Source organism: Somniosus microcephalus, chromosome 6 (assembly GCF_052327205.1).
Source record: "Somniosus microcephalus isolate GS21.2 chromosome 6, FLI_Smic_1.0, whole genome shotgun sequence".
NCBI lineage: Eukaryota > Metazoa > Chordata > Chondrichthyes > Squaliformes > Somniosidae > Somniosus > Somniosus microcephalus.
Genome location: NC_140992.1, coordinates 111,153,891 through 111,298,069, shown reverse-complemented (window position 1 = coordinate 111,298,069; position 144,179 = coordinate 111,153,891). Strand labels below are relative to the sequence as shown.

General features: G+C 48.1%; 1 protein-coding gene across 5 annotated transcripts; it reads right to left on the bottom strand.

The window, feature by feature from the left end:
• Nucleotides 1-39,670: 39,670 nt before the first annotated feature.
• Nucleotides 39,671-122,091, bottom strand: LOC147115991 (uncharacterized). Of its 5 annotated transcripts, none has more exons than XM_085990684.1 (17): nt 121,992-122,091; nt 104,302-104,449; nt 98,271-98,439; nt 94,448-95,164; nt 91,961-92,131; nt 87,740-87,879; nt 87,143-87,205; nt 72,833-72,916; nt 65,216-65,285; nt 64,032-64,136; nt 56,672-56,814; nt 53,521-53,592; nt 50,549-50,664; nt 48,660-48,780; nt 47,094-47,168; nt 46,491-46,634; nt 39,671-40,838 (listed from the first exon to the last, which is right to left on the bottom strand). In XM_085990684.1, exons 2-17 carry the CDS (start codon nt 104,446-104,448, stop codon nt 40,725-40,727), a joined length of 2,451 nt encoding a protein of 816 aa, XP_085846810.1. In that variant the 5' UTR covers nt 104,449; nt 121,992-122,091; the 3' UTR covers nt 39,671-40,724. The 5 variants fall into 5 exon arrangements, with proteins under 5 accessions (XP_085846810.1, XP_085846809.1, XP_085846812.1 ...); XM_085990683.1 differs by lacking the exon at nt 121,992-122,091 and adding an exon at nt 120,022-120,174; XM_085990686.1 differs by lacking the exons at nt 64,032-64,136; nt 121,992-122,091 and adding an exon at nt 120,022-120,177.
• Nucleotides 122,092-144,179: the final 22,088 nt, after the last annotated feature.

Genomic DNA, 144,179 nt, shown 5'->3' with positions numbered 1-144,179 from the left:
CTCTCTCTCTCACACTCCCAATCTCTCTCTCTCTCACACTCCCAATCTCTCTCTCACACTCCCAATCTCTCTCTCTCACACTCCCAATCTCTCTCTCTCACACTCCCAATCTCTCTCATACTCCCAATCTCTCTCTCTCACTCCCAATCTCTCTCTCTCACACTCCCAATCTCTCTCACACTCCCAATCTCTCTCTCTCACACTCCCAGTCTCTCTCTCTCACACTCCCAATCTCTCTCTCTCACACTCCCAATCTCTCTCTCTCACACTCCCAGTCTCTCTGTCTCTCACTCCCAATCTCTCTCTCTCTCGCTCCCAATCTCTCTCTCTCACACTCCCAGTCTCTCTCTCACTCCCAGTCTCTCTCTCTCTCTCACTCCCAATCTCTCTCTCTCACTCCCAGTCTCTCTCTCACACTCCCAATCTCTCTCTCTCACACTCCCAGTCTCTCTCTCACTCCCAGTCTCTCTCTCTCTCACACTCCCAATCTCTCTCTCTCTCACACTCCCAATCTCTCTCTCACACTCCCAATCTCTCTCTCTCACACTCCCAATCTCTCTCTCTCACACTCACAATCTCTCTCACACTCCCAATCTCTCTCTCTCACTCCCAATCTCTCTCTCACACTCCCAATCTCTCTCACACTCCCAATCTCTCTCTCTCACACTCCCAATCTCTCTCTCTCACACTCCCAGTCTCTCTCTCTCACACTCCCAATCTCTCTCTCTCACACTCCCAATCTCTCTCTCTCACACTCCCAGTCTCTCTCTCTCTCACTCCCAATCTCTCTGTCTCACACTCCCAGTCTCTCTCTCTCTCACTCCCAATCTCTCTCTCTCACTCCCAGTCTCTCTCTCACACTCCCAATCTCTCTCTCTCTCACTCCCAATCTCTCTCTCTCTCACTCCCAATCTCTCTCTCACACTCCCAATCTCTCTCTCACACACTCCCAATCTCTCTCTCACACACTCCCAATCTCTCTCTCTCACACACTCCCAATCTCTCTCTCTCACACTCCCAATCTCTCTCTCTCACTCCAAATCTCTCTCACACTCCCAATCTCTCTCTCTCGCTCCCACTCTCTCTTTCACACACTCCCACTCTCTCTCTCTCTCACACTCCCAGTCACTCTCTCTCTCTCTCACTCCGTGTCTCTCTCTCTCTCTCTCACACTCCCACTCTCTCTCTCACACTCCACTCTCTTTCACACACTCCCACACTCTCTCTCTCTCACACTCCCAGTCACTTTCTCTCTCTCTCACTCCGTGTCTCTCTCTCTCTCTCTCTCACACTCCCACTCTCTCTTTCACACACTCCCACTCTCTCTCTCTCTCACACTCCCAGTCACTGTCTCTCTCTCTCACTCCGTGTCTCTCTCTCTCTCTCTCACTCCCCGTCCCTCTCTCTCTCACTCCCAGTCTCTCTCTCTCTCACTCCCAATCTCTCTCTCTCACACTCCCAGTCTCTCTCTCTCACACTCCCAATCTCTCTCTCTCACACTCCCAATCTCTCTCTCACAGTCCCAGTCTCTCTCTCTCTCTCTCTCACTCCCAATCTCTCTCTCTCTCACACTCCCAGTCTCTCTCTCTCTCTCTCACTCCCAATCTCTCGCTCACACTCCCAATCTCTCTCTCTCACACTCCCAATCTCTCTCTCTCACACTCCCAATCTCTCTCTCTCTCACTCCCAATCTCTCTCTCTCACTCCCAATCTCTCTCTCTCACACTCCCAATCTCTCTCTCTCTCACAGTCCCAGTCTCTCTCTCTCTCTCTCTCTCACTCCCAATCTCTCTCTCTCTCACACTCCCAGTCTCTCTCTCTCTCTCTTACTCCCAATCTCTCGCTCACACTCCCAATCTCTCTCTCTCACACTCCCAATCTCTCTCTCTCTCACTCCCAATCTCTCTCTCTCACTCCCAATCTCTCTCTCTCTCACTCCCAATCTCTCTCTCTCACTCCCAATCTCTCTCTCTCTCTCACTCCTAATCTCTCTCTCTCACACTCCCAATCTCTCTCTCTCTCACTCCCAATCTCTCTCAGTTCAGTTCAGTTCAGTTCAGTTCAAATGCTTTATTGGCATGAAAGTTTACAGAGAACCATATTGCCAAAGCTTACATAGCAAAAAGGTACAGTTTTCCAACATTCTGTAGGTGTCAATCGATTTGACATTTGTTGGGTATATACAATATTACTTTTAAACAATATTAATTTTAAACAGTCTTTCTACTTCATTTGGTACGTTCAATATTAATTTTAAACAGTCTTACTTTTAAACAGTCCTCAGGTTGTGACATGTTGTTACATATTTAGCCCCAAGGTATGGTCTGTCTCCTTCTCCTAGGACTAATCTCAATTTTGACAGATCATCCAATTCCTTGAAATCTGGGGTTGTTTGGCTTAGCTTGTTGAATAATATGTTTCTTGATGTGTTGAATTTTTCGCATTTTAGGAGGAAATGCATTTCTGTTTCAACCTCACCAGCCAGACATTGATCGCATATTCTATTCTCTCTAGGCTGCCAGGATTTCTTGTATCTGCCTTTTTCAATTTCCAGTTGGTGGTCGCTTAGTCTGTACCTGGTGAGGGTCTGTCTCTGTTTTGTGTCTCTGATGGTCGTGAGGTAGTCTGCCAGTTTATATTCTCTTTTTAGGGCCCGGTAACATTCTAATCTGCTTTGGCTTTCGGTTATTTTGTTCCAATGTTCCAGGTAGGTTTCTTTGCATTTTTTAATGATTTGGTTCACTCGGATTGGTGTTTGGACGGCTGTGTTGGTCTGGGGCTGGTCAGGGTCCGGCTGAGTACTTAGTTTCAGTAGCAGCTGACTCAGGGGACTCTCTCTCTCACACTCCCAATCTCTCTCTCTCTCACACTCCCAATCTCTCTCTCTCTCACACTCCCAATCTCTCTCTCTCTCACTCCCAATCTCTCTCTCTCTCACACTCCCAATCTCTCTCTCTCTCACACTCCCAATCTCTCTCTCACACTCCCAATCTCTCTCTCTCACACTCCCAATCTCTCTCTCTCACACTCCCAATCTCTCTCACACTCCCAATCTCTCTCTCTCACTCCCAATCTCTCTCTCTCACACTCCCAATCTGTCTCTCTCACTCCCAATCTCTCTCTCATACTCCCAATCTCTCTCACACTCCCAATCTCTCTCTCTCACACTCCCAGTCTCTCTCTCTCACACTCCCAATCTCTCTCTCTCACACTCCCAATCTCTCTCTCTCACACTCCCAGTCTCTCTGTCTCTCACTCCCAATCTCTCTCTCTCTCGCTCCCAATCTCTCTCTCTCACACTCCCAGTCTCTCTCTCACTCCCAGTCTCTCAATTCAATTTCAATTTTTCAATTCAAATGCTTTATTGGCATGAAAGTTTACAGAGAACCATATTGCCAAAGCTTACATAGCAAAAAGGTACAGTTTTCCAACATTCTGTAGGTGTCAATCGATTTGACATTTGTTGGTTACATACAATATTACTTTTAAACAATATTAATTTTAAACAGTCTTTGTACTTCATTTGGTACGTTCAATATTAATTTTAAACAGTCTTAATTTTTAAACAGTCCTCAGGTTGTGACATGTTGTTACATATTTGGCCCCAAGGTATGGTCTGTCTCCTTCTCCTAGGACTAATCTCAATTTTGACAGGTCATCCAATTCCTTGAAATCTGGGGTTGTTTGGCTTAGCTTGTTGAATAATATGTTTCTTGATGTGTTGAATTTTTCGCATTTTAGGAGGAAATGCATCTCTGTTTCAACCTCGCCGGCCAGACATTGATCGCATATTCTATTCTCTCTAGGCTGCCAGGATTTCTTGTATCTGCCTTTTTCAATTTCCAGTTGGTGGTCGCTTAGTCTGTACCTGGTGAGGGTCTGTCTCTGTTTTGTGTCTCTGATGGTCGTGAGGTAGTCTGCTTGTTTATATTCTCTTTTTAGGGCCCGGTAACATTCTAATCTGCTTTGGCTTTCAGTTATTTTGTTCCAATGTTCCAGGTAGGTTTCTTTGCATTTTTTAATGATTTGGTTCACTCGGATTGGTGTTTGGACGGCTGTGTTGGTCTGGGGCTGGTCCGGCTGAGTACTTAGTTTCAGTAGCAGCTGACTCAGGGGACTCTTTTCTGGGTTTAGCTCTTGGGTCTGAAAGGCTTTGAAATGAAGGGTGTCTGGGGAGCTAGATTTGAGGTGATTTAGGAAGTTTAGTGCTTGTTTTTGGATGTTTATTATCAGTGGGTATCTGCCTAGTTCGGCTCTGCATGCATTTGTTGGCGTTTTTCTTTGGGTGCGAAGGATGCTTCGGCAGAATTCTGCATGTAGGGCTTCTATTGTGTGTTTTTCCCATTTAGTGTAGCTTTGGTGATTTAGCGGGCCCCATACTTCACTACCGTACAGTGCAATGGGCAGGATTATGCTGTCAAATATTTTGAGCCAGATTTTGATTGGGATTTGGATGTTGTAGAATTTTCTTTTTATTGCATATAGGGCTCTTCGTGCTTTTTCTTTTAGTGCATTCACTGCTATGCTGAAGCTCCCTGATGCTGTAATAGTTAGACCAAGGTAGGTGTAGCTCATAGTGTGTCCTATAGTGGTATCACTGAGGGTAAACTGGTATTTGTTTTCCTGACATCTGGGCCTTTTTTGAAAAATCATGATGTTGGTTTTCTTTAGATTTACTGTTAGAGCCCAATTTTGGCAGTATTTGTCGAGTAGGTCTAGTTGTTGCTGTAATCCCTGTTCTGTGGGAGACAGCAGAACCAGGTCGTCCGCATAGAACAGGGATTTCACTTCTCCATCCAGGAGACGGAGACCTGGTGACTCGCTTTGCTCCAGCATGTCTGCTAATTCATTTATGTATATGTTGAACAGGGTCGGGCTCAAATTGCAGCCCTGCCGGACGCCTCTTCTCTGGGTGAAGAAATCGGTGCGTTTGTCTCCAATTTTGACCCCGCATTTGTTTTTCAGATACATTGATTTAATAAGGTCATAGACTTTGCCCCCTATTCCACACTGAAGAAGTTTATAATAGAGCCCTTCGTGCCATATAGAGTCAAAGGCTTTCTTGAAGTCGATGAAACAGGCGAATATTTTCCCATTTTTTGTTTGGTGTATATGTTTTTCTCTCTCACACTCCCAATCTCTCTCTCTCACACTCCCAGTCTCTCTCTCACTCCCAGTCTCTCTCTCTCTCACACTCCCAATCTCTCTCTCTCTCACACTCCCAATCTCTCTCTCACACTCCCAATCTCTCTCTCTCACACTCCCAATCTCTCTCTCTCACACTCCCAATCTCTCTCACACTCCGAATCTCTCTCTCTCACTCCCAATCTCTCTCTCACACTCCCAATCTCTCTCACACTCCCAATCTCTCTCTCTCACACTCCCAGTCTCTCTCTCTCACACTCCCAATCTCTCTCTCTCACACTCCCAATCTCTCTCTCTCACACTCCCAGTCTCTCTCTCTCTCACTCCCAATCTCTCTCTCTCACACTCCCAATCTCTTTCTCTCTCACACTCCCAGTCTCTCTCTCTCTCTCTCACTCCCAATCTCTCTCTCTCACACTCCCAATCTCTCTCTCTCATACTCCCAATCTCTCTCTCTCTCACTCCCAATCTCTCTCTCTCACTCCCAATCTCTCTCTCTCTCTCTCAATCCCAATCTCTCTCTCTCACGCTCCCAATCTCTCTCTGTCTCACACTCCCAGTCTCTCTCTGTCTCACACTCCCAATCTCTCTCTCTCACACTCCCAATCTCTCTCTCTCTCACTCCCAATCTCTCTCTCTCTCACACTCCCAGTCTCTCTCTCTCTCTCACTCCCAATCTCTCACACTCCCAATCTCTCTCTCTCTCTCACACTCCCAATCTCTCTCTCTCACACTCCCAATCTCTCTCTCTCACACTCCCAATCTCTCTCTCTCTCTCTCTCTCCTTCCCTCTCTCTCTCTCCTTCCCTCTCTCTCTCTCCTTCCCTCTCTCTCTCTGTCTCTCTCTCCTTCCCTCTCTTTCTCTCTCCTTCCCTCTCTCTCCTTCCCTCTCTCTCTCTCCTTCCATCTCTCTGTCTCTTTCCTTCCATCTCACTCTCTCTCTCCTTATCCCTCTCTCTCTCTCTCCTTCCCCCCTCTTTCTCTCCTTCCCTCTCTCTCCCTCTCTTTCCCTCTCTCTCATTCCCTCTCTCTCTCTCTCCTTCCCTCTCTCTCTTCCCCCCAGTCGCTCCCTCTCTCTCTTCCAACAACAACATGCCCTCAAAAAGCCTCGGCACCGCCGGGCTCCCCCAGCTAGTTTAAATATATAAAAGACCTCTTCTGTCTGTCTGTCTTTCTGTCTGTCTGTCTGTCTGTCTGTCCGTTCTCTATACGTTCGAAAGTTATAGAGCGTACCTACACGCGCGTCACATCAAAATTAAGCTTACGATTACGGACCGGTCATGGGCGTATTTACTTTTCCGTCAGACAAAAATCGTGCCCACGGTATCCCAAAAACATTCAAAATTCTGCTCATTAAATGGGAAAAGTTCCGCTCATTTGCTCATTAGCATTGAGTGACGTGAAGGTTGACCAATCGTGCGGTCGAGCGACCTGACAGTTGACCGACGGTTGACCAATCGCTGCGTCATGGGGCCGGGTTCATTGCGCGTGCGGGCGGGCATCCGACAGTTGAGTGTTGAGTGACTTGACGATTGACCAATCCTACAGTTCAGTGACTTGACGGTTGACCAATCGGTGCGTGTGTGGGCGGGCCTTATCATTTCGAACCGAGGTGAGTGGCTGTCATCTTGATTCTTCATGATTTTTTCCCCTCACTTTCTGTGTGTTAGGGAACTAAGGAAAATAACAATTTAGTTGAGTTTTAAATTGTATTTAGCAACAGTAGGAAATGAAGTGATCCCCTGCCCTTCGCCCGGAGGCTCGCCTACTTTGATGGCCATTTCGAGCGGATGTGCCGGCACCGGGCGCGGCCTAGCAGCCTGGGAAGCCTGGGCCTTGAGTTGCGGGCCGTGTCGGGAGCCGCCGCGCACAAAACTTCCCCGCGGCGTCAACAGCCCCGCCCGAGAGCCCGACCCAAAGCCACCAGGTCACCGGCCGCCACGCACAAAACTTCCCCGCAGCGTCAACAGCCCCGCCCCGGAAACCGACCCAAAGCCAGCAGGTCACCGGCCGCCGCGCACAAAACATCCCCACGGCGTCAACAGCCCCGCCCCAGAGCCCGACCCAAAGCCATCAGCTGAGCGGCCGCGGCGGCCCAGTCTCTCTCTCTCACACTCCCAATCTCTCTCTCTCACACTCCCAATCTCTCTCTCTCACTCCCAATCACTCGCTCTCTCACACTCCCAATCTCTCTCTCTCACACTCCCGATCTCAGTATCTCACACTCCCAATCTCTCCCTCTCTCACACTCCCAATCTCTCTCTCTCTCACACTCCCAATCTCTCTCTCTCTCACTCCCAATCTCTCTCTCTCTCACACTCCCAATCTCTCTCTCTCTCACACTCCCAATCTCTCTCTCTCACACTCCCAATCTCTCTCTCTCACACTCCCAATCTCTCTCATACTCCCAATCTCTCTCTCTCACTCCCAATCTCTCTCTCTCACACTCCCAATCTCTCTCACACTCCCAATCTCTCTCTCTCACACTCCCAGTCTCTCTCTCTCACACTCCCAATCTCTCTCTCTCACACTCCCAATCTCTCTCTCTCACACTCCCAGTCTCTCTGTCTCTCACTCCCAATCTCTCTCTCTCTCGCTCCCAATCTCTCTCTCTCACACTCCCAGTCAGTTCAGTTCAGTTCAGTTCAAATGCTTTATTGGCATGAAAGTTTACAGAGAACCATATTGCCAAAGCTTACATAGCAAAAAGGTACAGTTTTCCAACATTCTGTAGGTGTCAATCGATTTGACATTTGTTGGGTATATACAATATTACTTTTAAACAATATTAATTTTAAACAGTCTTTCTACTTCATTTGGTACGTTCAATATTAATTTTAAACAGTCTTACTTTTAAACAGTCCTCAGGTTGTGACATGTTGTTACATATTTAGCCCCAAGGTATGGTCTGTCTCCTTCTCCTAGGACTAATCTCAATTTTGACAGATCATCCAATTCCTTGAAATCTGGGGTTGTTTGGCTTAGCTTGTTGAATAATATGTTTCTTGATGTGTTGAATTTTTCGCATTTTAGGAGGAAATGCATTTCTGTTTCAACCTCGCCAGCCAGACATTGATCGCATATTCTATTCTCTCTAGGCTGCCAGGATTTCTTGTATCTGCCTTTTTCAATTTCCAGTTGGTGGTCGCTTAGTCTGTACCTGGTGAGGGTCTGTCTCTGTTTTGTGTCTCTGATGGTCGTGAGGTAGTCTGCCAGTTTATATTCTCTTTTTAGGGCCCGGTAACATTCTAATCTGCTTTGGCTTTCGGTTATTTTGTTCCAATGTTCCAGGTAGGTTTCTTTGCATTTTTTAATGATTTGGTTCACTCGGATTGGTGTTTGGACGGCTGTGTTGGTCTGGGGCTGGTCAGGGTCCGGCTGAGTACTTAGTTTCAGTAGCAGCTGACTCAGGGGACTCTTTTCTGGGTTTAGCTCTTGGGTCTGAAAGGCTTTGAAATGAAGGGTGTCTGGGGAGCTAGATTTGAGGTGATTTAGGAAGTTTAGTGCTCGTTTTTGGATGTTTATTATCAGTGGGTATCTGCCTAGTTCGGCTCTGCATGCATTTGTTGGCGTTTTTCTTTGGGTGCGAAGGATGCTTCGGCAGAATTCTGCATGTAGGGCTTCTATTGTGTGTTTTTCCCATTTAGTGTAGCTTTGGTGATTTAGCGGGCCCCATACTTCACTAACGTACAGTGCAATGGGCAGGATTATGCTGTCAAAAATTTTGAGCCAGATTTTGATTGGGATTTGGATGTTGTAGAATTTTCTTTTTATTGCATATAGGGCTCTTCGGGCTTTTTCTTTTAGTGCATTCACTGCTATGCTGAAGCTCCCTGATGCTGTAATAGTTAGACCAAGGTAGGTGTAGCTCATAGTGTGTCCTATAGTGGTATCACTGAGGGTAAACTGGTATTTGTTTTCCTGACATCTGGGTCTTTTCTGAAAAATCATGATGTTGGTTTTCTTTAGATTTACTGTTAGAGCCCAATTTTGGCAGTATTTGTCGAGTAGGTCTAGTTGTTGCTGTAATCCCTGTTCTGCGGGAGACAGCAGAACCAGGTCGTCCGCATAGAACAGGGACTTCACTTCTCCATCCAGGAGACGGAGACCTGGTGACTCGCTTTGCTCCAGCATGTCTGCTAATTCATTTATGTATATGTTGAACAGGGTCGGGCTCAAATTGCAGCTCTCTCTCTCTCACTCCCAGTCTCTCTCTCTCTCTCACTCCCAATCTCTCTCTCTCACTCCCAGTCTCTCTCTCACACTCCCAATCTCTCTCTCTCACACTCCCAGTCTCTCTCTCACTCCCAGTCTCTCTCTCTCTCACACTCCCAATCTCTCTCTCTCTCACACTCCCAATCTCTCTCTCACACTCCCAATCTCTCTCTCTCACACTCCCAATCTCTCTCTCTCACACTCCCAATCTCTCTCACACTCCCAATCTCTCTCTCTCACTCCCAATCTCTCTCTCACACTCCCAATCTCTCTCACACTCCCAATCTCTCTCTCTCACACTCCCAGTCTCTCTCACACTCCCAATCTCTCTCTCTCACACTCCCAATCTCTCTCTCTCACACTCCCAGTCTCTCTCTCTCTCACTCCCAATCTCTCTCTCTCACACTCCCAGTCTCTCTCTCTCTCACTCCCAATCTCTCTCTCTCACTCCCAGTCTCTCTCTCACACTCCCAATCTCTCTCTCTCTCACTCCCAATCTCTCTCTCTCTCACTCCCAATCTCTCTCTCACACTCCCAATCTCTCTCTCTCACACACTCCCAATCTCTCTCTCTCACACACTCCCAATCTCTCTCTCTCACACTCCCAATCTCTCTCTCTCACTCCAAATCTCTCTCACACTCCCAATCTCTCTCTCTCGCTCCCTCTCTCTCTTTCACACACTCCCACTCTCTCTCTCTCTCACACTCCCAGTCACTCTCTCTCTCTCTCACTCCGTGTCTCTCTCTCTCTCTCTCACACTCCCACTCTCTCTCTCACACTCCACTCTCTCTTTCACACACTCCCACACTCTCTCTCTCTCACACTCCCAGTCACTTTCTCTCTCTCTCACTCCGTGTCTCTCTCTCTCTCTCTCACTCCCCGTCCCTCTCTCTCTCACTCCCAGTCTCTCTCTCTCTCACTCCCAATCTCTCTCTCTCACTCCCAGTCTCTCTCTCTCACACTCCCAATCTCTCTCTCTCACACTCCCAATCTCTCTCTCTCTCACAGTCCCAGTCTCTCTCTCTCTCTCTCACTCCCAATCTCTCTCTCTCTCACACTCCCAATCTCTCTCTCTCTCACACTCCCAATCTCTCTCTCACACTCCCAATCTCTCTCTCTCACACTCCCAATCTCTCTCATACTCCCAATCTCTCTCTCTCACTCCCAATCTCTCTCTCTCACACTCCCAATCTCTCTCACACTCCCAATCTCTCTCTCTCACACTCCCAGTCTCTCTCTCTCACACTCCCAGTCTCTCTCTCTCACACTCCCAATCTCTCTCTCTCACACTCCCAATCTCTCTCTCTCACACTCCCAGTCTCTCTGTCTCTCACTCCCAATCTCTCTCTCTCTCGCTCCCAATCTCTCTCTCTCACACTCCCAGTCTCTCTCTCTCACACTCCCAGTCTCTCTCTCACTCCCAGTCTCTCTCTCTCTCTCACTCCCAATCTCTCTCTCTCACTCCCAGTCTCTCTCTCACACTCCCAATCTCTCTCTCTCACACTCCCAGTCTCTCTCTCACTCCCAGTCTCTCTCTCTCTCACACTCCCAATCTCTCTCTCTCTCACACTCCCAATCTCTCTCTCACACTCCCAATCTCTCTCTCTCACACTCCCAATCTCTCTCTCTCACACTCCCAATCTCTCTCACACTCCCAATCTCTCTCTCTCACTCCCAATCTCTCTCTCACACTCCCAATCTCTCTCACACTCCCAATCTCTCTCTCTCACACTCCCAGTCTCTCTCTCTCACACTCCCAATCTCTCTCTCTCACACTCCCAATCTCTCTCTCTCACACTCCCAGTCTCTCTCTCTCTCACTCCCAATCTCTCTCTCACACTCCCAGTCTCTCTCTCTCTCACTCCCAATCTCTCTCACTCCCAGTCTCTCTCTCACACTCCCAATCTCTCTCTCTCTCACTCCCAATCTCTCTCTCTCTCACTCCCAATCTCTCTCTCACACTCCCAATCTCTCTCTCACACACTCCCAATCTCTCTCTCTCACACACTCCCAATCTCTCTCTCTCACACTCCCAATCTCTCTCTCTCACTCCAAATCTCTCTCACACTCCCAATCTCTCTCTCTCGCTCCCACTCTCTCTTTCACACACTCCCACTCTCTCTCTCTCTCACACTCCCAGTCACTCTCTCTCTCTCTCACTCCGTGTCTCTCTCTCTCTCACACTCCCACTCTCTCTCTCACACTCCACTCTCTCTTTCACACACTCCCACACTCTCTCTCTCTCACACTCCCAGTCACTTTCTCTCTCTCTCTCACTCCGTGTCTCTCTCTCTCTCTCACACTCCCACTCTCTCTTTCACACACTCCCACTCTCTCTCTCTCTCACACTCCCAGTCACTGTCTCTCTCTCTCACTCCGTGTCTCTCTCTCTCTCTCTCACTCCCCGTCCCTCTCTCTCTCACTCCCAGTCTCTCTCTCTCTCACTCCCAATCTCTCTCTCTCACTCCCAGTCTCTCTCTCTCACACTCCCAATCTCTCTCTCTCACACTCCCAATCTCTCTCTCTCTCACAGTCCCAGTCTCTCTCTCTCTCTCTCACTCCCAATCTCTCTCTCTCTCACACTCCCAGTCTCTCTCTCTCTCTCTCACTCCCAATCTCTCGATCACACTCCCAATCTCTCTCTCTCACACTCCCAATCTCTCTCTCACTCCCAATCTCTCTCTCTCACTCCCAATCTCTCTCTCTCTCACTCCCAATCTCTGTCTCTCACTCCCAATCTCTCTCTCTCTCTCACTCCCAATCTCTCTCTCTCACACTCCCAATCTCTCTCTGTCTCACACTCCCAGTCTCTCTCTGTCTCACACTCCCAATCTCTCTCTCTCACACTCCCAATCTCTCTCTCTCTCTCACACTCCCAGTCTCTCTCTCTCTCTCACTCCCAATCTCTCTCTCACACTCCCAATCTCTCTCTCTCTCTCACACTCCCAATCTCTTGCTCTCACACTCCCAATCTCTCTCTCTCTCTCTCTCCTTCCCTCTCTCTCTCTCCTTCCCTCTCTCTCTCTCCTTCCCTTTCTCTCTCTGTCTCTCTCTCACACTCCCAATCTCTCTCTCTCACACTCCCAATCTCTCTCTCTCTCACACTCCCAGTCTCTCTCTCTCTCACTCCCAATCTCTCTCTCTCTCACACTCCCAGTCTCTCTCTCTCTCTCTCACTCCCAATCTCTCTCTCTCACCCTCCCAATCTCTCTCTCTCACACTCCCAATCTCTCTCTCTCTCACTCCCAATCTCTCTCTCTCACTCCCAATCTCTCTCTCTCTCACTCCCAATCTCTCTCTCTCACTCCCAATCTCTCTCTCTCTCTCTCACTCCCAATCTCTCTCTCTCACACTCCCAATCTCTCTCTGTCTCACACTCCCAGTCTCTCTCTCTGTCTCACACTCCCAATCTCTCTCTCTCACACTCCCAATCTCTCTCTCTCACACTCCCAATCTCTCTCTCTCTCACTCCCAATCTCTCTCTCTCTCACTCCCAATCTCTCTCTCTCTCACTCCCAATCTCTCTCTCTCTCTCACACTCCCAATCTCTCTCTCTCACACTCCCAATCTCTCTCTCTCTCCTTCCCTCTCTCTCTCTGTCTCTCCTTCCCTCTCTTTCTCTCTCCTTCCCTCTCTCTCCTTCCCTCTCTCTCCTTCCCTCTCTCTCTCTCCTTCCATCTCTCTGTCTCTTTCCTTCCATCTCTCTCTCTCTCTCCTTCCCCCTCTCTCTCTCTCTCCTTCCCTCTCTCTCTCTCTCTCCTTCCCTCTCTCTGTCTCCTTCCCTCTCTCTCTCTCTCTTTCCCTCTCTCTCATTCCCTCTCTCTCTCTCTCCTTCCCTCTCTCTCTTCCCCCCAGTGTATCCCTCTCTCTCTTCCAACAACAACATGCCCTCAAAAAGCCTCGGCACCGCCGGGCTCCCCCAGCTAGTTTAAATGTATAAAAGACCTCTTCTGTCTTTCTGTCTGTCTATCCGTTCTCTATACGTTTGAAAGTTATAGAGCGTACCTACACGCGCGTCACATCAAAATTAAGCTTACGATTACGGACCGGTCATGGGTGTATTTACTTTTCCGTCAGACAAATATCGTGCCCACGGTATCCCAAAAAGGTTCAAAATTCTGCTCATTAAATGGGAAAAGTTCCGCTCATTTACTCATTAGCATTGAGTGACGTGAAGCTTGACCAATCGTGCGGTCGAGCGACCTGACAGTTGACCGACGGTTGACCAATCGCTGCGTCATGGGGCCGGGTTCATTGCGTGTGCGGGCGGGCATTCTACAGTTGAGTGTTGAGTGACTTGACGATTGACCAATCCTACAGTTCAGTGACCTGACGGTTGACCAATCGGTGCGTGTGTGGGCGGGCCTTATCATTCTGAACCGAGGTGAGTGGCTGTCATCTTGATTCTTCATGATTTTTTTCCCACACTTTCTGTGTGTTAGGGAACTAAGAAAAATAACAATTTATTTGAGTTTTAAATTGTATTTAGCAACAGTAGGAAATGAAGTGATCCCCTGCCCTTCGCCCGGAGGCTCGCCTACTTTGACGGCCATTACGAGCGGCTGTGCCAGCGCCGGGCGCGGCCTAGCAGCCCGGGAAGCCTGGGCCTTGAGTTGCGGGCCGTGTCGGGAGCCGCCGCGCACAAAACTTCCCCGCGGCGTCAACAGCCCCGCCCGAGAGCCCGACCCAAAGCCACCAGGTCACCGGCCGCCACGCACAAAACTTCCCCGCGGCGTCAACAGCCCCGCCCCGGAAACCGACCCAAAGCCAGCAGGTCACCGGCCGCCGCGCACAACCATCCCCACGGCGTCAACAGCCCCGCCCCAGAGCCCGACCCAAAGCCATCAGCTGAGCGGCCGCGGCGGCCTAGTCTCTCTCTCTCACACTCCCAATCTCTCTCTCTCTCACACTCCCAATCTCTCTCTCTCTCACCCTCCCAATCTCTCTCTCACACTCCCAATCTCTCTATCTCTCACACTCCCAATCTCTCTCTCTCTCACTCCCAATCTCTCTCTCTCTCACACACCCAATCTCTCTCTCTCTCACACTCCCAATCTCTCTCTCACACTCCCAATCTCTCTCTCTCACACTCCCAATCTCTCTCACACTCCCAATCTCTCTCTCTCACTCCCAATCTCTCTCTCTCACACTCCCAATCTGTCTCTCTCACTCCCAATCTCTCTCTCTCACACTCCCAGTCTCTCTCTCTCACTCTCCCAGTCTCTCTCTCTCACACTCCCAATCTCTCTCTCTCACACTCCCAATCTCTCTCTCTCACACTCCCAGTCTCTCTCTCTCTCACTCCCAATCTCTCTCTCTCTCGCTCCCAATCTCTCTCTCTCACACTCCCAGTCTCTCTCTCACTCCCAGTCTCTCTCTCTCTCTCACTCCCAATCTCTCTCTCTCACTCCCAGTCTCTCTCTCACACTCCCAATCTCTCTCTCTCACACTCCCAGTCTCTCTCTCTCACTCCCAGTCTCTCTCTCTCTCACACTCCCAATCTCTCTCTCTCTCACACTCCCAATCTCTCTCTCACACTCCCAATCTCTCTCTCTCACACTCCCAATCTCTCTCTCTCGCACTCGCAATCTCTCTCACACTCCCAATCTCTCTCTCTCACTCCCAATCTCTCTCTCACACTCCCAATCTCTCAACACTCCCAATCTCTCTCTCTCACACTCCCAATCTCTCTCTCTCACACTCCCAATCTCTCTCTCTCACACTCCCAATCTCTCTCTCTCACACTCCCAATCTCTCTCACACTCCCAATCTCTCTCTCTCACTCCCAATCTCTCTCTCACACTCACAATCTCTCTCACACTCACAATCTGTCTCTCTCACTCCCAATCTCTCTCTCACACTCCCAATCTCTCTCTCTCACACTCCCAATCTCTCTCTCTCACACTCCCAGTCTCTCTCTCTCTCACTCCCAATTTCTCTCTCTCACACTCCCAGTCTCTCTCTCTCTCTCACTCCCAATCTCTCTCTCTCACTCCCAGTCTCTCTCTCACTCCCAGTCTCTCTCTCACACTCCCAATCTCTCTCTCTCTCTCACTCCCAATCTCTCTCTCACACACTCCCAATCGCTCTCTCTCACACACTCCCAATCTCTTTCTCTCACACTCCCAATCTCTCTCTCTCACTCCCAATCTCTCTCTCACTCCCAATCTCTCTCTCTCACTCCCACACTCTCTTTCACACACTCCCACTCTCTCTCTCACACTCCCAGTCACTCTCTGTCTCTCTCACTCCGTGTCTCTCTCTCTCTCTCTCACACTCCCACTCTCTCTCTCACACTCCCACTCTCTCTTTCACACACTCCCACTCTCTCGCTCTCTCACACTCCCAGTCACTCTCTCTCTCTCTCTCACTCCGTGTCTCTCTCTCTCTCTCCCACTCCCACTCTCTCTTTCACACACTCCCACTCTCTCTCTCTCTCACACTCCCAGTCACTCTCTCTCTCTCTCACTCCGTGTCTCTCTCTCTCTCTCTCTCACTCCCAGTCCCTCTCTCACTCCCAGTCTCTCTCTCTCTCACACTCCCAATCTGTCTCTCTCACTCCCAATCTCTCTCTCACACTCCCAATCTCTCTCACACTCCCAATCTCTCTCTCTCACACTCCCAGTCTCTCTCTCTCACACTCCCAATCTCTCTCTCTCACACTCCCAGTCTCTCTCTCACTCCCAGTCTCTCTCTCTCACACTCCCAGTCTCTCTCTCTCACTCCGTCTCTCTCTCACACTCCCAATCTCTGTCTCTCACACACTCCCACTCTCTCTCTCTCTCACACTCCCACTCTCACACTCCCAGTCTCTCTCTCACACTCCCAGTCTCTCTCTCTCACACTCCCAATCTCTCTCTCTCACACTCCCAGTCTCTCTCTCACTCCCAGTCTCTCTCTCTCACACTCCCAGTCTCTCTCTCTCACTCCGTCTCTCTCTCACACTCCCAATCTCTGTCTCTCTCACACTCCCAGTCTCTCTCTCTCACACTCCCACTCTCTCTCTCTCACACTCCCACTCTCTCTTTCACACACTCCCACTCTCTCTCTCTCTCACACTCCCAGTCACTCTCTCTCTCTCTCACTCCCAGTCTCTCTCACACTCCCAGTCTCTCTCTCTCTCACACACTCCCAGTCTCTCTCTCTCACTCCCAGTCTCTCTCTCTCTCTCCGTCTCTCTCTCTCACACACTCCCACTCTCTCTCTCACTCCCACTCCCTCACACACTCCCACTCTCACTCTCTCACACACACCCACTCTCTCTCTCACACTCCCAGTTTCTCACTCACCCAGTCTCTCTCTCTCTCTCTCTCCCAGTCTCTCTCTCTCTCACACTCTCTCTCTTTCACTCCCAGTCTCTCTCTCTCCCTCCCAGTCTCTCTCTCTCCCACACCCACTCTCTCTCTCACCCCCACTCTCTCTCTCTCACACACTCCCAGTCTCTCTCTCTCACTCCCAGTCTCTCTCTCTCACACTCCCAGTCTCTCTCTCTCACACTCCCAGTCTCTCTCTCTCTCACACACTCCCAGTCTCTCTGTCACACACTCCCAGTTTCTCTCTCTCACACACTCCCACTCTCTCTCTCACACACACTCCCACTCTCTCACACACTCCCACTCTCTCTCACACTCCCACTCTCTCTCTCTCCCACTCCCAGTCTCTCTCTCTCACACTCCCAGTCTTTCTCTCACACTCCCAGTCTCTCTCTCTCTCACACACTCCCAGTCTCTCTCACACACTCCCACTCTCTCTCTCTCTCTCTCTCACACTCTCTCTCTCACACACTCCCACTCTCCTCTCACACTCCCACTCTCTCTCACACTCCCTCTCTCACACTCCGTCTCTCTCACACTCCCACTCGCTCTCGCACTCCCAATCTCTCTCTCACTCCCAATCTCTCCCGCTCTCACACCCCCACTCTCTCTCTCACACACTCCCAGTCTCCCTCTCTCTCTCTCTCACTCCCAGTCTCTCTCTCTCACACTCCCAGTCTCTCTCTCACACACTCCCAGTCTCTCTCTCTCACACTCCCAATCTCTCTCACACTCCCAATCTCTCTCTCTCACTCCCAATCTCTCTCTCACACTCACAATCTCTCTCACACTCCCAATCTGTCTCTCTCACTCCCAATCTCTCTCTCACACTCCCAATCTCTCTCACACTCCCAATCTCTCTCTCTCACACTCCCAATCTCTCTCTCTCACACTCCCAGCCTCTCTCTCTCTCTCACTCCCAGTCTCTCTCTCTCACACTCCCAGTCTTTCTCTCACACTCCCAGTCTCTCTCTCTCTCACACACTCCCAGTCTCTCTCACACACTCCCACTCTCTCTCTCTCTCTCTCTCACACTCTCTCTCTCACACACTCCCACTCTCCTCTCACACTCCCACTCTCTCTCACACTCCCTCTCTCACACTCCGTCTCTCTCACACTCCCACTCGCTCTCGCACTCCCAATCTCTCTCTCACTCCCAATCTCTCCCGCTCTCACACCCCCACTCTCTCTCTCACACACTCCCAGTCTCCCTCTCTCTCTCTCTCACTCCCAGTCTCTCTCTCTCACACTCCCAGTCTCTCTCTCACACACTCCCAGTCTCTCTCTCTCACACTCCCAATCTCTCTCACACTCCCAATCTCTCTCTCTCACTCCCAATCTCTCTCTCACACTCACAATCTCTCTCACACTCCCAATCTGTCTCTCTCACTCCCAATCTCTCTCTCACACTCCCAATCTCTCTCACACTCCCAATCTCTCTCTCTCTCACTCCCAATCTCTCTCTCTCACTCCCAGTCTCTCTCTCACTCCCAGTCTCTCTCTCACACTCCCAATCTCTCCCTCTCTTACACCCAATCTCTCTCTCTCTCACTCCCAATCTCTCTCACACACTCCCAATCTCTCTCTCTCACACACTCCCAATCTCTCTCTCTCACACTCCCAATCTCTCTCTCTCACTCCCAATCTCTCTCACACTCCCAATCTCTCTCTCTCACACTCCCAGTCTCTCTCTCTCACACTCCCAATCTCTCTCTCTCACACTCCCAGTCTCTCTCTCTCACACTCCCAATCTCTCTCTCTCACACTCCCAATCTCTCTCACACTCCCAATCTCTCTCTCTCACACTCCCAATCTCTCTCTCTCACACTCCCAGCCTCTCTCTCTCTCTCACTCCCAATTTCTCTCTCTCACACTCCCAGTCTCTCTCTCTCTCACTCCCAATCTCTCTCTCTCACTCCCAGTCTCTCTCTGACACTCCCAATCTCTCCCTCTCTTACACCCAATCTCTCTCTCTCTCACTCCCAATCTCTCTCACACACTCCCAATCTCTCTCTCTCACACACTCCCAATCTCTCTCTCTCACACTCCCAATCTCTCTCTCTCACTCCCAATCTCTCTCACACTCCCAATTTCTCTCTCTCACTCCCACTCTCTCTTTCACACACTCCCACTCTCTCTCTCACACACTCCCAGTCACTCTCTGTCTCTCTCACTCCGTGTCTCTCTCTCTCTCTCACACTCCCACTCTCTCTCTCACACTCCCACTCTCTCTTTCACACACTCCCACTCTCTCTCTCTCTCACACTCCCAGTCACTCTCTCTCTCTCTCACTCCGTGTCTCTCTCTCTCTCTCACACTCCCACTCTCTCTTTCACACACTCCCACTCTCTCTCTCTCTCACACTCCCAGTCACTCTCTCTCTCTCTCACTCCGTGTCTCTCTCTCTCTCTCTCTCTCACTCCCAGTCCCTCTCTCTCTCACTCCCAGTCTCTCTCTCTCTCACTCCCAATCTCTCTCTCTCACACTCCCAATCTGTCTCTCTCACTCCCAATCTCTCTCTCACACTCCCAATCTCTCTCACACTCCCAGTCTCTCTCTCTCACACTCCCAGTCTCTCTCTCTCACACTCCCAATCTCTCTCTCTCACACTCCCAGTCTCTCTCTCTCACTCCGTCTCTCTCTCACACTCCCAATCTCTGTCTCTCACACACTCCCACTCTCTCTCTCTCACACACTCCCAGTCTCTCTCTCACACTCCCAGTCTCTCACTCACACACACTCCCACTCTCTCTCACACACTCCCACTCTCTCTCTCTCACACTCCCACTCTCTCTTTCACACACTCCCACTCTCTCTCTCTCTCACACTCCCAGTCACTCTCTCTCTCTCTCACTCCCAGTCTCTCTCACACTCCCAGTCTCTCTCTCTCTCACACACTCCCAGTCTCTCTCTCTCACTCCCAGTCTCTCTCTCTCTCCGTCTCTCTCTCTCACACACTCCCACTCTCTCTCTCACTCCCACTCTCTCACACACTCCCACTCTCACTCTCTCACACACACCCACTCTCTCTCTCACACTCCCAGTTTCTCACTCACCCAGTCTCTCTCTCTGTCTCTCTCTCTCTCCCAGTCTCTCTCTCTCTCACACTCTCTCTCACTCCCAGTCTCTCTCTCTCACTCCCAGTCTCTCTCTCTCCCTCTCCCACTCTCTCTCTCACCCCCACTCTCTCTCTCTCACACACTCCCAGTCTCTCTCTCTCACTCCCAGTTTCTCTCTCTCACACTCCCAGTCTCTCTCTCTCACACTCCCAGTCTCTCTCTCTCTCACACACTCCCAGTCTCTCTGTCACACACTCCCAGTTTCTCTCTCTCACACACTCCCACTCTCTCACACACACTCCCACTCTCTCACACACTCCCACTCTCTCTCACACTCCCACTCTCTCTCTCTCTCTCCCACTCCCAGTCTCTCTCTCTCACACTCCCAGTCTTTCTCTCACACTCCCACTCTCTCTCTCTCTCACACTCTCCCAGTCTCTCTCTCACACACTCCCAGTCTCTCTCTCACACACTCCCAGTCTCTCTCTCTCTCTCACACTCTCTCTCTCTCTCTCACACTCACACTCTCTCTCTCTCTCACACACTCCCACTCTCTCTCACACACTCCCACTCTCTCTCTCTCTCTCACACTCTCTCTCTCACAAACTCCCACTCTCTCTCTCACACTCCCACTCTCTCTCACACTCCCTCTCTCACACTCCGTCTCTCTCACACTCCCACTCTCACTCGCACTCCCAATCTCTCTCTCACTCCCAATCTCTCCCGCTCTCACCCCCCCACTCTCTCTCTCACACACTCCCAGTCTCTCTCTCTCTCTCTCTCACTCCCAGTCTCTCTCTCTCACACTCCCAGTCTCTCTCTCTCACACTCCCAGTCTCTCTCTCACACACTCCCAGTCTCTCTCTCTCTCACACTCCCAATCTCTCTCTCTCACTCCCAATCTCTCTCTCACACTCCCAATCTGTCTCTCTCACTCCCAATCTCTCTCTCACACTCCCAATCTCTCTCACACTCCCAATCTCTCTCTCTCACACTCCCAATCTCTCTCTCTCACACTTCCAGCCTCTCTCTCTCTCTCACTCCCAATTCCTCTCTCTCACACTCCCAGTCTCTCTCTCTCTCACTCCCAATCTCTCTCTCTCACTCCCAGTCTCTCTCTCACTCCCAGTCTCTCTCTCACACTCCCAATCTCTCTCTCTCTCACTCCCAATCTCTCTCTCTCTCACTCCCCATCTCTCTCTCACACACTCCCAATCTCTCTCTCTCACACACTCCCAATCTCTCTCTCTCACACTCCCAATCTCTCTCTCTCACTCCCAATCTCTCTCACACTCCCAATCTCTCTCTCTCACTCCCACTCTCTCTTTCACACACTCCCACTCTCTCTCTCTCACACACTCCCAGTCACTCTCTGTCTCTCTCACTCCGTGTCTCTCTCTCTCTCTCACACTCCCACTCTCTCTCTCACACTCCCACTCTCTCTTTCACACACTCCCACTCTCTCTCTCTCTCACACTCCCAGTCACTCTCTCTCTCTCTCACTCCGTGTCTCTCTCTCTCTCTCTCACACTCCCACTCTCTCTTTCACACACTCCCACTCTCTCTCTCTCTCACACTCCCAGTCACTCTCTCTCTCTCTCACTCCGTGTCTCTCTCTCTCTCTCTCTCACTCCCAGTCCCTCTCTCTCTCACTCCCAGTCTCTCTCTCTCTCACTCCCAATCTCTCTCTCTCACACTCCCAATCTGTCTCTCTCACTCCCAATCTCTCTCTCACACTCCCAATCTCTCTCACACTCCCAATCTCTCTCTCTCACACTCCCAGTCTCTCTCTCACTCCCAGTCTCTCTCTCTCACTCCGTCTCTCTCTCACACTCCCAATCTCTGTCTCTCACACACTCCCACTCTCACACTCCCAGTCTCTCTCTCACACTCCCAGTCTCTCCCTCACACACACTCCCACTCTTTCTCACACACTCCCACTCTCTCTCTCTCACACTCCCAGTCACTCCAATTCCAATTCCAATTCAAATGCTTTATTGGCATGAAAGTTTACAGAGAACCATATTGCCAAAGCTTACATAGCAAAAAGGTACAGTTTTCCAACATTCTGTAGGTGTGAATCGATTTGACATTTGTTGGGTACATACAATATTACTTTTAAACAATATTAATTTTAAACAGTCTTTCTACTTCATTTGGTACGTTCAATATTAATTTTAAACAGTCTTAATTTTAAACAGTCCTCAGGTTGTGACATGTTGTTACATATTTGGCCCCAAGGTATGGCCTGTCTCCTTCTCCCAGGACTAATCTCAATTTTGACAGGTCATCCAATTCCTTGAAATCTGGGGTTGTTTGGCTTAGCTTGTTGAATAATATGTTTCTTGATGTGTTGAATTTTTCGCATTTTAGGAGGAAATGCATTTCTGTTTCAACCTCGCCGGCCAGACATTGATCGCATATTCTATTCTCTCTAGGCTGCCAGGATTTCTTGTATCTGCCTTTTTCAATTTCCAGTTGGTGGTCGCTTAGTCTGTACCTGGTGAGGGTCTGTCTCTGTTTTGTGTCTCTGATGGTCGTGAGGTAGTCTGCCAGTTTATATTCTCTTTTTAGGGCCCGGTAACATTCTAATCTGCTTTGGCTTTCGGTTATTTTGTTCCAATGTTCCAGGTAGGCTTCTTTGCATTGTTTAATGATTTGGTTCACTCGGATTGGTGTTTGGATGGCTGTGTTGGTCTGGGGCTGGTCAGGGTTCGGCTGAGTACTTAGTTTCAGTAGCAGCTGACTCAGGGGACTCTTTTCTGGGTTTAGCTCTTGGGTCTGAAAGGCTTTGAAATGAAGGGTGTCTGGGGAGCTAGATTTGAGGTGATTTAGGAAGTTTAGTGCTCGTTTTTGGATGTTTATTATCAGTGGGTATCTGCCTAGTTCGGCTCTGCATGCATTTGTTGGCGTTTTTCTTTGGGTGCGAAGGATGCTTCGGCAGAATTCTGCATGTAGGGCTTCTATTGTGTGTTTTTCCCATTTAGTGTAGCTTTGGTGATTTAGCGGGCCCCATACTTCACTACCGTACAGTGCAATGGGCAGGATTATGCTGTCAAATATTTTGAGCCAGATTTTGATTGGGATTTGGATGTTGTAGAATTTTCTTTTTATTGCATATAGGGCTCTTCGGGCTTTTTCTTTTAGTGCATTCACTGCTATGCTGAAGCACCCTGATGCTGTAATAGTTAGACCAAGGTAGGTGTAGCTCATAGTGTTTCCTATAGTGGTATCACTGAGGGTAAACTGGTATTTGTTTTCCTGACATCTGGGCCTTTTTTGAAAAATCATGATGTTGGTTTTCTTTAGATTTACTGTTAGAGCCCAATTTTGGCAGTATTTGTCGAGTAGGTCTAGTTGTTGCTGTAATCCCTGTTCTGTGGGAGACAGCAGAACCAGGTCGTCCGCATAGAACAGGGATTTCACTTCTCCATCCAGGAGACGGAGACCTGGTGACTCGCTTTGCTCCAGCATGTCTGCTAATTCATTTATGTATATGTTGAACAGGGTCGGGCTCAAATTGCAGCCCTGCCGGACGCCTCTTCTCTGGGTGAAGAAATCGGTGCGTTTGTCTCCAATTTTGACCCCGCATTTGTTTTTCAGATACATTGATTTAATAAGGTCATAGACTTTGCCCCCTATTCCACACTGAAGAAGTTTATAATAGAGCCCTTCGTGCCATATAGAGTCAAAGGCTTTCTTGAAGTCGATGAAACAGGCGAATATTTTCCCATTTTTTGTTTGGTGTATATGTTTTTCAATGAGGGTGTGAAGGGTATAGATATGGTCGGCGGTGCGGTGTTTTGGAAGAAAGCCTATTTGGTTTTTTCTGAGGATATTATGTTTGTTAAGAAAATCAAGTAATCTACTATTTAGAATACTGCAGAATAACTTCCCTAGACAACGGTTGACACAGATGCCGCGGTAGTTATTTGGGTCTGATTTGTTTCCGCTTTTATATATGGGGGAGATTAGCCCTTGGCACCAGATATCGGGAAAACAGCCTGAACGTAATATGATGTTGAATAATTTGAGTACCGCACCCTGCATCTCCATATTGCTGAACTTGAGCATTTCATTTTTGATGTTGTCTGGGCCACAGGCTTTCTTTAGGTGGAGAGATTTTGTTTTTGTGGCCAGTTGTTTCCATGTGATTGGGGAGTCGAGGGGGTTTTGGTTGTCTTTAATTGTTGCTTCTAATGTGTGGAGTTTTTCTGTGACCTGATGTTGACTTGGGTTTGTTTCGTTTATTGGGATGTCTTTGTAGAGGTTTTCAAAATGTGTTCTCCAGATGTCGCCATCTTGGATTGGTAATGCTTGCAATTGTGTTGTACTCAGGTTATTCCACATTTCCCAGAATTGTTTTGGATTGGTGGAGTTTTCAATTTCTTCGAGTATTTTGTGGGTATAGTTTTGTGTTTTGTTCCTAATGGTGTGTTTATATCTTTTGAGGGTTTCATTGTATCTAGTACGTAGGTCCGGATTGTTTGGTTGCCGATGCTTTTGGTTTGATATTTTTCTCAGGTCTTTTCTGGCATTTTTGCATTCGTGGTCAAACCATTTCTTATTTTTATTTTGTCTTTTGTGACGCTTCCTCTTCTGTTTCACGAGGTCGGCTTTTACAGCTGCCTCATGGAAGATCATATTTACATCCTCTATGGCCATGTTTACACCATCTCTGGTGATCTCATATAGATTTTCTTTAAATTTTGAAATTTTACTTGTGAGATCAGGTGAATTTAGTGCTGTGATGAATTTATCTCCACTGTCTGGGGCCCATCTGTATGTCTGGTTTATTTTATGTAGCTTACTGGGTTCCTTTTTTGTGTCTGTAGTTTGGGCAGAAAGTTTAAGGTACACATTTATTTGGTTATGGTCTGAGAGGGGGGATTGCTGCCTGACAGTGAATGCGTTGATATCGCAGGGGTCCAGGTCAGTGATTGTATAATCCACCACACTAGACCCAAGAGTTGAGGAATATGTGAGTCTCCCTAAGGAGTCCCCTCTGAACCTACCGTTAACTATGTACAGGCCTAAGGCTCGGCAGAGTTGCACTACCTCCCTACCGCTTTTATTTATTTCACAATCGAGGTTGTTCCGGTTTGCGATGGCTGGTGTGACATATAGAGGGGTCGGGCCAAACACATGGTTGTTGCCCTGTGGGTCTATGAAGTCAGGTTCACATCCGGTCCTTGCATTTAGGTCCCCACATAGTAGCACCTTTCCTTGGGCCTGGAAATGGCTGATTTCCATGTGGAGAGTGTCAAATATCTCCTCTTCAAAATATGGCGATTCTATTGGAGGTATGTAGATCGCACATAAGTAAACATCGTTTTTTGCTATTCCTATATTTTTATCTAATTTTAGCCATACGTGTGATTTTCCCTGTTTTATCGGTGAGATGTGTTTGTTCAGTTCTCCTTTATACCACACCAGGATTCCCCCGGAGGTTCTGCCCTTGCGTGTCTTAGTGTTCTTTACTGAGGGCACAATGATTTCATGATACATTGGAGGACAGTGGGTCGGCATGTCCTTTTGGCACCATGTTTCTGTTAACACAATTATATCAATGTCTTTTATAGCTTTTAGGAATTCAGGGTCTGTACTCTTCATCCCAAAAGTTGAGGAGCAGAGACCCTGGATATTCCAGCAGCTTATGTGGAAAGAACGCATTTATATAGTTAAAAAAAAACGAAATAAAATGGACCTATTTTGTGGGATGAGTGTGGAAACACTATTTTCTACAATGCTAAATGATGATTTAGTATAAATTTCATGAGGCATGCACATATAGCTATCTAATAATAGTAATAATAATGATAAGATAACAATAATGATAATGATAAATAACAATATTAATAATTTAGTGCATTCCTCTCCGGCTTTCTATCAGGCTGTTCATCATCGTCATGATCTTTCTCAGTTCTTGGTCTACAGTCTGTGGTCTAGAGGGGGGTCTTGGGTCAGGTATAAAAGCACGGTTCTGTTGTTGGTTTTGTATAGGGGGGTGGGGGACATTGGTGGTCCTGTTTGGGTTACGGCTCCCAATGGTAGAGGGGGTGGGAGGGCTGCGTCTTTTGGCAGTGTTTATGAGGTTTCTTGCGAAGACCCACATCCGCTGTTTGAGTAGATGTATTTCGTCATAGAGGTCCCTTGTGTTGATGTTTGGATGATGGGCCAGGTAGACATTGGGGAAGACAGAACATCTCGTGTCGATCTCCCTGTTGGTGTTGTGGATTATATAGGCTGGGGTGTCCTTTCTGGGCAGTAGTGTGGAGATCACGATCCGCGCCTCGGGGAATTCCTTGCTGGCCTTTTCCGCCATCCTGCTCACCGCCCTAGCAGTGCCTTCCTGTCGGGTGCGTAGGTCGTTTGTGCCTGTGTGGATCACAAGCCATTTGGGGCTTCCAAGGGATTCTTTGTTCAGGATCTTCATTGCATGGTCTGTGTTGCTGCACCATTTTTTCAGGACTTGATGACCTGGGAACAGCCTCTGGGGGTCCAGAAACTTTCCGTTGGAGTCGGTCAGCAGGACCGCCTGAGGGGCTGGTTTTTCAGACTGGGTAGCAGTAGTCTGGGCAGGACTCGACTGATGGCTGGTTGTTGGCTGGGTTTCTGGGATATGTTGTGTGGCAGGAGCAGGGTTTGAGGCTTTCGGTGTGTCCTCGTGTGGGGGGGCATCTGACGGGTTCTGTGTCCCTGTGTGTGAGGACTGGGTAGCGGTAGTCTGGGCAGGACTCGACTGAGGGCTGGTTGTTGGCTGGGTTTCTGGGATAAGCTGTGTGGCAGGAGCGGGGTTTGTGGCTTTCGGTGTGTCCTCCTGTGGGGTGGCATCCGACGGGTTCTGTGTCCTTGTGTGTGTTGTTTTTTGGACCTTAAGAGGTTTGTGTTGCCTGCTGAGCCTTTCTACGGCCTCCATCGTTTTGTTTAGCTGGGTATGGAGTTCTTTGATCTTATTTCTTTGTTCCTCTACGGTCTTTCTCAGCTTGTGGATGATGGACTCGTTTTCCGTTTTCAGCTGTTTGAGTTCCTCCGTCCAGTTCTTGGCCTGTGTTTCTCTGTATTCGTTGAATTCGAGTTCTAGTTTGGACAGACTCTCTTTCAGCAGTTTGTTTGCGTTGAGAGGTGTGGGAGGGGTGGAGATGGTCAGGGAGGTGTGTGTCTCTGCTGGACTCTCTTCTTCTTCCTCCGCTTGGCTCTCATCATCCTCTGTTCGACTCTCTTTTGCCTCCTGTCCATTGGTCCTATTTGTGTCTGCCTTAGTTTTCAACTGGGGGAATTCCTTTTCGAAGGAGTCCAGATTTTCTACATTCCCCTGTATCATGATCTTTCCTTTTTTGTTGTAGTAGCTTATGGTTAGCAGGGGGTCATCTTTATCTAGATTTCCATCTTTACATATTTTCAGTCTGCCTCCACTGCCAATCCCTTCGCTGGAGACGTATGCGTAGTATTTTTGTAAAGTCTCCTTCCATGAGGGAACGGAGTCGGTGTAGAATATGAGGTTGTTCTTCGTCTTAATCCCTTTGTGTGTGGTATAGTCAATGTAGAGGACCTCTGGGTTACTTTTTAGTGTTATGTCCTTGTGTTTTTCCTTTGCTTTATTTTTTGTGCATTGCTCAGGATATTTCATTTCCCTGCTCATTGTAGTCGTTTGTTTTGTCTCAGGTAGATAACTTTTTTTCTCTTTTTTGTGTCGTGTTCCACCTTATCCCACTTTTAGGTCCAAAATTGAGAGTTTTTCAGGGGTTCATCTTTGATATAGCTGCTCTTAAAAGTTTCTCTCTCTCTCTCTCACAGGTTCCTGGTTCGGGTTGTTTATCGTTTCTCTCGGGTTTCTATTCCTTTTTTCTCGTGGGTTTGTTGTTCTTTTTTTTTAGGTTAATTAAATTTAGGTAGATCTAGGTAAAGCTTTTTTCCTCCGGACCCGGAGTTTTCCTCTCTTTCCTCGCGTCAGTCTCAGGCTGTTTCTGCTCTGGTCCCAGCCCCTCGGCTCGGCTGTGCAGTCCCGGCCCGGTGTTTGTCCGAGTTTCTCCGACCCCGGAGTTTCTCGGGTTTCAGGCCCCGGGCTTGCTCGCTCTCCGGGCTTCTGCCCTGGTCCCAGCCTCTCGGATCGGCTGTGCTGTCCCGGCCCGGTGTTTGTCCGAGTTTCTCCGACCCCGGAGTTTCTCGGGTTTCAGGCCCCGGGCGTGCTCGCTCTCCGGGCTTCTGCCCTGGTCCCAGCCCCTCGGCTCGGCTGTGCAGTCCCGGCCCGGTGTTTGTCCGAGTTTCTCCGACCCCGGAGTTTCTCGGGTTTCAGGCCCCGGGCTTGCTCTCTCTCCGGGCTTCTGCCCTGGTCCCAGCCCCTCGGCTCGGCTGTGCAGTCCCGGCCCGGCCCGGTGTTTGTCCGAGTTTCTCCGACCCCGGAGTTTCTCGGGTTTCAGGCCCCGGGCTTGCTCGCTCTCCAGGCCCGACAGTCCCGACCCGATCCGGCACCCCTACCTCTCCACTCGCCTCTTTGACTGGCTCGGGCCGCTCCTCCCGGTCTGGGTCTACTCCTGTTGCTGCTCGCTCTCCTTCTCTCCGGTGCCTCGCTCTCTCTCTCTCTCTCACACTCCCAGTCTCTCTCTCTCTCACACACTCCCAGTCTCTCTCTCTCACTCCCAGTCTCTCTCTCTCTCTCCGTCTCTCTCTCTCACACACTCCCACTCTCTCTCTCACTCCCACTCTCTCACACACTCCCACTCTCACTCTCTCACACACACCCACTCTCTCTCTCACACTCCCAGTTTCTCACTCACCCAGTCTCTCTCTCTCTCTCTCTCTCTCTCTCCCAGTCTCTCTCTCTCTCACACTCAGTTCAGTTCAGTTCAGTTCAAATGCTTTATTGGCATGAAAGTTTACAGAGAACCATATTGCCAAAGCTTACATAGCAAAAAGGTACAGTTTTCCAACATTCTGTAGGTGTCAATCGATTTGACATTTGTTGGGTATATACAATATTACTTTTAAACAATATTAATTTTAAACAGTCTTTCTACTTCATTTGGTACGTTCAATATTAATTTTAAACAGTCTTACTTTTAAACAGTCCTCAGGTTGTGACATGTTGTTACATATTTAGCCCCAAGGTATGGTCTGTCTCCTTCTCCTAGGACTAATCTCAATTTTGACAGATCATCCAATTCCTTGAAATCTGGGGTTGTTTGGCTTAGCTTGTTGAATAATATGTTTCTTGATGTGTTGAATTTTTCGCATTTTAGGAGGAAATGCATTTCTGTTTCAACCTCGCCAGCCAGACATTGATCGCATATTCTATTCTCTCTAGGCTGCCAGGATTTCTTGTATCTGCCTTTTTCAATTTCCAGTTGGTGGTCGCTTAGTCTGTACCTGGTGAGGGTCTGTCTCTGTTTTGTGTCTCTGATGGTCGTGAGGTAGTCTGCCAGTTTATATTCTCTTTTTAGGGCCCGGTAACATTCTAATCTGCTTTGGCTTTCGGTTATTTTGTTCCAATGTTCCAGGTAGGTTTCTTTGCATTTTTTAATGATTTGGTTCACTCGGATTGGTGTTTGGACGGCTGTGTTGGTCTGGGGCTGGTCAGGGTCCAGCTGAGTACTTAGTTTCAGTAGCAGCTGACTCAGGGGACTCTTTTCTGGGTTTAGCTCTTGGGTCTGAAAGGCTTTGAAATGAAGGGTGTCTGGGGAGCTAGATTTGAGGTGATTTAGGAAGTTTAGTGCTCATTTTTGGATGTTTATTATCAGTGGGTATCTGCCTAGTTCAGCTCTGCATGCATTTGTTGGCGTTTTTCTTTGGGTGCGAAGGATGCTTCGGCAGAATTCTGCATGTAGGGCTTCTATTGTGTGTTTTTCCCATTTAGTGTAGCTTTGGTGATTTAGCGGGCCCCATACTTCACTACCGTACAGTGCAATGGGCAGGATTATGCTGTCAAAAATTTTGAGCCAGATTTTGATTGGGATTTGGATGTTGTAGAATTTTCTTTTTATTGCATATAGGGCTCTTCGGGCTTTTTCTTTTAGTGCATTCACTGCTATGCTGAAGCTCCCTGATGCTGTAATAGTTAGACCAAGGTAGGTGTAGCTCATAGTGTGTCCTATAGTGGTATCACTGAGGGTAAACTGGTATTTGTTTTCCTGACATCTGGGTCTTTTCTGAAAAATCATGATGTTGGTTTTCTTTAGATTTACTGTTAGAGCCCAATTTTGGCAGTATTTGTCGAGTAGGTCTAGTTGTTGCTGTAATCCCTGTTCTGTGGGAGACAGCAGAACCAGGTCGTCCGCATAGAACAGGGACTTCACTTCTCCATCCAGGAGACGGAGACCTGGTGACTCGCTTTGCTCCAGCATGTCTGCTAATTCATTTATGTATATGTTGAACAGGGTCGGGCTCAAATTGCAGCCCTGCCGGACGCCTCTTCTCTGGGTGAAGAAATCGGTGCGTTTGTCTCCAATTTTGACCCCGCATTTGTTTTTCAGATACATTGATTTAATAAGGTCATAGACTTTGCCCCCTATTCCACACTGAAGAAGTTTATAATAGAGCCCTTCGTGCCATATAGAGTCAAAGGCTTTCTTGAAGTCGATGAAACAGGCGAATATTTTCCCATTTTTTGTTTGGTGTTTATGTTTTTCAATGAGGGTGTGAAGGGTATAGATATGGTCGGCGGTGTGGTGTTTTGGAAGAAAGCCTATTTGGTTTTTTCTGAGGATATTATGTTTGTTAAGAAAATCAAGTAATCTACCATTTAGAATACTGCAGAATAACTTCCCTAGACAACTGTTGACACAGATGCCGCGGTAGTTATTTGGGTCTGATTTGTTTCCACTTTTATATATGGGGGAGATTAGTCCTTGGCACCAGATATCGGGAAAACAGCCTGAGCGTAATATGATGTTGAATAGTTTGAGTATCGCACCCTGCATCTCCATATTGCTGAACTTTAGCATTTCATTTTTGATGTTGTCTGGGCCACAGGCTTTCTTTAGGTGGAGAGATTTTGTTTTTGTGGCCAGTTCTTTCCATGTGATTGGGGAGTCTAGAGGGTTTTGGTTGTCTTTAATTGTTGCTTCTAATGTGTGGAGTTTTTCTGTGACCTGATGTTGACTTGGGTTTGTTTTGTTTTTTGGGATGTCTTTGTAGAGGTTTTCAAAATGTGTTCTCCAGATGTCGCCATCTTGGATTGGTAATGCTTGCAATTGTGTTGTACTCAGGTTATTCCACATTTCCCAGAATTGTTTTGGATTGGTGGAGTTTTCAATTTCTTCGAGTATTTTGTGGGTATAGTTTTGTGTTTTGTTCCTAATGGTGTGTTTATATCTTTTGAGGGTTTCATTGTATCTAGTACGTAGGTCCGGATTGTTTGGTTGCCGATGCTTTTGGTTTGATATTTTTCTCAGGTCTTTTCTGGCATTTTTGCATTCATGGTCAAACCATTTCATATTTTTATTTTGTCTTTTGTGATGCTTCCTCTTCTGTTTCACGAGGTCGGCTTTTACAGCTGCCTCATGGAAGATCATATTTATATCCTCTATGGCCGTGTTTACACCATCTCTGGTGATCTCATATAGATTTTCTTTAAATTTTGAAATTTTACTTGTGAGATCAGGTGAATTTAGTGCTGTGATGAATTTATCTCCACTGTCTGGGGCCCATCTGTATGTCTGGTTTATTTTATGTAGCTTACTGGGTTCCTTTTTTGTGTCTGTAGTTTGGGCAGAAAGTTTAAGGTACACATTTATTTGGTTATGGTCTGAGAGGGGGGATTGCTGCCTGACAGTGAATGCGTTGATATCGCAGGGGTCCAGGTCAGTGATTGTATAGTCCACCACACTAGACCCAAGAGTTGAGGAGTATGTGAGTCTCCCTAGGGAGTCCCCTCTGAACCTACCATTAACTATGTACAGGCCTAAGGCTCGGCAGAGTTGCACTACCTCCCTACCGCTTTTATTTATTTCACGATCAAGGTTGTTCCGATTTGCGATGGCTGGTGTGACATCTAAAGGGGTCTGGCCAAACACATGGTTGTTTCCCTGTGGGTCTATGAAGTCAGGTTCACAACCGGTCCTTGCATTTAGGTCCCCACATATTATCACCTTTCCTTGGGCCTGGAAATGGCTGATTTCCATGTGGAGAGTATCAAATAACTCCTCTTCGAAATATGGCGAATCTATTGGAGGTATGTAGATCGCACATAAGTAAACATCTTTTTTTGCTATTCCTATATTTTTATCTAGTTTTAGCCATACGTGTGATTTCCCCTGTTTTACCGGTGAGATGTGTTTGTCCAGTTCTCCCTTATACCACACCAATATTCCCCCGGAGGTTCTGCCCTTGCGTGTTTTAGTGTTCTTTACTGAGGGCACAATGATTTCATGGTACATTGGAGGACAGTGGGTCGGCATGTCCTTTTGGCACCATGTTTCTGTTAACACAATTATATCAATGTCTTTTATAGCTTTTAGGAATTCAGGGTCTGTACTCTTCATCCCAAAAGTTGAGGAGCGGAGGCCCTGGATATTCCAGCAGCTTATGTGGAAAGAACGCATTTATATAGTTCAATAAAACGAAATAAAATGGACCTATTTTGTGGGATGAGTGTGGAAACACTATTTTCTATAATGCTAAGTGATGATTTAGTATAAATTTCATGAGGCATGCACATATATCTATCTAATAATAGTAATAATACTGATAAGATAACAATAATGATAATGATAAATAACAATATTAATAATTTCTCCGGCTTTCTATCAGGCTGTTCAGCATCGTCATGATCTTTCTCAGTTCTTGGTCTACAGTCTGTGGTCTAGAGGGGGGTCTTGGGTCAGGTATAAAAGCACGGTTCTGTTGTCGGTTTTGTAAAGGGGGGTGGGGGACATTGGTGGTCCTGTTTGGGCTCCCAATGGTAGGGGGGGTGGGAGGGCTGCGTCTTTTGGCAGTGTTTATGAGGTTTCTTGCGAAGACCCACATCCGCTGTTTGAGTAGATGTATTTCGTCATAGAGGTCCCTTGTGTTGATGTTTGGATGATGGGCCAGGGAGACGTTGGGGAGGACAGAACATCTCGTGTCGATCTCCCTGTTGGTGTTGTGGATTATATAGGCTGGGGTGTCCTTTCTGGGCAGTAGTGTGGAGATCACGATCCGCGCCTCGGGGAATTCCCTGCTGGCCTTTTCTGCCATCCTGCTCACCGCCCAAGCCGTGCCTTCCTGTAGGGTGCGTAGGTCGTTCGTGCCTGTGTGGATCACAATCCATTTGGGGCTTCCAAGGGATTCTTTGTTCAGGATCTTCATTGCTTGGCCTGTGTTGCTGCACCATTTTTTCAGGACTTGATGGTCTGGGAACAGCCTCTGGGGGTCCAGAAACTTTCCGTTGGAGTCGGTCAGCAGGACCGCCTGAGGGGCTGGTTTATCAGACTGGGTAACAGTAGTCTGGGTAGGACTCGCCTGGTGGCTGGTTGTTGGCTGGGTTTCTGGGATATGTTGTGTGGCAGGAGCGGGGTTTGGGGCTTTCGGTGTGTCCTCGTTTGGGGGGGTATCTGTCGGTTTTTGTGTTCCTGTGTGTGAGGACTGGGTAGCAGTAGTCTGGGCATGACTCGACTGAGGGCTGGTTGGAGCGGGGTTTGTGGCTTTCGGTGTGTCTTCGTGTGGGGTGGCATCCGGCGGGTTCTGTGTCCTTGTGTGTGTTGTTTTTGTGTCCTCAGGTTTTTGGACCTTAAGAGGTTTGTGTTGCCTGCTGAGCCTTTCTACGGTCTCCTTCATTTTGTTTAGTTGAGTACGGAGTTCTTTGATCTCATTTCTTTGCTCCTCTATGGTCTTTCTCAGCTTGTGGATGGTGGACTCGTGTTCCGTTTTTAGCTGTTTGAATTCCTCCTTCAAATTCTTGGCCAGTGTTTCTCTGTATTCGTTGAAATCAAGTTCTAGTTTGGCCAGATTCTCTTTCATCATTTTGTTTTCGTTGAGAGGTGTGGGGGGGGTGGAGATGTACAGGGAGATGTTTTCCTCTGCTGGTCTCTCTTCTTCTTCCTCCACTTGGCTCTCCTCATCCTCTGTTCGACTCTCTTTTGCTTCCTGTCCATTGGTCCTCTTTGTGTCTGCCTTAGTTTTCAACTGGGGGAATTCCTTTTCGAAGGTGTCCAGATTTTCCACATTCCCCTGTATCATGATCTTTCTATTTTTGTTGTAGTAGCTTATGGTTAGCAGGGGGTCATCTTTATCTAGGTTTCCATCTTTACATATTTTCAGTCTGCCTCCACTGCCAATACCTTCACTGGAGACATATGTGTAGTGTTTTTGTAAAGTCTCCTTCCAGGAGGTGACGTATTCGGTGTAGAATATGAGGTTGTTCTTCAGCTTAGTCCCTTTGTGTGTGGTATAGTCCACGTAGAGGATTTCTGGGTTATTTTTTAGTGTTGTGTACTTGTATTTTTCCTTTGCTTTATTTTTTGTGCATTGCTCAGGATATATCATTTCCCTGCTCATTGTAGTCGTTTGTTTTTTGTCTCAGATAGATAACTTTTTTTTTTTCTCTTTTTTGTGTCGTGTTCCACCTTAGCCCACTTTTAGGTCCAAAATTGGGAGTTTTTCAGGGGTTCATCTTTGATATAGCTGCTCTTAAAGGTTTATCTTTCTCTTTTTCTCACAGGCTCTTGGTTCGGGTAGTTTATCGTTTCTCTCGGGTTTCTATTCCTTTTCCTCGCGGGTTTGTTGTTCTTTTTTCAGGTTTTTTTTTTTTTTTTTTCGAGCTAAATTTAAATAAAATTAAACTTTTTCCGAACCAACTTTAACTAAAATGAAACTTAGGTAGAGTTAGGTAAAACTTATTTCTCCGGCTTTTTCTCTCCAGCTGGTGTTTCCTCTCCTCTCTCTCTCTCTCTCACGCTCTCTCGCTCCGTCTCTCTCTCTCTAGGTGCAGTTACCTCTCTTTGCTCCTTTTCTCCTTTCAGCCGTTTCCCTTCGTTCAAATTTCGCGCTCTCAGCTCTCAGCTCCCAACGCTCTCTCCGGGCTTCTGCCCTGGCCCCAGCCCCTCGGCTCGGCTGTGCTGTCCCGGCCCGGTGTTTGTCCGAGTTTCTCCGACCCCGGAGTTTCTCGGGTTTCAGGCCCCGGGCTTGCTCGCTCTCCAGGCCCGACCCGATCCGGCACCCCTACCTCTCCACTCGCCTCTTTGACTGGCTCGGGCCGCTCCTCCCGGTCTGGGTCTACTCCTGTTGCTGCTCGCTCTCCTTCTCTCCGGTGCCTCGCTCGGCCCGGTTCCTCGGGCCTTTCTCCGGCTTCAGGCTCCGTGCTCCGGTTGCTGCTCGGGCTCTGCTCTCTCTCTCTCCCTGGTTGGAGTTCTCTCTCTCTGTTCCCGGTTTCTCTCTCTCTGTTCCCGGGTTTTCCTGCGCTGTTCTGGCTCTCTCTCGCTCCCAGTCTCTCTCTCTCACTCCCAGTCTCTCTCTCTCCCACTCCCACTCTCTCTCTCACCCCCACTCTCTCTCTCTCACACACTCCCAGTCTCTCTCTCTCACTCCCAGTCTCTCTCTCTCACACTCCCAGTCTCTCTCTCTCACACTCCCAGTCTCTCTCTCTCTCACACACTCCCAGTCTCTCTGTCACACACTCCCAGTTTCTCTCTCTCACACACTCCCACTCTCTCTCTCACACACACTCCCACTCTCTCACACACTCCCACTCTCTCACACTCCCACTCTCTCTCTCTATCCCACTCCCAGTCTCTCTCTCTCACACTCCCAGTCTCTCTCTCACACACTCCCAGTCTCTCTCTCTCTCTCACACTCACACTCTCTCTCTCTCTATCCCACTCCCAGTCTCTCTCTCTCACACACTCCCAGTCTCTCTCTCACACACTCCCAGTCTCTCTCTCTCTCTCACACTCACACTCTCTCTCTCTCACACACTCCCACTCTCTCTCACACACTCCCACTCTCTCTCACACTCTCTCTCTCACACACTCCCACTCTCTCTCTCACACTCCCACTCTCTCTCACACTCCCTCTCACACTCCGTCTCTCTCACACTCCCACTCTCTCTCACACTCCCAATCTCTCTCTCACTCCCAATCTCTCCCGCTCTCACACCCCCACTCTCTCTCTCACACACTCCCAGTCTCTCTCTCTCTCTCACTCCCAGTCTCTCTCTCTCACACTCCCAGTCTCTCTCTCTCACACTCCCAGTCTCTCTCTCACACACTCCCAGTCTCTCTCTCTCACACACTCCCAGTCTCTCTCTCTCTCACACACTCCCACTCTCTCTCTCTCTCACACACTCCCACTCTCTCTCTCTCTCACACACTCCCACTCTCTCTCTCACACATTCCCACTCTCACACTCCCAGTCTCTCTCTCTCTCTCTCACACTCCCAGTCTCTCTCTCACACTCCCAGTCTCTCTCTCTCACTCCGTCTCTCTCTCTCTCATACTCCCAGTCTCTCACACACTCCCAGTCTCTCTCTCTCACACACTCCCAGTCTCTCTCTCTAACTCCGTCTCTCTCTCTCACAGTCCCAGTCTCTCTCACACTCCCAGTCTCTCTCTCTCTCACACAATACAATACAATACAATACAAATCGCTTTATTGGCATGATAAGGTACATCTTATGTTGCCAAAGCATCAAAATACATTTATGGTTGAACACATAAACGCGGTTCCATTCATACAGTGTATAAACAGGTATATCCCTGAGTTTATAAATATATTTTCGCCTTGTTTATATATACCCTTGTCTTAGTTTACTGGTTGTCCCTCTGTTCATGGCAAGCTGTAACATAGTGTGCCGCCAGTGTTACACAGCTTCTCTCCTCCCCCAGTAGGAATGGGAGTTTTTGGTTGTCAGTCAGATTTCTGAATTCAGGGCATATTTGTGAGAATTTTTGATAGAAATTCTCTCTGATGCCCTGATATTTTCCACAGGCTGTGAGGAAGTGCATCTCTGTCTCAACTACTCCCTGACTGCAGTGAGAGCATATCCTGTCTTCTCTTGGCAGCCTGGTCTGCCTGTGTCTGCCTTTTTCGATCGCTAGGCTATGTTCGCTAAGTCTGTACCTTCACACTCCCAGTCTTTCTGTCACACACTCCCAGTCTCTCTCTCTCACACACTCCCACTCTCTCTCTCTCACACACACTCCCACTCTCTCACACACTCCCACTCTCTCTCACACTCCCACTCTCTCTCTCTCTCTCCCACTCCCTGGCCTAGAAATTCAGTTTGGGCCCGCCAGCTCGCTTGCGCCCAGAAGTTACCGCTGCGCGCGGAGCCACTTGCGCCTGCCGGGAATTCAGTTTCAGCGCCCCACGTCGAAGCCGGCCGCTATTCAAGGGTTTCGGCGCCCCCGCTTGGGGTACTGAAACTGAATATCGGCGCGCTAGGTGCCGCAGCGCCACCCGCTGCGGAGTGGCAAGCTGCGGTACTGCAGGCCTTCCTCCCTCTCTTAAGGGGGAGGTGCCTGCAACAGCGAGATCGCCGCTCGCTAGTGCCGGCAAATGAGCCCGGCACCACGGAGAAGTGTCGGGCTCCCGGAAAACAGCCGGCAATGCCGCGGGGGGAGGGTGGAGGAGGCCGGGGAAGGAGGTGCGGGTAGGCGGCCGCCGAAAAAGCGGCCGGCCGCACATCCGCCTTAACTCGCCCCACTAACGCTACAGTACGGCCCCGTTATCTGATCGCTGTTTGCGGCCGCTGCGGAAGAGGCGGCCGCAACTCAATATGGTGGTCGGGCCGGTAGCGGGGCGGTAGCGGGGCACTGCGCACACCGATGACGTCATCGGTGGCGGCGCAGCGCTATTGGCTAACGCCGCCATTACCGCAGCGCTGAATATCGGCGAAAGCTCAGCAAGTGGCGCAAAAGCCCTCTTTGGGCGAAAACTGGGCGCAAAGCCTACTGAATTTCTAGCCCCCAGTCTCTCTCTCTCACACTCCCAGTCTCTCTCTCACACTCCCAGTCTCTCTCTCTCTCACACACTCCCAGTCTCTCTCTCACACACTCACACTCTCTCTCTCTCACACACTCCCACTCTCTCTCTCTCTCTCTCACTCCCAGTCTCTCTCTCACACTCCCAGTCTCGCTCTTTCTCACACACTCCCAGTCTCTCTCTCACACTCACTCTCTCTCTCACACACTCCCACTCTCTCACACACTCCCACTCTCTCTCTCTCTCTCACACTCCCAGTCTCTCTCACACTCCCAGTCTCTCTCTCTCTCACACGCTCCCAGTCTCTCTCTCACACACTCCCAGTCTCTCTCTCTCACTCACACTCTCTCTGTCTCTCACACACTCCCACTCTCTCTCACACTCCCACTCTCTCTCACACACTCCCACTCTCTCACACTCCCACTCTCTCTCACTCCCGCTCTCTCACACACTCCCACTCTCTCTCTCACACTCCCAGTCTCTCTATCTCTCACTCCCAGTCTCTCTCTCTCTCTCACTCCCACTCCCAGTCTCTCTCTCTCACTCCGTCTCTCTCTCTCTCATTCCCAGTCTCTCTCTCACTCCCAATCTCTCTCTCTCTCTCACTCCCAATCTCTCTCTCTCTCTCACTCCCAGTCTCTCTCTCTCACACTCCCAGTCTCTCTCTCTCACACACTCCCAGTCTCTCTCTCTCTCACACACTCCCAGTCTCTCTCTCTCTCTCACTCCGTCTCTCTCTCTCACTCCCAGTCTCTCTCTCACACTCCGTCTCTCTCTCTCTCAAACACTCCCACTCTCTCTCTCTCACTCCCACTCTCTCTCACACTCCCTCTCTCACACTCCGTCTCTCTCACACTCCCACTCTCTCACACTCCCAATCTCTCACGCTCTCACCCCCCCACTCTCTCTCTCTCACACACTCCCAGTCTCTCTCTCCCTCTCTCACTCCCAGTCTCTCTCTCTCTCACTCCCAGTCTCTCTCTCACACACTCCCAGTCTCTCTCTCTCTCACACACTCCCACTCTCTCTCTCACTCCCACTCTCTCTCACACTCCCTCTCACACTCCGTCTCTCTCACACTCCCACTCTCTCTCACACTCCCAATCTCTCTCTCACTCCCAATCTCTCCCTCTCTCACACCCCCACTCTCTCTCTCACACACTCCCAGTCTCTCTCTCTCTCTCTCACTCCGTCTCTCTCTCACACTCCCAGTCTCTCTCACACACACTCCCAGTCTCTCTCTCACACACTCCCAGTCTGTCTCTCTCTCACACACTCCCACTCTCTCTCTCTCTCACACACTCCCACTCTCTCTCACACACTCCCACTCTCACACTCCCAGTCTCTCTCTCTCTCACACTCCCAGTCTCTCTCTCACACTCCCAGGCTCTCTCTCTCACTCCGTCTCTCTCTCACACTCCCAGTCTCTCTCACACTCCCAGTCTCTCACACACTCCCAGTCTCTCTCTCACACACACTCCCACTCTCTCTCACACACTCCCACTCTCTCTCACACACTCCCACTCTCTCTCTCTCACACTCTCTCTCTCTCTCACACTCCCACTCTCTCACACACACTCCCACTCTCTCACACTCGCACTCTCACACACTCCCACTCTCTCTCACTCCCTCTCTCACTCCCACTCTCTCTCACTCCGTCTCTCTCTCTCTCTCACTCCCTCTCTCTCTCTCACTCCGTCTCTCTCTCTCATTCCCAGTCTCTCTCTCTCACACTCCCAGTCTCTCTCACTCCGTCTCGCTCTCTCTCTCACTCCCAGTCTCTCTCTCACACACTCCCAGTCTCTCTCTCTCTCACTCCCAGTCTCTCTCTCTCACACACTCCCAGTCCCTCTCTCACACACTCCCAGTCTCTCTCTCTCACACACTCCCAGTCCCTCTCTCACACACTCCCACTCCCTCTCTCACTCCCACTCTCTCACACTCCGTCTCTCTCACTCCCACTCTCTCTCACACTCCCAGACTCTCTCTCACACTCCCAGTCTCTCTCTCTCTCTCACTCACTCCGTCTCTCTCTCTCACTCCCAGTCTCTCTCTCTCTCACTTCCAGTCTCTCTCTCTCACACTCCCAGTCTCTCTCTCTTCCCCCCAATCTCTTTCTTTTCTCCCCCCAATCTCTCTCTCTCTCTTCTCCCCCAGTCTCTCTCTCTCTCTTTCCCCCAGTCTCTCTCTCTCACCCCATCTCCCTCCTTTCCTCTCTCTCCTTCCCTCTCTCTCTCTCCTTCCCTCTCTCTCTCTCCTTCCCTCTCTCTCTCTCTCTCCTTCCCTCTCTCTCTCTCCTTCCCTCTCTCTCTCTCCTTCCCTCTCTCTCTCTCCTTCCCTCTCTCTCTCTCTCCTTCCCTCTCTCTCTCTCCTTCCCTCTCTCTCTCTCTCCTTCCCTCTCTCTCTCTCTCCTTCCCTCTCTCTCTCTCCTTCCCTCTCTCTCTCCTTCCCTCTCTCTCTCTCCTTCCCTCTCTCTCTCCTTCCCCTCTCTCTCTCTCTCCTTCCCTCTCTCTCTCATTCCCTCTCTCTCTCTCTCTCTCCCCTTCCCTCTCTCTCTCTCTCACCTTCCATCTCTCTCTCTCTCTCCTTCCCTCTCTCTCTCTCTCTCTCCTTCCCTCTCTCTCTTCCCCCCAGTCGGTCCCTCTCTCTCTTCCAACAACAACATGCCCTCAAAAAAGCCTCGGCACCGCCGGGCACCCCTAGCTGGTATATAGATGTACATGCAGATGCAGTCTCACACATTTGCATGCAGGCATATCTATACACAGAAATGTGCACACACATATTTCCACAGAATCATGCATGTGCTCACCACCCCTGCATACTCACATGTATGTGCATAAACATCTACTCATGCACGTACACACACAATGCACAAATACACAAAGAACCCTTCACCCCCCACATGTGCACACACATACATCATAAATAAAGTGTAAGCAAGTGGCATTATTGCATTCAGTCAGCAGCTTGCCATTTTATTATTAAAAGGTACAGAAAAATATATGTATATGTACTTGTATATAATTTTAAAAGTGCAGTTAAGACTATCTGGCACATCAATCCATTGCTGTTCTGGAGTTAATAACCCAGTGTTCATTCATCCATGTGTGGGGTATAAAGGTCATTGTCACCGATATCAAACACCTGCTTCATAGCCTCTTCAAATTCATCACTGAGTTTTCTTCCAATGGTTTCAAATTCAGTATCCTAGTTGGAAGAATAGAAGCCATTGGTGTGTTGTCCAGGAACTATAATCTACTTCAGTTATAGAAACAGTCGTATATGTACCAGAGAAAGATGCATATTAACCCATCAGAGTGAGAACATTTCACATTAACCAATTAAAATGAGAAGGTCCCATATTAAACATTAGAATGAGAAGGTCCCATATTAACCCATCAGTGTGACAGAGGCTGATATTAACCCATCACAGGAAGAACGTCCTCTATTAAGTTATCATATTGAGAAGAGCCTGTGTGAACCATTGGCTGGTTGAGAGATAGGATTTCAGCAGCAACCAGCACCACTGCAGCAGGGGAGGGGATTTTTCTAAGTACATGGTGGGGGAGAGCCCCATCTCGGGGCATGGGGAGAGGGGGAAGAGAGGCCCATCTCAGGGAGAGGGGGAAGAGAGTCCCATCTCGGGGAGAGGGGGGAAGAGAGCCCCATCTCGGGGAGAGGGGGGAAGAGAGCCCCATCTCGGGGAGAGGGGGAAGAGAGGCCCATCTCGGGGAGAGGGGGAAGAGAGCCCCATCTCGCGGAGAGGGGGAAGAGGGGAGAAAGCCTATCTTAAGGTGTTTGGGAAGCTGTTCTATCTCAGGGTGTGGCGGGGGCAGGGTGTAGGGAGGGTGTGGCGGGGGCAGGGTGGAGGGAGCGTGTGTGTGTCTGCGTATGGCGGTACAGAGAATCAGCCCCATCTTGTTAATCACAAATAACAAGAACAACAGCAACAACTTGCATTTATACAACACCTTTAGCATAGTTAAACATTCCAAGGCGCTTCACAGGAGTGATTGTCAGACAAAAATTTGACATCGAGCCACATAAGGAGATATTAGGGCAGGTGACCAAAAGTTTGGACAAAGAGGAAGGTTTTAAGGAACGTCTTAAAGGAGGATAGAGAAGTAGAGAGGCGGAGAGGTTTAGGGAGGGAATTCCAGAGCTTAGGCCCCAGGCAGCTGAAGGCACGTCCACCAATGGTGGAGTGATTATAATCAGGAATGCACAAGAAGACAGAATTGGAGGAGTGCAGATATCTCGAAGGCTTGTAGGGCTGGAGGAGGCTACAGAGATAAAGATTGGTGAGGCCATGGAGGGATTTCAAAACAAGGATGAGAATTTTAAAATTGAGGCATTGCCGGATGTAGGCCAGCAAGCACGGGGTGGGGTGGGGGATGGGTGAACGTGACTTGGTGCGAGTTAGGACACGGGCAGCAGAGTTTTGGATGAGCTCAAGTTTATGTAGGATGGAAGATGGGAGGCCGGCCAGGAGGGCATTGGAATAGTCAAGTCTGGAGGCAACGAAGGCATGGATGAGGGTTTCAGCAGCAGGTGAGCTGAGGCAGGAGTGGAGTTGAGGGGTAAATACAGAGAAAACCAAGTTATAGCTGCAGATGTTGACCCTCCATCGGGTAGGAATTAGGGAGGTAAATAAGGAGGCACTGGGTTGTCAATAAAGGAGTAAATATTTCACTGTACCCACTCCTTTGTGCACAATGGGAGTGCACATTGCAAAACTGTTCACTCCCAGCCAGTTATGTTCTGTCCGTTAAAGCAAATGGATGAAGCATCAGAGGCTGAGATGATGCAAATTTGCACTGTGCACTCCTGGTGTGAGGCAGAAGTGGGCAAGTGGAGGTTTTCATCTAAGAATGTATGGCAATATTTATTCCCAGATTGTACGCTTTAACCCCACACATTCGGGGGGTTCATATCCAAAATCCCCCAAACACTATCCAACTTCAATTAGCCCAAACTAGTACCATTAATGGTGACCACGAAACTATTGGATTGTCGTAAAAACCCATCTGGTTCACGAATGTCCTTTAGGGAAGGTAATCTGCCGTCCTTACCCGGTCTGGCCTACAGGAGACTCCAGATCCACAGCAATGTGGTTGACTCTTAATTGCTCTCTGAAATGGCCAAGCAAACCACTCAGTTATCTCAAGGGCAATTAGGGATGGGCAATAAATGCTGGCCCTGCTAGCGATGCCCACATCCCATAAACAAATTTTATAAAAAAACATTGTTTAGGGGCAGAGCTGAACCTGCTGTGGCAGAGTCCTAATCAGGGTTACTTACTTCCTCAAACCCGGCCCTGCTCACATTCCCTGCTCCAGCCCCGTTACCTCTCATTCCACTGGATTCCTCATGCACTCACTTGGCACATCTCCCCATCTCTTCTCATACTCCCTCCCCACCACGGGCCATATCCCACACTTTCCAGCCCCACTCTCTCCTCCACATCCCCTCACTCGCTCCTCCCTAGGCCCCCTCACTCTCTCCTCCCCAGCCCAGATCCCAATCTCCTCCCTAGGCCCCCTCATTCTCTCCTCCTCAGCCCCTCACTCTCTCCTCCTCAGCCCCTCACTCTCTCCTCCCCAGCCCCCCTCACTCTCTCCTCCCCACCCCTCCTGACTCTTTCCTCCCTAGGCCCCCCTCACACTCTCCTCCCCACCCCCTCACACTCACCTCCCCACCCCCTCACACTCTCCTCCCCACCCCCTCACACTCTCCTACCCTCTCCCACCCCCTTCACCCCCTCCTCCCACCCCCTCCTCCCCACCCACCTCCCTCCCCTCACTCTCCTCCCCACCCCCTCCTCCCCACCCCCTCACTCTCCTCCCCACCCCCCTCACCCCCTCTCACTCTCCTCCCCACCCCCTCACACTCTCCTCCCCACCCTCACTCTGCTCCCCACCCCCTCACTCTGCTCCCCACCCCCTCACACTCTCCTCCTCAGCCCCCCATACTCTCCCCCTCCCCAGCCCCTCTCTCACAAACACATCCCCCTCCCCAGCCCCTCTCACACTCTCTCCCCCTCCCCAGCCCCTCTCTCACTCTCCCCCTCCCCAGCCCCTCCCTCACACTCTCCTCCTCCCCAGACCCTCCCTCACACTATCCTCCCCAGCCCCTCCCTCACACTCTCCTCCCCAGCCCCTCCCTCACACTCTCCTCCCTAGCCCCTCCCTCACACTCTCCTCCTCCCCAGCCCCTCCCTCACTCTCCCCCTCCCCAGCCCCTCCCTCACTCTCCCCCTCCCCAGCCCCTCCCTCACACTCTCCCCCTCCCCAGACCCTCACACTCTCCTCCTCAGCCCCTCCCTCACTCTCCTCCCCAGCCCCTCCCTCACACTCTCCTCCCTAGCCCCTCCCTCACACTCTCCTCCTCCCCAGCCCCTCCCTCACACTCTCCTCCCCAGCCCCTCCCTCACAGTCTCCTCCCCAGCCCCTCCCTCACACTCTCCTCCCCAGCCCCTCCCTCACACTCTCCTCCTCCCCAGCCCCTCCCTCACACTCTACTCCCCAGCTCCTCCCTCACACTCTCCTCCCCAGCCCCTCCCTCACACTCTCCTCCCCAGCCCCTCCCTCAGTCTCCTCCCCAGCACCTCCCTCACAGTCTCCTCCCCAGCCCCTCCCTCACACTCTACTCCCCAGCTCCTCCCTCACACTCTCCCCCTCCCCAGACCCTCCCTCACTCTCCTCCCCAGCCCCTCCCTCACACTCTCCTCCCCAACCCCTCCCTCACAGTCTCCTCCCCAGCACCTCCCTTACACTCTCCTCCCCAGCCCCTCCCTCACACTCTCCCCCTCCCCAGCCCCCTCTCACACTCTCCCCCTCCCCAGCCCCTCTCTCACACTCTACCCCTCCCCAGCCCCTCCCTCACACTCTCCCCCTCCCCAGCCCCTCTCTCACACTCTCCCCCATCCCCAGCCCCTCTCTCACACTCTCCCCCTCCCCAGCCCCTCTCACACTCTCCTCCTCAGCCCCTCCCTCACACTCTCCTCCTCAGCCCCCCTCACACTCTCCCCCTCCCCACTCACACTCTCCCCCTCCCCAACCCCTCCCTCACTCTCTCCTCCACACCCCCTCCCTCACTCTCCTCCCCACCCCTTCACACTCTCCTCCCCACCCTCCCTCACACTCTCCTCCTCAGCCCCCCAACACTCTCCCCCTCCCCAGCCCCTCTCTCACACACTCTCCCCCTCCCCAGCCCCCCCACACTCTCCCCCTCCCCAGCCCCCCTCACACTCTCCCCCTCCCCAGCCCCTCCCTCACACTCTCCTCCTCCCCAGACCCTCCCTCACTCTCTCCTCCACACCCCCTCCCTCACTCTCCTCCCCACCCCTTCACACTCTCCTCCCCACCCCCTCACACTCTCCTCCTCAGCCCCCCAACACTCTCCCCCTCCCCAGCCCCTCTCTCACACACTCTCCCCCTCCCCAGCCCCCCCACACTCTCCCCCTCCCCAGCCCCCCTCACACTCTCCCCCTCCCCAGCCCCTCCCTCACACTCTCCTCCTCCCCAGACCCTCCCTCACGCTCTCCTCCCCAGCCCCTCCCTCACACTCTCCTCCTGAGCCCCTCCCTCACACTCTCCTCCTCAGCCCCTCCCTCACACTCTCCTCCTCAGCCCCTCCCTCACACTCTCCTCCTCAGCCCCTCCCTCACTCTCCCCCTCCCCAGCCCCTCCCTCACACTCTCCCCCTCCCCAGTCCCCCTCACACTCTCCGCCTCCCCAGCCCCTCCCTCACACTCTCCTCCTCAGCCCCTCCCTCACACTCTCCTCCTCAGCCCCCCTCACACTCTCTCCCTCCCCAGCCCCTCTCACACTCTCCTCCTCAGCCCCCCACACTCTCTCCCTCCCTAGCCCCTCTCTCACACTCTCCCCCTCCCCAGCCCCTCTCACACTCCCCCTCCCCAGCCCTCCTCACTCTCCTCCCCAGCCCCCCCTCACTCTCTCCTCCACACCCCCTCCCTCACTCTCTCCTCCCCAGCCCCCTCACTCTCATCTCCTCAGCCCCCCTCACTCTCTCCTCCTCAGCCCCCCTCACTCTCATCTCCTCAGCCCCCCTCACTCTTTCCCCCTCAGCCCCCCTCACTCTTTCCTCCTCAGCCCCTCTCTCACACTCCCCCCACCTCCCCAGCCCCCTCACATTCTCGCCAGGCCCCTCTGGCATTCCCCCTGTTCCTCTTATACTCCCTGTCCCTCGCCTCTCTCACACTCTCCCAATCCCAGGCAAGAGCATTGGCGAGGGTCTAGAATCTTTCTGCTGGTTACCTGTCCAGTTTCTCGGCCAGCATTGGTGGCTGTCTTGGAGAAAACCCAGGAGCAGAAGAAATGTAATAAACGGGAAAAGAAACTGGATCCTCTGAATGAGAAACCTTTAGAAAAGGCCCACCTGCCGGCAGTGACAGCGGAATCTCAGCAACAGGGCTGCCCCATCCCTATTCCGACCATCATCACCATCCACACCCACTCACAATTCCACCCCGCCCTCACCTCATTCCCACCCCCACTTCCAGTGACTTGCATTACCGAGACTGACTGCCAAGCTACTTGATGACCACCAATCAATATATTATCGGCAGAGACCACCATGACAGCACAATGTTCCAGAAGTGACTGTGCAACACGCGGCGAAGTAGCAGCAACAAGGTAGGAACCGCAAACAGTTAGTTTTTAAAATGAGGAGGTGGGGAAGAAGGGAAGCGAAGCAGATCCCTGTCCCAAATTTTCCACGAGGGATTTTTCTAACTCGGGTCTGGAGCTGTAGTTAATGTGCAACCGTCCTTAGCGACCACCATTATTGCGACCACGAGGGTCCCTGCTGGCAGAGCCGTGCTGCTTTTTACTTTACCTGGTTGAATCTGGCACAGTTATGGAAGATTAGCCTCACGTCGTCGACGAATCCGCCCACGAACTGGTACTTCTCAGTGACCAACTTCTCCTTCACCCTGCAGAGCCACATGGGGTTTTCAATTTTCTGACTGTATTTTGGAATCTGTAAAAGTGCAGAATGAACAAGACTGTATATGGAACTTGTAAAAATGCAGACTGAGAATGAACAGGACTGTATATGGAACCTCTAAGACTGCCAATATAAAAGAGTGCAGACGGTCAGGGATTAGTACTGTATAAGGAGATGCAAGAGTGGAGATCAGGAATGAATAGAACTGTACATGGAACCTGTAAGAGTGGAGAAAGCGAGCAGGATTCTATATGGAACTGCCAAGCTTAGTGCACACGCTGGTTCTAATGCCCCGTTAGTGACCATACTAGCTCTAACATTCATTTAGCGAAACTTTGCTCGAACAAAAATTTAGCATGTGTGCTGGTTCTATCACATACTGAGCACTTCCTGGTGTCTAGAGCATGGCATTTCCACCCTCACTATGACATTATTTAACTAACCACAAGTCGACTACAAACGAGGAAGTGGTGACTAAAGTCAGATACTTACAGTGTCACAGGGGTTTTTGTCAAACACCACACACTCTGTCTTACAGTACAGTTGGAGTAAAATATATTCACATTTCTGTAATTAAAAACACTCTGTTAGGCACAATGAATGAATGAGAACACGCACTTTTGTGTTTGCATATTTTTCTTTAATATGCAATTCAGTTATTGCACCAGAAGAGCTAAACACCATCCCTGGACTGTGAACTATTTGGCCATAGAGAGAATCACAGCCGAGCTCAATCCTGTCCTTACCCAACACATGTACATGCACAATATCCAGCAGAGATTCCCGTAGGGTGATCAGGAAGAGGAACCTCGGCTGATTTTTCTCCTCTCTAACATCAGGGCACTGAGGCCAATTGCAGCACTCTCGCGGGTATCTAGGCTGAGATCAGCTAGCTCAACCAACTGTGGAGCCTTCATGGTCTATGTGTCTCAGTACATTGGTTGGGGCGTTTACAAGTCAGAGATTAAGCTATTCCTCTTACCGAGGTTTTAAAAAACAAATTCGATACAAGCTTTTATACATTTACCCAACAGCAAAAACAGATGGTTCAGTGCACACATTTTAAATGGGCACGTTGAAACTTCCAACCAATTGGATAGCAGAACTAGGGGAAGAGTAGATCAAAGCATAACATGAATAATCATGGGGAACTAACGGTGATCTAACAAGTACCTTATGGGGACCAGAGCGTGTTGAGTGAAGAATTAACCTTCACACCATTCACCTGTGGGTCCACAGCTCACTGAATGAAGAATTAACCTTCACACCATTCTCCTGTGGGTCCACAGCTCACGGAGTGAAGAATTAACCTTCACACCATTCCCCTGTGGGTCCACAGCTCACTGAGTGAAGAATTAACCGTCACACTATTCCCCTGTGGGGTCCACAGCTCACCGAGTGAAGAATGGACCTTCACACTGTTCTCCTGTGGGGTCCACAGCTCACTGAATGAAGAATGGACCTTCATACTGTTCTCCTGTGGGGTTCACAGCTCACTGAGTGAAGAATGAACCTTCACACTGTTCTCCTGTGGGGTCCACAGCTCACTGAGTGAAGAATGAACCTTCACACTGTTCTCCTGTGGGGTTCACAGCTCACTGAGTGAAGAATGAACCTTCACACTGTTCTCCTGTGGGGTCCACAGCTCACTGAATGAAGAATGAACCTTCACACTGTTCTCCTGTGGGGTCCACAGCTCACTGAGTGAAGAATGAACCTTCACACTGTTCTCCTGTGGGGTCCACAGCTCACCGAGTGAAGAATGGACCTTCACACTGTTCTCCTGTGGGGTTCACAGCTCACCGAGTGAAGAATGGACCTTCACACTCTTCTCCTGTGGGGTCCACAGCTCACTGAGTGAAGAATGGACCTCCACACTGTTCTCCTGTGGGGTCCACAGCTCACTGAGTGCAGAATGGACCTCCACACTGTTCTCCTGTGGGGTCCACAGCTCACTGAGTGCAGAATGGACTTTCACACTGTTCTCCTGTGGGGTTTACAGCTAACTGAGTGTAAATTGTACAAACGGGATTAGATGCTCTTATCATGCAGACTTACCAGAATATACTCTGGAGTCATAGCCTTTTGATATACATCGAATTCACTGCTCGAGATACCTGCTCTTGTTTTATTTTTTGACAGTTTGTCCATTTTGCAGAAGGTGCAGGCCCACTTCCCACTGGAATGAATTAACAAAACGGAAATTTTAAACTGAAATCTTTCACTTAGATACAGGTCAGTAGGAAATGCCAAGGGTAAGAAGAGGCTGAACGCCCATTCCTTCATTACACTAACTAATCCTCCCATACGCCAACTCACCCATCAAAATCCATCTCTTTAGTACATTAACTCACCCATCAAAATCCATCTCTTTAGTACGTTAATTCACCCATCAAAATCCATCTCTTTAGTATGTTAATTCACCCATCAAAATCCATCTCTTTAGTACATTAACTCACTCATCAAAGCCCATCACTCAACTACTCTAACTTTCCCATTGAAGTTGTTACAAATTTCAGGTCTTCAGTAGGTATTCTCAGAATATCTTGTGTCTCCTACAATCTGCAGAATATCTTTACTGCCCAATATTGAGTTAAATGATATTGTTACAGCCCCTGGGTCACACTAAGACTCCTCGCTGTGTGATGAATACGGTGATCTTGCTAGGTGCATCTCTCCTATCTTTCAGAGGGCAGATTAAAAACACTCTACTGAGACAAGGCCAATTATAAACCAACAAACTGGTTTAGTTTACATGAATAAACAGTGTACTGTTTTCACAATGAGACCTACCTATTTCCTATTGCTCCTCAGAACATCAAAAATAATAAGTTTTGCTATGGGTCTACCTCACTTTACAAGTCAGCATGGTGGAACAGCCTGGAACGAACTTAGAAAACAAGACCCTCTCCACCTCTCTTAGACTGTTCCAGATTCAAACAGGATTGTCTTCTTCCAACGAGAGAGAAAGCCAAAAGAGTGATCTCTGACCCTCTCTCAAATCTGCCTCAAGAATTGGTTTGCCAAGCTGTCAATCAAAGCTAACACCTTGAATCAGAAATCTCCTTCCTCGTTTGGTGTGGGAGCAATGGAAAGTGCAATGCCTGTTTAGCTAAGACCTCTGCTGGCACCTCTGAATAGGAACTACTCCAATATTACAGATGAGAATCCCACTGGAATATACAAGTAAGCCCCTTCCCCATTGTCTCAGACTGACAGGGTATTATGAGTATACACATATATTTCATCTGCTACCCCAGCTAAAGTTCCTGATCAATATCCTGAATAACTTGTATGTTCCCAAGAGTTAGCTCTTTGTGAACTAAATTTAACTTCATAGCAACATCATAATATAAATTAATCGCATATTCCCTTTCAGGCCAAGTAGGTAAAAATCTTGAAATCCTCCAGTACCCTAACCCTCCCATTACACATCTAGATGTATTTTGAATACCTCCAGTGTTTTAGCTTCTATCGCTTGCTTGCCAGATTATCCCAAAGATTTTTCATTCTCTGAGTGAGGAGGTGGCTTCCCTACTCAGGCCTGAGTTAAACTGCCGTCGTGATCTGATTAACATCATCTGCACATGTCAATTATGACCCCGCCAGCTTCAGGTGAGTGCCTTTGTCATCTGCTCAGAAGAGCAGGCTAACATTAGACACTGTGGGATTCAAGCAGTTTTCCGACAGGTAAGTAACACAGGGCATTATAACTGCGCATCTGCCTGGTTGGGCTGGCCTCGGGACTCTGCTCGGGCATGCTGTGCTCGCGCAGTGTCGGGTCTGGGCTAAAAAGGGCCTAGACTAAATTTTTCCCCTATGATTGTATGAATGGCCTGTTTCTATGTTGGAACATTCCATGATTCTATGAATGGCCTGTTTCTAACATTCTAGTACCCTAACTCTCCTATCATGACACAATGATAAATTTAAGACAAAATACAAACCTGTAGGTTGGGTTCAGCGAGGGAACATGGCAGAGGTAATGAAAAGATTTGGGACATTCGTCGCAGCAGATCAGTTCCCCTCCATCCTCACACACTGTACACTCATCATCATTCTCCTGTTTATGTAAAACAGCAAGTTATACACAGAGTACCAAGAACTGAGTGACACACTGAAATGTCCAATACACACACAACACAGGCAAAAACATGTACATCTCTGCTCCATGTCTCCCACTATCTGTCTTTCTCTCACTATCTCTGCCTGTCTCTCCAGCTGTCTGCATCTCTCTGTCTCTTAATCTTTCTTTCTCCGTCTTTCTGTCTGTTTTTCTTTCTGAATCTTTTGATCTGCTGATTTATCTCTCTCTTTCTCACATGGTCTCTCTCTAGCTCTGTATGTCTATAACTATCCGCCTGTGTCCCTAGCTCTGTGCCACTCTCCCTGTCTCTGTTTACCCATAACAGTACCGAGTGCACTGTGCTCTACAACTGTACCGGGTTCAGTCTGCTCCATAACAGTACTGGGCTCAGTCTGCTCTACAACTGCACTGGGCTCAGTCTGCTCTACAACTGTACTGGGCTCAGTCTGCTCTACAACTGTACTGGGCTCAGTCTGCTCTACAACTGTACTGGGCTCAGTCTGTTCTACAACTGTACTGGGCTCCGTCTGCTCTACAACTGTACTGGGCTCCGTCTGCTCCGTAACTGTACTGGGCTCCGTCTGCTCCGTAACTGTACTGGGCTCCGTCTGCTCCGTAACAGTACTGGGCTCCGTCTGCTCCGTAACAGTGCTGGGCTCCGTCTGCTCCGTAACTGTGCTGGGCTCAGTCTGCTCCGTAACTGTGCTGGGCTCAGTCTGCTCCGTAACTGTGCTGGGCTCAGTCTGCTCCGTAACTGTGCTGGGCTCGGTCTGCTCCGTAACTGTGCTGGGCTCGGTCTGCTCCGTAACTGTGCTGGGCTCGGTCTGCTCCGTAACTGTGCTGGGCTCGGTCTGCTCCGTAACTGTGCTGGGCTCGGTCTGCTCCGTAACTGTGCTGGGCTCGGTCTGCTCCGTAACTGTGCTGGGCTCGGTCTGCTCCGTAACTGTGCTGGGCTCGGTCTGCTCCGTAACTGTGCTGGGCTCGGTCTGCTCCGTAACTGTGCTGGGCTCGGTCTGCTCCGTAACTGTGCTGGGCTCGGTCTGCTCCGTAACTGTGCTGGGCTCGGTCTGCTCCGTAACTGTGCTGGGCTCGGTCTGCTCCGTAACTGTGCTGGGCTCGGCCTGCTCCGTAACTGTGCTGGGCTCGGCCTGCTCCGTAACTGTGCTGGGCTCGGCCTGCTCCGTAACTGTGCTGGGCTCGGCCTGCTCCGTAACTGTGCTGGGCTCGGCCTGCTCCGTAACTGTGCTGGGCTCGGTCTGCTCCGTAACTGTGCTGGGCTCGGTCTGCTCCGTAACTGTGCTGGGCTCGGTCTGCTCCGTAACTGTGCTGGGCTCGGTCTGCTCCGTAACTGTGCTGGGCTCGGTCTGCTCCGTAACTGTGCTGGGCTCGGTCTGCTCCGTAACTGTGCTGGGCTCGGTCTGCTCCGTAACTCTGCTGGGCTCGGTCTGCTCCGTAACTGTGCTGGGCTCGGTCTGCTCCGTAACTGTGCTGGGCTCGGTCTGCTCCGTAACTGTGCTGGGCTCGGTCTGCTCCGTAACTGTGCTGGGCTCGGTCTGCTCCGTAACTGTGCTGGGCTCGGTCTGCTCCGTAACTGTGCTGGGCTCTGTCTGCTCCGTAACTGTGCTGGGCTCGGTCTGCTCCGTAACTGTGCTGGGCTCGGTCTGCTCCGTAACTGTGCTGGGCTCGGTCTGCTCCGTAACTGTGCTGGGCTCGGTCTGCTCCGTAACGGTGCTGGGCTCGGTCTGCTCCGTAACTGTGCTGGGCTCGGTCTGCTCCGTAACTGTGCTGGGCTCGGTCTGCTCCGTAACTGTGCTGGGCTCGGTCTGCTCCGTAACTGTACTGGGCTCGGTCTGCTCCGTAACTGTACTGGGCTCGGTCTGCTCCGTTAATGTACTGGGCTCGGTCTGCTCCGTAACTGTACTGAGCTCGGTCTGCTCCGTAACTGTACTGGGCTCGGTCTGCTCCGTAACTGTACTGGGCTCGGTCTGCTCCGTTACTGTACTGGGCTCGGTCTGCTCCGTAACTGTACTGGGCTCGGTCTGCTCCGTAAATGTACTGGGCTCGGTCTGCTCCGTAAATGTACTGGGCTCGGTCTGTTCCGTAACTGTACTGGGCTCGGTCTGCTCCGTAACTGTACTGGGCTCGGTCTGCTCCGTAACTGTACTGAGCTCGGTCTGCTCCGTAACTGTACTGGGCTCGGTCTGCTCCGTAACTGTACTGAGCTCGGTCTGCTCCGTAACTGTACTGGGCTCGGTCTGCTCCGTAACTGTACTGGGCTCGGTCTGCTCCCTAACTGTACTGGGCTCGGTCTGCTCCGTAACTGTACTGGGCTCGGTCTGCTCCGTAACTGTACTGGGCTCGGTCTGCTCCGTAACTGTACTGGGCTCGGTCTGCTCCGTAACTGTACTGGGCTCGGTCTGCTCCGTAACTGTACTGGGCTCGGTCTGCTCCGTAACTGTACTGGGCTCGGTCTGCTCCGTAACTGTACTGGGCTCGGTCTGCTCCGTAACTGTACTGGGCTCGGTCTGCTCCGTAACTGTACTGGGCTCGGTCTGCTCCGTAACTGTACTGGGCTCGGTCTGCTCCGTAACTGTACTGGGCTCGGTCTGCTCCGTAACTGTACTGGGCTCGGTCTGCTCCGTTAATGTACTGGGCTCGGTCTGCTCCGTAACTGTACTGAGCTCAGTCTGCTCCGTAACTGTACTGGGCTCAGTCTGCTCCGTAACTGTATTGGGGTCAGTCTGCTCCGTAACTGTACTGGGCTCAGTTTGTTTTATAACAATACCGGTGTGAATCTGCTCTGTAATTAGTGACCTTTTTAGCTCTATTTACCTGAGCATCAAAATCTTGAGGTGTGCACCTTTTACACAAACAGTCAAGCTTGTGAAGTTTCAAGTAGCCTTTCTGGAAAAATAAAATGTAAAAAAATCAATGGAAAGAGACTTGGAAAAAAATTATATACACCAGGATAACAAACTTGTGGACATATTTTTGTGTGTGACAGCACAACACAGCGTGCATGTGCCAGCGCGACAGAGGGAGTGTGACAGCGCGACAGAGGGAGTATGACAGCGCGACAGAGGGAGTATGACAAAGTGACACAGCGTGTGTGCGACTGTGCAACACAGCGTGCATGACAGAGTGACACAGCAAGTGGACAGTGGGACATAGCGAGTCAGTCGGGTGTGACTGCACAACAGAGGGAGTGTGCCAGTGCGACAGAGGGAGTGTGCCAGCGTGACAGAGGGAGTGTGCCAGCGCGACAGAGGGAGTGTGCCAGCGCGACAGAGCGTGCATGACAGAGTGACACAGCAAGTGGACAGTGGGACAGAGCGGGTCAGTCGGGTGTGACTGTGCAACCGAACGTACGTGACAGCGGGACAGGGCGAGTGAGACAGTGGGACAGGGCGAGTGAAACAGGGCGAGTGAGACAGGGGGACAGGGCGAGTGAGACAGGGGGACAGGGCGAGTGAGACAGTGGGACAGGGCGAGTGACAGGACAGAATGCGTGTGACAGTGGAACAAAGTGAATGTGATGGTGCGACAGAGTGAGTGTAATGGGGAACATGTGCGTGGCATAGAGGGAAAGCGGGACGAAGTAAGTGGGACCGACTGAATGTGACAGTGGGACAGAGTGAGTGTGACAGGAAGTTGATGTATGCAGCGGTAACAGGGCTGGGCAGGTGGAAAATGGGGTGGGAGGCAGTGGGTGGAGACCATATTCAGTAACACAGGATGCTGGCTGGGGGAGGGGTTAGTTTGTCTGACAGCACAAGAGTCATAGAGTCATACGGCAAAGAAGGAGGCCATTCGGCCCATCGAGTCCATGCCGGCTCTCTGTAGAGCAATCCAGTCAGTCCCATTCCCTCGCTCTATTCCTGTAGCCCTGCAAGTTTATTTCCCTCAAGTGCCTATCCAGTCTCCCCTCGAAAACATTGAGTGTCTCCACTTCCATCGGCAGCGAGTTCCAGGTCCTCACCACTCGTTGCGTAAAAAAGTTTTTCCTCACATCCCCCCTGTATCTCTTGCCCAAAACCTTAAACTTAAAGAGAGTTAGATTAACATGTGATTTCAAACATATGTTTATTTAAATGCCCTCTGCTGCTGGCTCAGAAACTTTCCTGACTCTCAGACATTTAGAGCTAGAAATTCAATATGTTAGTGCCTCACGTTAGTGCCTGGCGGGGGCGCTAACGGGTTAGCGCTCAGGTGCGGTGAATGCGGTGACGTCTGCGAACTTCAGTGCCGGTTTAGCAGCTGGTGCTAACTCTTAGCGCCTGGGCCTCTAGCGCCTCGCAGATCGTGACGTCATAAAGTGCGCAGCATCCCGTTATCGACCCAGATGGAAAATTGACTCTCGCCCCTTGCTTTATCGCCTCGCACTGACAACGCCAGCAAGAGGAGGCATTGTGAACTTGGCTGACCCCTTCGGGAGCGGTAATTAAGTGAGAATGCTTTTCAGTTCGCGCAACCTTTATTGTTTGCTCCAGTCCGGTGTCTGTGCAAAGTTTTTAATGTTTCATTGGTACAATATGTCCAAGCCCTTCACTTTGTGAGAGTGTTTGGGGCTGTAATGGCAGTCGCCCAGGTCGCCTTGCAACGCAGAACTGATGACACCTAGCTTGTGCAGCATCATTGACCCTTCCCTTTAAGCGGGGGAAGCAGCCTCTGTGATGAAAGAGCGCCGTTCACAATGCGCTCGAAATTGTTTAGCGCTCTGCCGCTACCGCCCCGCTCTCGGACTTTAGCGCCCTAAGAGAAGTGTTCAGCGCTTGATTTAGCATTCCACTTCCCTCTTGGAGGGCGAAAACTGAATTTCACGGGAGGCGAGAATGATTAGTGCCTAGTGCTAATTTTTCACCTTTCAAAGTTTTAGCGCTCCAAATGGGGCTATACCGAATTTCTCCCCCTTTAATGTTTTTAAGTTAAATTCTGGCTGTTTTTAACAACTATCTTTGTTCATCTCCATCTAATGTACAAGACACTGGGGTAGGACGTGGTCTGGGCCCGATCTCGACTACTGTGGAGTCGGAGGAGCGCGCCACATCTTTCACTGACAGTTGTAGCTGCCGCTGAAGAATCCTGAGCGGACAGGCCCAGCACCTGCTCTGCTCATCGGAAACACATTTCCCAGAGGGCTCCTTAAACAGGCGTTTGGCCCCGAACAGGCAAGGGGCCATAGGCTTATTTTAGCTGGCCACCCGGAACGCCTGAAAAATAGGCCCAACAAATTTGGCAGTGGCCCAAACTCACGCGCAGATTGGGCGCGGGCCAACCCAGTGCTAAATCTATCAGTGTTGCGTCCGTTATACGCCCGGAAAAAGGGCACAGCGCGGACCAATTTCTACCACACTGAGCACTGTCGGAGACTGCTCCCTGGTAACACCTCTCCGAGCTCTGTGAATGGATTTCAGTATTGCTGGTAACCTGATATTTTAATGTCAGTTAAAATGTGAGTGTTCAAAATGTGCCTGATGCTAAAGATGTAGGTTTAAAGCTCCCCATTAACCGTACATCACCTAGCCTCGACATATCTTAGGTATGTTCCACCAAATCCCATAAGACATAAGAAATAGGAGCAGGAGTAGGCCACACGGCCCCTCGAGCTTGCTCTGCAATTCAATAAGATCATGGCTGATCTTCGACCTCAACTCCACTTTCCTGCCCGATCCCCATATCCCTCGATTCCCTATGAATCCAAAAATCTATCGATCTCAGCCTTGAATATACTCAAAGACTCAGCATCCACAGCCTTTTGGGGTAGAGAATTCCAAAGATTCATAACCCTCTGAGTGAAGAAATTTTTCCTCATCTCAGTCTTAAATGGCCAACCCCTTATCCTGAGACTATGCCCCCTAGTTCTCGACTCTCCAGCCAGGGGAAACAACCTCTCAGCATCTCCCCTGTCAACCCCCCTCAGAATCTATGTTTCAATGAGATCACCTCTCATTCTTCTAAACTCCAGAGAGTAGAGGCCCAATACCTGGATCAGTTTGCCCAGAGTCTCTGATTCACAGTGGATGTTTCTCTTCCAGTATCGAATATCTTTTTTGATACCACTCATATTTTCAAACTCTGACGGAGTCAGCCATTTATTCTTTGTTCGAATGCACTTGCCATTAATTCCTGAAAGACAAGAAATGGAAAGAATGGGATACATATAGCCATTGAAACTGCAGAGTAATCTCCACCAACTGGGGCAAAGGGCACACATCTTGTGCCAAGGAGGAGGGCACATTTGCAAGACTTGACTGTTAGAAAAGGAAAAAAGCAACAGTGCACAGTAGAGAGATCACATGGGAAAGTCAGCTTAGGTGTGTAGGGAATGAGGAGATAGACGGATTGAAAGAGTTTAAGCAGAACAAGGTAGTAACAAATAAATCAGGTGGAGGAAGGGCAATCTCCATTATTAGCTCGAAGGTCCTGATCACTCATGCCTGAGGCCTTCAAGCTGCCTTTTGCTTTGCTAACCCTACCACTGGTGCTAACCGTGCCGGGGCAGGCCTGAACTTGTTGGGGGTGGGGGGGGAGAGGTGGGGGAGGGTAGGAGGCAGCGGTGTCCATGGGTCATTTAAGTGTCCCGAGAAAGGAAATCCCATTTTTCCCAGGGCTGTACAGGAGCAGCACACTTCTGGTTAGGTGTTTCTGTCTAGCTCCAAGACAGAGAACACCCAGGAAGATCAGCCCTACAATCTCTTTGGATTGAATTGGGGAATATGAAAGTATTGGTCACATTATAGATCACCAAACAGCGGAAGTAGAGGATGAAATTCACAAATTAGAGAGCTGTGCGTCACAATAGTTGTAACTGTAAGAGATTTTAATTATTCTGGGTGAGGGAAATATTTGCAATGAAAAAGGGGAGAATTTTCCCTGCAGTTTGCTCAGGACTGTTTTGTCAGCCAATATGTTGCTACTCCAACAAGGAAGGAAGCAGAGTAAGTTGGCAACCTAAAATAGGGAAACAGTTGGGAAACAGTGGCCACAATCTCATCGTAAAAGAAAGAGAAGCTTGAAGAACAAGGGTAATTGATTGGGCAAAAAAAAATCTAATTACAGCGAAATAAAAAGCGAGCTTGCCCAGATTACATGGGAGGAAAAGTTGACAATTAGAGCTGTAGATTAGTAATGGAACACATTTAAACAAGAAATAAAGAGGTTACAGACTCAATACAGTCCAGTAAGAAAAAAGGGAGTGTGTTGAAGGCTGGGGTTCCGGGGATGAATCGTAAAATTAGATCAAATTTGAAACTAAAAAAAGAGAAGGCATTTAGTGATTACAGAGCAGATAATCAAATGAAAGCCAGGACAATTATAGAGAATCTGGGAAATCTACAGAAAGGAAGATTAGAAAGATTGAGAAACAATTAGCAAGAAAGATTAAGGTCAATAAAAAAAGGCTCTCTACAGGCACCCTATTTGTAAGAGGGTAGTCAATGGAGGGGTAGAGCCACTCAGAAACGGAGGAGGCAAGGAGATTGGGGAATGGCAGAGATATGAAATAAGTACTTTGTCTCAGTCTTCATAGAGGAGGTGGGCATTGGAATTACACCAACAGTGGTGGGTGCAGAACATTTAATGGAGGTTATTATTCAAAGAGAAATGTGATTGAAGAAGTCACTCAAACTTAAGGGAGAAAAATCACTGGGTTCCAAGTGCCAGGAGGTGGTGGGCGGTGAGGGACGGGGGGCGCGGAGGGGGGTAATTACATACAACAGGACAGAAATGGCCTCAGATCTTCTAAAACTGGTTCCTTTTCAACCTTTAAATTGACTTGCCTGCGCATCTCTGCCCCCAGCAACACTGAACACCCAATTACAATGGGGATTAATTTAATCCGTCATACAACGGGCAATTGTAGCTCAGAAGGACGCAGGAGGGGTCAGAACGGTGGTCATGTGTCAGTCCCCGGAGTTACGTCATACAACCCCGGCACAACCACTTGGGTATGTCAGAACAGGACCGTCTTCACCCGTCCACACCTCAGCAGTGAGGTGTTCACTGAGCTGTGCCCTCTGCTGGAACCTGACCTGCGGATAGCACCTGGCCTGTCGCGGTGTTTGAAGTCACCACTGCACCGAGCTTTTATTTGATCGGCTCATTTCAAGCAATTCCCAGTGACAGTTGCCATAGTAATCAGTTGTCAAAATGCTAATGCAGCAAAACAGGTCACCGCAGCCAGGGACAATGGAATGGAGGGAACAACTTGAAGTCAATGGAAATCAAAATCAGGAGAGATGTAAAATAGGCTGCCAACTCGCTAGCGCCCATTTTACACTATCACACAAAGTCAAAATATACCCTCAATCTGTTTATTTGTCTGACTGTGTGTCCCTCCATCAATCTTTGCTTTCTCAGTGTTTTCCCTTGGTGATGTATTGTCGACTTTTAAACCTCGTCCTCCTTATAAGTGCCACCTCAGTGGGGGGAGCGTGTGGTATCACACTGTTGTTTTTCAGTGTGGACCGTGTTAATGGTCTATGGGGATTGCCATGTTTTAGCTGGGGCATGAGGTGGCACTGCCAATACTGCCAGCATCTCGGCATCTGGGCTGATTGGTTGCTGCAGCCCCCCTACCTGCAGTTGCCTGAGGAGGTGGTCCTCACCCTGAGAGGTGAAGTCCTCTTCTCTTTCTCTGCTTGCCAGACTCCAGTTGATGTCTGCCCCTTAAGGATGACCAGGGATTTATGTGGGCACGTACTCCTGGCCAGCACTAAAAAGAGTGAAGTTTGCCACTGAGGGGATCGCTCAAGATTATCCCCTAGCCTCTGTAGAGCAGAGGGTCTTCTGTATATTGAAGCCAAGACTTCAAAAGAATTGCTAGGACACAAATAATGGGAAATGTCATATGATGTATTTTGCTCATTTGCATGCCAACCCCAGACCAGATTAGTTTCCCAGTGCAATGATGGAGGATATTCAGGGCCGATGTACAGTATAACCAAATGGAAATCAGATTCCACTGCGCAGCGCAGCACTAACCAACAACACACTCACTGTGCAATATATGCAGTCATACACTCACAAACCAACATTTGCACAATTTAAAAAAAATTTGTTTATGGGATGTGGGCCAGCATTTATTGCCCATCTCTAATTGCCCTTGAGAAGGTGGTGGTGAGCTGCCTTCTTGAACCGCAGCAGTCCGTGTGGTGAAGGTACTCCCACAGTGCTGTTAGGGAGGGAGTTCCAGGATTTTGACCCAGCGACGATGAAGGATCGGCGATATACTTCTACGTCAGAATGGTGTGTGACTTGGAGGGGAACTTGGAGGTGGTGTTCCTATGCGCCTGCTGCCCTTGTCCTTTTAGATGGAAGAGGTCGCGGGTTTGGGAGGTGCTGCCAAAGAAGCCTTGGCGAGTTGCTGCAGTGCATCTTGTAGATGGTGCACACTGCAGCCACGGTACGCCGGTGGTGGAGGGGGTGAATGTTTAAAGTGGTAGATGGGGTGCCAATCAAGCGGGCTGCTTTGTCTTGGATGGTGTCGAGCTTCTTGAGTGTTGTTGGAGCTGCACTCATCCAGGCAAGTGGAGAGTATTCCATCACACTCCTTACTTGTGCCTTTTAGATGGTAGAAAGGCTTTGGGGAGTCAGGAGGTGAGACACTCACCGCAGAATACCTAGCCTCTGGCATGTTCTTGTTGCCACAGTATGTGTGTGGCTGGTCCAGTTAAGTTTCTGGTCAATGGTGATCCCCAGGATGTTGATGGTGGGGGAATCGGCGATGGTAATGCCATTGAATGTCAAGGGGCAGTGGTTAGACTCTCGCTTGTTGGAGATAGTCATTGCCTGGCACTTCTGTGGCGCGACTGTTACCTGCCACTTATCAGCCCAAGCCTGAACATCGTCCAGGTCTTGTTGCATGCAGGCATGGACTGCTTCATTATCTAAGGAGTTGTCATAGAGTTATACAGCACAGAAAGAGGCCCTTCGGCCCATTGTGTCTGCGCCGGCCATCAAGCTCTATCTATTCTAATCCCATTTTCCAGTACTTGGTCCATAGCCTTGTATGCTATGGCGTTTCAAGTGCTCATCTAAATGCTTCTTGAATGTTGTGAGGGTTCCTGCCTCTACCACCTTTTCAGGCAGTGAGTTCCAGATTCCAACCACCCTCTGGGTGAAAAAGTTATTCCTCAAATTCCCTCTAAACCTCCTGCCCCTTACCTTGAAACTATGCCCCCTAGTTATTGACCTCTAAAAAGTTCCTTTCTATCTACCCTATCTATGCCCCTCATAATTTTGTACACCTCAATCAGATCCCCCCTCAGTCTTTTCTGCTCTAAGGAAAACAACCCCAGCCTGTCTAGTCTCTCTTCATAGCTGGTAACATCCTAGTGAATCTCCTCTGCACCCTCTCCAATGCAATCACATCCTTCCTATAGTGTGGCGACCAGAACTGCACACAGTATTCGAGCTGTGGCCTAACTAGCGTTTTGTACAGCTCCATCATAACCTCCCTGCTCTTATATTCTATGCCTCGGCTAATGAAGGCAAGTATCCCATATGTCTTTTTAACCACCTTATCTACCTGTCCTGCTGCCTTCAGGGATCTATGTACATGCACACCAAGGTCCTTCTGATCCTCTGTCCTTCCTCGGGTCCTACCATTCATTGTGTATTCCCTTGTCTCGTTAGTTCTCACAAAATGCATCACCTCACACTTTTCAGGGTTAAATTCCATTTGCCACTGTTCTGCCCATCTGACCAACCCGTCTATATCGTCCTGTAGCCTGAGGCTTCCCTCAGTGAATGGCACTGAACACTGTGCAGTCATTAGCGAACATCCCCATTTCTGACCTTATGTTGGAGGGAAGGTCATTGATGAAGCAGCTGAAGATGGTTGGGTCTAGGACACTGCCCTGAGGAACTCCTGCAGCGATGTCCTGGGGCCGTGATGATTGACCTTCAACCACCACAAACATCTTCCTTTGTGCTAGGTATGACTCCAGCCAGTGGAGAGTTTTCTCCCCGGTTCTCATTGACTTCAGTTTTACTAGGGCTCCTTCATGCCACACTCGGTCAAATGTTGCCTTGATGTCAAGGGCAGTCACTCTCACTTCTCCTCTGGAATTCAGCTCCTTTGTCCATGTTTGGACCAAGGCTGTAATGAGGTCGGGAGCCAAGTGGTTTTGGCGGAACCCAAACTGGGCATCAGTGAGCAGGTTATTGGTGAGTAAGTGCCGCTTGATAGCACTGTCGATGACACCTTCCATCACTTTGCTGATGATTGAGAGTAGACTGATGGGGCGGTAATTGGCCGAATTGGATTTGTCCTGCTTTTTGTGTACAGGACATACCTGGGCAGTTTTCCACATTGTCAGGTAGATGCCAGTGTTGTAGCTGTACTGGAACAGCTTGGCTAGAGGCGCAGCTAGTTCTGAAGCACAAGTCTTCAGCACGACAGCTGGGATGTTGTCAGGGCCCATAGCCTTTGCTGTATCCAGTGGGCTCAGCTGTTTGTTGATATCACGTGGAATGAATTGAATTGGCTGAAGACTGGCTTCTGTGATGGTGGGGACCTCAGGAGGAGGCCGATATGGATCATCCATTCAGCCCTTATGGCTGAAGATGGTTGCAAACACTTCAGCCTTGTCTTTTGAACTCACGTGCTGGGCTCCACCATCATTGAGGATGGGGATATTCATGGAGCCTCCTCCTCCCGTTAGTTGTTTAACGGTCCACCACCATTCACGACTGGATGTGGCAGGACTGCAGAGTTTTGATCTGATCCGTTGATTGTGGGATCGCTTAGCCCTGTCTATAGGATGCTGCTTCCACTTTTTAGCATGCATGTAGTCCTGTGTTGCAGCTTCCCCAGGTTGGCACCTCATTTTTAGGTACGCCTGGTGCTGCTCCTGGCATGCTCTTCTACACTCCTTTTTGAACCAGGGTTGGTCCCCTGGCTTGATGGAAATGGTAGAGTGAGGGATATGCCGGGCCATGAGGTTACAGATTGTGGTGGAATACAATTCTGCTGCTGAGGCCCAGAGCGCCTCATGGATGCCCAGTTTTGAGCTGCTAGATATTTTCTGAATCTATCCCATTTAGCACAGTGGTAGTGCCACACAACACAATGGAGGGTGTCCTCAGTGTGAAGATGGGACCTCGTCTCCACAATGACTGTGCGGTGGTCACTGCTACCAATACTGTCATGGACAGATGCATCTGCGGCAGGTCGATTGGTGAGGACGAGGTCAAGTAGGTTTTTCCCTCGTGTTGGTTCTCTCACCACCTGTCGCAGGCCCAGACTAGCTGCTATGTCCTTCAGGACTTGGCCAGCTCTGTCAGTAGTGGTGCTACCGAGCCACCCTTGGTGATGGACATTGTGGTCCCCCACCCAGAGTACATTATTCGCCCTTGCTACTCTCAGTGCTTCTTCCAAGTAGTGTTCAACATGGCGGAGTACTGATTCATCAGCTGAGGGAGGCGGTAATCAGCAGGAGGTTTCCTTGCCCATGCTTGACCTGAAGCCATGAGACTTCATGGGGTCCGGAATGTCAATGTTGAGGACTCCCAGGGTCACTCCTTCCTGACTGTATACCACTGTGCCACCTCTGGTGGGTCTGTCCTGCCGGTGGGACAGGACATACCCAGGGATGGTGATGGAGGAGTTTGGGATATTGGCTTGAAAGGTATGATTCTGTGAATATGACTATGTCAGGCTGTTGCTGCTGTTAGTCTGTGGGACAGCTCTCCCAATTTTGGCACAAGTTCCCAGATGTTGGTGAGGAGGACTTTGCAGGGTTGATTGGTCCGGGTGTGCTGTTGGTCGATGCCGGGTAGTCCGTCCCGTTTCATTATTATTATTTTGTTTCATAGCGGTTTGTTGCAACTGAGTGACTTGCTAGGACATTTCAGAGGGCAGTTAAGAGTCAATCACATTGCTGTGGGTCTGGAGTCACATATAGGCCAGACCGGGTAAGGACAGCAGATTTCCTTCCCTAAAGGACATTAGTGAACCAGATGGGTTTTTACGACAATCCGATAGTTTCATGGTTACCATTACTGATACTAGCTATTTTATTCCAGATTTATTTAATCGTGGTGGCATTTGAACTCATGTCTCTGGATCATTAGTCCAGGCCTCTGGATTACTAGCTCAGTGACATTACCACTGAGACCGTTCCCTCAATTACACACTTGCCCACAAATACACATACATTTCACACTCACATCTACATACTCATGCATACATACACACAATCACACACACACATAACGACATGCACTTACACATACACGCTCTCATTCATACACACTCACATATAGATGCACGCACATATGCAATCATACCTGCACACAAATATACATGCACACATGAGGAAACACCATTGAATCCATACCTGTTGTAAACCTGCACTTGTACAGGATCCCATTCATAGAACCACATGTAACTCGAAGTTTGTTTGAGGAGAAATCATCCATTTCAGTAGCCCCAGCCTTCACACCTTCCAACAAAACCATTTCAAAAATTAATAAGTGCTGCACAGATTGTGAAGGGCATGAGTGTTTGCAGTATGAGTGGGGCAGTGTGTGAGTGTTTGCAGTATGAGTAGGGCAGTGTGTGAGTGTTTGCAGTATGAGTGGGGCAGTGTGTGAGTGTTTGCAGTATGAGTAGGGCAGTGTGTGAGTGTTTGCAGTGTGTGAGTGGGACGGTGTGCAGTGTGTGTAGTGTCTAGAAGTGTGGTACTGATAGTTTTCACCTTTATTCTGCTGAATTCTTGTACATTGTAAACTCACTGTAGACTTTTTAAATGACATTTTGTATCTGTTGCTTTCCCACCTTGTGTAAGGACAGTATCAGCTCGATTGCTCTTGTGGTCTGATGTCCGAATGCCTTGGCCGCCTGATCTACCTCCATGAAAGACCACCTGTCCCTTGATGTGTCAGATCCTCAGTGAGAGGTACCATCAGGTAGAGTGATAATGGACTGGGGCTTTGTATCATTTGATAAAGGAGCACATGTGGGAATGTAAATGGCTGTAACATGTGGGATGGACATCGGTGGCTTAGAGAACATTTAAAATTAATGTTTAAAATCACTACATGATCTGCCAGACAGCAGGGGCAAGGTGACGCGTGATCTTTGTGAAAGTTCCCTGCGGTTTCAAAGAAAACTTTGGAAAAGAAAACAGAAACAAAATGAAAAAGCTCACTAACCCTGATCATAATGTTGCAAAATGGCTTTATTGATGCGTCCCTGGCGGAACGACCCTTTAGCTTCCCTGTTTCTGAGTAGCCTGCAGCCGTCCCTTTAAGGACCGCTGGTTATCCGCTCAATGCCAGTACCAATGGGTGGAGCATGCAAGGTGCACACTGCGCCGGTCCGTACTTCTATTGGTAACTAAAAATTCCATCAAGGTCCTACAAATGGCATAGAACCCTGATTTGCATATTTAAATAGATGACTGTGGCAGGAACAGAGTGGTGCACAGCCAGTTTCTCCCCACTATCGCCCTGCGTCTGAAAATCGGCCCCCTTAATTCTTACATTTTTTTTTAATAAACAGAATAGATCCATTTCAAACCTTTTCTGTGCTCCCCTGAAGACCCATCTTCATACTGGATTGTAGACGCCTTCATCAACCCAATAGGATCCTGGAACAGCAAAAACATTCCATTTTACATCACTTGTCATCTTTTTTTTACATTCGTTCATGGGATGTGGACGTCGCTGGCAAGGCCAGCATTTATTGCCCATCCCTAATTGCTCTTGAGAAGGCAGTGGTGAGCCACCTTCTTGAACCGCTGCAGTCCGTGTGGTGAAGGTACTCCCACAGTGCTGTTAGGTAGGGAGTTCCAGGATTTTGTCCCAGCAACGATGAAGGGTTCCAAGGTCGATGCCGGGTGGTCGGTCCGGTTTTATTCTTATTATTGTTTCTTGTAGCAGTTTGTTACAACCGAGTGGCTTGCTAGGCCATTTCAGAGGGCAGTTAAAAGCCAACCACATTGCTGTGGGTCTGGAATCACATATGGGCCAGACCTTGTAAGGACGGCAGAATTTCCTTCCCTAAAGGACATTAGTAAACCAGATGGGTTTTTACAACAATTTGGTAGTTTCTTTACTAGATTTTTAAATTTCAGATTTATTGAATTTAAATTCCCTGGATCATTCGTCCAGGCCTCTGGATTACTAGTCCAGTACCATAACCACTATGCTACCATTCCCTTCTTAAACAGCACCTTCATGACAGGGACTGATCCTCACTCAGGCCTCACCCACATCCAGGCCCAAAATGATTAATATTCATGATCCGTCCATTCCCTCCCAACTCAAGTCTCACACAGGAACTTCTTGAGCTGCTTACTAGGGAACAGGAGTCAAGGTGGTTTCCCATTGCCATCCAGTTTGTACCTTCTCCTAGGTGGGCTGTAACTGAAAGCTAAAGAGCCCCACCTATCTTTACAATGGCATGGGGGGGGCATGGGGAGGGCACCCACACCCATCAGATGCAGGTACCCCTGCTGGACATCAACCCAGTATTCATAACTGGTGCTCCAGTCTTCGCTCGCCACGGCTGTCTAGAGCAGGGTCTGAATCCAACTCTTCTGACTCAGTGATGGGAATACTACCACTGTCTGGGTGCAAGTACCCCGTACCAGGATATCAACCCTGTATTTAGAGACCACACTGTAGTCTCCAGTCGCCGGGGCTGCTTGGAGTGGGGGCTGGAACCCTTCATCTTCTGACTCAGGGGCAGGAATGCTACCACTGAGCCAAAAGCTGACTCCTAATATTCATGGTAATTTACCCCAAATAGCAATCTCAGAATGCCATTCCAGCTTTCCCTCAATGAGAGGAACCAAGGGTGTCACAGGGTTTCTGAGCTCCAGGAGAAAAGATCGAGAGGATAGATGATCCAGTTCTAGAAAAAGTTAGGATGCGCAAGCCAGATTGTAATGATATGCAGTAACATGTCATTCTAGAATGGTACACTAGGTGTAGCTGTATGTTTTAGTAGTGGGCTACATCTATATGGGTTGTCTTGTTTAGTGCGAGAGTCAACATGGCTACTGTATACAAGTCAACATGGCTGAATAAATGACTAGCACAAGCTAGCTGTTCATAATAAAAACGTCTATTTATTTATGAACATAACATGGTACCAGGAGTGGTAATATCTGTTGAATATTGCGAAACGCAACATGGAGAATTTGAAGCCACCGGAGGGTTTGAAACTCACGGGGAATGTCGACTGCAATTGGCGGACTTTCAAACAACAATTCGAACTCTACATTGCCGCCATCGGGTTCAGTACGAAGCCAGATGCAAGGAAAATAGCGTTGCTGCTCATGGTTGCAGGCCCACAGGCGATAGAGGTATTTAATACGTTTGTATTTGATCAAGAGGAGGACAGAGAAAAAATGGACGACGTGCTAAAGAAGTTTGATACACATTGTTCTCCCAAAAAGAACGAGACCTATGAGAGGTACTTATTCCGTTCACGGACACAGCAGCAAAATGAGACTTTAGATAGCTTTGTGACCGATCTGAAACTGAAAGCACAGACATGTAATTTCTCTGAACTGAAATCATCCATGATTCGTGACCAGATTGTGTTTGGTATTCATGATAAAAAGGTCAGGGAACATCAGTTGAGAGAAACCGAACTAACATTGGAGGATGCTGTGAAAATATGCCATGCCAGTGTGCTAGCTCAGCAGCACGCAAAGACTTTCAGTGAAATTAATAATGGTGCGACTGTAGTGAGTGACAGTGCAGCTGTCGGTGCTGTGTCCTGCAAGGGGAAGAAACGTGGGCAGAACAGGAATGCAAAGCAATCGGAGGATGGAACTTTCAATTGTAAACGCTGTGGTTACCAGCACCAGTCAAGACAATGTCCAGCGTTTGGGAAAATGTGCACAAAATGTAATAGAAAGAATCACTTTGCCAAACAATGCTTTTCAAAAGTAAAAACAAAGAAAGAACATAAAGTTAATGCAGTAAAAGAGGACACTGATTTAAGTGAGACATTTTTTGTAGGAATGGTGTCATGTGACAATATAGAAAAGGATACAGAAAATGTGCAGCCCTCAGGAATGGACAATGCTGAACATAAAGTTAATGCAATAAAAGAGGACAAATGGATGATGCCACTGCAGATAAATGGAGCATTAGTTACATTAAAACTAGACACTGGGGCAAAAGCAAACTTAATCAGTATAAGTGACATTAAAAATGAAAGAAAAGCCCAAAATACAGAAAAAGTCAGTACTACTGAAGAACTATAATGGACAGAAAATAGATAGCTTAGGTGTATGCAGACTTAAAGTAACAGTCAAAGACAAAGTGCGTCATCTCATGTTTTCTGTTGTGGCTGAAGGACTTGATTCACTACTAGGTGACAAAGCTTGAGAGGACTTAGAACTGGTCAAGAGAGTCTACCGTATAAACGGTGCCATAAGCAGACCAGATGACTCAGTGGATTCTGTAGTGAGTAATTTCCAGGATGTGTTCAAAGGATTTGGAGTTCTACCATTCACTTACAAGATCCAGCTAAAGGAGGATGCTCAGCCAGTGGTACATGCTCCACGGAGAGTTCCAGCACCCCTGCGTGACCGGCTCAAGAAAGAACTGGACAGAATGACCACACTAGGAGTCATCAGGAAAGTCGAAGAGCCAACAGACTGGGTTAACTCCATGGTATGTGTAAAGAAAAAGAACAATGATCTAAGAGTATGCATGGATCCAAAGGACTTAAATGCAAACATAAAATGTGAACACTACCAGATTCCTAAGCGAGAAGAAATCACCAGTGAAGTGTCAGGTGCCAGATACTTCACAAAGCTCGATGCCTCACAAGGATTTTGGCAACTAAAACTGGATGAAGAGAGCACCAAATACTGTACCTTCAACACACCATTTGGCAGGTATTGTTTCCTCAGAATGCCTTTCGGGATAATATCTGCATCTGAAATCTTTCATAGAGTGATGGAGAATTGAAGGTCTGGAAGGAGTTCGGGTTTATGTTGATGACATCATCATCTGGGGCTCCACACTGAAAGAACACAATGAGAGACTGACTAAAGTGCTACAGAGCATACGCCGGAATGGACTGAAGCTCAACAAAGCCAAGTGTCAGTTTGGCGTCCAGGAAGTCACTTTCCTAGGAGATAATCTATCTGGTAAAGGAATAGAGCCAGATATGGAAAAAGTAAACGCCATACTCAACATGCCCCGACCCACTGACAAAAAAGGAGTGCTACGCATCATGGGGATGATAAACTTCATTGGAAAGTTCATTCCTAACTTGTCAGCCAAGACAGCCTGTCTGCGAGACCTGTTACATAAAACAAATGAGTTCGCATGGACAGAAAGACATGAACAAGAGTGGATGAACCTCAAAACAGTGCTGACAACTACACCTGTACTCACCTTCTTTGACCCAACAAAGAGAATCAAAGTGTCAACGGATGCATCAAAAGATGGCCTAGGCGCGGTCTTGCTACAAGCAGAGGGTGAAGATTGGAAGCCTGTTGCTTATACCTCCAGGTCGATGACTGATTCTGAGTGTCGATACGCCCAGATTGAAAAGGAATGTCTAGGCTTGGTAGTTGGACTAGAAAAGTTCCATGGCTACATATATGGACTTCCCACCTTCACAGTTGAGACAGACCACTGCCCACTGGTTGCCATCGTAAAAAAAAACCTGAATGAGATGTCTCCAAGGATTCAACGACTCATGATGAAGCTGCAAAGATATGACTTTGAACTGATCTACACACCAGGCAAACACATAGTGTTAGCAGATGCACTATCCCGAGCACCCACAATGAGTCATGTGAGCTCTACTGAGGAAGACATGGATGTTCATGTGAGTATGGTCACTGCTGCGCTGCCCGTGTCAGACACAAAATCAAAGCAAATAGCAGAAGAAACAGTAAAAGATACAGTGTTACAAACAGTAATAGAGAACATTCATCATGGTTGGCCAAAAGGTTCCTGTCCAAAGTACTATCACATCAGGTCAGAGTTGAGTGTCGCAAGTGGACTATTACTAAGACAGAACAGAATAGTCATTCCACAGGCTCTACGTCGAGACATGCTCAAAAGGATTCATGAGGGACACCTCGGAATTGAAAAATGCAAAAGGAGAGCAAGAGACACTGTTTATTGGCCTGGCATAAATAAGGACATTGAGAACATGATAGGCAAATGTGAGACATGTCAGAAACACCAAAACAAACAAGCAAAGGAACCAATGATAGTAGCTGACTTACCAACAGCACCATGGCAAAAGGTTGGTATGGACCTTTTTCATTTGAATGGTAAAGACTATCTATTAGTGATTGACTACTATTCTAACTATCCTGAGATGGCGCTGCTCTCAAGCACATCAGCAAGCAGTGTCATAATGCATGTTAAATCCATTTTTGCCAGACATGGGATTCCCAGGATTGCCGTAGCGACAATGGTCCGTGCTTCAACTGTAAGGAGTGGCAACAGTTTGCAGCACATTATGACTTTCAGCACATCACATCCAGTCCTCTGTATGCTCAGTTGAATGGTAAGGCAGAGAAAGGTGTTCAAGTTCTCAAACAGCTACTGAAGAAAGCAACAGAAAGCAAGTCTGATCCTTATCTCGCCCTGCTGAGCTACCGAGCCTCCCCTTCAGACTGTGGTTCTTCACCTGCTGAACTCCTAATGGGTCGCAAGTTGCGCACCACGCTACCCTGCTGTGCAAAAGAAAAGCAGAGTAAGGAACTGAGACAGAGACTTCAACTGTTAAAGCTGAAACAGAAATCACACTATGACAAGTCATCCAAAACTATGAAACCATTGACAAGGGATGATGTTGTCAGGATTGAGGATCCAAATGCATGGAACAGGAAAGCTACAGTTCTTGAGGAAGTAGGACCAAGGTCATACACTGTTAGAACTGAGGAAGGACAGATTCTCAGGAGGAACCGCCGTTCCCTCCTGAAAACACAAGAAACTATCCAAGAGCAAATCGATGACAATGCCGCAACTGAATCTTGTCACTCACCACCAGAACAATCTAACACAAACACACATACAGACTCTCATGCAAACACATCAGACTTACCTGTGCTGAGAAGATCCACACGTGAAGTAAAAAAGCCTGATAGACTTAATCTTTGAGTACAAAGAAAACTATAATAAAAGAATGAAAAGCTTAGAGTTCATAAAGTAAAGCTTTGAAGATGTGTTGACTGTTGTGAAGATGTTAAAAAAAAATGTTTGTGTCGTTATGTAAAAAAAAACAAGTTCATTCGAAGGTTTATAGAGCACTAACAAAAGTGTTGCTGATATCATCTTTATCGTTTTTCTTGAAAGTTGATTGATATTGATTTTGTTTAACCTCAAAGGAAGGGGGATGTAATGATATGCAGTAACATGTCATTCTAGAATGGTACACTAGGTGTAGCTGTATGTTTTAGTAGTGGGCTACATCTATATGGGTTGTCTTGTTTAACACGAGGCACTGGTCGAGAGAGTCAACATGGCTACTGTATACAAGTCAACATGGCTGAATAAATGACTAGCACAAGCTAGCTGTTCATAATAAAACGTCTATTTATTTATGAACATAACACCAGATAAGCTGGCTTTGTGACCTAGAATCTTGCTAGCTGGTTGACATCACCCGACATGGCAACTAGGGCACTACCTTTAGTCTCAGTGGATTCGCATCAGGATGCACTGACTCCTGCTGGACAGTGTATGCCTGTGGACATCAGGTGAGGACAGGATCGCAGCTCAGCTTGTGCTGCCCCTCCACGGTCAACATTCACTGGGTACTCATAGAAACATAGAAGATAGGAGCAGGAGTAGGCCATTCGGCCCCTCGAGCCTGTTCCGTCATTCAATGAGATCATGGCTGATCATCCAAATTCAGTACCCTGTCCCTGCTTTCTCCCCATATCCCTTGATCCCGTTAGCCTTAAGAAATATATCGAACTCCTTCTTGAATATATTTAATGAATTGGCCTCAACTGCCTTCTGTGGTAGAGAATTCCACAGGTTCACCACTCTCTGGGTGAAGAAATTCCTCTTCAACTCAGTCCTAAATGGCTTACCCCTTATCCTTAGACTGTGACCCCTGGTTCTGGACTCCCCCCGCCATCGGGAACATCCTTCCTGCATCTGGTCTGTCTAGTCCTGTTAGAATTTTATAAGTTTCAATGAGATGAAACCAAATGATCATTTGGTTGAGGTAGCTGAGGGGAGGTTGTTGGCAGTGGAGCGGTTATCGCAGTGGAGGGAGAACAGTCAGAGAAGAAAGGAGGGGCATTGGCTACCTGGAAAGGAAGGAGGGAAGCGGGTGGGGGAAGTAGCTATCTGGCTGCCTGGTGGGTGTTTGTGGTCTTTTGTCTGTCGACCCTGCACTACCTCTCTGTGCTGTCCAACTGCTGTCCGACATCCAGTCTTGGATGAGTTACACTTCCGCCACGATACCTTGGAAAAATCGCCCCCAGCACAAACTCTGTTTCCTTGCCACTAACTCCACCCTCGTCCTTAGCCCCTCTCGGACTGTTAGCGTCCTTGGCATCCTGTTCAATTCCAAGCTGAGGCTCTGACCCCGTATCCTTAACATTGTAAAGACTGTCTACTTCTACCTCTAACATCGCCTGCCTCACACTTACCTCAGTTCCTCTACCACTCAGCAATACTAATGTCACCTCCAGACTCAACTGTTGCCAAGCTCTGGGGGCCGGCTTCCCACTCCCATTCCCCACTCTCAAACTTCAGCTCATTGAAAACTCTGCTGCCGATATCCTACCAACAGCAAAATGCAGAGGGTTTGAGGATGGAAAATGCACTGCGGTCGCAGTTACACAGGATGTCATTCGTGACTTTGATTTGGACCATTTCAGTGCTGTTGCAGGGGCGGAATCCTGACTGGAGAGATTCAGACATGGATTTGCAGAAAAGATGGGCACTGATTTGGGAGGCGACAACACGTTCAAGGACTTTGGAGAGGAAAGAGAGATTGGAGATGGGGTGGTAGTTTGCAAGGACAGAGTGGTTAAGGATGGACTTTTTGAGGAAGGGGAGTGATGACAGATGTTTTGAAAAGGAGGAGAAAGAGAACCTGAGGAGAGAAACCTTTTATGTTGAGTAAATAATGGGAAGGAAAGTGATCTCAAAGAAATGTAATATTTTTCAAAGATTTCCTTACCTCCAATTCTGATTCAGATCCGCTTTGGGAGGATGTGGTTTTGTTGCTGGTGTTGGACTGGGTTACAGCTTTGCGTTTCCATAGCTGGAAATATGGAAAACTGTTACAACACTGGCATCACTGCAGACTCTGGCATAACCTGTAAATCTGCATCACTAGCTTCAACCATAACCTGTACACTGGCATCAGTCCACCCTCGCTATAACCTATACAACTGGCTTTAGCTATAACCTGTACGCTGGCATCACTACAGGTTCTGCCATAACCGGTACATAAGAAATAAGAGGAGTAGGCCACACAGCCCCTCGAGCCTGCTCCACCATTCAATAAGATCATGGCTGAGCATTGACCTCAACTCCACTTTCCCGCCCGATCTCCATATCCCTTGATTCCCCTAGAGTCCAAAAATCTATTTATCTCAGCCTTGAATATACTCAAAGACTCAGCATTCACAGCCCTCTGGGGCAGAGAATTCCAAAGATTCACAACCATCTGAGTGAAGAAATTCCTCCTCATCTCAGTCTTAAATGGCCGACCCCTTATCCTGAGACTATGCCCCCCTAGTTCTAGACACTCCAGCCAGGGGAAACAACCTCTCAGCATCTACCCTGTCAACCCCCCTCAGAATCTTGTATGTTTCAATGAGATCACCTCTCATTCTTCTAAACTCCAGAGGGTATAGGCCCATTCTACACAATCTCGCATCATAGGACTGCAGTCTTATCCCAGGAATCAATCTAGTGAACCTTTGTTGCACCACCTCTAAGGCAAGTATATCCTTCCTTAGATAAGGAGACCAAAACTGCACAGTACTCCGGGTGTGGTCTCACCAAGGCCCTGTAAAGTTGTAGCAAGACTTCTTTACTCTTATACTCCAACCCCCTTGCAATAAAGGCCAACATGCCATTTGCCTTCCTTATTGCTTGCTGTACCTGCATGCTAGCTTCCTGTGTTTCTTGCATGAGGACACCCAGATCTCTGGCATCACTGCAGGTGCTACCATAACCTGCACGCTCGGCATGGTTATAGAGCATAGCCGTCAGCTCCTTCATCCAATTAGAGTTCAGAGCAGAACTACTTTCTGCCCCTTCAGATCATAAAGCTCACTGGAGGGTGATTTGGGAACAAAAGGCTGAGAGTACTTTAACAAACAGTGGGGAAAAAAAATCAGTAAATCCATAAATGACTCCTGGAATTCAGAATGTTTGTGCTGAAGAAATTTGTGCACTTACTCCATATTTGTGGTGTATGTAACCTGTTCCACCTTAAGAGAACTACCTTAAGAGATGTACTACTTTCTCTTGGCTGCTGTATACTGTAATACCGGTGGTGACCACACCAGTATATAAGTGTTGTGCAAGGATTTGCTGGGCAGTTCAGCCCTGACCTTCGAATAGTAAAGACCTGTTAAAAGTTATTCTTGTTGTCTGTGTCCAGTGATTGATCCTAAACCTAACTGGGACATACAGACTCAACAGTGGCGATGAGTCCGATCTTACCCTGCGGCAAATTTACATCCAAGGCAGCTTCGTCCTCAAAACGGGCGTCGAGAAGAGGCATCCGCCCTCATCATCCTGCTGAGCACCATCGCACGGGAGGCATCGAGAACCCGGGTTAAAAAGAAAAAGAATTCTGACCACGAAGCCCTCCATCAGCGACAGGCAGTGTTCATCCCTTCTACCACGGTGGTGGGTAAGCCGATCAGCGACACGAGCAGAAAGTCGGCCGCGTTGACTGTGGAGTAGGGGAGGGAAAACGGAGGAATAAGGGCGGAGAGCTCGACCACGGCCGGTAGAAAGGGCCGGGCTGCAATCGAGGCCGAGCGGCGCAGTGACTGGGGCAGCTTAAGGCTCGAGAGCCGCGGAGAACTCAAACGCAGCCGGTGTACAGGGCCGGGCTGCGAGGCAAAACAGCGTCGGGGAGTTGAGAAGCTTAAGGCACGAGAGCCGCCGAGAATTCAAACGCAGCCGGTGTAAAGGACCGGGCTGCAAGCGGGGCTGCAAGGCAAAGCAGCGTCGGGGAGTGAGAACCACTGGGGAGGCGAGAACGGCAGCAGCAAGGCAATCGCCATTGCAGCCAGCGGGGGAAGAAGGCAAACGCGGGAATCCGTCATTGTAGTCGGCGGGGGAAGAAGACGAGCGTGGGAAAGACCGCCAAGCGCGGGAAGCCGCCATTTTAGTAGGCGGTGGAAGAAGACAAGCGCGGGAAGCCGCCATTTTAAACTTGCAAGGATGCCTAAACATGGGAGCATTAATACCTTTGATAGTGATGTCGAAGATTGGACCACGTATGTAGAACGCATGGAAGTTTATTGTAAAGCAAATAAGGTACCAGATGATGAGAAAGCATTAACCTTATTAAGCTCAATGGGGGCAAAGACATACGGGCTATTGAAGCACCTTCTATCACCAATTAAACCGGCGGATCAGACCTTCGCGAATATTGTTACTGTCCTGAAAAATCATTTAAACCCCACGCCGCTGATGATAGCGGAACGGTTTAAATTTTACAGAAGAACGCAGTTGAAAGACGAAAGCAACGCTGAATTTTTAATTGAACTACGTAAGCTATCGAAGTACTGTCAGTTTGGGACAGGGCTAGCAGATGCGCTGAGAGATAAATTTGTGTGTGGATTGTTAAAAGAAGAGACACAAAAGCGACTGCTTGAAGAGAATGATCTTACGCTTGATAAAGCTGTCACTATTGCAGCATCGCAAGAAGCCGCAGCAAGAGGCACTGCGGAAATGCAGCTACGGTCACCGGAACTCTGTACTAATCAAATGGTCTTGAGTACAGTAAAATGTTATCGTTGTGGAAAGACAACACACGATCAGAACCAGTGCTGGTTCAAAAATCAGGAATGCAGAAAATGTGGCAGGCTTGGTCACATAGCTAAAGTATGCTGGTCAGGAAAGAAGACCAGCAACAAAAAGTCACCGCAGGAAAAGTACAAAAAGGTACACAAGGTGACAGAGAACAGTTCGAACGAACAGAAATCAGATTCAGACGCCAGCAGTAATGAACTGGGTAGTCTAAGAGTACACAATGTTGGTAAGGAAGCAGACCTCCAAACAATTTAGGTCACACTTCAGATAGCAGGAGTCCAAGTGAAGATGGAATTGGACACTGGATCGGCATTGACGGTCATGAATAAGAAAGATTACAAAAGGTTATTCCCACATATTCCCCTACGGGATATGGAGATTGTATTGAAAACATACACGGGGCAAAGAGTATACCCCATCGGGAAGACAGAGGTAAAGGTGATCCACAAGGGCAAAGAAAGCCGAGGAATGGACTTATATGTGCTACCTGAGGGAGGTCCACCACTACTGGGACGGGAGTGGATTAGGAAAATAAATATGGACTGGCATTCCTTAAAAGCACTAACGGTAGATTCCGGTAAAAAAGATGTCAAACCTAAACGATTGTCCAGAATATTGGACGATGCTAAAGAGGTGTTTCAACAGGGACTGGGAACACAGAGGAATTACGGCAAACATCAAGATTGAAGAACATGCAAACCCGAAATTTTTCAAAGCCAGACCGGTACCTTATGCAATACGACCTGCTGTGGAAGCTGAGCTGGAAGGGCTAGAACGTTCAGGAGTACTGTCTAAGATAGACTGGAGTGAGTGGGCCACGTCCATTGTCCCAGTCATGAAGCGTTCATCGAGCAACAAGCCGGGGGAACCGGGGAAGGTTCGCATCTGTGGTGATTTCAAGATCACTGTTAATCTGGTGCTTCACACGGTGCAGTATCCGCTTCCACGGATTGAGGATATCTTCGCTTCATTGTCTGGTGGGAAACATTTCACCAAGATAGACCTGGCGCAGGCGTACTTACAGATGGAAGTTGAGGAAGAGTCACGCCAGTATCTCACGATCAACACGCATAGAGGCTTGTACCGGTATAATAGACTGGTTTTTGGAGTGGCATCGGCTCCAGCAATTTGGCAGAGGGCCATGGAGCAGGTATTACAGGGAATTCCAGGTACACAATGTTACCTGGACGATATTCTGATTACAGGAGATGATGACGAGGAACACCTTGCAAACTTGGAACTGGTGCTCACCAGATTGAAAGAATATGGTCTCGAGTTAATCGCCAGAAATGTGAATTCTTTCAGAAGCGGATCTCGTACTGTGGTCATGTCATTGACCAGGAGGGGCTTCATAAGTCTCCTGACAAGATTGAAGCTGTTGTGAAGGCTCCCGCTCCGGATAATGTATCCCAATTGAGGTCGTTTCTAGGGTTGATTAACTATTACCATAAGTTTCTGCCAAATTTATCCACGGTGCTGCACCCGCTGAACGCTCTTTTGCAGAAGGGAGTACCATGGAGGTGGAGCGAAGACTGTAAGAGGGCCTTTCGTGAAAGCAAGGCATTGATCACCTCAGAGGAAGTGTTGGCTCACTTCAACCCAACGCTGCCTATTCGTTTGGCTTGTGATGCTTCTCCATATGGTATTGGGGCAGTACTCTCACACAAGTTGCCAAATGGCCAGGAGAGGCCAGTTGCGTTCGCATCCAGATCATTGACCTCCGCTGAGCGCAATTATGCTCAGATAGATAGGGAGGCTCTCAGCCTTGTGTGGGGAGTAAAGAAGTTTAATCATTACCTGCAGGGCCAAAAGTTTACGCTTCTGACAGACCACCAGCCGTTGGTATCCATTTTTAACCCTAAGAAGGGTGTTTCGGTGATGACAGCACAGAGACTCCAGAGATGGTCCGTTTTCCTAGGGGCACATCAATATCAGATAGAATTCAAAGGTACAAAGCAGCATGGTAATGCTGATGGGCTGTCGCGCCTGCCACTACCTACAGAGGAGGAAGCACCGACGGTTGACCCTGTTGAGTTATTTCACTCGACCATCATCGAATGTTTACCTGTCACCAATGCATGTATTGAAAGAGAAACCAGGAACGACCCGACACTGTCCAGGGTCTACGAAGTGACAGTGAAGGGATGGCCAGCACATGGTGATCCACTGTTACCGGCATTCTCAGCAAGACGAGAACAGCTGTCCGTCTGTCAAGGAACATTGATGTATGGAACAAGGGTGATTATTCCTTCTAAGTTAAGAGAGAGAGTTCTAAAGGAACTGCATGAAGGTCATCTGGGGGGAGTCAAGATGAAAAGCCTTGCTAGAGCTTGTGTGGTGGCCGGGTATCGACCAACAGATAGAGGAGCTGACGAAAAGCTGCTCAGGGTGCCAAAAAGTGCAAAATGCACCTCCGATTGCACCGCTGCATCCATGGGAATGGCCTTCAACCCCATGGCAACGTGTACATATTGACTTTGCTGGTCCTTTCATGGACTCCATGTTTTTAATTGCGGTGGACGCACATTCTAAATGGCCAGAAGTGATTAAGATGACTACCACTACCTCGGAAAAGACGATCGCGGTGTTAAGAACGATATTTGCGAGAAATGGATTGCCAGAACAAATATGTTCAGACAACGGACCGCAGTTCGTGTCAGAAGAATTCCAGGGATTCATGAAGAAGAATGGGGTGAAACATTATACCTCTGCCCCATATCATCCGGCTACAAACGGGTTGGCCGAGAGATTTGTACAAACTTTTAAAAAAGCAATAAAGGCCATGAGCGAAGATCAGATTCCACTACAACACAAGGTGGACAAATTCCTACTGGCATATCGAAACGCCACTCATGCAGTGACAAACCAAAGTCCTGCCATGATGTTCTACAACAGGAGGTTGTGGTCCAGGTTGGACTTGTTAAAACCAAATGTGCGGAGGGAAGTTGAAAACAAACAGTTCCAGCATATAAATAACAAGACCACTCGGAGTTTCGAAATAGGACAACCAGTGTTAGCCCGGGACTATAAAAACGAGAAATGGCAATCTGGAACAATTCGGGCCAGACAAGGACCCCTGATGTACACAGTAGATATTGGTGAAAATGTAATACGGCGTCATGCTGACCAACTGGTAGAATCGAGAACAAGGGTCGAACCCATGGTTATGGCAGAGACAACCGTGAAAGAAGTTAGTGAACCTGAAGCATCTACCTCAGAAGTGAATGTACCTGATGATGATGTCCAATCCATAAGAGACCAACTAGATGAGTCACCCCAGCAACGAGAATCAGAGACCCCTGAAAGGCGTTATCCAACTCGAATCAGGAGGCCTCCTCAGAGACTGAATCTTTGAACTGTTTTGCATGAAGTTGTATATATATATATGTTATTATGTTATGTTAAATGGGGATATAACTGTTAAGCTAAAAAGGGAGGATTGTGGCGTATGTAACCTGTTCCACCTTAAGAGAACTACCTTAAGAGATGTACTACTTTCTCTTGGCTGCTGTATACTGTAATACTGTAATACCGGTGGTGACCACACCGGTATATAAGTGTTGTGCAAGGATTTGCTGGGCAGTTCAGCCCTGACCTTCGAATAGTAAAGACCTGTTAAAAGTTATTCTTGTTGTCTGTGTCCAGTGATTGATCCTAAACCTAACTGGGACATACAGACTCAACAATATTAATTACTGCCTAACAAGCAACAGAAGCTTTAATGGCAGGTCTGTGTGTTTACTCCATGGAGTGTGTTTGGAAGTGTGGGTAAAGTGCACAAATGATTCATTAATGCAACACACAACATTCCTCTCCCTGAACACACAATTAGTGTGTGTGCTGGCTGTCATTTGCAGTTGGTGTGTGTGCCAGCTCCAATGCACAATTAGCGGCATCAGTTCTAATACACAAATACTTATGTTTCCGCTCCAATACACCGTGTGTGTGCCAGTTTTAGTTTCCAGTTACTATGTGTGTTACGTCTGTGTGTTCTAGTTATTGTTAATAAGAATCACTGCACACAGACCACAAGAGTAAATTCAACAGGTCTTTACTAGTCGGAGGTCAGGCTGAACTGCCCAATAAATCATTACACAGCACTTATATACCGGTGTGGTCACCACCGGTATTACAGTATACAGCAGCCAAGATAAAGTAGTGCATCTCTTAAAATAGTTCTCTTAAAGGTGGAACGGTTACATACACCACAATCCTCCCTTTTTAGCTTAACAGTATATATTCCCCATTAGACATAACATAATAACATATATACACAACTTCATGTAAAAACAGTTCACAGATTCAGTCTCTGAGGAGGCCTCCTGATCCGAGACGGATAACGCCTTTCAGGGGTCTCTGGTTCTCGTTGCTGGGGTGACTCATCTAGTTGATTCCCTATGGATAGGACATCATCATCAGGTATATTCACTTCTGAGGTAGATGCTTCAGGTTCACTAACTTCCTCCACGGTTGTCTCTGTCGTAACCATGGGCTCGACCCTTGTTCTTGATCCCACCAGTTGGTCAGCATGACGTTGCATTACATTTTCACCAACATCTACCGTGTACATCAGGGGTCCTTGTCTGGCCCGAATTGTTCCAGATTGCCATTTCTCGTTTTTATAGTCCCTGGCTAACACCGGTTGTCCTATTTCAAAACTCCGAGTGGGCTTGTTATTGATATGCTGGAACTGTTTGTTTTCGACTTCCCTCCGCACATTTGGTTTTAACAAGTCCAACCTCGACCGCAACCTCCTGTTATAGAACATCATGGCAGGACTTTGGTTTGTTGTTGCATGGGTGGCGTTTCGATATGCCAGTAGGAAATTGTCCACCTTGTGTTGCAGTGGAATCTGATCTTCGCTCATGGCCTTTATTGCCTTTTTGAACGTCTGTACAAACGTCTCGGCCAGCCCATTCGTAGCTGGATGATATGGGGCAGAGGTATAATGTTTCACCCCATTCTTCTTCAGGAATTTCTGGAATTCCTCTGACACGAACTGTGGTCCGTTGTCTGAACATATTTGCTCTGGCAATCCATTTCTTGCAAATATCGTTCTTAGCACCGCGATCGTCTTCTCCGAGGTAGTGGTAGTCATTTTAATCACTTCTGGCCATTTAGAATGTGCGTCCACCGCAATTAAAAACATGGAATCCATGAATGGACCAGCAAAGTCAATATGTACACGTTGCCATGGGGTTGAAGGCCATTCCCATGGATGCAGCGGTGCAATTGGAGGTGCATTTTGGACTTTTTGGCACCCTGAGCAGCTTTTCGTCAGATCCTCTATCTGTTGGTCGATACCCGGCCACCACACATAAGCCCTAGCAAGGCTTTTCATCTTGACTCCCCCCAGATGACCTTCATGTAGTTCTTTTAGAACTCTCTCTCTTAACTTAGGAGGGATAATCACCCTTGTCCCATACATCAATGTTCCCTGACAGATGGACAGCTGTTCTCGTCTTGCTGAGAATGCCGGTAACAGTGGATCACCATGGGCTGGCCATCCCTTTACTGTCAATTCGTAGACCCGGGACAGTGTCGGGTCATTCCTAGTCTCCCTTTCAATATTTGCATTGGTGACAGGTAAACATTCGATGATGGTCGAGTGAAATAACTCCACCGGGTCAACCGTCGGTGCCTCCTCCTCAGTAGGTAGTGGCAGGCGCGACAGCCCATCAGCATTACCATGCTGCTTTGTACCTTTGAATTCTATCTGATATTGATGTGCCCCTAGGAAAAGGGACCATCTCTGGAGCCTCTGTGCTGTCATCACCGAAACACCCTTCTTAGGGTTAAAAATGGATACCAACGGCTGGTGGTCTGTCAGCAGTGTAAACTTCTGGCCCTGCAGGTAATGATTAAACTTCTTTACTCCCCACACAAGGCTGAGAGCCTCCCTATCTATCTGAGCATAGTTGCGCTCAGCGGAGGTCAATGATCTGGATGCAAATGCGACTGGCCTTTCCAAGCCATTTGGCAACTTGTGTGAGAGTACTGCTCCAATACCATAAGGAGAAGCATCACAAGCTAAACGAATAGGTAGCGTTGGGTTGAAGTGAGCCAACGCTTCCTCTGAGGTGATCAATGCCTTGCTTTTGCGAAAGGCCTTCTTACAGTCCTCGCTCCACTTCCATGGTACTTCTTTCTGCAAAAGAGCGTTCAGCGGGTGCAGCACCGTGGATAGATTTGGCAGAAACTTATGGTAATAGTTAATCAACCCTCGGAACGACCTCAACTGGGATACATTTTCCGGAGCGGGAGCCTTCACAACAGCTTCGATCTTGTCAGGTGACTTGTGCAGCCACTCCTGGTCAATGACATGACCACAGTACGAGATCCGTTTCTGAAAGAACTCACATTTCTGGCGATTAACTCGAAGTCCATATTCCTTCAATCTGGTGAGCACCAGTTTCAAATTTGCAAGGTGTTCCTCATCGTCATCTCCTGTAATCAGGATATCGTCCAAGTAACATTGAGTGCTTGGAATTCCCTGTAATACCTGCTCCATGGCCCTCTGCCAAATTGCTGGAGCCGAAGCCACTCCAAAAACCAGTCTATTATATCGATACAAGCCTCTGTGCGTGTCGATTGTGAGATACTGGCGCGACCCTTCCTCAACTTCCATCTGTAAGTACGCTTGCGCCAGGTCTATCTTGGTGAAGTGTTTCCCGCCAGACAATGAAGCAAAGATATCCTCAATCCGCGGAAGCGGATATTGCACCGTGTGAAGCACCGGATTAACCGTGATCTTGAAGTCTCCACAGATGCGGACCTTCCCCGGTTCCCCTGGCTTGTTACTCGATGAACGCTTCATGACGGGAACAATGGGCGTGGCCCACTCACTCCAGTCCACCTTAGACAGTACTCCTGAACGTTCTAGCCCTTCCAGCTCAGCTTCCACAGCAGGTCGTATCGCATAAGGTACCGGTCTGGCTTTGAAAAATTTTGGGTTTGCATGTTCTGCAATCTTGATTTTTGCCGTAATTCCTCTCAGTGTTCCCAGTCCCTGTTGGAACACCTCTTTAACCTCATCCAATATTTTGGACAATCGTTCAGGTTTGACATCTTTTTTTCCGGAATCTACCGTTATTGCTTTTAGGGAGTGCCAGTCCATATTTATTTTCCTGATCCACTCCCGTCCCAGAAGTGGTGGACCTCCCTCAGGTAGTACATATAAGTCCATTCCTTGGTGTTCTTTGCCCTTGTGTACCACCTTGACTTTTATCTTTCCGATGGGGTATACTCTTTGCCCCGTGTATGTCTGCAATACTATCTCCGTATCCCGTAGGGGAATATGTGTGAATAACCTTTTGTAATCTTGCTTATTCATGACCGTCAACGCCGATCCGGTGTCCAATTCCATCTTCACTTGGACTCCTGCTATCTGAAGTGTGACCCAGATAGTTTGTAGGTCAGCTTCCTTACTCACATTGTGAATTCTCAGACTACCCAGTTCCTTGCTGTTGGAGTCTGAATCCGAATTCTGTTCATCCGAACTCTTCTCAGCCACCTTATGTACCTTTCTGCACTTTTCCTGCGGTGACTTTTTGTTGCTGGTCTTCTTTCCTGACCGGCATACTTTAGCTATGTGACCAAGCTTGCCACATTTTCTACATTCCTGATTTTTAAACCAGCATTGGTTCTGATCGTGTGTTGTCTTTCCACAACGATAACATTTCGCTGTACCCAAAGCCATTTGATCTACGCTGAGTACCGCTGCCTTTAGCTGCATTTCCGCAGTGCCTCTCGCTGCGGCTTCGTGCGATGCTGCAATAGTGACAGCCTTATCAAGTGTAAGATCATTCTCTTCAAGCAGCCGCTTTTGTGTTCCTTCTTTCGACAATCCACACACGAATTTGTCTCTCAGTGCCTCTGTCAGTCTTTCCCCAAACTGACAGTATTTCGCTAGCTTACGCCGTTCAATTAAATACTCCGCGTTGCTTTCCTCTTTCAGTTGCGTTCTCGCATAAAATTTAAATCATTCCGCTAACATCAGCGGTGTGGGGTTCAAATGATTTCTCAGGACAGCAACAATATTAGCAAAAGCCTGATCCGCCAGTTTAGCTGGTGATAGAAGATGCTTCAATAGCCCGTATGTCTTCGCACCCATTGAGTTTAGTAAGGTTAGTACTTTATCTTCATCTGATATTTTATTTGCCTTACAATAAATCTCTATGTGTTCTACATACGTGGCCCAATCTTCAACATCGGGATCGAAATCGTTGATGTTACCACGCTTAGGCATCCTCGCAATCTTCTTGAGAGACAAAAAGAATTTTTTTTTTTTTTTTTTCAAAATGGCGGTTTCCCGCGCTTGTCTTCTTCCCCCGCCTACGAAAATGGCGGCTTCCCGCGTTTGCCTTTCTCCCCCGCTGGCTGTAATGGCGATTGCCATATTGCTGCGTTCGCCCTCCCCAGCGGTTCTCAAATCGTGCCTCCCAGCCCCTCTTGCAGTCCGGTCCTTTCCCCCGGCTGCGGCTGAGTTCTCCGCGTTTTTTTTTATTTTTTATTTTATTTCGCGCCTCGCGGCCTCGGTAGCTGCCCGGCCTTTTTCCCCGGTCGCGGTCGAGCTCTCTCTCGACGCTGTTGCGTCTCCCAGCCCGCTTGCAGCCCGGTCTTTTACACCGGCTGCGTTTGCATTCACCGCGGTTCCCGTGCCTTACGCTGCCCCAGTCTCAGCGCCTCTGGCCCCGACTTCTGTCCGGCTCTTTTCCCCGGCCGTGGTCGAGTTCTCCGCCCTTATATCCTCCGTTTTTCCCTCCCCTACTTCACAGCCAACGTGGCCGACTTGCTGCTCGTCGCTGATCGGCTTACCCACCACCGTGATAGAAGGGATGATCACTGCCTGTTGCTGATGGAAGGCTTCGTGTCAGGATTCTTCCTTGCTCTTCAGACCCGAGTCTTTTCTCAGCAGGATGATGAGGGCGGATGCCTCTTCTCGACGCCCGTTAAACTGCCTTGGATATATCTCTGCTGCAGGGTAAGATCGTCATCGTCACCACTGTTACGTCTGTGTGTTCTAGTTATTGTTAATAAGAATCACTGCACACAGACCACAAGAGTAAATTCAACAGGTCTTTACTAGTCGGAGGTCAGGCTGAACTGCCCAATAAATCATTACACAGCACTTATATACCGGTGTGGTCACCACCGGTATTACAGTATACAGCAGACAAGATAAAGTAGTGCATCTCTTAAAATAGTTCTCTTAAAGGTGGAACGGTTACATACACCACAATGTGTGCCAGCTCTCATACACAATTACTATGAGTGGCAGCTCTAGTTTACAATTAGTGTGTGTCTGCCCCCTCTAATTTACAAAGAAATGTAGGCGTGCCCTGGAAAAAGACCACTGCAGCCCATCTGGCTGGTGAGAGTGCCTGGGGAATATCAACTTCGTCGCCTGGACAGCCATCTGACAGAGAAATCCAAGGGTTGAAATATATAGTTTCCTGAAAGTGTGAGTGCCGGTAGATGGAGCCATAAAAGGTCAATAGCACTTTGGGCTTTATAAATGGGTGCACAGAGTGAAAAGATAATGATAAATGGTTAGGCCACGGTTAAAGTACTGTGTATAGTTTTGAGCGCCCCCTTCTAGAAAGGACTTCAAGCCCTGGAGACTGTACGCCATAGATTCACCAGGATAATGTCAGAGATATTAAACTATCTTTATGAGGAGAAAATTGAGATGCTGGGACTACTCCCACTGGAATAGCTTGTCCAAAAAAGAGCTGGCACAGACAAGATTGTCTGAATGGCCTCCTTCTGTATTGTAAATATCTGTAGATCTTTGGTCTAGTGTGCGCACCAGCTCTAATTCACAACCCACAATTGTGCCAGCTCAAACACAAAGCAAATAAAGCAGAACGTCTGCCGGTACTTAGGGTAACCGCCGGTAGTCAGGGTGCCCGCCGGTACTCACGGTGACCGCCGGGGCTCAGGGAGCCCGCCAGTAGTCAGGGAGCCTGCCAGGACTCACTGTTTTCAATATTAACAATCTGCTTGCAGTCCAGCTGTACTTTTCATAGAATGATACAGCACAGAAGGAGGCCATTTGGCCCATCATGCCTGTGCCGGCTCTTTGAAAGAGCTGTCCAATTAGTCCCACTCCCCCGCTCTTTCTCTGTATCCTCGCAATTTTTGCCTTTTCAAGTATTTATCTAATTCCGTTTTGAAAGTTAATATTGAATCTGTTTCCACCACTCTTTCAGGCAGTGAATTCCAGATTAGAACAACTTGCTGTGTAGAATAAAGTCTTCTCGTCTCCCCCCCCCTCGCCCCGGTTCTTTTGTCAATGATCTTAAATCTGTGTTTTCTGGTTACCGACCCTCCCGCAAGTGGAACAGTTTCTCCTTATTTACTCGATGAAAACGCCCCATGATTTTGAACACCTCTATTAAATCTCCCTTTAACCTTCTTTGCTCTAAGTAGAACAAACTCAGCTTCTCTAGTCTTTTCAGAGCCAACTGATTCAGCTATCTAATCGAAAGCAATGCGAATACAACTTCAAATCTGTTTAACAACAGAAAATGCTGGAAATACTCAGCAGGCCAGGCAGCATCCGTGGAGAGAGAAACAGGGTTAACGTTTCAGGTCTGGGACCCTTCATCAGAACTGGAAAAAGCTGGAAATGTAACAGATTTTAAGCAGGTGCAGAGACAGGGGGGGAGGAGTTTAGGAGGGGAGGAAGGAATTGAAAGAACATGCTGTGAAAATGTTGCAAATGGGAATGGCAAAATCATACTGCATGAAAAATGGGGGCAGGGATTATTATCTGAAATTGTTGACTGGTCCACACAGCAAACAAAAGTATCTGTCCCTTGTTAAAAAGTGAGGTAATTATTCTCTCAAGCTTGCTGGTCATTTATTTCCCCCATAAAACCCTGTTACGATTGGAACTTGTTGGAGTTTACAACATACAGGAAACTTTCTGGTATCTGGCACTGACGGGACCGAGTTGGTGCCGTCCCATCAAAACTGCTGTATAAACCAGCGCTAATGTTAAAACATACGGAGCTTTTCAGCTCCGTGTGAATCAACAAACCCTGTGCTTAGCAACAGCTTCAAAACAGTCGGCTGCAGCTTAAAAGCACCTCTGTAGCTAAGCAACAGCATCAGCTAGACCTTGCAGAGCCTGACTGGGAAAAAAAAGCAACGAGAAGTAGAAAAACTTATAGGAAACGGCTCCTGAATTTTGCCGACAGATAGAGCTTTCCGGACTTTTAACCTCCGGTTAAACGAAAGTTTCCTGTAGTTTATAACTACAGCAATGGCAGGGGTCGTTTTTCGTATTGACTGGTACCTGTGCACCAGGTAAGTTTGTTCAGCTGTTTGTTCAGCTGATGCTGTAAGGTTCAGCTGAGGGACCCCTGAAATCCTGATTACAGCCCTGCAGCAGACAATACGTTTGCCTATACATGCTGTGTGGCTGCAGTCTCCCTTGCTCCCAAAGTAACTACTGAATTCAGGGCCTATTCCTTACCTTAGCCTCTGCTGTATTAAGTTTCCGCTTGGAGTTCAGACTCTCACATTCCAAATATTTCCACTGCAAGTGAAAGAAACTCATCAATAGAAATGAGACATTTCCAATTCCACCAGTAATTTAAACATATTTCCATCTGTCTGATGCTGCACACATTGCCATGATCCTGAACTCCTGGATCAGTTACAGCATAGGTTAGATAAAGAATAAAGCTCCTCCTATACTGCCCCATCAAACACTCTCAGATCAGGTACAGCACAGGCTAGATACAGAATTAAGCTCTCCCATAAACTGGAAAAAAAATTTAAACAGACAAAGAGATAGTACGGCAGTGGGAAATATTTAAAACGGTGACCAATACAGTTCAGGAGAAATCTATTCTGCTAAAAAAAATACCTCTCAGGTCAGGTACAGCATTGGTAAGATAGAGAGTAAAGAAATCCTCACCGTCCTTGAATTTCTGTTCTTCTAATTTCTCCCTGCTTTCAGTAGCATTACCAGGTTTGTCCTGGTCAATGCCTTGCTTAGGCTGCAACGAATGAGATTAAACACAGACAGCCAGCGTTGGCATGTTGGAAAATTGAGCACTGAGTGTACCTGTATCAACTTTGACAGTTGATAGCCTTTGCATCGTATACTGAGCTTCCAATTCTTGCTGCTGCCCCGACCTCCCTTCATTTCAAATTGACGTGGTGTATACCAGACGTTCTCGGATTTTATACATTCTATACGGCTTCCTAAATAAACAGAGATCAGGAGGCACAGAGCGCAGGAACATTACACAGCACAATAAAAGAGCATAGCACAGAATCATTGCATAGCACAGCAATAATGTACAGGGCAGAAACATTGTGCAGAACAGTAATAATAATGTACAGCGCAGAAATATTACACAACACAGTGATAAGGTAACCATCCCAACTTCTCATTTGCAAACCACCAGCCTCTGTCTGGGCGTGTTTATCGTTTCAGTATACACTGGGGTAGATTTTGACTTTATGCGATAATGTAAAACGGGTGATGGCGAGTCAGCAGCCTGCTTTCCATTTCTCCCGAATTTTATTTCCAATGACTTCACTGGAAATGAAAGTGGGTGAAGATCTACCCCACTGTGTCTAGCAGTGCAAGCTTCTGTCTTGGGTGAGTCGGTCTGCTCAGTGCACCCTGTACTACTGTTACAAGATTTAGTTTGGTGGCTATTCTTTAAATCCAGTGATAGCACATAAGCAATATTAAAAACGACTGCAGTTCAGGGCACTGCACCAAGCCTATCCCAAAGCAATGTTGGAAGCTGCACTGGTTGGTGAGAGTAATCATTTAAACTAAAACAATGCTATGTAATTGGTTCAGTTTGGCCGACAGCTCTTTTTAAATTCTGACTGTCATTGTCTGCTTGTTCATCTTTCATAAAAAATTTTTGCTTGACTAATCTACTGGAATTTTTTGAGGATGTAACTAGTGAAATAGATAAGGGAGAACCAGTGAATGTGGTGTATTTGGACTTTCAGAAGGCTTTCGATAAGGTCCCACATAAGAGATTAGCGTGTAAAGTTAAGGCACATGGGATTGGGGGCAAGGTATTGACTTGGATAGAGAACTGGTTGACAGATAGAAAGCAAAGAGTTGGAATAAATGGGTCTTTTTCCGAGTGGCAGGCAGTGACTAGTGGGGTACCGCAGGGATCGGTCCTTGGACCCCAGCTAGTCACAATATATATTAATGATCTAGACAAGGGAACTAGATGTAATATCTCCAAATTTGCAGACGACACAAAGCTGGGTAGGCGTGTGTGCTGTGAGGAGGATGCCAAGAAACTCCAGGATGATTTGGACAGGTTGGGTGATTGGGCAGAAGCATGGCAGATGCAATATAACGTGGATAAATGTGAGGTTATCCACTTTGGTGTCAAAAACAGGAAGGCAGATTATTATCTGAATGGCAATAGATTGGGAGAAGGGGAAGTGCAACGAGACCTGGGTGTCCTTGTGCACCAGTCGCTGAAGGTAAGCATGCAGGTGCAGCAGGCGGTTAATAAGGCAAATGGTATGTTGGCCTTCATAGCGAGAGGGTTTGAGTACAGGAACAAGGATGTCTTGCTGCAGTTGTACAGTGCCTTGGTGAGACCACATCTTGAGTATTGTGTGCAGTTTTGGTCGCCTTATCTGAGGAAGGATATTCTTGCCATGGAAGGAGTTCAGTGAAGATTCACCAGGCTGATAACTGGGATGGCAGGAATGACATATGAGGAGAGATTGGGTCGATTGGGCTTGTACTCGCTGGAGTTTAGAAGAATGAGAGGGGATCTCATTGAAACTTATAAAATTCTGGCCGGACTGGACAGACTAGATGCAGGGAGGATGTTCCCGATGGTCGGGGAATCCAGAACCAGGGGTCACAGTCTAAGGATAAGGGGTAGGCCTTTTAGGACAGTAATGAGGAGGAATTTCTTCACCCAGAGAGTGGTGAACCTGTGGAATTCTCTACCACAGAAGGCAGTAGAGGCCAATTCATTAAATATATTCAGGAAGGAGTAAGATATATTTCTTAAGGCTAAAGGGATCAAGGGGTATGGGGAGAAAGCAGGGACCGGGTACTGAACTTGGATGATCAGCCATGATTGCATTGAATGGCAGAGCAGGCTGGAGGGGCTGAATGGCCTACTCCTGCTCTTATCTTCTATGTTTCTAAATTTGGTTGATATGGTTATACCACTATTCAAGAAAGGGGAGAGGGATAAACCAGGAAACTATAGGCCAGTCAGCCTAACATCGGTGGTGGGGAAGTTATTGGAAACCATTATCAGGGACAAAGTAATGGAAAGACATGGGTTAATCGAGGAGAGTCAGCGTGCATTCGTTAAAGGTAAATCGTGTCTGACTAACTTGATTGAATTCTTTGATGAGATAACAGAGAAGGTTGATCAAGGTAGTGCAGTAGATGTTGTACATATGGACTTTTGAAAGGCAATCGACAAAGTGCCACACAGGAGGCTTATTAAGAAGATGAAAGCCCATGGATTTAAAGGGAAAGTGGCGGTATTGATACAAAATTGGCTCAGTGACAGGAAGCGAAGGATGGTGGTGGATGGATAATTTTCAGACTGGGAGGTGGTTTGCAGTGGTGTTCCCCAAGAGTCAGTTTTGGGTTCACTACTCTTTGCAGTTTTTATAAATGACCTCAACTCGGGTGTAAGGAGCAGCATTATAAAGTTTGCAGATGATACGAAACTGGGCAAAGTAGTAGATAGTGTTAAGGATAGTTATAGGCTTCAGGATGACAGACAGGATGGTGAAATGGGCAGAAGCATGGCAGATGGAGTTCAATGTGGAGAAGTGTGAAGAGACGCATTTTGGGAGGACTAATATGGAAAGACAGTATACTATAAATGACACAATTTTGAAAAGTGTAGATGAGCAGAGATACCTTGGTGTCCATATACGCAAATCCTTAAAAGTGACAGGGCAAGTTGATAAGGTGGTTAAAAAAGCATTTGGGTAACTTGGGTTTATAGAATACAAAAGCAAAGAGATCATGCTCGAACTTTATAAATCACTGGTTAGGCCTCAGCCGGAGTATTGTGGACAATTCTGGGCACCACACTTCAGGAAAGATGTAAAGGCCTTAGAAAGAGTGCATAGGAGATTTACCAGGATGTTACCAGGGATGAGGGACTTCAGTTATGAGGAGAGGGTGGAAAAGTTAAGACTGTTCTCCTTGGAACAGAGAAGGTTAAGAGGTGACCTAATAGAGGTTTTCAAGATGATGAGAGGTTTTCATAGAGTAAATAAGGAAAAAGTATTCCCTCTGGCGAGTGGGTCAATAACTAGAGGTCATGGATTCAAAATCATTCAAAAAAGATCTAGAGGGGAGGTGAGGAGAAATATTTTCACTCAGAGTTGTCGGGATCTGGAACGCTCTACCTGAAAAGCAGATTACATAAATCATTTTAAAAGGGAGTTGGACAGGTACTTGAGGATGAAGAACTTACAGAGTTACGGACAAAAAGCGGGGGTCTGGCACTAAGCATGACCGCTCTTTCAAGGAGCCAGCACAGTCACAACGGGCAGAATAGCCTCCTTCTGTGCTGTAAGTTTCTGTGATTCTTTGATATTTTGAACTTAAAGCATGTGTCAGCCTTGGCTCAGTGGTCGCACTCTTGCCCCGTGTCAGAAGGTTGTAGGCTTCTGCCCCACTTCAGGATTTGAGCGCATAATCTAGGCTGATGCTTCAGTGCAGTACTGAGGGAGGGCTGTATTGATCGAGATGCCATTTTTTGGAAGAGTCATTAAATCCGGGCCCTATCTGCCTGTTCAGGTGGACGTAAAAGATCCCATGACACTAATAAAAGAAGTTTACTCTGTGTCCTGGCCAACATTTATCCTTCATCCAACACCACCCAAAATGTACAAGATAACTGGTAATTTTGGGACCTTGCTGTGCGCAAATCAGCTGCTGTGTTTTGCCTGCAAAACAACAACCACACTTCAGCAGCAATTAATTGGCTGTGGGGTACTTTGGGATGTCCAGAGGATGTGAACGGTGCTATATAAATGAAAGTTCTTTGTTTTTGACGTGATGCTGTACTGTTTTGAAAGGCCAAAGTGAAATCATATGGAGACATGAAAACAATTGCCAAACATGGTGTGCTGGTCATTGCTTGGTCACATTACTAAAAGCTCATCTAGATCTCACGGCGACGATAGATCATTTTTGAACGATTGTGGAGTTGGGACTCACCCATGAGAGTGAGCTAAGATAGAAAAGCTGAAATAACCTGGGGTAAAGCGATTAGAAAACACCCAAAGCTGAAACAATTACCAAGAGCGAGTAGTTCCTTGTCTAACTTTCCAGTGATGCCACCACAAGAGACGAGCAGTTCATTGGAGGCAAAGTCCACTTGGTCTTGCAGAGAACAAATCTTTCTGGTTTTCACAACCTTTGGTTTGTCATCTTCCCTTTTCATCTGATGCCATTTCACACTTTTTTTTGCTGAGCAAAAAGGATAATAAATGAGAAATTTTAATTGCTACATCGAAACTCATAGAATCACAGCAAGTACCAGCAGAGAAACACCCCATCAAATCTGTGCCAGTTTCTTCTCCACCCAAGTCAATTAGTTTAATTCCATTCTCTCACACAACTCCCTATGCGACCTAGTCTAATCCCACTCTCCTGCTCACCCTATATACCCTTTAAAATTCCACCTAATCTAATCTGAAGGACGTTTTGCACAATTTCCTATAACCTTTAATATTGTACCTGGTCTAATCCCACTCTCCTGCTCGCTCCGCACTCCCTTTAATATTCCTCTTTTCCAAGCACCTAGCTAATCCCCTTTTTAAAGAATTTATGGGTTCTGCTTCAACAACAGTTTGAGGCAGAGAATTTCACATTCTTACGACCCTCTAGATACTTTTTCAAACCTCCCTTTCAATTCTTTTCGTGATTCTCTTAAATTTGTGCCCTTTTGTTACGACCAGTGGCAATGATCTATCACTATTTACATGATGATAATTCTTCATAGCCCTGAAGACTTCGACCAGGTCATTCCTTCACCTTCTCAGATATGGTGAAAAAAGCTGTAACTTCTCACGCCCCTCTTCATAACTGTAACCTCTTGACCTCTGGTAACATCCCAGTGATTCCACACTGCACATGCACTGCTTTTATATCCTTCCTATATAATGAATGCACACAGTAATCCAACTGCGGCCTAAGATCTTGTATAAGTTCAGCACCAGCTTCTTGCTTTTCCAATCTATGCTTCCAGATATAAAATCAAGGATTCTGTTTGCCTTTTTTATGGCCTTATCTGCTTCCGCTGCCACTTGTGTATGTATGCACTAGTTGAAGGAAGAGACAAAGATGGAAAGCGATGGAGATAGAGAAAGATGAGAGAGATGGAGAGCAAAAGAGATAAGGAGAGACACAGAGGAAGAAACAGGGAAACAGAATGTTAGAGAATGAATCACTGAAAGTTAACATGCAGGTACAGCAAGCAATTAGGAAAGTAAATGGTATGTTGGCCTTTATTACAAGAGGATTGAGTATAAGAGTAAAGACGTCTTACTGCAATTATATAGGACCCTGGTCAGACCACACCTGGAGTATTGTGTAGAGTTTTGGTCTCCTTTACCTAAGGAAGGATATACTTGCCATAGAGGGAGTGCAACGAAGGTTCATCAGACTGGTTCCTGGGATGGGGGGATTGTCCTATGAGGAGAGATTGAGCAGACTAGGCCTATATTCTTTAGCCATGGTGTGGAGATGCCGGTGTTGGACTGGGGTGGACAAATGTAAGAAGTCACACAACACCAGGTTATAGTCCAACAGTTTTATTTGAAATCACAAGCTTTCAGAGCGCTGCTCCTTCGTCAGGTGAAGTGGAGAGATGCATAAAGACACAGCTTATATAGTCATATCTCTGACTATATAAGCTGTGTCTTTACGCATCTCTCCACTTCACCTGATGAAGGAGCAGCGCTCCGAAAGCTTGTGATTTCAAATAAAACTGTTGGACTATAACCTGGTGTTGTGTGACTTCTTACATATATTCTTTAGAGTTTAGAAGAATGAGAGGTGATCTCATTGAAACATACAAAATTATTACAGGGCTTGGCAGGGTAGATGCAGGGAGAATGTTTCCCCTGGCTGGGGAGTCTAGATCCAGGGGTCACAGTCTCAGAATAAGGGGTCGGCCATTTAGGACTGAGATGAGGAGAAATTTTTTCACTCAGAGGGTGGTGAATCTTTGGAATTCTCTACCCCAGGGCTGTGGCGGCTCAGTCGTTGAGTATAATCAGGACAGAGATCGATAAATTTTTGAATATTAAGGGAATCAAGGGATATGGGGATAGTGCAGGAAAGTGGAGATGAGGTAGAAGATCAGCCATGATCTTATTGAATGGCGGAGCAGGCTCGAAGGGCCAAATGGCCTACTCCTGCTCTTATTTCTTATGTTCTAATGTTCTTATGAGACAGAGCAGATACTTTTTTGATGTAAAACTGGCGTTGCAGGTTGAGTGCCGGTTATAGAAACCTCACAAATTTACGCTCCGGAATCAAGTTACAAATGACCCCCAGAGATACAAATAGTGATAGAGTGAGAATGGCAGAGGGGAAGAGAGAGTGAGGGAAGCAGGGAGATGGCAAGACAAAGAAATTGAGAGAAAGACAGACAGAGATACAGAGAGTGGGACACAGAGAGTGGGACACAGAGAGTGGGACACAGAGAGCAAGAGATGCAGAGAGAGACAGATACAGAAGGCCCAGAGCGGGTGTTTTGAGAGAAGGCCTGCAGCTCACGGTTTGGATCCTTGCTGCGTTCTGGATTTGGATCTTTACTGCATTCTGGGTTCCGATCTTTGCTGCGTTCTGGGTTCCGATCTTTACTGCGTTCTGGGTTCCGATCTTTGCTGCGTTCTGGGTTTGGATCTTTGCTGCGTTCTGGGTTTGGATCTTTGCTGCATTCTGGGTTCCGATCTTTGCTGCGTTCTGGGTTTGGATCTTTGCTGCGTTCTGGGTTCCGATCTTTGCTGCATTCTGGGTTCCGATCTTTGCCGCGTTCTGGGTTCCGATCTTTGCCGCGTTCTGGGTTCCGATCTTTGCCGCGTTCTGGGTTCCGATCTTTGCCGCGTTCTGGGTTCCGATCTTTGCCGCGTTCTGGGTTCCGATCTTTGCCGCGTTCTGGGTTCCGATCTTTGCCGCGTTCTGGGTTCCGATCTTTGCCGCGTTCCGGGTTCCGATCTTTGCCGAGTTCTGAGTTTCGATCTTTGCTGCGGACTGGGTTTGGATCTTTGTTGTGCTTTGGGGTTCTTCCACTGCTCGAATGATGTGCACATTCTTCATCAGGATGCTTTCTCTTCACTGCTGCACTCATCTTAGTCTTCACAACAGGAAAATCTGCAGGTCCACTTTTTCCTCTGTCTTCACCAGGATCTGATGGTGGGCCAGAGGACGATGCAGTCAGTATATAGGAATATACAGAACGAGGAAAGACCACTCCCTCCATCTGATCAGACCCTGAGTTGAAAAACAAAATACATTATTCACTACCAGTATCCCTAAATTGACTTTCCCACCAACTCTTCGTCCAGCTCCTTAAAATTACTGAAGCTATCAGTCTTGATCACCTCCTGTCAGACTGTTAATCTGTGAATCCTTCCGCTACTTCACACTCTTCTCCAAGGGAAGAGTGTGAAGGTACAAAAACAACAGAAACCTCCCTGGGCAGTCCATTCCAAATATCTGTGATTAAGTTATATCTGATCTATTCATTCACAATCCTTTTTTCTGAACATCCTATGCTCCTCATTGTCGTTCTTAGGATCACGGTAAATAGTTTCACAGGGTCCAACCTGCTGGTACTCTTAAAGATTTTGACTAGCTCAGTAAGATCCTCTCTCAGTTTAAACCTCGGAGGTTCTCAACCTCTCTCCTCCTTTAAGATGTTCCTTAAAACCTACCTATTTGATCAAGCTTTTGGTCACCTGTCCTGATATATCCTTCTGTGCCTCAGTGTCAATTTAATTTTGATAATGCTCGTGTTAAGTGCCTTGGGTCATTTTGCTACGTTAAGGGTGCTATATAAATACAAGTTTCTGTTGTTGTTTAGCCATGATGGTCCAGCCATTGTGGTGTGGGGCAGGCTTGAGGGACAGGTCTTTTTCTGTCCGTCATTTTCGTATGTTCAAAAATGCACAAAAAAGATTCCACAAACAGCAATATCATGAATGCAAAAGCAAAATACTGCGGGCAACTGGAAATCTGAAATAAAAACAGAAAATGCTGGTAATACTCAGCAGGTCAGGGAGCATCTGTGGAGTGTGAAAGAGTTAGCGTTTCAGGTCGATGGCTTTCATCAGACTTTTCGTCAGACCATGTGTGTGGACATTGGGGCTGGGGGGTGCGGTAGAGATGGTACTGGGTTCAGGTGGGTTGCTTTTCACAGGCAAAAAGGTTCATGAATATTATGAATGGCTATTTATTCTGTTTTTGTTGATGCACATTGAGTGGCGACTGTTGGCCAGGACACCAAGAGAACTGCTTATTCTTGCATGAATAGTGCCATTGATCATTAATGACCGACATGAACAGGCAGACGGGACCTCAGTTTAATGATTCATTGGAAGGACTGCACCTCCAACAATGTAATGCATTCTTAGTCATGCATTGAAGTGTCAGCCTAGATTGTGTGCCCATGTTCTGGAGTGAGGCTGAACCCACAACCTGCTGACAGAGGTGAGAGTGCTAACGACTGAGCTGACCTCAGATTCTATATAATGAGATTTGGACCATTAGAATTTTATATAATGGTAGTGAACGGGAAGAGATTGATCTATTGGAATTGTATATAATAAGAGTGAATGGGAAGGGGCTCAGCCCATTGGATGCTCTATAATGGGAGCGAATGGGAAGGGAGCGGTCCATTGGAAATCTCTATAATGGGAGTGAATGGCAAGAGTTTTGGCTCCATGGCATTCTATAGATTTTCTTTTGCATTTATTTACTTCCCTGTAAAAAAAAAAGGATGGCTCTGAACTTGCACAAGTTTGTACCTCTGGTGGGAGTGCAGCAGAAGGCCCTAGACATTGTCTGGAACCTGGATACACCAGATTCCAGCCTTCATTAATAGGAGAGCAATCCTGTTCAGGAAACCCACCAGGAAAGATAGTCACTAATAAATCCAATAAGGAAATCAGGAGAAACATCTTTACTCAGAGAGTTGTGAGAATGTGGAACTCGCTACCTAATGGAGTGGTTGAGGCAAATAGCACAGAAGCATTTAAGGGGAAACTAGATAAACACATGAGGGAGAAAGGAATAGGATATGTTGATGAGGTGAGAGGAGACTCATGTGGAGTATAAACACTAGCATAGACCTGGTGGGCCGAATGGCCTGTTTCTGTGCTGTAAATTCCCTGTAATTCTACCCTAGGCCGTGACAGTGCTGCTTCCCATTTGAACCACCATAAGCTACACTCCGTGTGCTGGCAGATGACGTGTGCTACTGCCGGCACTTAGAGATTAAAGGGAGCCCAGGTCAAACACTGCAGCCAACAATAACCAAACTTCCCACCTCAGGTAAGGTAAATGAGAATCCCAGCACTGGCTAGCTGTGGAACTCAGGCTAAGAGTCAGGATGGCAATACTCTGTGATTGTCGCTCCTGGGATTGAGCCGGGAAGTTCCTCACAGCTTCTCCCAGTGCCGGTGAAGTAACACCAATGGAGCCACTCCGAGGAATCTGCCAACCAATGGTTAACAGTAAAGCCCTGCCACTAACTACTTTCAGATTTAATTTAAATTCCTCTTTCCTCACTATGAAGAAGTTCAATCATTCAGATGGACATTGCTGTTGACACAGAGTAATATCTTTGTGTGGTGGGGGTGGGGGAAAGAGGTGGACCCTGGGTAGCTCCCACTGAGGTATCACTGCCTGCATTCAGGCATCGCAGGAGCTGCAATTGTACCCATGATTCCCAAAGGCTGGAGTACCCAATGCCTCCATATGGTGGAAAAAGAAAGAAAGACTTGCATTTCTATAGTGCCTTTCATGACCTCAGGATGTCCCAAAGCACTTTACAGCCAATTAAGTACTTGGAGTGTAGTCACTGTTGTAATGTAGGAAACACGGCAGCCAAGTTGCGTACAGCAAGCTCCCACAAACAGCAATGTGATAATGACCAGATAATCTGTTTTAGTGATGTTGGTTGAGGGATAAATATCGGCCAGGACACGAGGGAGAACTCCCCTGCTCTTCTTCAAAATAGTGCCATGGGATGTTTTACGTTCACCTGAGAGGACAAACGGGGCCTCGGCTTAACTTCTCTTGTGAAAGACTGCACCTCCGACAGCGCAACACTCCCTCAGTACTACACTGGAGTGTCAGCCTGGATTTTGTGCTCAAGTCTCTGGAGTGGGGCTTGAACCCACGACCTTCTGACTTAGAAGCGAAAGTACTGCCTCTGAGCCACGGTTGACAGGGAATGAGGTAATAGGTATTGGCCATTACTTCCCATAGCGATGGAGGGAAACTCAGAGGAAGGATCATTGATTGCCTGGCTATTTGTAAGTACCATCAGTGCATGCTGTGTGTCACCTCTGCCCAGATACCTTCACTAACATACCTTCAATAAAGCTGGCATATAGGGGATGCAGCTTAGGATACTGCTGCAAGTTGTAGTCCTGAAACAAGTTGCTCCAAAACTTGCGAATGGTTGAAGAACCGCTCTCTTCCAGCCATTCCAACAACAAATACACGGCCTCACTGGTCGACTTTCGTACGTTTAAGATTTCCTACAAGAGAGATTTGTATTTAAGCTCTGTGCGTGATACCCTGGAGCGCAGCGCTGATTGGAATGACTGGATAGCAGCGACCCCAGTTCAGGTAGCCCAATGAGTAACATCACTGTCAAACACATGCATGGAGTACTGATTACTGGCCTTGGTTTGCCTGCGAGACTTTGCAACCATCAGAGCTCGTGGCATCTTCAACTCTTTCCAGTCATTGGAAGCTGACTGGTGGTACCGCTGGCAGCCTTCAACTTTAAAGCATTTATAAATTGGAGGTATATAGATGACAGGTGAATGCTTCTGCTAACCTGAAACCAATTACTTCTGCTGCTATTTTAGCAGTGCTGCCTCTTAACTGCTGTAGGAAGTCACACAACACCAAGTTATAGTCCAACAACTTTATTTGAGATCACAAGCTTTCGGAGCGCTGCTCCTTCGTCAGGTGAAGTGGAGAGGAGCATACAGGCACAGCATATAAGTCAGAGAAAACTGCCAGATGATTTTTCTGATTTCCAGATCAGTTTTCTCTGACTATATATGCTGTGCCTGTATGCTCTTCTCCACTTCACCTGACGAAGGAGCAGTGCTCCGAAAGCTTGTGATCTCAAATAATGCTGTTGGACTATAACCTGGTGTTGTGTGACTTCCTACATTTGTCCACCCCAGTCCAACACCGGCATCTCCACATCATGGCATCTTAACTGCTGAACAGCTTACCACAGTCGTTTTTCTGTTATATAATAGCATTGAGCTTTACCTTTTTTTAACCTCTTCACTTTCCCCCTTTTCATTCTCTAACAATTAGTCTGTGACTCTTATCCTTTAAACAGTGGTGTGTGACCCTTGAATTTAAAAAGTGTTTCTCACAGTAATCCTGATTGTCACCTGACCAGAGGATTGCTAGGTTTATGCAGCTTGTTTTCAGGTGAAGCGACATGGAAGACTCAAGGGCCTAGATTTTCCAAAAGGGCCACGGTAACCCATTCATTTTAACAGCATTACAATCAGAAATCTTAGGCCAAGGTGCGCAGTGCGAAAGTACACTAATCTACACTGAAACTGTAGAGAGCGCAGCCTTTACTGAAAGTCAATGCAGACTGCAATGTTCAACCAAGAAATAGACAGATTCCTGATTCAACAGTGAATAGAGGGGGTACGAGCTCGGTGCTGCAACAGGACAGAGATAGAAATGGTCTGCTCCGATTCTGTATGCTAACTTTTATTCTGTGTCAAGCAGCAATATCCTTTATCTCATCCTGTCAGCAACAATTTCTTGCATTTATATAGCACCTTTAATGTAGTGAAACATCCCAAGGTGTTTCACAGGAGCATTACCAAACAAAATTTGACACCGAGCCACATAAGGAGATATTAGGGCAGGTGACCAAAAGCTTGGACAAAAAAGGTAGGTTTTAAGGAGCATCTTAAAGGAGGAAAGAGAGGTAGAGAAGTGGAGAGGTTTAGGGAGGGAATTCCAGAGCTTCAGGCCTAGGCAGCTGAAGGCACGGCCACCAATGGTGGAGTGATTATAATCAGTGATGTGCCAGAGACCAGAATTGGAGGAGCGCAGATATCTCGAAGGCTTGTAGGACTGGAGGAGGCTACAGAGATAGGGAGGGGCAAAGCCATGAAGGGATTCGAAAACAAAGAATAGAATTTTAAAATTGAGGCGTTGCCGGACCGGGAGCCAATGTAGGTCAATGAGCGTGATGGGTGAACAGGACTTGGTGCGAGTTAGGATACGGGCAACAGAATTCTGGATGAGCTCAAGTTTATGTAGGGTGTAAGATGGGAGGCTGGCCAGGAGACCAATAGGAGGCATGGATGAGGGTTTCAGCAGCAGATGAGTTGAGGCAGGGGAGGAGTCGGGCGATGTTACGGAGGTGGGGGTAGGCAATCTTGGTGATGGAGCGGATCTGTGGTTGGAAGCTCATCTCGGTGTCAAATATGACATCAGGGTTGCAAATGGTTTGGTTCAGCCTCAGAGTGTTGCCAGGGAGAGGGATGGAGTCGGAGGCTCAGGAACGGAGTTTGTGTCTGTCTTCTGATTTTATCAGTGAAGTGAAACGCAGCACTTGGTCACAGAATCCTGAGAGTCAATGACACGCGATGCTGCTGCTGTTGACTTGATTTTAGTTTCTAATCCATAATCGTATCATCTGTAAGAGGCAAGTGCACCACAGGACTTCCATTGAACCACACATCACCATTCATTGTCTAGCTCTCTGTTGGAATGGATACAGATGTTCTATCTGCAGGTTCAGTTAGCTGGAGTTCGTTAAACTGCAGAATCATCTGGCCCACTTTCCCCGTCCATCAGTCAGTAGCTGTGATGTAGCCAATGACTGTTCGGGTGTGTAAGGATCATTCCTGTTGTAACTCTTGCAGCTCATGTAAGTGCACCAGGGGATTATGGTCTTTGAGATCTGAGGAAAGGGGGGAGGGAGGAGAAATTACAGTTCTGCAGCCAAAGGGCACGTTTCACTGCTCAGTCCTCTCGTGTCCAACGTCTCATGCTGTGAAGTGCTTGACTCCAGCCTGAATTGTCAGCCTCTGCTGCCCACCTACAGCTGAACTGTGCAGGAACTGGGGTGGGGGAGAGAAAGTAAACCAGGAGAGACAAACACAGAGGAGGAAGAAAGGGGAGAAGAAAGAGGGAAAATGAAAGGTAAGAGGTGAAAAGGAAAACTGTCCAGAGTCAAGTGTCAAAGGATATAGAGGCACTGGAGAGGGTGCAGAGAAGATTTACAAGGATGATACCAGAAATGCGAGGGTATACATATCAGGAAAGGATGAATAGGCTGGGTCTCTTTTCTCTTGAAAAAAGGCTGAGGGGTGACCTAATAGAAGTCTTTAAAATTATGAAAGGTTTTGATAGAGTGGATACAGAGAGAATGGCCCCGATTTTCGGCTTGTGTGGGAAATGGTCGGGTTTCCCCGAATGTGGGGTTTCTGACACACATAAAAAAGTGTCAGCCAGCTCCACGCAATTTTCCCTCAAGTGGCCAATTAATTCCCAGTATGTGGGAAGCCTTGCTAATTGTCCAATTCGAGTCAGAAATCCCCACAGTATGATGTCATCATTTGTGGTGCTTTCAAGGTCCATAGCAAGCACTGCATCCTCTGAAGGCTTCCAAACGAACCATACAGGATGGCAGAGGAGCCTGCAGCAGCTGTGGGCAGTTGCCAGACCCCGAGCTGCCTCCAAATTCGATGAGGCTTCACTGCAGGCATTATTGGATGGGGTTAAGGCCCACAGGGAGGTCCTCTTCCCTAGGTCAGGGAGGAAGAGGCCTCCCAGAGACCAATGCTGCATGGATGCAGGTGTCAGCAGATGCCAACTCGCTGGGAGTCACCAGAAGAACCTTGGCATTACATCTCTAACTCCTTCCTTTACTCCCCCACAGTACCATCCAGAGCCCCCGTCCTCACTGTGGAGGAGGAAGAGGCTGTGCAGCCAGACTCCTCAGAGGAAGCTCCAACCTCTGAGGGCGCAGCGTCAGCAGAAGTAAGCGCACCCAGCACCAGCGCAGACACTCACACCTCGGGGGGACCTTCGGGACATAGAGTGGTGTTGTCACCTGGTGTTTCACAGCTCACAAGTGAGCCTCAGCAGATTCTGGAGACAGGGACAGCAGTGGAGAGTCCTCGTCGGAGGGCGCAGGACTCTGCCAGCTCAGCTCAGCTGCGCTGCATGCCGACCCTCTGCCTCTGGGTCCATCCGCAAGAGAAGAGGTGATGGATCTCCATGCACAGATGCAGGAGTCTCTGGCAGGTTTTGTCTCCAGGGTCGCTGCGAGTGTGGAGCGAATGGAGGAGTCCATAGCGACCATGAGCAGAGCCTTTGTGGAGTCATTGGCGCATGAACGCATCACCATGGAAAGGTTGGCAACCTCCATGGAGGAGATAACTCGCCAGGGTACGGAAAACATGGTGAGTGCTAAAGCGCAGCAGGGTGCTCTCAAGCCACTCCCAAGCGCTGGCCCCTTCTGGCCTGTGCAGCTTCAGGTGAGGGAGCAGCAGCCTGGTGCTCCTGTTGCTGATCCTGCTGTTCCTGGTTCTACTGCTGCCGCCTCTGCTGCTGGAGATCCTCTAATGGCAAGAAGGGAAGGAAAAAAAGGCGTCCCATGCTTCTCGTAGATGCCTCCGCTGAGGAAGTGCTGAGTGAGGGTGGCGAGAGGGGCTTCCCAGGAGATCGCATTGGAGAAGTGTGTGAGGCTCCAACCTTCCACAGCTGTACCTAAGCCTTGAAGAAGTAGCCCAAACCTGCAACAACAAGGTCCTTCAACATACAAGTGCTGTCCCTTTAAATCACAGCATCTCCTGACCTGCAGCTGACAGCTAGCAAGCCGGCAAGCTTCACGCCAGCTCTCAGCAGCGGGGTTCCCCGCAGGGGGGTTTGATGGGGGAAAGCCCCAAAGTTGCAACGGCCCGGGGAAATCGACTTCAACAAGCAGATAATTGCTTGTTAGTGCTCCGACGACCAGTCCCACCAGCGGCGGCCGGGACTGAAGCAGGGCGCGGGGAAATGGCGGTCCGAAAGTCGGACGGGGCGGGGAATCAGGCGGGGGGGGTCCCGACCCGCTTTTTCGCTGATTTTCGGCCCCCGGCGGCCTGAAAAGCCGCCTGACAGCGGCCCGAAAATTGACCCCAATGTCTCCACTTGTGGGGAAGAGCATAACTAGAGGCCATCAATATAAGATCATCACCAAGAAATCCAATAGGGAATTCGGAAGAAACCTCTTTACCCAAAGAGTGGTGAGAATGTGGAACTCACTACCATAGGGAGCGGTTGAAGTGAATAGTATAGATGTATTTAAGGGGAGGCTAGACAAGCATATGAGGAACGATAGCAAAATACTGCAGATGCTGGAAATCCGAAATAACAACAGAAGACGCTGGAAAAACTCAGCAGGCCAGGCAACATCCGTGGAGAGAGTCAACATTTCAGGTCGAAACCCTTCTTCAGAGCATATGAGGGAGAAGGGAATAGAGGGTTATGCTGATAGATTTAGATGAGGAAAGACGGGAGGAGGTTCGAGTGGAGCATAAATGCCGGCATGAACTGGTTGGGCCGAATGGCCTGTTTTTGTGCCATATATCCTATGTAATTCTATGTGGAGTGTGAGGCTGTGAGAATATTTTGGTGGGCCCAGTCCAAGAGAGAAACACTGCATCAAAAACTTGGTTCAAAAATATTAAGAACCATACAATCTCGCAAAGACAAAATTAATTGGCATTTGGAAAAACATGGGCTAATAAATAAAACACACAGAGAATGTTCCAAAGATCCCATAGAAAGTTATAGCACAGAAGGAGGCAGTTTAGCCCATTGTGATTATGCTGGCTTTTGCTGGAGCAATCCCAAAACTCATCCCACTGCCCTGGTCTCTCCGCATAGTCCTGTAACTTCCTCTGCTTCAGATGTCTATCTACTCTTCCCTTAAAAGATGCAACAACCCCTGGTAACAAAGCATTCCATGCTCCTAACAAAACAACTCTCTGGGTAAAGAAGTTTCCCATCACCTCTCCCCTCACTCTCATGGTGGCAACTTTAAATTGATGACTTTTTGTCACTGACTCCCCACCCAGAGGAAATAGTCTTTCCTTGTTCATGCCATCAAAACCCTTTATATTTTAAACTCCTCTATTAAATCTCTCATTCTCTTCCTCTCCAGTGGAAATAATCTCAGTATCTTGTTACAACTCCTTGGTATCTCCCCATTGCTGGCATCACCGTGGTGAATCCAGGCTGTACACTCTGTGGATTTAATGCCCTTTCTATAATGGGGTGCTCAAATCTGCACTCAGTCGTTTAACCGTGACCAAACCTTCCCAAGGTTGTCCCACCGAGATGCTACTCACGTTGAATTTTTCATTGGTGATCAACATCTTGTCCCTAAGGCCATGGAGGAAGGGGAATAGTCGATCGATCGCCGTGGAAATATCCACTTTGTTGGTGCTAAACCTTTGCATGAGTTCTTCATCAGTAAAGTAACTGAGGAAAGACATACTGTGGGAAAAGATAATGAAATGTTCATCAATGAACTCTACATTAAATTAATGTGGCAAGTAACAGTCGCACCACACAAGTGCCAGGCAATGACCATCTCCAACAAGCAAGACTCTAACCATCTCCCCTTGACATTCAATGGCATTACCATCGCTGAATCCCCCACTATCAACATCCTGGGGGTTACCATTGATCAGAAACTGAACTGGACCAGCCATATAAACACTGTGGCTACAAGAGCAGGCCAGAGGCTGGGAATTCTGCGGCGAGTGTCTCACCTCCTGACTCCCCAAAGCCTTTCCACCATCTACAAGGCACAAGTCAGGAGTGTGATGGAATACTCTCCACTTGCCTGGATGAGTGCAGCTCCAACAACACTCAAGAAGCTCGACACCATTCAGGATAAAGCAGCCCGCATGATTGGCACTCCATCCACCACCTTCAACATTCACTCCCTCCACCACCGGCGCACTGTGGCTGCAGTGTGTACCATCTACAAGATGCACTGCAGCAACTCGACAAAGCTCCTTCAACAGCACCTTCCAAACCCGTGACCTCTTACCACTTAGAAGGACAAGGGCAGCAGACGCATGGGAACATCACCACCTACAAGTTCCCCTCCAAGCCACACACCATCCTGACTTGGACCTGTATTGCCGTTCCTTCACTGTCACTGGGCCAAAATCCTGGAACTCCCTTCCTAACAGCATTGTGGGTGTACCTACACCATATGGACTGCAGCGGTTCAAGAAGGCGGCTCACCACCATCTTCCCAGGGGCAATTAGGGATGGGCACTAAATGCAGGCCTAGCCAGCGACGCCCACATCCCATCAATGAATGAATAAAAATTTTAAAAAAAATATAACATACCATGGAAGGACATTGAAGTGGGCGGTATAATTGGGGTTAAAAGTCATTCAGATGTGTTTCTGAGGAGAGAAGGGCTTGAGGGAAATGCTGAGATGGTGCTGCACACTCCCAGTTGTACCTGAAAAGAGCCAACCGGGTCCTACAATTTGCGTACAACCTCAATTTGCATATTTAAACTACCTTCCGCCAGAATCAGACAGGATGGAAGAAGTCTAAAGAGTCTGCAATATGAAAGAATTATTGATTAGCATGAAATGTACTGAAGCCCAACACAATAAAAGCAGAAATAACAACAGAAAACACTGGAAAAACTCAGCAGGCCAGGCAACATCCGTGGAGAGAGAAACAGAGTTAATGTTTCAGGTCAAAGACCCTTCGTCAGAACTGAGAAAAAAGCAGGAAATAAAACAGATTAAAAAGCAAGTTTGGGGGCTGGGAAATGGGGGAGGGGGGTGAAAGAACAAAAGGGAAGGTCTGTGAGAGGTGAAGAGACATTAAGAGATATTCAAGGCGAGACGAGATGGTAATAGGACAGGTAAAGAAACAAAGGATGGCTCTAGATGAAGTGTGAAATGCGCTGGCAGAATTAAAGACAGCTGCCATGTGGGAGAGAAAAAAAAGGAAAAGGCACAAACCAAAAGTGTGGATAAAAAATATATAAAAATGATAGGGGCCGAGGTTATGATTTGAAATTGTTGAACTCGATATTGTGTCTGGAAAGCTGTAAAGTGCCTAATCGGAAGATGAGGTGCTGTTCCTCGAGCTTACGCTGAGCTTCTGTGGAACAGTGCAAGAGGCCGAGGACGGTGAGGTCTGAGTGGGAATAGAACGGTGAATTGCAATGACAGGCGACCGGAAGCTTGGGGTCACCCTTACGGACTGAATGGAGGTGTTCCGCAAAGTGGTCACCCAATCTGCGTTTGTTCTCCCCAATGTAGAGGAGACCACATCGTGAGCAGCGAATGCAGTATACTAGATTGCAAGAAGTACGCTGTTTCACCTGGAAGAGGTGTTTGGGGCCCTGGACAGTGGGAAGGGGGGGGAGGTATAAGGGCAGGTGTTGCATCTCCTGCGCTTGCACGGGAAGGTCCGGGCGAAGGGAAAGGGGTGGTGGGGGTGATAGAGGAGCGGACTAGGGTGTCTCGGAGGGAGCGGTCCCTACGGAATGCTGAAAGGGGAGGGGAAGATGCGTTTGGTGGTGGGATCACGTTGGAGGTGGCGGAAATGGCGGAGTATGATCTGTTGAATGTGGAGGCAGGTGGGGTGAAAGGTGAGGACAAGCGGAACCCTATCGTGGTTCTGGGAGGGAGGGGCAGGGGTGAGGGCAGAAGTGCGGGAGATAGAATGGACACAGTCGAGGGCCGTGTCAACCACGGTAGAGGGGAATCCTCGGTTGAGGAAAAAGGAAGACATGTCGGAAGCACTGGTGTGGAAGGTGGCATCATCGGAGCAGATGGGACAATGGAATAGAGTCCTTACACAAGGCGGGGTGGGAGGAAGTGTAGTCCAGGTAGCTGTGGGAGTCAGTGGGCTTGTAGTGAATGTTGGTCAATAACCTATCCCCAGAGATGGAGACGGAGAAGTCGAGGAAGGGAAGGGAAGAGTCGGAGATGGACCATGTGAAGGTGAGGGAAGGGTGGAAATTGGAGGCAAAGTGAATGAAATTGTCTAGTTCAGGGCGAGAGCAGGAAACGGCACCGATACAGTCATCAATGTACCAGAAAAAGAGGTGAGGGAGGGTACCCGAGTAGGACTGGGACAAAGAGTGTTCCACATATCCCACGAAAAGGCAGGCATAGCTAGGACCCATGCGGGTACCTATAGCAACACCTTTAATTTGGAGGAAATGAGTGGAGTCAAAGGAGAAGTTGTTCAATGTGAGAACAAGTTCAGCCAGGCGGAGGAGGGTGGTGGTGGATGGGGACTGGTTGGGCCTCTGTTCAAGGAAGAAGCGGAGCGCCCTTAGGCCATCCTGGTGGGTGATGGAGGTGTAAAGGGATTGTACATCCATGGTGAAAAGGAGGCAGTTAGGGCCAGGAAACTGGAAACTGTTAAAGTGGCGGAGGGCGTTAGAAGAGTCGCTGATGTAGGTGGGAAGAGACTGGACAAGGGGAGAAAAAATAGAGTCGAGATAAGTTCCGTGGGGCAAGAACAGGCTGAAACGATGGGTCTACCAGGGCAGTCCTGTTTGTGGATCTTGGGAAGGAGGTAGAAGCGGGCTGTGCGGGGCTGGGGAACTATGAGGTTGGCAGCCATGGGGGGAAGATCTCCAGCGGAGATGAGGTCAGTGACAGTCTTGGAAATGGTGGTTTGATGTTCGATAGTGGGGTCATGGTCCAGGTGGAGGTAGGAGGAGGTGTCGGAGAGTTGGCGTTCAGCTTCCGCTAGGTAGAGGTCAGTTCGCCAAACAACAACAGCACCACCCTTGTCAGCAGGTTTAATGACAATGTCGGGGTTGGATCTGAGAGAATGGAGTGCTGCAAGTTCACAGAGGGAGGTAGGTTGGAGTGAGTGAGGGGAGCAGAGAAATGGAGATGGCCGATGTCACGGCGGCAGTTAGCAATGAAAAGATCTAGAGAGGGTAAGAGGGCAGAGGGAGGGGTCCAGGTAGAACGAGAATTCTGAAAGCGGGAGAAAGGGTCAGTCGTACAGGGGGAAGACTCCTGGCCAAAGAAGTGGGCACGGAGACCACGGAGATCATAAAAGCAGAATTACGTCTCAGTGCTCGCCCATTTACAGGCCTGCCTGAAAATTACATCAGGCGGGCGTTGGACGTCAGTGGGGCGGCCGAGGTACTCCCATGGTTTTCAACTGACGGCTGCCTATTTTTGAGGTGAGAAATGGGCAGCCGGCAATTGAAAATCACCCCTGTTGGATCTAATGGCTGTTTCCTAGTCCTGATAATTCCCTATGTCATATTCCCAGCATAGTGGGAACTAGTGAGCTTTGTGAGCTCGCCAACCTATGGTTTTCAATCAATCTTCTCAATGGAATTAAAGCATAAGAAGAATGGAGTTTTCTGTGTTCTTCATTTTTTGGGGGTTTCTGAAGGTTTTTCACACTAAAGAGCCTCATGAATGGTTGATTCACATATTTCAGCTGAAATTGTTTACCTGAGGCAAGAGACTGTAGCATTGAGTGGGAGGCCCAGTGGGGGTGGAAGGAAGAGGTGAGGCCTGAGGCATGCAGAAGGCCCGGGGTCATTGTTGGAGGAGCTAAAGTGTATACCTTAAGTGTATAGGGTTAAACTGGATATATTCACATATTCTAGTTAGACAATGAGCCAGATATTCTAATCTCTATGGGTGTGTACGTGCTGTGTACACACCCGTAGGGACAACGGAAATGTTGGTTTCAAGCATGCCAAGCGCATGCGCTGAAAACCGGTATTTCCGATTTGTCAAAAATGCTCTTGACAGATCGGACGCCTGCCCTGGAGAAGGTCCTCTGCAGGCGGATAGTTCCGCTTTCTGGAGAACCTCCACCTGCAGAAAACCCTTAGAAATCTTACGCCTGGTAAAAGCAGGCATAAAGCCTGCTTTTACCAGCATAAGATTTGAAAAAGTAAAAAAACATGTTTTCATTCATTTATCATTTAAAAATATTTTTAAAAGGTAAGTTTATTTTTAGCCCCGTAAAAAACTTTATTTTTTTCAAAAAATTAAATTTTTGTTTAAAATATTTTATTTATTGTAATTTCAACTAATTTAAAAAAATTTGATTTAATGTTTTACAGTGTTTTTAGGGATCATCCCCATTCATATATTTGACAGGTCTATCTGTCAAGTGTATGAAGAGAGATTCCCTTCTTTGATTGGCTCCCCATGGCCCACGTGATCCCAGGGATGCTTGCGAACTGCCTGCGCCTCTGGGATACGTGGGCCCTGCACATTTCCAGCTGGAGAGGCCCAGGATCGGAACTATACGCACCTCGGGAGCCCTCAGGTAAGTGTGTAGATTTTTCCAGATCGGAGGCCTCCGCACGCGGGAAGCCTCCGATCGGAAAATACGGCCCAATATTTAGTCCTGCCATAGACAATATTTAGTTCTGCCAATTCATGAGAAACAACAGGCGCACGTAAACAGGACAACAGGATGTCACAACTCAAGATAAGGGTGGACAGTGGCCTTCACAGTTGTGTAAGGAAACCAGCTGCTTAACTCGTGATAGTGGTCCGATGGGCTCCCTGTGCACCAAGGACATCCTGTGTGTACGGTACCGAGCCTATGGGCCCAAAACTTATTTGCGCACGCAATTACCCGGAACATACCCATATATGGTACGGGAAGTACAATGTAATCTCTACAAATATGATGCTCTAATTGTATTTCATCGAGTTGGTGGTGGCAGACAGTCATACCGCTCCCCTGCTAGCTTGTAATAAAGGTCGCTCGATTTAACTCGATATCTGACTCCAAGTGGTGCTTTCCCACATCAGTCATAAATAAAAGGTCATAAATAAATAGAACGTTAAATTTCGCTAAATTTAAAATGAGTGAAACCTACCTATAACCCTATCTAGTGGAACAGATGGTAGCGATGCTTCTACGTATTGGGGTGTTGAAAGGCAAGTATATATAGCTGTTGTATTTAATAGGTTAAAGGTTTTATCCAAGCATGACACCTACCGTTCACACGCTACTTGTGACGGAAACGGTTGCGACTCAAAATCGTGATGAGGAATAAGGAAAGAAAATCTACAGGAAATGTGCTTCATCCACAAGCCTTTTAGGATATTATTGACAGATATGCAGCGAATGGCTGGTTATATACAACATCATGCCGTGGATTTCACATGGCATTGCCCATGGGCGGTCTGGGGGATATGCTGGTTTGAAACGTGGGTTGGTCAAGTGCTGACGGAAAGCCTCCTTCACGCCCATGGCGGGAGCACATGAAGCATGCACAATGATGGAAGAGCCAGCAAATAGGCATATCCAGCAGCTGGGGATAAAGTATAGAATCATAGAATGGTTACAGCACGGAAGAAGGTCATACGGCCCTTCGAGCCCATGCCGGCTCTCTGCAAGAGCACCTCAGCTAGTCCCACTCCCCCGCCCTTTCCCCGTAGAGCTGCAAATTTTTTTCTTTCAAGTACTTATCGAACTCCCTTTTGGAAGCTGTGATTGAATCTGCCTCCACCACACTTTCAGGCAGTGCATTCCAGATCCTAACCACTCGCTGAGTCAAAAAGTTTTTTCTTATGTCACCTTTGGTTCTTTTGCCAATCACCTTAAATCTATGTCCTCTGGTTCTCGACCCTTCTGCCAATGGGAACAGTTTCTCTCAATCTACTCTGTCCAGACACCTCATGATTTTGAACACCTCTATCAAATCTCCTCTCAATCTTCTCTGCTAAGGAGAACAACCCCAGCTTCTCCAGTCTATCCACCTAACTGAAGTCCCTCATCCCTCCTCATTCTTTCTACCAAAATGTATCACTTTGCACTTTTCTGCGTTAAATTTCATCTGCCACGTGTCCGCCCATTCCACCAGCCTGTCTATTGTTAGATCCGTGTATCTTGATGTTGTGTCCTTCAATAATTAGACAAGAGACTGCAGGGAACAAAGGTGTTTACTGGATGAGGGTTACTCTAGAACTATCTGTACAGATCCCTACTCAGGGTTTATATACAGGTGTGGTCACTGCCGGTACTATAGTATACAGGAGCTGTAAAAAGTAGTTCTCCCCTTAAAGGAACATACATTACAATTCCTCCCCTTTCAGATTAACAGTACCATAACATTCATTTAACAATTAAATATCAACTAATTACAATTAACACTTTTAACATGCAACATTAACTGAAAATAGTCTATTTATAAATTCAGTCTTTGGGGAGGCTTCCTGATCCTTCCTGGATAGCGCCTTTCCTGAGTGTCTTGCTCTTGGTGCGGAGACAATTCTGGCCCCTGTCGTCGGTTGGTTCATCCGCTTCCGATGCTACTGTTTCTGGGGTAGATGCTACCTGTACGTCGGGTTCATCACCAGGTACATATGGGCGAGACATGGGGTTGACTTGTTCCTGTGACTCTAGGATCTGGTCAACATGGCGTCTCACAATGTTCTCCCCAACATCCACTGTGTACATTAGTGGCCCCTGCCGTGTGCATATCGTTCCTGGTTGCCAGTTCTCTGTTCGGTAGTCGCGGGCCAAGACTGGTTGCCCTACATTGAAGCTCCTTGTCGGCTTCTCATTGATGTGCTGGAATTGCTTATTCTCAACATCTCTTCGTACATTTGGTCTGAGCAAATCCAGACGAGATCTCAACCTTCGGTTAAAGAGCATCATGGCCGGGGTCTGGTTGGTAACTGCATGTGTCGCATTTCTGTAGGCTAACAGGAAATTGTCCACCTTATGCTGCAGTGGAATGTCGTCATCGCACATGGCCCTTACTGCTTTTTTAAAGGTTTGTACGAACCTCTCAGCCAATCCATTTGTGGCTGGATGATACGGGGCGGATGTGTAATGCCTTACGATAGCAAAATACTGCAGATGTTGGAAATCCGAAATAACAACAGAAAATGCTGGAAAAACTCAGCAAGTCAGGCAACATCCGTGGAGAGAAATTTGAGTTGACGTTTTGGGTTTGACCCTTCTTCAAAACTGGAGAGAAAAGGAACTAGATCGAAGGCAGGGCTGCGATCGGACAAAAGAATAAAAGAACCAAAAGAAGTAAAAGAGATTAGAAGCTAGACGAGATGGTAATAGGCTGTGATTAGGTGTAAAGTGTACTGGCAGGGCAAAAGATAGCTGCCAGGTGTGAGAGAGAAACAAAAGGAAAGGGGGGGGGGGGAAAGGAAAGGAGTGGAAAAATATAAGTGAAAATGAAATAGGGGCCGAGGTTATGATCTGAAATTGTTGAACTCAATATTCAGTCCGTAAGGGTGACCCTGAGCTTCCGGTCGCCTGTCATTTCAATTCACCGCTCCATTCCCACTCGGACCTCACCGTCCTTGGCCTCTTGTACTGTTCCACGGAAGCTCAACGTAAACTCGAGGAACAGCACCTCATCTTCCGATTAGGCACTCTGCAGCCTTCCGGTCTCAATATTGAGTTCAACAATTTCAGATCATAACCTCGGCCCCTATTTCATTTTCACTTATATTTTTCCACTCCTTTCCTTTCCCCCCCCCCCCTTTCCTTTTGTTTCTCTCTCACACCTGGCAGCTATCTTTTGCCCTGCCAGTACACTTTACACCTAATCACAGCCTATTACCATCTCGTCTAGCTTCTAATCTCTTTTACTTCTTTTGGTTCTTTTATTCTTTTGTCCGATCGCAGCCCTGCCTTCGATCTAGTTCCTTTTCTCTCCAGTTTTGAAGAAGGGTCAAACCCGAAACGTCAACTCAAATTTCTCTCCACGGATGTTGCCTGACTTGCTGAGTTTTTCCAGCATTTTCTGTTGTTATTTGTGTAATGCCTTACCCCATTCCTTTTCATAAATCTTCGAAACTCTTCGGACGCAAACTGTGGTCCGTTATCAGAGCAAATCTGCTTTGGCAAGCCGTTCCTGGCAAATATGGTCCGTAGGACTGCAATCGTTTTCTCCGTGGTGGTGGAGGACATTTTGATGACCTCGGGCCATTTTGAGTGCGCATCCACGGCTATTAAAAACATTGAGTCCATGAATGGACCAGCAAAATCAATATGCACCCGTTGCCATGGAGATGAGGGCCACTCCCATGGGTGTAGAGGGGCATGTGGTGGTGCATTTTGGACCTTCTGGCATCCTGAGCAGCTCTTTGTCAGGTCCTCGATTTGCGGATTGATCCCCGGCCACCACACATAAGCCCTAGCAAGGCTTTTCATTTTCACCCCTCCCAGATGACCTTCGTGAAGCTCATTGAGCACTCTCTCCCTTAACTTGGGTGGAATTACCACTCGGGATCCACACATCAAGGTCCCCTGGCATACTGACAGCTGTTCTCTTCTGGATGAGAATGCTGGCAACAGTGAGTCGCCATGTGTTGGCCATCCCTTCACCGTCAAGTCACATACCCGAGACAGTGTCGGGTCATTTCGGGTCTCCTTCTCTATACCAGCGTTAGTTACTGGCAAGCGTTCAATTATAGTCGAATGAAATATTTCGACAGGGTCCACTGCTGGTGCTTCCTCCACAGTAGGCAGTGGCAGGCGTGATAGCTGATCAGCGTTTCCATGCTGTTTCATGCCCTTATACTCGATTTCATATTGGCGCGCCCCTAGAAAAAGGGACCATCTTTGTAGCCGTTGTGCAGTCATCACCGGAACGCCCTTCTTTGGATTAAAGATGGAGACAAGTGGTTGGTGGTCAGTCAGCAAGGTGAACTTCTGCCCGTGCAGATAGTGATTGAACTTTTTCACTCCCCACACTAGGCTGAGGGCCTCCCAGTCAATCTGGGCGTAGTTACGCTCGGCTGAGGTTAGTGACCGAGACGCAAAGGCTACTAGCCTCTCCGAGCCGTCCGGGAATTTGTGCGACAGCACCGCTCCAATGCCATAGGGTGATGCATCACACGCCAACCAAATTGGTAATGCTGGGTTGAAATGAGCCAACAGCTCTTTTGATGTGATCAATGCTTTGCTCTTCTGGAAAGCTCGTTTACATTCATCACTCCACTTCCATGGTACCCCCGTTTGCAGTAGGGTGTTCAGTGGGTGTAGAACTGTAGACAAATTCGGCAAGAACTTATGGTAGTAGTTCACCAGCCCGAGGAACGACCTCAGTTGTGACACATTTTCCGGTGCTGGAGCCTTGACTACTGCCTCAATCTTTTCAGGGGACTTATGTAACTCCTCTTCATCAATAACATGGCCACAATACGAGATCTGCTTCTGGAAAAACTCGCATTTGTGGCGATTAGCTTGGAGCCCATATTCCTTCAATCTAGTGAGCACCTTCTCCAGGTTGGCGAGGTGATCACTGTCATTTTCGCCCGTGACCAGGATGTCGTCCAAATAACACTGGGTCCCTGGAATCCCTTGCAGGACTTGATCCATTGCCCTTTGCCAAATAGCCGGAGCTGATGCTACCCCGAACACCAGCCGGTTGTATTGGTAGAGACCTTTATGAGTGTTGATCGTGAGGTTCTGTTTCGAGGCTTCTTCTACCTCCATTTGCAGGTACGCCTGGGCCAGATCAATCTTAGTGAAGCATTTCCCTCCAGATAGCGAGGCGAAAATATCTTCAATCCGCGGAAGCGGATATTGTACCGTGTGAAGGACTGGGTTCACTGTCACCTTAAAGTCCCCACAGATGCGAACCTTCTTTGGTTCCCCAGGCGTATTACTCAACGACCTCTTCATTACAGGAACGATGGGTGTAGCCCACTCGCTCCAGTCCACTTTGGACAGTACTCCTGAACGTTCCAAACCTTCCAGCTCTGTTTCGACGGCTGGGCGGATCGCATAAGGCACCGGTCTGGCCTTAAAAAACTTTGGGCTTGCATTTTCCTCTATTTTGATCGTCGCTGTTATGCCTTTTAGTGTTCCGAGTCCCTGCTGGAACACTTCTTGTGCGTCAGTTAGCATTTTTGACAGTCGTCCAGGTGTGACGTCGTCATCCTTTTTGGCATCTAAAATCAGTGCTTGTATGGAATGCCAATCTAGCTGTATCTTCCGGATCCATTCACGTCCTGGTAGTGGTGGTCCTCCATCTGGCAATACATATAGGTCCATTTTTGGTGTTTCCTTGCCGTTATATATAACGTTCACCCTTATTTTTCCTTTGGGGTAGACTTTTTGCCCCGTGTACGTCTTCAAGACAATCTCTGTATCTCTCAAGGGTATATGTGAGAATAGCCGCTTGTAGTCCCTTCGGTTTATGACTGTTAGGGTTGATCCTGTGTCCAATTCCATTTTCACTTGGACTCCTGCTATCTTGAGCGTGATCCAGACAGTTTGGTGATCCTCCGTTTTGATCACATTATGTAGTTTCAGACAACCCAGCTCCTTGCTTCCGGAGTCTGTATCGCTTTTCTGTTCGTCTGAACTACTCTCCGTCACCTTATGTACCTTCTTGTACTTCTCCTGTGGAGATTTCTTGTTGCTGGTTTTCTTTCCCGACCTGCAGACTCTTGCTATGTGTCCTACTTTTCCACACTGTCTGCACACTTTGTCCTTGAACCAGCAATCCTTATGGTCGTGTGTTGTTCTGCCTCAGCAATAGCACTTCACTGTTCCGTATGACATTTCATTTGTGCCATATTCTTGCGGTCTCCGTTGTATCTCTGCCGCGCCCCGTGCTGCTGCTTCGTGTGATACTGCCATGCTGAAAGCCTTGTCCAGCGTAAGATCCTTTTCTGATAGAAGCCGTTTCTGGGTTCCTTCACTTTGAAGCCCACACACAAACTTGTCCCTTAAAGTATCTGCTAGTCCCGTTCCAAACTGGCAGTGTTTCGATAGCTTGCGCAGTTCTGTTAAATACTCAGCATTACTTTCATCTTTATGCTGGTTCCTTTTGTGAAACTTAAATCTTTTTGCTAGCAGCAGCGGTGTGGGGTTTAAGTGGTCCTGTAGGATTGACACTATGTTTTCAAAATCCTTTTCCACTGGCTTCTCTGGGGTTGCTAGGTTTCGCAGTAAGCCATACGTTTTTGCACCCATTGAATTCAACAATACCAGCGCTTTCCTGTCATCTGGCACTTCGTTCGCCTTGCAGTACACTTCTATGCGTTCAACATATGTCGTCCAATCTTCGACTTCATTGTCGAACGCTGTGACACTGCCACTCTTCGGCATCCCTGGGTGTGGTTAAACTGGCTCAAAATGGTGTCTCCCGCGCTCTCCCTTCTTCCCCGCTGTGGCTCAAAATGGCGTCTCCCGCGCTTTCCTTTCTTCCCCGCTGACGCTGCTCGGCCCTTGAACACCAGCTGCGTACTGCGCGTTTTCCTGTGCGCCTCTCTCTCCCGTTGACGCTGCTCGGCCCTTGAACACCGGCTGTGCTCTGCTCTCTCTCGTTGACGCCGCTCGGTCCTGAACACCGGCTGCGCCCCGTGCGCTCTACCTTCTCTCTTCTCCCGTCGACGCCGCTCGGTCCTGAACACCGGCTGCGCCCTGTGCGCTCTACCCTCTCTCTTCTCCCGTCGATGCTGCTCGGCCTTTTTCTGTGCCGTCGGTCGGCTCTAGCCGCCGCTGTCCGGGAAGGGTCTGTACCGTACCTGTTGCCAGCCCGTTTTGCTGGACCACCGTGACTGGAGAACCAAGCCTGGCTCTCGACAGCCTCCCCTGCAATGCTCAAATCTCCGCTGGATGACTGGGGGGTTTCCCATGGTCGACGCCCGTGCTTGTGGACTCGGCCTTCTTCCACTGTTCTCCAGGAGCGAACCCCTGGGAGGTGATGCAGAGTTGCAGGTAGGTTTGAATCTTCTCGTCGCCAATGTTAGATCCATGTATCTTGATGTTGTGTCCTTCAATAATTAGACAAGAGACTGCAGGGAACAATCAACAGGTGTTTACTGGATGAGGGTTACTCTAGAACTAACTGTAAAGATCCCTAATCAGGGTTTATATACAGGTGTGGTCACTGCCGGTACTACAGTAAACAGGAGCTGTAAAAAGTAGTTCTCCCCTTAAAGGTACATACATTACATCTATGTCCTCTTGAAGTCCATGACTATCCACCTCATTGTTCACTATACTTCCAAACAAACAGAAAGGGAACGTTCAGTAACGTTCCACCTGACTAGTCGGGATTGCCGTGTAGCTGTTGAAGAAACAAAACTGAACTGTTCCATATCCTGGGTCATTTCATTGCTTTAGCTTTTTTGGACCTGCTTGATGGATTTTTTCTGGTCTTGTATTCTTCTACGTTCTCACAGCATGATTTGTGTATTACATACTTGGATTTTTAAAAGAAATACTGTTAAGTCAATGGCTGCTCCTGATTAGATTTCATGGGATCAGCTCGTTTAACCGCCAAACCCACATCAAATTTGAGAAGTGACCATTCCTTGTCACGATTTTGGCTCAGACAACTTTCAGTCATCCAGGCTGCCCGCTGGAAAAAGGCGCTCGGCTCCTTAAATATGCAAAGCAAGGTCCTGGGCCGGTTGAAGGACCCCGAATGTGAAAGCCAGGTACAAATGGGAAGAGCATGCAGCACACTCTACCTAGTTGTACCAGGTGTTGAGCGGCCTAACCAGCGATCGTTAAAGGGACCGCTGGAGGCTGCTCAAAATAAAGTCCGTTTTTATTTTCATGGGCCCAGGAGAAAAAAGAGTGCTCCTTCTGAGCCCAGAAAAAGACATTTTGAAAATCTTAATACAATCAAGCAGAGTCAACATGGTTTTATGAAAGGGAAATCGTGTTTGACAAATTTACTAGAGTTCTTTGAGGATGTAACGAGCAGGGTGGATAAAGGGGAACCAGTAGATGTAGTGTATTTGGATTTCCAGAAGGCATTCGATAAGGTGCTGCATAAAAGGTTACTGCACAAGATAAGAGCTCACGGTGTTAGGGGTAATATATTAGCATGGATAGAGGATTGGCTAACTGACAGAAAATAGAGTCGGAATAAATGGGTCATTTTCCGGTTGGCAAACTGTAACTAGTGGGTGCCACAGAGATCAGTGCTGGGGCTTCAACTATTTACAATCTATATTAATTACTTGGATGAAGGGCTGCGGGCTTACAGACCAATTAAGGGAAAGCCGGTGACAGATGACGTCAGCGTATGACGCTTCATCTGTCGAAAAAATTTTGACAGATGAATTGTCACCGTTTGACAGCTTTGAGAAGCTGTCAAACATTGACAATCTCTGTTCTAAGGTGAGCCCTTGCACATAGGCTCACTAAGACCTCTCTCCTCAGCAGAAAGTAGATGGCTGCTGCATCTGAGAATGCAGCAGCCATTCTGTCATCTCTGCCGTTGAGATGAGGCACCTCCGGATCCTCAAAGGTTGAAGCCTGCAGAAACAAGCAAAGGTAAGGAAACTATTTCCAACACTTTACACTCACCTCTCATACTTACCTGTCCACACTTGCACCCATCACTCACCTCTACAGCTAACATTTCAACCCCCGCAGACCCACAGCATGCCTCGCTGACCCTGGCGGGGTTTCCTGACGTCAGGAAGCCCGCATCAGCAAGCGTAAAATGGTGAAAAGCCTCTTAACTGCCTGTTAACTACCTGTTAAAAGACAGCTAATTGGCTCTAATCCCCTTCCCACCTCGATGAGACAGGTCCCTGCCTCAATGAGCGGGGCTGCGACCCACTCCCAATTTTTCCCATTTTCCCAACAGTCCCGACTCCAAACTCGCCTCCTCAGGGCTGGTAAAATCCAGCCCTGGGCAAAAATTTGACAGATGAAGTATAATGTGGGAAAACGTGAGGTTATCCACTTTGGTAGGAAGAATAAAAAAGCAAAATATTATTTAATGGAGACCACAGAATGCTGCGGTGTCCTCGTACATTAAACACAAAAATTTAGCATGCAAGTACAGCAAGTAATTAGGAAGGCAAATGGAATGTTGGCCTTTATTGCAGGGGGGATGGAGTATAAAAGTAGGGAAATCTTGCTACAACTGTACAGGGCATCGGTGAGACCACACCTGGAGTACTCCGTACAGTTTTGTTCTCCTTATTTAAGGAAGGATATACTTGCATTGGAGGCAGTTCAAAGGTGGTTCACAAGGTTGATTCCAGAGATGAAGGGGTTGTCTTATGAGGAAATGTTGAGCAGGTTGGGCCTATACTCATTGGAGTTTAGAAGAATGAGAGGGGATCTTATTGAAACATACGATTCTGAGGGTGTTCGACAGGGTAGATGCTGAGAGAATGTTTCCTCTCGTGGGGGAATCTAGAACTACGGGGCATAGTTTCAGAATAAGGGGTCTCCCATTTAAAACGGAGTTAAAGGGGAATTTCTTCTCTCAGAGGGTCGTGAATCTTTGGAATTCTCTACCCCAGAGAGCTGTGGAGATGGAGTAATTGAATATATTCAAGGCGGAGATAAACAGATTTTTGAACGATAAGGGAGTCAAGGGTTATGGGGGACGGGCAGGAAAGTGGAGTTGAGGCCAAGATCAGCTCAGCCATGATCTCATTGAATGGCGGAGCAGGCTCGAGGGGCCAAATGACCTACTCCTGCTCCTACGTTTTATGTTCTTATGTACAAACTCTGGCCCGCTACTGGCCTGTATAAGGCCCTCCCCAGCACCACCTCTCCCCCCCAGACCTAAACTGGCACCCGGTTCAGGATAGGAGCGGGACGATTTCTCGCCCTCCCGACCGGCAAGCTGCAGTCAGGTGTCCGTTTGGTACCCGCAGCTCACCGGCGGCATTTAAATGAAGCCCAAATTTGCTCCGTCCACTTTGTTTTGGACGCAAGTCGAATTTCTACCCCAAAACATTCTGGTTTTTTTTTTCCCTCTCTCTCTTTCTTTATTTCTTAGCCTTGCTCTACTCCAGCAGAATAGTTTGAATTTCCCAAGACTCGTCTCCTGACCATAGTTTCTCATCCCTGGCATCATCCTGGTACATCAACACTGTGTACTCGCTAATGTGCTTTCTATAAGGCAACACACAAAACTGTATACAGTGCTCTTAAATGTGACTGAACCATTGTATCACTGCTTCAGTACTCTTGTACTCTGTGTCACTGTTTATATAACCCAACATTAACTGGCATCAAACCCCAGTGTGGGTAACGCTGCAGAAATGGAACCTCCTTCACCACTTCAAACTGTGAACTGTCTCAGGTAATTGGCACTTACCTCGAGTACAGATGCTCTTAGGAATGACAGCTGGACCGAGCGTTAGAAGGCACAAGCTCCCTCTGAGCTTTTCTTCAGGAATTGAAACTGCTCAGATACTCCCATCTCTTAGTTTTGGTTGAGGGGTGTGGTAACTTTTTTAACAGGAAATAATTTTGCTGTGTTAGGGACCATCTCCAAACTTTCCACCATAATTTCAAAGACACAAAGTTTGAAAGACATGCTTCCTTTTGTTTACTTTTCGTCAGTGAAAAGATCATTTACACTGTCCTCACCCCCCTTTTTTACAGGGAACTCTTGTTAAATATTAGTACGATAGCAAAATACTGCAGATGCTGGAAATCCGAAATAACAACAGAAAATGCTGGAAAAACTCAGCAGGCCAGGCAACATCTGTGGAGAGAAAATAGAGTCGACATTTCGGGTTTAACCCTTTTTCAAAACTGGAAAGGAAATGAAATAAATCAAAAGGCAGGGCTGGGAGAGAACAAAAGAAGTGAAGAGACATTAAGAGGTATTCAAAACGAGACGAGATGGTGATAGGACTGGTGGAGACAAAAGACGGCTCTAGATTAGGTGTGAAATGTTCTGGCAGAATGAGAGACAGCTGCCATGTGGGAGAGAAAAAAAAGGGGGGGAAAGGGCTAAAACAAAGATGTGGATAAAATATAAGCAAAAATGTAATGGGGGCCGAGGTTGTGATCTGAAATTGTTGAACTCGATGTTGAGTCCGGAAGGCTGTAAAGTGCCGAATCTGCCAGAACATTTCACACCTAATCTAGAGCCGTCTTTTGTCTCCACTAGTCCTATCACCATCTCGTCTCGTTTTGAATACCTCTTAATGTCTCTTCACTTCTTTTGTTCTCTCCCAGCCCTGCCTTCGATCTATTTCATTTCCTTTCCAGTTTTGAAAAAGGGTTAGACCCGAAACGTCTACGCTATTTTCTCTCCACGGATGTTGCCTGGCCTGCTGAGCTTTTCCAGCATTTTCTGTTGTTATTTCTTGTTAAATATTGCCTGATTGTGTACTGGGCAGCCCTCTGAGTTAGACACCATTTACAACCAGGAGCCAATTTAGGAGTCGAAGTAAACATTTATGCCCATTGAATTCTTCCAGTCACAACAATGATGCTCACTTTAGAATTAGCAGCTGCATTAGATTAAACACACTGAGCACATTCAACCCTTTGATAGGCTGCAGGGTGGCTGGTTTGGATAATGAAAGAAACAATGTCCCTGGTACAATACAGGGCACTATGCTGAAGTTGGGGCTGAGTAGAGCAAAATCTAACCCGTGCTGTACCTGACCTGGGAGTGTTTGATGGGACAGTGTAGAAGGAGCTTTACTCTGTATCTAACCCGTGCTGTACCTGACCCGGGAGTGTTTGAGGGGACAGTGTAGAGGGAGCTTTACTCTGTATCTAACCCGTGCTGTACCTGCCCTGGGAGTGTTTGATGGGACAGTGTAAAGGGAGCTTTACTCTGTATCTAACCTGTGCTGTACCTGCCCTGGGAGTGTTTGATGGGACAGTGTAGAGGGAGCTTTACTCAGTATCTAAGCCGTGCTGTACCAGCCCTGGAAGTGTTTGATAGGATAGAGCTAACCAAGGCTATGCCTCGCCTGGGAGTAATTGATGCTGACAATGGGAACAAGCCTCTTCAGATTCTGACTCTGATATTGTTCACCTGTATTTGTACAATCTCAATTTCAATCAGAATCCTCTACGCTTCAGGTCATTGTGGAATTTTGAGATGATCCCTAGTGAGAGTCTGCACAGGAAGTGCCGCATAAGTGAAAGCACTGCAGAGAGTGGCGCATGAGAAGCAGTCCCACCTCCCGCTCCAAACATTTTTACTCAAATCATTCGGAGAAGTTTTCTCTCTGAATTAAACTTAACATTTTACATCACGAGTTACAAATAATCCCTTCAGATTGCTCAGTGTTAAAGGGAATTCAGTTCCTGCAATACCTGAAATACGGAAGCTCTGCTTCAGTGTAGGCAACAAAAAGTGAGTCACATTGGCGTTTGGTCACGTTGGTATTGAGTTACGTTAGTGCTGAGTCATTTTGGTATTGAGTCCCGTCGATACTCCGATACTCATTGGCTATTTGGAGAATGTCAGAAATTTTAGCCAATGTAAAATGTGATAGCAGGCGTTTTCTGCAGGCGGAAATACAACTCTCTCCCGCCCTCAGGGAGCTTTCGGTATACCGATTAGTTTCTCAGTCCCTTCCTCAGGGCGATATTGGTACACCGATTAGTTTCTCTCAGGTTCGTCAGGAAGATAGTAGTACACCGATTAGTTTCTCTCAGTCCCTCCCTCAGGGAGCTTTCTGTATACCGATTAGTTTCTCTCAGTCCCTCCCTCAGGGAGCTTTCTGTACACCGATTAGTTTCTCTCAGTCCCTCAGGGAGCTTTCTGTATACCGATTAGTTTCTCTCAGTCCCTCTCTCAGGGAGCTTTCTGTATACCGATTATTTTCTCTCAGTCCCTCCCTCAGGGAGCTTTCTGTATACCGATTAGTTTCTCTCAGTCCCTCCCTCAGGGAGCTTTCTGTATACCGATTAGTTTCTCTCAGTCCCTCTCTCAGGGAGCTTTCTGTATACCGATTAGTTTCCCTCAGTCCCTCCCTCAGGGAGCTTTCTGTATACCGATTAGTTTCTCTCAGTCCCTCTCTCAGGGAGCTTTCTGTACACCGATTAGTTTCTCTCAGTCCCTCTCTCAGGGAGCTTTCTGTATACCGATTAGTTTCTCTCAGTCCCTCTCTCAGGGTGCTTTCTGTATACCGATTAGTTTCTCTCAGTCCCTCTCTCAGGGAGCTTTCTGTACACCGATTAGTTTCTCTCAGTCCCTCTCTCAGGGTGCTTTCTGTATACCGATTAGTTTCTCTCAGTCCCTCCCTCAGGGAGCTTTCTGTATACCGATTAGTTTCTCTCAGTCCCTCCCTCAGGGAGCTTTCTGTATACTGATTAGTTTCTCTCAGTCACTCCCTCAGGGAGATATCGGTACACCGATTAGTTTCTGTCCCTCAGGGAGATATCGGCACACCGATTAGTTTCTCTCTGTCCCTCCCTCAGGGAGATATTGGTATACTGATTAGTTTCTCTCAGTCCATCTTTCTCAGGGAGATATCTGTAAATTAAATAGTGGCTCTCAGTCCCTTTCCCCCAGGGAGAATCCTGTATACTGACTGATGTCTCTCAGTCTCCCTCCCTTAGTGAGATATCTACATATTGTATGGTGTCTCTCTTAGTCTCTGTCCCTCAGAGAGATACCTGTACACCGATTAGTGATCATCATTTTCTCGCTTAGTGAGATGCTTACATACTGTCTGGTGTCTCTCAGTCCCTCTTGTAGGGGGAGGTGTGTGGTGGTGTTTGGCGCGTACGCCCAGTCAGTTATGCCTCTGACTGTAAGCGGTTCGAATCGATCCCACGCCCCTGGGTTCTAGACACCGGACTTAGGTACAGGCGGCGATGCAGAAAAGACTCGAGTAGACAGGTGGTTTGGATGTAAGCAAAACTCAAGATTTTATTAAACAGAAAAATAACACAGTCTTATGAGAAGTTACGAGTGTAAAATTACAGGTGAATACAAATAACTATATACTTATACAGGGAATGGGGAACACACGGCACATCGAGGGAAAACAACTATCTTAACAATCCCCTTATCCTTATCCCACCCCCTATATCTAACTAGATTAAGCTCTGAGGGGCCAGAATTTATGCTCACCAATCAAAGATCTGCTGAACTCAAAACAGCAGTGGGGTTTGGGGTTCGCTCTTTGTGCTCTCTGGAGCCTGCCGTCGTCACGTGGCCTCCGGGTGCTGCAAGGGCGTTGTCCAGTTACGAGTACCCTAAAGTTAAAGGCCTAGAAATTCAGTTTGGGCCCGCCAGCTCGCTTGCGCCCAGAAGTTACCGCTGCGCGCGGAGCCACTTGCGCCCGCCGGAAATTCAGTTTCAGCGCCCCAAGTCGAAGCCGGCCGCTATTCAAGGGTGTGGCCACCCCCGCTTGGGGCGCTGAAACTGAATTTCGGCGCGCTAGGTGCCGCAGCACCACCCGCTGCGGAGCGGCAGGCTGCGGTACTGCAGGCCTTCCTCCCTCTCTTAAGGGGGAGGTGCCTGCAACAGCGAGATCGCCGCTCGCTAGTGCCGGCAAATGAGCCCGGCACCACGGAGAAGTGCCGGGCTCCCGGAAAACAGCCGGCAATGCCGCGGGGGGCAGGTGGAGGAGGCCAGGGAAGGAGGTGCGGGCAGGCGGCTGCCGAAAAAGCGGCCGGCCGCACCTCCGCCTTAACTCGCCCCACTAAGGCTGCAGGACGGCCCCGTTTTCAGATCGCTGTTTGCGGCCGCTGCGGAAGAGGCGGCCGCAACTAAATATGGCGGTCGGGCCGGTAGTGGGGCACTGCGCACACCGATGACGTCATCGGTGGCGGCGCAGCGCTACTGGCTAACGCCGCCATTACCGCAGCGCTGAATATCGGCGCAATCTCAGCAAGTGGCGCAAAAGCCCTCTTTGGGCGAAAACTGGACGCAACGCCTACTGAATTTCTAGCCCAAAGTCTCTGCTTGGGTACTTTGCCTTGCAGAGACGATGGTTCCTCTTCCTCGGTTGGCAGTTGAAGTTTATATGAAGATAGTCACAGGTTAGCTGAGACTGAAGGCCCGATCATTCGAAGCTTGTCTTCAATCGTCTTCCCAATTCGTCTTCTCAATTCGTCTTGCCTCCTCGCCTCGTCTCGTCCCGCCTCGCCTGGCCTGGATTGTCCGTGTCCGCCCGATGCAATGCCTGGGCGTTTCCAGATGGAATGGGGAAAAGGCACGGGCAGAGGCCAGGGGGTAAGCGCGGGACGGGGGAAGAGCAGCAGCCATGAGGGCGAGGAGCAAGAAGAAGAGGCTAGAGAGAGAGATTGCTACCCGGGGCCTTCAAATATACTCCTACGGATGGCCCTTATCTGTGCGCCAAATCAAGTTAGTTCTTTGTCTTGATCTTGGCGGGCTATTTTAAATAATGGTAGCAATCTATGCTAACTGTTTTTAGATGGCCGGTAATCGCATCTACTGGCCCGATAATTGACTTGTTTTGTTATTAATACGCCTTGATGGGCCTGTCCAGCCTCGATGGCTTCCTTAATCTGTTCCCGATTATTTATGCAAACTGCTTGATGGCCTTAACTATAGGCCTAACTGGGTTTTGATCTGTCTCTGATTTGAGCTAATACATAATTCAAAGTCCTGTCTGGTTTTCAAAATGCAAAGTCTGTCTTCACAGAAACTGCAGCTTTGGTTTTGATTTCGCCACGAGCTGCCTGTGCCACAGAGTCCAAGTTTTTAAAATCTCACAGGCTTTCTGCCACGAGGCGTGGACACCATCTTGGGTACCCTTTTTGATTTAAAATGTCCACGCAGGGTCCCTTTTATTAATAATAACCTTTGGGGAAATGTAGAAATTTTGCAAATCTTACACTGCCCCAGGGAGAAAGCTGTACATTGAATAGTGTCTCTCAGTACTCCTCCCTTAGGGTGATACTAACATACTGGGCTGGATTTTACCAGCCTTGAGGAGGCGGGTTTGAAGGCGGGACTGCTGGGAAAATGGGAAAAATTAGGAGCGGGTTCCAACCCTGCTCCCAACCCACCTCCGAACCATCTTCTCGCGCAGGGACCCGTCTCCTAGCGGCGGGCAGGGGATTAGAGCCAATTAGTTAACAGGCAGTTAAGAGGCTTTTCCCCATTTTCAGCCTGCTGATGCGGTCTTCCCGAAGGCAGGAAACCCTGCCAGGGTCAGCGAGGCGAGCTGTGGGTCTGCTGCAGTGTAAGTGTGCAAATGACAGCTGCAGAGGTAGTGTGATGGGTGCAATGGTGCACAGGTAAGTATGACAGGTGAGAGAATGTAGTGAGAAATATTTTTATTCTATTTATATGTATCTGCTGGTGACAAAATTTGATGTTTCTGTGAAGCCTCATCTGATCGGGAGAATTGACAGATGGTTCCTGCAATCTCACATGCAGCTGCCATGTGTTTTCTCCTAAGGAGAGAGTCATTGGTGAGTCTGGGTGCAAGGGCTCACCTTTGGACAGTGATTGTCAGTGTTTGACAGCACCTCAATGCTGTCAAGCACTGACAATTCATCTGTCAAAAAATTATGGGGCCTGTCCCTTTAAGAAAACTGACAGATGAAGTGTCATGCACTGACGTCATCTGACACGGGCTTAACAAGGCCAAGCAAGGGAAAATGGCGTCTATTCATCAGACGTCGCTGGGGGCGGGACTAGAACCCGGAAGGCAGCAGTCCCGCCCCCAACTTGTCTCGGCAGGTAAAATCCAGCCCACTATCTTCCAGTCCACCTCCTCAGGGAGATGCCTGTACACTGACTGGTTTCTCTTCCCTTTTAGTCAGCACAGGGCACAAGGAGAACTCGTTGCTTTTCTTCAAATGATGTCATAGGATCAGTAACATTCACCTCAACGGGCCAATGAGGCCTTGGTTTAATGTCTCATTGAAGAATCGCTTCACTGGCAATGCAGCATTCCGTCAGTATTGCATTGAAGTGTTACTTAGCTTATGGACCCGCATCTTGAAGTGAGGTTCGAACCCACAACCTTCTAATGCAGAAGCAGGAGTGACAATTCTGGGGGGGTCTCTATTATTTTAATAGCAAGCAAAACTTGATATTTAAATAATAGAGGCTTTCCCAGCTACACCGCACTGCAACAGCTACACGTTACATTTTTGTGTTTTTTTTATCTCGATATTTTTGGTTTCTGTGTCTCAGACTATTCTGGCAGATGAACCTTCTCTCCCTACGTCTCTAAGAATATTTTCACCTGCCCAGATATCTAGGTAAATGTGTAGCGTGCCCAGGGAATGGACAGAGAACCCTCTTTAGTTCATTTAGGTTACTGCTTTTATTCTCTGATCTCACGTGATTTTCCTTGTCCTCAGAAGGCGGCAGAATAACAAAACACTGGACTTTGACCCAGGTTTTAGCTGCCAAAGAGATTTGTTAAGCAGTAATAGAACAAAGGAATAGCGGCAGCAACGCAACATATATTTTTGCAGTAGTTGTTAAGCTTTGCTAATTCCTTGTGAACTGTGCTAAACACATTCTCCCCGTGTTTGCGTGGGTTTTCTCCGGGTGCTCCGGTTTCCTCCCACAGTCCAAAGATGTGCGGGTTAGGTTGATTGGCCATGATAAAAATTGACCCTTAGTGTTAGGGGGGGATTAAATACTTGGGGTTACGGGGATAGGGCTTGGGTGGGATGGCTGTCGGTGTAGGGACCGGGTGCTAGGGTTTGGATGATCAGCCATGATCTCGTTGAATGGCGGAGCAGGCTCGAAGGGCCGAATGGCCTACTCCTGCTCCTATCTTCTATGTTTCTATGTATGTTTCTATGATAGAAGTAATATTCTTAAGTAATAGTACTTTTCTTTTCCTCACTGTCGATTGAAGAAAGAAAGACTTGCATTTATATATTGCCTTTCATGATCTCAGGACATCCCAAAGCACTTTACAGCCAATGAAGTACTTTTGAATTGTAGTCACTGCTGTAATGTAGGAAATGCAGCAGTTAATTTGCGCACAGCAAGCTCCCACAAACAGCAATGAGATACTGACCAAATAATCTGTTTTTTAGGGATGTTGGTTGAGGGATAAATGTTGGCCAGGACACCGGAGAGAACTCTAATACAAAACCAAAATACTGCGGATGCTGGAAATAGAAACATAGAAACAGAAAAATAGGAGCAGGAGTAGGCCATTCGGCCCTTCGAGCCTGCTCCGCCATGCAATATGATAATGGCTGATCCTCTATCTCAATACTATATTCCTGCTTTCTCCCCATACCCCTTGATGCCTTTTGTGTCTAGAAATCCATCTATCTCCTTCTTAAATATATTCAGTGACTTGGCCTCCACAGCCTTCTGTGGTAGAGAATCCCACAGGTTCACCACCCTCCGAGTGAAGAAATTTCTCCTTATCTCAGTCCTAAATGTCCTACCCTGTATCCTGAGACTGTGACCCCTCTTTCTAGACCCCCCAGCCAGGGGAAACATCCTCCCTGCATCCAGTCTGTCTAGCCCTGTCAGAATTTTATACATTTCAATGAGATCCCCTCTCATTCTTCTAAACTCTAGTGAATACAGGCCTAGACGACCCAATTCTCCTCATACGACTGTCCTGCCATCCCAGGAATCAGTCTGGTGAACCTTCGCTGCACTCCCTCTATGGCAAGTATATCCTTTCTTAGGTAAGGAGACCAAAACTGCACACAGTACTCCAGGTGTGGTCTCACCAAGGCCCTGTATAACTGTAGTAAGACATTCTTGCTCCTGTACTCAAATCCTCTTGCAATGAAGGCCAACATACCATTTGCCTTCCTAACTGCTTGCTGCACCTGTATGTTTGCTTTCAGTGACTGGTGTACAAGGACACCCAGGTCCCTTTGTACATCAGCATTGTGATGAAATATTCCATTCATCACTGCCTGTGACTGTGGTTGGTTTCAGGTTTCCCCTCACCATTGTATTGCCTGTGACTGTGGTTGGTTTCAGGTTTCTCCTCACCATTGTATTGTATATTGGAATGTATGGAATGTGTTGTGTGTAGGGCTCCGCCCATACCTGGCCTCTATGTAAGCCAGCTCAGTCTGGCCTCATATCCAGTACTGCAGAGCTCCAGATGGAAGATACCTCTCTCCACTGCGTGTTATCTTCTAAGTTAATAAAAGCCTTGTTTTGTTCCGCTAACATCGAGTCTCGGGATTATTGAGGCACATCAAGCATTTCCCAATCTAGCACCATTTAAATAACACTCTACCTTTCTGTTTTTCCTACCGAAGTGGATAACTTCACATTTATCCACGTTACACTGCATCTGCCATGTATTTGCCCACTCACTCAACTTGTCTAAATCGCCTTGAAGCCTCTTTGCATCCTCCTCACAACTCACAATCCCACCTAGTTTCGTGTTGTCAGCAAACTTGGAAATATTACATTTGGTTCCCTCATCCAAATCATTGATATATATTGTGAATAGCTGGGGCCCTGTGGTACCCCACTAGTCACCGCCTGCCACCCCAAAAAAGACCCATTTATTCCAACTCTCTTTTTCCTGTCTGTTAACCAATTTTCAATCCATGCCAGTATATTACCTCCAACCCCATGTGCTTTAATTTTGTACACTAACCTCTTATGTGGGACTTTATCAAAGGCCTTCTGAAAATCCAAATACACTACATCCACTGGTTCTCCCTTATCTATTCTACCAGTTACATCCTCAAAAAACTCCAGTAGGTTTGTCAAACACGATTTTCCTTTCATAAATCCATGTTGACTTTGTCTAATCCCGTTGATATTTTCTAAGTGTCCTGTTATCACATCCTTTATAATAGACTCTAGCATTTTCCCTACTACTGATGTTAGGCTAACCGGTCTGTAGTTCCCTGTTTTCTCTCCCTCCCTTTTTAAATCTGAAATAAAAACAGAAAATGCTGGAAATACTCAGTAGGTCAGGCAGCATCTGTGGAGAGAGAAACATTTCAGGTCGATGACCTTCCATCAGATCTGAAATCCTCCTGATCTATATTGAACTTGTGCTGTATAATCATTATTCAGACTTTCCACCAGATGTCACTGTAACTACATAACTCACTTTGACTTTGCACTAGCAACCCAGGGGACACTGAAGCTGTGCTGGAAATTTCTGCTATGTGTGAGGATAAATCCTGCATTTCAAGAAGAGGAGCTCTATTACCTTTTAGGTCATATCCTTGAGGCAGTGGAGAGCTGCACTGATGAAGTGCCTCATAGATTAGTTCTCCCCCGTCAACTGTGAGTGAGATTGCTGAAGCAATTGAGCATCATTCACAGCCTGAAGCTCAAAGCAGCCTGACTTCACTCCACTCTGCTGTGGAAAACCGTCAGGTGGAATCAAGACAGAAAATCCATTGGGAGTAAACAATCTGCTCGCCCAATAGCGGGTGATTGATGTAGAATGGTCTGTGTTTGGTGAATGATGTGAGTAGAATGGTCTGTGTTTGGTGACTGACGGTGAGCAAATGTTCTGTGCACTAAATCATTAACAGATTTAAAGCTGTAACTGGTTTGTCACCATTGAATGTAGGAAGCAATGACCTAGACTTTAGCCCGGAGGTGAGTTCTGTGCAGGGAGGGCCCGATCGCAGAGGGAGGCCTTATCACTGTGGGGGGGGGCAGGCAGGCCTGATCGTGCAGTGGGGGGGGGGCGATGGTGGCCAGGGGGAGCAGATGGTGGTCGGTGGGTCCAATGGTGGTCGTGCGTCCAATAGTGGAGAGGGTGGGGAGCAGACAGATCATGGGGGAAGGTGTTTACTGGGTAGCTTGTTGGGCCTGGAGGAAACACTCCTGGTCCACAAGCAGTGCTGTAAAGGCACTTACCTCATGGATTCAGCCCTTCTCGCCTCCTTTCAGCTGCCGGGTTTCCCGAGGCCTAGTTAACATGAGTTAAAATTAGAATGACTGTTAAAATGAAGGCAGTCAGCCTCATTATAATATTTAACTGACCAACCCGCCTCCTGCGAGTGGATTGGTCGCCCGCCCTGCATCCTGTCCCAATTAAGTGGGGGGGGGGGGTTCAAGGCAGGTTGGGTTCCTGTTTCAGATTTTTGAATTTTAACCTCTGATAGGACCCCAATCCATTCGTTTTTTGGAATTAAGATTCAGCTCAATCGGTCACAAGGCCCATAATGGAGGAAAGAAACTCAAATTCGTTACATCTATAATCCAAACCCACTACATCTATAATCCATGCACACCACATCATGGTCATGAGAGCGGGAGAGAAGCCAGTGGAGGCCCAAGGGTTCCTTGTGGGGCTCCGGGGGGTGCACTCCTACTCCTCCTGGTTTACAAGGAAACCAAAAAAAGAAAATTAAATTTATCTACATTCCTGGGCCTCTTCTGGCCTGGCTGCCATTTGCCGCCAGGTTTTACTGGCGGTTCTGGCACTGCGCACGACTTCCGCGATCGGCAGTTAAAATTGCGTCGGGTTCCTAATTGCGTCACAGGACTCCGGCTATTATATATTAATGAGGCCCACACCTGCCAGCAGCTGGCAACCCGGCAAGTAAAATGTTGGCGGTTGGTAACACTCTGTGAAACGGGAGGTAAGCGCACAAACCGCCATTTTAACAACCCGCCCATCCCCGTTCTTGTCAGGCGGCCAATGTTAAAATCGGGCCTGGAGTTACATTTGTCTAATCTCCTGTCCCAAAATTACAAAATTGAAGGGGATCGGAACATTGTGTTCAGAACCTCTGCTCTCGTTTTTCTGACAGCCTTCAGGAGCCCGGGCGCATATCATCAGGGGCCAGTGATTTATCCACCCCGAGCTCTGCTAATTTTATTCAGAATCTATTCTCTTGCTGCAATTATCTCGATCCATCATTATGTATCCTTTCTGGTACACCTGCATTCTCAATTCCACCATCATTTTTAAAAACTGGCACATTGGACCTAAAGTTGCGGTCGGAGGCTTGCCTCTGATCCGCAAATAATGTCCGTGCCTATCTTCTGCCTCGGGATCCACGGAGACTCACGCTCCTGGACCTCTCCGCATAGACATGCGTAGAGGCCCACGTACCCCAGGGGCGCAGGCGGTTCGCAAGCCCCTGGGATCTCGTGGGCCGGCCCAATCAATAAAAGAAGAGGGGGGATCCCCATTCATACTGATGGGGATTCCATTTTCTTGCAGATTCCCCATAAGCATGAATGGGGATCACATAAAAAACACAATTACACACCAAATAAATAAAAAAATGACATTTAAAATTAATTAAAATACAATTTAAATATTTAAAACAAAAATTTAATGTTTTGAAAAATAAATTTAGCCGTTTGAAAGGGGCTAAAAATAACTAACTTATTTTACAGGTTTTTTTATGTTTAAATAATTTAAAGAAATTTATTTTTATGTTCATTTAAACTCTTACGGTGGCATAGTGGTTAGCACTGTTGCCTCACAGCGCCAGGGACCCGGGTTCAAATCCGGTCTCGGGTGACTGTCTGTGTGGAGTTTGCACATTCTCCCCGTGTTTGCGTGGGTTTTCTCCGGGTGCTCCGGTTTCCTCCCACAGTCCAAAGATGTGCGGGTTAGGTTGATTGGCCATGATAAAAAAAATTGGCCCTTAATGTTAGGGGGGATTAAATACATGGGGTTACGGGGATAGGGCTTGGGTGGGATGGCTGTCGGTGTAGGGATCAGGTGCTAGGGTTTGGATGATCAGCCATGATCTCGTTGAATGGTGGAACAGGCTCGAAGGGCCGAATGGCCTACTCCTGCTCCTATCTTCTATGTTTCTATGTTTCTTACGCTGGTAAAAGCAGGCCTTACGCACGCGAAAACCCGGAACTTGCGGGCATGTACGCACCCGTAGGCCCCGGAAAATCATTTGCAATCAGATTCCTCCCTTCCACCTTGAGCACTCATAGAATTATAGAAACTTACAGCACAGAAGGAGGCCATTTGGCCCGTCATGCCTGTGCTGGCTCTTTGAAAGAGCAGTCGTGCTTAGTCCCACATCCCCGCTTTTTGTCCGTAACCCTGCAAGTTCCTCATCCTCAAGTACCTGTCCAACTCCCTTTTAAAATGATTTATGGAATCAGCTTCCACCACCCTTTTAGGAGAGTATTCCAGACCCCGACAACTCTCTGAGTGAGAACATTTCTCCTCATCTCCCCTCTAGATCTTTTGCCAATGATTTTTCATCTATGACCTCTGGCTATTGACCCACATGCCAGAGGGAATAGTTTTTCTCAATCTACGGTACAGTGGTATACAGTCGGGAAGGAGTGGCCATGGGAGTCCTCAACATTGACTCCGGACGCCATGAAGTCTCATGGCTTCAGGTCAAGCATGGGCAAGGAAACCTCCTGCTGATTACCACCTACCGCCCTCCCTCAGCTGATGAATCAGTACTCCATGTTGAACACCACTTGGAAAAAGCACTGAGTGTAACAAGGGCACAGAATGTACTCTGGGTGGGGGACTTCAATGTCCATCACCGAGAGTGGCTCAGTAGCACCACTACTGACCGAGCCGGCCACGTCCTGAAGGACATAGCTGCCAGTCTGGGCCTGCGACAGGTGGTGAGAGAACCAGCACGAGGGAAAAACCTACTTGACCTCCTCACCAATCTACCTGTCGCAGATGCATCTGTCCATGAAAATATTGGTAGGAGTGACCACTGCACAGTCCTTGTGGAGACGAAGTCCCGTCTTCACACTGAGTACACCCTCCAGCGTGTTGTGTAGCACAACCACCATGCTAAATGGGATAGATTCAGAACAGATCTAGCAGCTCAAAATTGGGCATCCATGAGGGGCTGTGGGCTATCAACAGCAGCAGAATTGTATTCCACCACAATCTGTAACCTCATGGCCTGGCATATCCCTCACTCTACCATTACCATCAAACCAGGGGATCAACTCCGGTTCAAAAAGGTGTGCAGAAGAGCATGCCAGGAGCAGCACCAGACGTACCTAAAAATGAGGTGCCACCCTGGGGAAGCTGCAACACAGGACTACATGCATGCTAAAGAGCGGAAGCAGCATGCTATAGACAGAGCTAAATGATTCCACAATCAATGGATCAGATCAAAGCTCTGCAGTCCTGCCACATCCAGTCGTGAATAGTGGTAGACCATTAAACAACTAACGGGAGGAGGAGGCTCCATGATAATATCCCCATCCTCAATGATGGTGGAGCCCAGCATGTGAATGCAAAAGACAAGGCTGAAACGTTTGCAACCATCTTCAGCCAGAAGTGCCGAGTGGATGATCCATATCGGCCTCCTCCTGAGGTCCCCACCATCATAGAAGCCAGTCTTCAGCCAATTCGATTCACACCACGTGATATCAAGAAACAGCTGAGCGCACTGGATACAGCAAAGGCTATGGGCCCCGACAACATCCCGGCTGTCGTGCTGAAGACTTGTGCTCCAGAATTGGTCGTGCCTCTAGCCAAGCTATTCCAGTACAGCTGCAACACTGGCATCTATCCAACAATGTGGAAAACTGCCCAGGTATGTTCTGTCCACAAAAAGCAGGACAAATCCAATCCGGCCAATTACTGCCCCATCAGTCTACTCTCAATCATCAGCAAAGTGATGGAAGGTGTCATCGACAGTGCTATCAAGCGGCACTTACTCACCAATAACCTGCTCACTGATGCCCAGTTTGGGTTCCGCCAAGACCACTCGGCTCCAGACCTCATTACAGCCTTGGACAAAGGAGCTGAATTCCAGAGGCGTGGTGAGAGTGACTGCCCTTGACATCAAGGCAGCATTTGACCGAGTGTGCCATGAAGGAGCCCTAGTAAAACTGATGTCAATGGGAATCGGGGAAAACCCTCCATTGGCTGGTGTCACCTAGCACAAAGGAAGATGGTTGTGGTGGTTGGAGGTCAATCATCACAGCCCCAGGACATCGCTGCAGGAGTTCCTCAGGGCTGTGTCATAGGCCCAACCATCTTCAGCTGCTTCATCAATGACCATCCCTCCAACATAAGGTCAGAAATGGGGATGTTCGCTGATAACTGCACAGTGTTCAGTGCCATTCGCAACTCCTCAGATAATGAAGCAGTCCATGCCCACGTGCAACAAGACCTGAACGATATTCAGGCTTGGGATGATAAGTGGCAGGTAACATTCGCGCCACACAATTGCCAGACATTGACTATCTCCAACAAGCGAGAGTCTAACTACCACCCCTTGACATTCAACAGCATTACCATCGCTGAATCCCCCACCATCAACATCTTGGGGGGTCACCATTGACCAGAAACTTAACTGGACCAGCCACATAAATACTGTGACAACAAGAGCAGGTCAGAGGCTAGGTATTCTGCGGCAGGTGTCTCACCTCCTGATGCGCCAAAGCCTTTCCACCATTTACAAGGCACAAATAAGGAATGTGATGGAATACTCTCCACTTGCCTGGATGAGTGCAGCTCCAACAACACTCAAAAAGCTCGACATCATCCAGGACAAAGCAGACCGCTTGATTGGCACCCCATCCACCACTTTAAACATTCACACCCTCCACCATCGGCATACCGTGGCTACAGTGTGTACCATATACAAGATGCACTGCAGTAACTTGCCAAGACTTATTTGGCAGCACCTCCCAAACCCGCGACCTCTACCACCTAGAAGGACAAGGGCAGCAGGCGCATGGGAACACCACCACCTCCAAGTTCCCCTCCAAGTCACACACGATTCTGACTTGGAAATATATCGCTGTTCCTTCATCGTCGCTGGGTCAAAATCCTGGAACTCCCTAACAGCACTGTGGGAGTACCTTCACCACATGGACTGCAGCGGTTCAAGAAAGCAGCTCACCACCACCTTCTCAAGGGCAATTAGGGATGGGCAATAAATGCTGGCCTTGCCAGCGACACCCACATCCCAGGAAAGAATAATAAAAAAAGAATACTCCAACAAAACATCTCATCATCTTGAAAACCTCTATTAGGTCACTTCTTAATCTTCTCTGTTCGAAGGAGAACAGTCTTAACTTTTCGAACCTCTCCTCATAACTGAAATCCCTCATCTTTGGTAACATCTGGTTAACCTCCTCTGTACCCTTTCTATGCCTTTAGATCTTTCCTGAAGTGTGTTGTCTGCAATATTCCAGCTGAGGCTGAACCAGTGGTTTGTAAAGTCCTAGCATGATCTCTTTGCTTTTGTATTCTATTTCTCTATTTATAAACCCAAGTAATCCATTTGCTTTTTTAACACCTTATGAACTTGCCGTGCTCCTTTAAGGATTTGTGTATATGGACATCTGCTCATCTACATTTTTCAAGATCGTGCCATTTATAATATACTGTCTTTCCATATTAGTCCTCCCAAAGTGCATCACTTCACACTTCTCTGCATTGAACTCCATCTTCCATGCTTCTGCCCATTCTCTATTCTTTTACTCTTGATATGTTTCTTTCATATTATTTGCTAGCCTTTTTCACATTCCTTCTTCTCCCATCTAATTGCTGTTGTTAGCTCCCCACTACACTATAAAACCATGGAATTGTACAACACAGGAGGCCATTCAGCCCAACATGTCTATGCTTTTTTTTTAGGCAATCCAAAAACTAATCATGCTCTCTCCCCATAGCCCTGGGTCACCATCTGCTTCATGTATTTATCGACTTTTCCCATGAAAGATGTAATAGTCTCTGCCTCAGCCACTCCCTGTAGTAAAGCACTCCCTGCTCCAACAACTATGGGCCTGATGTTAGGTTCCTACTGCACTGCAGTCTCACTTAGGGGCCCGCTTTGGATTCTGGGCGGTTTGTGCCTCTTATACCCAGGTCCAGATGATTTATATTTACATAAAGGAGAGCAATGGCCCCAACCCTCGGGCAGTACCTTAAAGCTGTACTTCCACTTCCTGTGAGGAATTAGAGGAGAAGTTACATGTTGAAAGGGGCATTGTGTGTGCCATGACTGGAGGAAATGGGAACAAAGTGATGAGATTAATCCTGAGTGGGAACCAGGGTGCATCCCACCAGAAGAACTCTGGCCGCCGCCCATCAATCCCATGTGACAAAGGCGGTACTTGGCCAATGCCAGCGGGGCCCGGGGTGCACTAGACCGGGAGCTTGAGGTACAGTTTAATACAGAGGAGTTAAGGAAAATGTCCAGCAACATGAAAAAGTTAGATCAGGGGAGGAGACCCCCAAGGACTTTTCCTGGCGATAGACCAAATAGCTGCTTTAAATGGCTTGGATGAGGCCGAAAGGAAGCGCTTACTGCTATTTGCTTTGAGTCCTGGCATTTTCGCTGCTCTCCCACAGGAAGTCAATAGAGGAGAGGGTAATTATGACGTGCTAAAGTTAAGAATCACCCAGGCAATGGGGCAGGGAAAGAGAGACCCTTTCCAGGTTTTGGCGGAGGTAACACACGGCCCGTGCGAGTTGCCGGCGGTGTTCGCCGATAGATTATGGCCGACTTATAATGTGGAAGAACGATAGATAGCGGAGGACTGGCCGGGCAGCCACGTAATCACTGGTTGTGCACCCTGACCTCCCACGGCCTGCCCTATTTGCAAGCCGCTCTGGCGGATATTGACCCAGAGGATAATCCCAATACTGAGGCCAGGGTATTGAGGAAAATGACTCTGTGCTTCGAAGCATGACAGATAGATAAAGAGAACACCGGGGTGATAAATAAACCAAAGGGCAAGGTCTGTGAAATGAAGGGTGAGGGACCCGATGCTGGATCACCCCGAAGGTGGCAATGAAAGGGGGAACCCAGGGGCGAGAATGCTATAATTGTGGAGGTATAGGACATTTTGCGTGCTCCTGTAGACTCCTGAGAAAGGGAAAGTCAGAGGGCCCAAAGACAACGGGACCTTGACCAAGTGTCCCTACCCAAGAGCATGTGACCAAACTATTTACCAGACGTATGAAGGCGTGTCTGAGGGAGTTACGGGATGAGGCACCCCAGGGAAAGGTCCACGTGGCCTAAGGGGAAGACAGCGTAGAACCCCGAGCATGAAGGGGGCCGGGCCTGGTCCGAGTACCTGTGTCCACTCAGGTACGATGATTGGGGATGACTGTATATAGATAGCACCGTTGCGGGAGAGAGAGGGGCCTACCTAGTAGATACTGGAGCATCGAGTACACTGATCCACTCTCCCTCCCCAATGAGGGCTGCTTGGTCAAGTGGAACTCCCTATGTTCTAGGGGGTTTTACGGGAGATTCAGTGGCTGGAGCAGTGTCAAAACCTTTAAGTTTTAAGGTGGGGCCTCTCTGAACAAAGTGGACTTGTATATTAATGAAATGGGACCAGCCGGGCCTGGGGTTGTTAGGCTCGGATTGGATGCTGGCCCATAATGTTATAGTGGACATGGAGAAGGATTGTCTATGGGGAGGAGTGGATGATAACAAGGGGATAGTTGTGATACCCCTGTGACATGGAGAGGCGTGGGTGGTGACGCCCATGGGACCCTATGATCTGGAAACATTGGTGACCAGGGCACCTGAAAGATTCCAGACTCTAGTACGGAATGGGAAGGACGCCTTTGCCACCCACAAACATGACTGTGGCTGGGTGGCAGGAATGCAAGTGCACGTGGAGGGTAGGGGGAGCCGATGTCTAGACCACAGAAGCAGTGCACATTCCCCAAGGAAGCAGAGAGAGACCTAGTAAAGACAGTTACATCCTTGGTAGAGCAAGGGGTATTGAGGCCTCTTGCGACGCATGTCAGTTCCCCGATTTGGCCGGTCAAGAAGCCAGATGCTTCTTGGCGAATGACTGTAGATTACAGAGTCTTAAATAAAACATCCCCGCCTGCGCTCCCACGGTGGCGGCCGTAGTTGACTTCATCGGCAACATCCCTAGCCGCGCCACCATGTTCACAGTACTGGACATCTCAAACGGATTTGGTCGATTCCCCTACACCCCAAGGATCAGTATAAGTTTGCATTCATCTTCAAGGGCCAACAATACACGTGGACTTGCCTGCCACAAGGATTCCACAACAGTCCATCCAATTTGCACCAGTGCATGGCCAAGTGCCTGACCGAGTTTAGTAAGCCAGAGCAACTTATCCAATAAGTGGATGACTTATTATTGTTCTCAGAGAACGAGGAGGAGCCTGAGGTATTGTTGGATGAACTGCTGGAATTGCTTAAGGTAGTGGTTTCAAAGTAAACCCCAAAAAGGCTCAGATAAGAAAAAAGGAAGTCTAGTTTCTCGGATTGACTATTAGACCAGGGGAGCGTGCCACAGATGAGGCAAAGCATAGAACAAGCCAGGAGATGCACCGCCCAGGGTCGTTTACTGCCCAGAGGTTGTTCTTGGGTCTAACAGGTTACTGCAGAGAATTTATAGAAAATGACGCAGTCATGGTGGCTCCCTTGTTGAGGTTATTAAGAAAAGGAGTAGAATGGAGGGGGACGAGAACTGTGAGGAGGCTTTTGTGGACCCCAGGAAGGACTTTAGCCTAGAGGCGGCGGCAACAGACACCAACCTGAGCGCTGTCCTCATGCAGGAATACTAATGGGCACTTGAGACCAGTAGCCTATGCCTCCAAGGTACTGTCAGAGGTAGAGAAGAGCTATTCTCCCTGTGAGCGGCACTTGATCGCTACCTTCTGGGTGGTAAATCATTTTGCGGTGTTTACGGGAACGCAGCCCATCACCCTCCTCACCCATCATACGCCGGCCCGTCTCCTATTAGAAGGCTGAATTAAGGAAGGAACGGTTTCTAGCACCCAAATTGCTAGGTGGACACCCCAACTGGAAGGGATGGACTCAAGGGTAAAAACAATAAGTGACCTGAAGTTAGCGGCCAACCTTAATTATCTGGGAGAACCTCACACAGTCGAAGGGGTATGGGAAACGAACGGTGGATTTAAATCCGGCATTCACCCCAAGGGGCGAGATATATATGTGGATGGATCCAGTTTTGTAGAAAAAGGGGAACGCAAAACAGCTGCGGAATTTATGACCCACAGAAGGGAGTGGAATTGGCAATTTCACTGTGCACCACCCTTCGCGCCCAACAGGTGGAACTAGCAGCCATAACGTACGTGGTAACACACCCTACAGAGTTTCCTCCGCCCTATATGATCTGCTCAGGCTCTATGTTTACATGTAACTCTTGCACGGAGTACCTGGCCATCTGGTCCAGGAGGGGTTTTAAGTCAGCGGACGGTAGACCATTAGTAACCGCCCCGATGCTGGCAACTATAATGGAGGCCATGGAAAGGGGAGGTGAAGAATACTACATCCATAAGGTGAAGGCCCACTCTAAAGAAGAGCCCAGATGGGAAGGAAATAGAAGGGCGGATGAACTGGCCAGGGAAGGGGCAGAGAAGGGAGACCCGTGCGACCCATACCAATCAGGAATGGTGGCAGCAGCCACTCAAGCACCAGTTACCGTTCCCCTTCCCCCAAACCTTAAAACATTACAGCTGAAGGATGTAGTGCTGAAGGCGGTACTCGTGGAAAAGGATGAGGGGCCCTAGGGGGGCAGGGATGTGGAAGTACAGGAAGACATGTTATTTAAAGGGGATAGGTGGGTCGTGCCCGAAGGATACCGGGAGGAATTCAAGTAACTAGCCCATGGGGGCACTGGGGGGGCAGGACACCCCGGACCAGAAACAACCTGGAAATGGGTAGAGGAGGTGGGGTGGTGGTCCTCCGGAGGGAGGACATAGAGAACTTTTGTAAAAACTGTCTGATATGTGCAGCCAACAATCCTGACCCTCACAAGGGAAAGGTTCCCTTAAGGCGTACATGTCGGTCTGAGGGACCATGGCAGTGTATCCCAATAGATGTTATTGGGCCCCTGCCCACCACCAAGAGAGGCAACAGGTATTGTCTGGTCCTAGTGGACAACTTTACTAAATGGGTGGAAGCCTTCCCATGTAAGTCGGCCACAGCAATATGGACAGCCAGGACCTTAGTTAGGGAGGTCTTCTCCAGATGGGGACTTCCTCGGGTGGTGGAGTCGGATCAGGGAAGTCACTTCACGGGTCAAGTGATGCAGGCTACCCTGAAGTTGCTTGGGATTGAGGGAAAATGGCACATGGCTCACAATCCACAGTCATCAGGAATTGTGGAGAGAATGAACTGTACACTGAAACTGGCTCTGCGTAAAGAATTAAACGATAACCCCGCCAAGTGGGATGAGGTACTCCCCTTATGGGATTACGCAGTGGAGTCCAAAAGAATGGGTTACTCCCCACATGAATTGGTAACTGGGAGACCCATGCGAACCCCCACCCACCTGTTGGTCCCCACATTGACAGGCAGACAGATTGAGGAGGTGACCAGGGATAGGTTCCTGAGCAATCTGTGGGAAACCTTGAAAGAGATGCACCTGAGGGCCGCCCATAGTATCGGGAGGGCCCATCAGCATAATCGACTAAACCTGGCTCCAAACAAACTCCAGGAGTGGGAGGTGGGAAGCCAGGTGATGGTGCGCAACTATGCGAGGGTGGGAGTTTTTGAACCTCTCTACAACGATATATAACATCGTTGATAAAACCAGCCCCACGGTATACGCAGTTCAGCTGCCTAAGAAAGTCAAATGGTTCCACATTAACCAAATGAAGCTTTTTCAGCCCACCAGCAGGTCAAGAAGACAGTTGGCAATCATCATGAGCCCGGTGAGATGGACTCACCTATTGAATGGGATGAGGCAGCGGAGGCGCCCAATGTAGCGCCTACCCCAAATAATGGAGCAGAGGCACCTGGTGTGGCGCCGCCACAGGTACCGTCTAATTTGAGGACGTGTCCTCGATGTCCTCCAAAATGATACAGGCTAATAAGTTTAGAGAGAGTAAGATAGATAAGCTAAATACGTGGCTTGAGCAGTGGTGCAAGGGAGAGGGATTTAAATTCTCGAGGCATTGGAACCAGTTCTTGGGGAGGAGTGACCTGTACCAAGGGGACGGTCTACACCTGAACTGTGAGGGAGCCGATGTCCTCGGGGTAATATTTTCTAGGGCGGTTCGGGAGGATTTAAACTAATTTGGCAGGGGGATGGGAACCTAGGTAGTGGAAAAGAGGGAAGTCATATGAAGTCAGAAATAGATGGTAGAAAGGTGAGAAGCAATAAGCAAAGGAGAGAAACACAAAGGGCCAAACTAATTCATAATGAGAGTGTGAAAAAAGCAAGCCTGAAGGCTTTGTATCTTAATGCTAGAAGCATTAGGAACAAGGTGGATGAATTAGTTGTGGAAATAGAGGTAAACAAGTATGATTTGATTGGGATTACAGAAACGTGGCTGCAGGGTGGGCAAGGCTGGGAACTTAACATCCAGGGATATACAATATTTAGGAAGGATCGGCAAAAAGGTAGGGGAGGTGGGGTAGCATTGCTGGTAAAGGAGGGGATTAATGCAATGGAAAGGAAGGATATTAACTCGGATGAAACGGAATCTGTATGGGTAGAAATGAGAAATAGCAAGGGGAGGAAAACGTTAGTGGGTGTGATATATAGGCCTCCAAATAGTAATATGGAGGTGAGGGAAGGCATAAAAAGGGAAATTAGAGAAGCGTGCGATAAGAGCACAGCTGTCATCATGGGTGACTTTAATTTACATATTGATTGGACTACCCAAATTAGTAAAAATTCTGAGGAGGAGGAATTCCTGGAATGTTTTCGGGACGGTTATCTGGACCAATATGTCGAGGAGCCGACTCGAGATCAGGCCATTTTAGACTGGGTATTGTGCAATGAGAAGGGACTTATCAGCAATCTTCTTGTACGAGGCCCCTTGGGTCAGAGCGATCATAATATGATCGAGCTCTCAGTCGAGATGGAGAGTGAGGAAATTGAATCAGAGACTAAGGTCCAGAACTTAAATAAAGGGAATTACGAGGGTATGAGACGGGAATTGGGTAAGATTGATTGGGTGGTGTTTCTGGGGGGATTGACAGTGGAGAGACAATGGCAAGCATTCAAAGATAGAATGGAAGAATTCCAGAACATGTTTATACCGGTTTGGCATAAAAATAAACCTAAAAAGGTGACTCAACCGTGGATAACGAGGGAAATTAGGGACAGCATAAAATCAAAAAAAAGGGCATATCAACTGGCAAAAAAAAGCACCAGACCGGAAGATTGGGGGCAGTACAAGATACAGCAAAAGAGGACAAAGGGATTAATCAGGAAGGGGAAAATAGAATACGAAAGTAAACTTGCAGCAAACATAAAGACAGACTGCAAAAGCTTTTATCGGTATATCAGGAGGAAAAGACTGGTAAAATCCCAAGTCGGTCCCTTGCAGTCCGATTCGGGAGAATATATAATGGAGAATAAGGAAATGGCAGACCAATTAAACTCATACTTTGGTTCTGTATTCACAAAGGAGGACACAAATAACCTCCCAGGAATATCGGCAAACATAGGGACTAATGAGAGGGAGGAGCTGACAGAAATTAGTATCTCTAGGGATATGGTGTTGGGTAAGTTGAGGGGACTGAAGGCCGACAAATCCCCGGGGCCTGATAAACTACATCCTAGGGTACTTAAGGAGGTGGCCCTGGAGATAGCAGATGCTCTAAGGATCATCTTCCGGAACTCCATTGACTCGGGAACAGTACCCGTGGATTGGAGGGTAGCTAATGTTACCCCAATATTTAAAAAGGGGGGTAGAGAGAAAGCAGGGAATTATAGACCAGTAAGCCTTACGTCGGTTGTGGGCAAAATGCTAGAGTCCATTATTAAGGATAAAATAGCGGAGCACTTGACAAATGGGGAAAGGATCGGACAGAGTCAACATGGATTTACAAAGGGTAAATCGTGTTTGACTAATCTGCTGGAATTTTTTGAGGAAGTAACTGGTAAAATAGATGGGGGAGAGCCAGTGGATGTGGTGTACCTTGACTTCCAGAAAGCCTTCGATAAGGTTCCACACAAAAGATTATCATGCAAAATTAAGGCTCATGGGATTGGGGGCAAAGTATTAACGTGGATAGAGAACTGGCTGGCGGATAGAAAACAGAGAGTTGGAATAAACGGCTCGTTTTCGGAGTGGCAGGCAGTGACCAGCGGGGTGCCGCAAGGATCTGTCCTGGGACCCCAGCTGTTCACAATATATATAAATGATCTGGATCAGGGAATTGGATGCAATATTTCCAAATTCGCTGACGACACTAAACTAGGAGGAGGGGTGGGCTCTGATGAGGATGTCAGGAGGCTACAGTGCGATTTGGACAGGTTGGGGGAATGGGCGGATACGTGGCAGATGCACTATAATGTGGATAAATGCGAGGTTATCCACTTTGGGGGTAAAAACAGGAGGGTAGATTATTATCTAAATGGCAATAGATTGGGAGATGGGGAAGTGCAGAGGGACCTGGGTGTTCTTGTGCACCAGTCACTGAAGGAGAGCATGCAGGTGCAACAGGCGATCAAGAAGGCAAATGGTATGTTGGCCTTCATATCAAGGGGGTTCGAGTATAGGAATAGGGATACCTTACTACAGCTGTACAAGGTGCTGGTGAGACCGCATCTGGAGTATTGTGTACAGTTTTGGTCGCCCCATCTGCGGAAGGATGTTCTTGCCATGGAAAGAGTGCAACGGCGATTCACCAGGCTGATACCTGGAATGGCGGGAATGACCTACGAAGAGAGATTAAATAGTTTGG

Coding starts and splice junctions, on each gene's coding strand:
- LOC147115991 (XM_085990684.1), bottom strand. CDS start 104,448: ATGTCTTTCCTCAGTTACTTTACTGATGAAGAACTCATGCAAAGGTTT. Junction 72,917..87,142: donor TTAATACAGCAGAGGCTAAG/GTAAGGAATAGG, acceptor CCATATTTCCAG/CTATGGAAACGCAAAGCTGT. Junction 47,169..48,659: donor TGACTCCAGAGTATATTCTG/GTAAGTCTGCAT, acceptor TTTTAATTACAG/AAATGTGAATATATTTTACT.